The 110,182-nt window shown below is 40.4% G+C and overlaps 1 protein-coding gene across 3 annotated transcripts; it reads right to left on the bottom strand.

Moving 5' to 3' along the window:
- Nucleotides 1-4,113: 4,113 nt before the first annotated feature.
- MOB1B (MOB kinase activator 1B) lies at nucleotides 4,114-88,138 on the bottom strand. 3 transcript variants are annotated; one of them, XM_054554035.1, is made up of 7 exons: nucleotides 87,786-88,036; nucleotides 84,956-85,086; nucleotides 33,272-33,438; nucleotides 22,312-22,405; nucleotides 17,041-17,174; nucleotides 13,029-13,192; nucleotides 4,114-10,314 (listed from the first exon to the last, which is right to left on the bottom strand). In XM_054554035.1, exons 2-7 carry the CDS (start codon nucleotides 85,063-85,065, stop codon nucleotides 10,237-10,239), a joined length of 747 nt encoding a protein of 248 aa, XP_054410010.1. In that variant the 5' UTR covers nucleotides 85,066-85,086; nucleotides 87,786-88,036; the 3' UTR covers nucleotides 4,114-10,236. The 3 variants fall into 3 exon arrangements, with proteins under 3 accessions (XP_054410010.1, XP_054410012.1, XP_009238333.1); XM_054554037.1 differs by lacking the exon at nucleotides 84,956-85,086 and adding an exon at nucleotides 41,433-41,544 and having other exon boundaries at nucleotides 87,786-88,034; XM_009240058.4 differs by lacking the exon at nucleotides 84,956-85,086 and having other exon boundaries at nucleotides 87,786-88,138.
- Nucleotides 88,139-110,182: the final 22,044 nt, after the last annotated feature.

Genomic DNA, 110,182 nt, shown 5'->3' with positions numbered 1-110,182 from the left:
ACTCAGTCAAGACTTCCCATCCAGTAACACTAATAAACCGGATATTACCCAGTCTGGACGTTATCTGGTCCAAATTGTCTACAGAAACCAAAGGCCTTGCTATTCTTTTTTACATTGCAACTATCATCAGACCTGAAATGCATCTAAATGTGTAGCCAGAAGGGGAAAATGGTGACTCCATCCTCAGAAATAAAGAGCAGAAATTAAAATGTGAATCCTTGGGGATCACAGTTTCCAGGATTAAACAGCAAGAATCATTCTATGTAAGTGCCCTATATTATTCTGTTATGCAATTATTTTGTATATATTACTTTTACTTATCCCCATAGTGATTAATAGCAAGATCCTAGGAATGGAAGAGGCCTGAATAGCTGTCATCAGGTATAGCAAGGAAGTTGGGAGAAAGGTGCTGGGGAAGCTACTAGGTATCACATTCCACAGCCAAGCTTGGGGGAAAACTCATGAAATGGTAAGAGTACTGGCAGCTACCAAGAGGAGGAAGGCAAGTCTCTTGAGACCTTCAACAGGAAAGCAGAGCTGGTCCTGGATGGATATCATAAAGAGGCTTGGGGTTAAGGAGTAGAAATCTCCAAGTGTGGTTTCCGCAAAAAAGACCCACACAAGAAGTCTCTTACAATGATGAAGAGTTTAAGCACTGAAAAATGAAAAATTTCAAACACCAGTTCTACCAGTTTCTGGCTGTGAAAACTTGAATTTATCTGAGCTTAAGAGTATACTTTGAAAAATACAAATGTGGGAGGCCGAGGCAGGTGAATCGCTTGAGCCCAGGAGTTTGAGACTAGCCTGGGCAACATGGCAAAACTGTCTCTACAAAAAATACAAAAATTAGCTGGGCGCCTGTAGTCCCAACTATTTGGGAGGCTGAGGTGGGAGAATTACCGAAGCCAGGGAGTCAAGGCTGCAGTGAGCCAAGATCATGCCACTGTACTCCAGTGAGACCGTGTCTCAAGTAACAACAACAAAGTAAATGCGGGAAGCAAAGAATCTAGCTTTTTTGGCATTAAGTCCAGCATAATTTCCCATTTTCCTACATGACCTGGGGGTAACACAAGGAGAGACCAGAGAAAAGCACTTTTCAAAACACCTTCTGGATTTTTGGTCCACAATCTCTTATCTAAAACCCTGGCAGCCAGATGTTTCAGAATTTAAAACTTTTAGAAAAGATTTTTAGAAAAGAAATTCGAAACTTTGGAACTGGCTGGACGCAGTGGCTCATGCCTATAATCCCAGCACTTTGGGAGGTACTCTGGAATGCTCGAGCTCAGGAATTCGAGACCAACCAGGGAAACATGGCAAAACTAATAGAAAAAATACAAAAATTAGCTGGTTGTGGTGGCACACACCTGTGGTCCCAGCTACTCAGGAGGCTGAGGTGGGAGGATGGTTTGGGCCTGCAAAGTTTTAGCTTTAGTAAGCTATGATCGCACCACTGCATGCCAGCCTGAGTGACACAGCAGCAAGACCCCGTCTCAAAAATAAAATTTGGAATCGAAACTTTAGAAAAGAAATACAGTGCATATACTGTATATTAATTATTAAGCAAGCACCCCCAATCCCCCTGCAGAGGTGTTAAATCAAATGCACTAATATTTTGCAGTGAAACAAAGAGTGTTAACATCAAGTGGGATAAAGACTATTAACGTCTGGTCAGAATAAGTTTGCACTGAATTCAAAAAAAAATACCTTTGGGGCCAAGCACAGTGGCTCACGCCTGTAATCCCAACACCGTGGGAGGCCGAGATAGACAGATTACCTGAGTTCAGGAGTTCGAGACCAGCCTGGCCAACATGGCGAAACTATGTCTCTACTAAAGATACAAAAACTAGCCGGGCGTGGTGGTGTGTGCCTGTGGTCCCAGCTACTCGGGAGGCTGAGGCTGGAGAATCACTTGCACCCGGGAGGCGGAAGTTGCATTAAGCCAAGATCATGCCACTGCACTCCAGCCTGGGTGAGAGTGAGACCCCGTCTCAAAAAAAACAAACAAAAAAACTTTGGTTTTCTGAGCTTTTCAGGTTTTGAAACTGCAGATAACAGACAGGATACACAGCACCCAGCCAGTCATGAGCGTGCTGCCACCTAATTCTTTCTTACCAGAAATTTTACTACTCCTTCAATTTGGGAATTCTTTTTCTCCTGTGGGAATTCTAGTGTAACTAAAGAATGAGACAGCGTTCTGACTGACAACATACAGGTTTATTAGGAAAACTAAATCAACTCAGAAAATAATAAAAAGCAGAAAAAATAAGAGACCCTGAACATTAAGCAGTGGTTACACAGCCCATGAGTTTGTCTACAGAAACTCAACTACTTCTGTAAAATGATGTTTATCAACTTAATAAGCTTGGTTATAAATTTCCCCTTGTAATCTTCATTAGTGCCTAGAAAACAGGGGGTACAGAAGCCATCATAAATGCAAGAGTGGGAGTCAGTGTGCTTCCTGCAAATCTGAAATCTGAAAGCAAAATAACATACTAGAAGAGCATAGGAGCCATTAGATGTATATAGCTTAGCAAAGCTGTTTTGCTACATGCTTGTAAAGTGGACTGAGGTCATCAAGAAAATGTGACACCGTATTCATCATGCTGTAACAGGAGCATGTAGAATTTCTTAGTAAAACTTCTACTAAACATGGTTGTTTAAACCTTAGAGGAATAATTAATTAGAATCTTTGTGTTGCAAAATGCTCATTGCAGATGTTATATGAGGGATTAACAACTTATAATACATTTAGTACAACAGAGGTAAATGAACCTAATTATCAAAATGTAGGTAATTTTACAATATATATTTCTTTACACACAATAAATGATTAACAGGGTGTTTTTATTTTTTAATTTTGTTTTTTGAGATGGAGTCTTGCTCTGTCGCCCAGGCTGGAGTGCAGTGGCACAATCCGCCTCTCAGGTTCAAGCGATTCTCCTGCCTCAGCCTCCCGAGTAACTGGGACAGCAGGCACGCGCCACCGTGCCCAGCTAATTTTTTAATATATTTTTTAGTAGAGACGGGGTTTCCCCACATTGGCCATGCAGGACTCAACTCCTGACCTCGTGACCCGCCCACCTCGGCCTCCCTAAGTGCTGGGATTATAGGCATGAGCCACCGCGCCCGGCCCACAGGGCGTTTTTAAAGCATGCAGACACAGTCCACAACAGCATTGGCTAGCATTTCAACTAGTCTTTCTCCCAAATACCATTAGTGACTTTGAGCAACTGTGGCTACTACCATTAAATATTCCTAACCTGAAGATTCAAACACAAATGCCTCTAACATAAATACTTCTGATACTCTGAGAAGACTTCTAAAATACACGTTTTGGCCAGGCGCGATGGCTCATGCCTATAATCCCAGCACTTTGGGAGGCCGAAGCTCGTGGGTCACCTTAGGTCAGGAGTTTGAGACCAGGCTGGCCAACATGGTGAAACCCTGTCTCTACTAAAAATACAAAAAATTAGCCGGACATGGTGGCATATGCCTGTAATCCCAGCTACTTGGGAGGCTGAGGCAGGAGAATCACTTGAACCCAGGAGGTGGAGGTTGCAGTGAGCTGAGATCGTGCCATTGCACTCCAGCCTGGGTAACAGAGCAAGACTCCGTCTCATAAATAAAATAAAATAAAATACACATTTCCTTTTGGAACTTGGTAAATGATTCTCCAATATTATTAATATTCCTTAATGATCTATAACGACAAAATATTAAACAATAGCTTGATGAAAAGGTCAACAAATGATTATTACTGTGCTAACTGTTCTCACTGTAATAGTATATATTATAGAAAACATACACCTGCATACTGCAGAATAAAGAAAAAAGTGAAAAAAGAAAAACAAAAACACTGGTTTCAAGTTCAGACACAGTAGGGTTTTAAAACCCTAATCCAAATCAGTGACTTGTACAATTTCTGAGCTTTAGTTTTCTAAGATGTTAAGACACTGAGATACTAATTTCCAAGGTTGTTGTGAACATTACAGAAAATAGTGCCTAACAAATTTTAAATGTTCAACATATTCCATATACCATCAATATTTCCCTTGGAATGTGTTTAGTGTGGGAATGCCTATAGCAAAAATAAACAGTAATGCAAAGTCAGGATTCATGGCCAAACATAACTATTTATTCATTTTTTTCTTATAAACATTGAATTTCTTCTTTAAAAAAAAACAAACACCTAGAATTTAAATATTTCCCATCCCATCACATACAAGTCTGTACACATTATTTACATCTTTTGAATAAAACATATTACAGATTTTCTGACATTCAGCATCCCTTTTTAAACAAAAATGAAGCAATTAAACTTTGATCAGTAACAACTACAATTTGCATAATCCGGCACAGTTTGTAATATAGCGCCTATGTTGAATTTCATAACTTAGATGATTTTTCCCCTTCTAGTTACTTGATTATAAGAGAGAAACTGTCTCCATGAGAGTAGTTCCCTGTCTTTATGCACTCTTCTCAATACTTGCACAGTGTAAATGCCGCCCTTATTCTTCCATTACTTGGCACTGACAATATTCCTCTGCTTTTGTCTTCAGAAATGATTTCTATTCGAACTTTAAAAGTGTTCTCATATATACTGTATTCTCTTTCAACCTAGATTTCATGACACTGTTCCTAGTGGTAATTCTATGCAGTAAAAGTTAAACCTATAGGAAAAGTTCAAATAAAACATCAAGTAAGTGTTTCCTACAAGATTAGTGCCCTCACCACCCTGGTTATGCATGTACAATAATAAATACAAGTTAGTGGCTCCAAAAAAACTATTTTCCCTAAAAACAGTCATTTCTGTCGAACAATTTAAGGAGCAAAGCATCCTTAAAATGAAAATGCACTAATCTTTTTTACAACCTGCACAATTAAGTATTTCAGAAAAACAAAAACTTGTGCAAAATGGTAAGAAACGCCCACCTATACAAATTTAATATTAAATCAGATGAGAACATGAATTTACAAATAAAAAACAATTTAATATTAATAATATATGGAGAAATTAAATATTGAAATTTTAACTTTGTATCACTAATAATCTCAGCTTCAGTGAAATAATTTAAAGAAAGCTGTCAAACACTAATTTCCTAAATAAACTGAAACCTATGAATTGACAGTAAATACTTCAGAATCTCTAACAATGAAGACCTGCAAAATCAGCCTAATTATTTTCCAGTGTGTGTGTACACTCACAGTGGAAAAACATGCTGCTGGAAAAAGCCAGTGATTTTACTATCTACCTTTGAGAACTATAGCCCAAATTTTTCAATTATTTAGTTCTATATGCAGAAAAAGTTATTACATTATTGCAAAACTCATTTTTGTATTTTCTCTCTTTTGTCAAAATGTGAATCAGTTCAGCTACAAGTGACAGACATACAGTGCAGTTTTATACCTTCAAAATGGATTATTCTCTGTGATCAGCCTATTAGGAAAGCCTTAAAAAATCAAAATCATCTGTGGTCAGAATTTTTGTTACATCTTCAAATTAAACTTTTCCATTAAATCTTAAGATAGCTTTACTGCTAAACATTTATCATATCATACACAATTAAGGTGATAGCTGAACAACAGTGATTTCCATGGTAAATTTTAATATTACAACAAAACTCTGATATTTAAGTTATTTAAGAGTAGTCCTTAAAGTGTTTCTAAGAATTAGTATATATTCTTTAATTTCAAAATAAGCTTAAAGTATAAATCTGTGTTTTTAAGAATTGGTAGATTCTTTAATATCCCAGATAAATTTCAAAATAAGGTAAGTTTTCTTATTGGTATGCAGTCACATTTCCAAATTATAAATATATTTTTGGTCCTACATCTTTTAAAAAGACATTAAAAGTTATAAATATATGAAAAGGTTATACAATTCTAAATATTTTGTGATATGTAGGCTTAAAACTCAGCATAATTAGTACATGAAACTTATTCCTATTTCTTTGTACAAAAATCTCCAGTTGTTTATTAAAGTCAAATTGTTCATCTGAGTGAAAACATTTTTTAAAAAATGGCAGTAAAGGCTGTTGTTTCCTTAAACTACTTCTATCTTAAATATTGGATCCACTTTTCCATAGTATCCATTCAATCAATACTATCCTACAGTAGTTAAAATTAAATTGAGAAGTTTTCACGAAAAGGAACAAAAATAGAAAACAAGTTCTAGAGAAAGGACTTGGTTTTTTCCATTAATATATCTAACTAAGGTAATTAAGGTAAGGTAATTAAGCTGAATTTTTTTAAAAAGTAAAACCTCCACATCCAAGTGATATTTTCCACTTCAAAATAGTGACATCAGGAAACTATTCTTTTATTCAATGATGCTACCAATGCTTAAAACATTCTCTTGTGCAAATTCAGAAATCATGGCACTTTCCTTTGAACTTCCCTAATGGTTTAGCTCCAGAGAACAGCCAAATTTAAATTACAGTTGAGCTGATGATTAAGACAGGTCATATTGGCTGGCTGTGGTGGCTCACACCTGTAATCCCAGCACTTTGGGAGGCTGGGGAGAGCGGATCACTTGAGGTCAGGAGTTTGAGACCAGCCTGGCCAATATGTTGAAACCCCATCTCTACTAAAAATACAAAAATTAGCCAGGTGTGGCGCTGCCTGTAATCCCAGCTACTTGGGAGGCTGAGGCAGGGGAAATGCTTGAACCCAGGAGGTGGAGGTTGCAGTGAGCTGAGATCATGCCATTGTACTCCAGCCCGGGCAACAGAGCAAGACTCCATCTTAAAAAAATAAAAATAAAAAAAATAAAAAAATAAAAAAAGGTCATATTAAGCTGCCAAAAGTGTTTGGTGTAACTAAAATGATGAAACTGATTTTCCTGCATAACAAACTGCTTTTCATGGCATGCTCTAGAACAGTTCCAAAAACATTATACTTTTGCAATATAGCTGGAATAAATGGTGCTCCCAAAAGAACCACTTTGAAGATCAACTCTCATTTGGATGTTAAGGCATGACTTGTTCACCTTAAAAAGAAAGTTCTACACCTCAATATTTGTATCTCACATATTCTACCGTTTCAGTGGTTATGAAAACCTCTCTCAGAGAGGGGTAAACAAAAGAATAAATGAAATGTTGTTTTGCTATTTTCCCATAAGCAAGGAAAATGCTAATATATAAAATGGAGTCTGGTGGTTATATATGTAATATATAAATATCCACATCATCTCTATTTCCTGATAAGAGATTGTAGTGTTTTATCCATCCTGATAAGACAGGCAGTAACTCAGTCTGAGATATATTATACACAAAACGTATCTTCTCCTACCTAATACATTTTATGATGACCATTTAGAATTTACAAATGACTAACAGAGGGAGGGAAAGTGGAAAGAGACTGCAATTAAAAATCTTCCGATTTAAGGTAAATTAACCTCCAAAACCTCTACCAGCAACTAACATGCTTGTTATTTTAGTGCAGTCTAATGCCATGGTTTTTAAGGGAAAGGGAATAATCAAGTCAGCAAATGAAAGCCAGTAGCACCATCTACTGCTAATTAAAATATTTTCACTCTTTTTGTTATTAATTTCTCTCTACCACCACTACTCCATCAATTAAAGTAATTCCAAAACATTGCTTCATATCAACATTTAACCAAAAAAAACATTGTGTGTGACAATAATACTATGTTAACTTACTACTTTATATTTTATGGGATGCTTTCATCAAAGGATAAGAAAACCAACTGTTGCTTTATAGCTACGTATTAATATAGAAAGCAAGGGGGAAAATAATTATCTTGGTTACTTACAAATTAATTAAAGAAATCCAAAAAGAATCCAATAGACATTTATCAGCAAACTCTATTGCAGAACAAAGCACTGATCCTTATATTTAAAAGGGCATCTTACTAACTTTCATGGGAACCAACCAAATCAAATCAACCTTTTATTACATCAGTTCTTTCACTTTCTGATTTTTTCCTTACTTGTAGCCATGTAACACCATATGCAATGCCAGGCCTCTCCCCTATAGAACTGCTATGCTTTGTTACCATATATACACATACATACATCTCCTTACTTCCCAGTGACTGTGATTAAAGAAATACTCTAAGCAGGCACCTGAGATTCTGGCACAGTGAAAACAAACTATCTACATATAATGGGAAAGTAGGTCTTACTACTAAAAACAAGTACAGTGTACTACTGTATAAGGCTTGAAAGGGCAAGATTAATTTTTCACTATTCTCTCTATACTTGGCTATTGCAACTCCTTTTTTACTAGAATGATATGAAGTCAAATACAATTATGGAAGACTGAGTAATTCTGTGCTTCATTTTCCTATATAGACAAGATTCAAAATCACCTCACAAATTTTATTTCTGAATCAACCCATAATGATTCATATTATCTATCTGAATACAAAAAGATTTAAGGAAATTAACTAGCTCTGACTGCAGTTTATAAATAAGCTTTACCAATAAATGTCCAAGATATTTAACTCTGCCAGGCTTTCCTGTTACTTCTACTGTTGGTACTTGGTAAATAATTGCTAGAAATGAAGTGGAGAAAAAGGCAATTTCTAGTCAACATAATTGTAATGGCATTAAATTGTATCACTGCTCTATTTTAATGGCAAAACAAATTGATTTAATTTTAGATTCTTTTCTACTGAGTGTTTTTAATCTATACTATTTCAGAGCAAGCATTTCTTCCTAGATGTGAAAGAGGTGTATGTTTCAACTGAAGGAAGGATATATATTTCTAACTGAAGAAAGATTTATCAAAAATGACAAAACTAAAACTGGATTTCTAAAAAGGATATTTTCTAGAATAAAACTGAAGTGGAAAAATTAATATTTATTCTAAAAACTAAGTTTCTGAACTTGTTATTTATGGTAATAATTCACTAGAAAGTCATGGCGAATAAAATTTAGAAGTTAATAACTACTGAATTAGCATTTTTCATTATCTAATATTGCTGCAAAGAAAAACATTTCCTTTCATGGTGGAAAAACCAGAAGTCAGAATGCTTCAAACTGGGCCTATAATAACCAAAGAAGGTACGGTATCATCTTAAAATGACAGGCAAACTTCAGCTCCATTCACTGAATGGAAATGCTAAGAAGTGATCAATTTCCCCCAACAGTCCTTAAATTCCACGTTTAATGTCTGTACCTAAAATTAATAATTTATTTTTAACTTCTCATGGAAGTTGATTCCTAAAAGGAAGTCTCTAAGACTTTGTTTATAAGTAATTGATTAAAATCTTCATGCCATTCTATTCAAAGGTTTTCAGACAAAACTTTCTAGAACTTGACTCCCCATCCCTAACTCCCCATACATACTAACATCTCCATGCCCCCAGCCAAATATACGTTCCTATCCCCTCCTCTTCAAAGTAGAAGGGAATTCTGCAGACTTACGGCTCATTTGGCAATTGCTAGGAAACCTCACAGTTCAGCATCACCTCTGAAAATGGCAATCCCATATATAACCTGAATTTTTACATCTACAGTGCAGTTAACATGTAGAAAGAAGCCAAAATGTAATACATTTCAACATCCTCAAGTTTCAGTATCACAGATATCAAGAGGTGGGAAAAGACCTGCTTGTAGAGCTTTAAGCATTGTTGAACATAATATATTACCATCAATATAAAAAATAATTAACAAATATTTTTTATGTTCTACATGCATACCCTTACAAATTCTGTTTCTTCAAAGCAGTAAAGGCTGGAGATCACCATTTTAGGTAAACTATGGCTTTTATCATAGATATTTTACAACATGCACCAGTAAGTGCCCTGGGTAGTAATCCTAATATTGTTTCAAGCCCTGTTCAGTTCTATATCTATGCTTTGCACCTCAGAAGTGAGCCTGCCAAGGCACTTAAAAACATAAGTCTTTTGGGGACTTCAAAAATGGGCCACAATTTATACCACACAGAAACCAATCCATCGGCAGCTCAATCGACAAGCACTTTCTTGCAGCACACAATATTATTAAAAAACTCCTCAAGTAACCAAAACCAAGTTTAAAAACACTAAGATAAATTTACCCTTATCAAGTATATAGAGAATGGTTCTTGGCTTCCCCTAGCAATAGAATACGGTTTCACATAATCAGAACAAAGAAAAAGGAACCCAAACAAGCCCCCGCCCCCAAACCTAGGACAAAAACAATCCAGATAAAAACAAAATATAACAAAATCCCCAATACACTCCACACTGCTTCATTTGAGGAACAATTTGCACAGCTCTGCATCCTTTTATCTGTCTTTTGAGGTGAGTTTTTCAATCAGTTCTTGGAGTGGTGCAAGTTCTCTTCTATCAATAAGGTTGAATTCCTACGCATGATAAAGAAAGGCAGAATAAATAGCAAAAACATTATTTGCATCTTATTCCAAAGTAAATTACCATGAACATTTGTTGGAAATTAGCTTTTGAAGTACATAAAATAGATTTTTTTTTTTCTTGTTCACTAGGTCTGTGTCTTGGGTAAATCACTTAACCACTCCTGATGTTATGCTTTTACATCTGTGACATCAGGATAAGTCCCCCTATCTCATAAAATTATTGTGGGGACTAAATGTGATACTGGATGTTAACTACTTCATGTAATGCCTGACACAAAGTAACAATAAATGGGAGTTGCTGCTTCCTGTTGAAAGGAATGATCTGGACACCATTTACAGTTAACCAAGTAGACACACACACACACACACACACACACACACACACACAAAACACTAGCATCTCAGGCAAATTCAGCATTATATGAAAAGCCAAAACCTGGTTACAAACTAACGTATCTGCAAGCTATCATAAGATATGGTAGGAAAATAACATGAATATGGTTGAATCCACAAATGATAAATTAAAGTCCTGTGAAGAACAAATGAGAAAGCCTGAATTTAATTTGTGCTCCTTTAGAAATTCCACCCGTCATTCTGAAGTTCACTTCTGAATAGATTTCCCCTGAACTATAAACTATAAGGCTAGTAAAGAGAGGCTTGTCTACACTTCTCATCTTCTGCCATGGTAAGGCATTCTTAGCTTCCAATTTAATTCATTTATTAGCATCTACCATATGCCAAGCACTACAGTTAAATATTGGAGAGAAGCATTAGAGGATATTTAATAACAGGACCAAGCCCAAGATTTGTAGAGTCTGGGACAAGAACACAAATGGGTATATACCATATGACTAAATTACTAAATTTTATATTAAGCTAGAATGTTGTTAAGTAAAACATGTTCTATCCTACTACCTTAACAAATATACTTTCACAGCGACCAGGAGAACAGATTCAAACTTAGAATTCTCCAGACTCCTCAGGATTCTGCACTGGAAAGTAGTGACATGAGGAAAGCCAGCCCCAGGTGCCTAGTCCTCAGAAAACCTCCTTGCTTTTCCAACCCCATCCACCCTGCACCTCAAGAGGTCTCACATACAAGTGTGGACACTTTGGGTAATGTCCACATGCCCTCAGAAACAGCTGCCATCAGCAACCCCTCAGGCCTAGAGGTATACATATCAGAGACGGGACCTGCCCTCAAAAGAATGGAGCCCAGAAAAAGATGCATGGAGACCCTGGAAATACATTTTGGACCATGTGGACAGAGAATTCTGGGTTTCAGGTACCCAAGCAAGCAACAAAAGGGATCTAGGTAGGCATATTCTTAGCCCTATGGATTCCTCAGTCTGTGGGGAGGGGTGCAGGCTGCGGAAGGACCAGAGCAGGTATCTCTAAATTGTGGGGCCCAAGGCAGGTGCCCCCCTTACTTAATCAAACAGTGATACTGTATAACTAATAGACCTACCTTTAAGAAGCTCACAGTGTCCTGAGATACAAACAGGATCAGATGTGGTAAATGCTATGTATCAATCCCTTGCTATTTGCTAGGAGTTGGGAAACACAGTGTAAGATCACTGAGTCAAGTAAAATTAACCCTTCTGGAGGGAGAATATATTCTCTTAAACCACCACAACCTGAACTTTAGCAATCATGTTCTGCCTGAACCAAACACAGATGCAAACTTTAGGACAACATTTTCTTTGTTCCTGAGTTCTGGACATGGGATACCACAGTAAAGTAACTGTTGAGAGCAACAGTTTTGGCAAGTTACAATCTCCTAAAGTATGTTTATATAGGAAAAATGTGTGCCTTCAGTGTGAGGAGTGTGTATGGGGGGAAGATGGATACAAATTTCTTAAGAGAACAGGGGAAGTGGCAAAGGCATTTATAAATATATGCCTGTAGATATACAAAAATAACACTAATTCAAGATGTTCAATTGTTTATTCTCCTGATGACCATCTCCCCTTCTCAACCTCCAACAACAACAATAACAACAATAAAAAACTGATTAGCTCTTTTATTTCCACCTCTTTTTCATTTTTGCCTGTTATTTCTCTTATACTTAGAGCACGGTGAGAGTACTGTCACTGCTCTTAGTCTACATTTCTAAGGCCAGTTATTTGAAGACTAAAAAAAAGAGGAAGTCAACTAGGAAGTCAGACCAAAGACTAATGGCCCTCTGGCACAGAAACATTCTTTGTGACATATTTTTCCCTCAGACATGATGGATAGTCCTTAACTTAAAACTTATTTAGAATGTGGTTTTTTTTTAAAAAAAAAAAAAAGGACAAAAAACAGATGTGATATTCAAAACCCATTCCTGCACCAGAGTCCGCTAATAAAGATCCAGGGCAGACTGCAGTAGGAGAAGCACTAAAATGCCCAGGAGAACCAGTTCATCCACAGATCTGCCAAACTAGTCAGATTCATTATCCAGCCCCTCCATATGGCCTATTAACTGAAGCAAATCCAAGGCACGACTTTTCAAATCCATTTTAGACTTGCATACCATCAACTTGGAAACTAATAAAATTTAGAAACAAAAAGTCAGTCCTTATCATCATGGAAAAGTGTAGAAGAGGATGCAGACTACAGAGATATGGCAAATTCCATCCTGACAGTGTGAATGCGGTATTCACCTTAGAACTATGAAGATAAATGCTTACCCTGAGCACCAAAGGCCTCCTAATCCAACTTACCTGGACAAAAAAAATAAAGTGCTTGAAAGATGTATTTAGATGTGCTTCCTCCTGAAGCTGGATCACAGGGTCAAAATGCTGATGATAAATGTGAGCATAAACCCTAAAGAGGCGTTTGAGTATAGTTTTTGCCACAGACATGAAATTCTTTGGGAACGGGACACCTAGAAAAGAGATAAACAACTCCCTCTAGTAACAAGAGATGACAACAAGACAATATGAGTTTGTCGGCAAAGGGCAACATAAATTACCAAGACAAGGCTGAAAAGAAGTAGCATTTATGAATTTATACATATACCCATTATACCTTTTCAGAATTTCTCAACATGTCATGAATGAAAATAAACTTCAAAGTTTTTATGGTATAAGAATTAGTCTTCATTACAGCCTGTTATGTCTCTAACATACTGCCACCACATTTCTAAAATGAAACACACACACACCCAAGATGGTAGTAGAGCTAAAACTCACACTCAGATCATCGGATTTCTTAAGTCTCAATACAAATATGTGCTGAACAGAAATAATGCATTAACCACCTTCAGTTTTGTTTAAAATGCTTGCAGTTTATATTGTACTTTTTTCTATGGGAATTACTTCATTACTACTCCAGGTCTACATTTGTCCTGAAATTAGCTGCATTCTCTATTCCATCGATTTGTAAATTACAGCACTTTTACAGCACTGAAATACAAAAGTAGAAAAATACAAAATCCCTGTGGAGAAGAGGGAACTCTTATATACTGTTGGTGGGAACACAGATTGGTATGGCCGCTATGGAAAACAGCATGGAGGTTCCTAAAGAATTAAAAATAGAATACCGTATGACCCAGCAATCCGTCTTCTAGGTATATACCCAAAGGAAATGAAATAACCCAGTCATAAAGGTATCTGCACTCCTATGTTCACTACAGCATTGTCCACAATAGCCAAGATATGGAAACAACCCAGGTGTCCATCAACAGATGAATGGATTTTTAAAACTGTGCTATATATACACAATGAAATATTATTCAGCTACAAAAAGAGATCTTGCAATTTGCCACAACATAGATGGACCTGGAGGACGTTATGCTAAGTGAAACAAGCCAGACACAGAAAGAAAAATATTGTATAACCTCATTTATATGTGGAATTTTTTTTTTTAAGTCAAATATACAGAGACAGAGGATAAAACAGTGGCTACCAGGGGGAGTGGTGGAGCTAAGTGAAAGGACAGAAAGTAGCAGATACGTAAAATGAACAAGACTAAAGATCTAATGTAGAACATGAGGACCATAGTTACAAATAGTGTACTTAGTGTACTGAGGCTGGGCAGTGACTCACGCCTATAATCCCAACACTTGGGAGGACAAGGTGGGAGTATCACTTGAGCCAGGAGTTCAAGACCAGCCTGGGCAACATAGTGGCCCCTTGCCTCTACAAAAAATAGAAATTAGCTAGGTATGGTGGTGTATACCTGTGGCCCAGTTACTTAAGAGGCTGAAGCAATAGGATTGCTTGAGCCCAGGAGATGCGGCTGCAGTGAGATGTGACTGTGCCACTGAACTCCAGCCTTGGCAACAGAGTGAGACCCTGTCTCAAAAAAAAAAATTTAAAAGAAGAATAGTATATTGTATTCAGGATTTTTGCTAAATGAGATTACAGCTGGTCTCACCACAAGGGGGAAAAAGGGTAGCTATGTAAGATGATGGATGTGTTCATCTGTTCCATTATAATAACCATTTTATTATGTATAATCTCATAACATCACGTTGTACACCTTAAATATACACAATAAAATTTATTTTAAAAATATACACAATAAAATGTATTTTAAAAAATGTATAAAATCCCATATCCTTTTTTAAACTTACTAAATGATGCAGATTGGCAAAACAGCCAATATTGGTACTACTAGGTTCAATGTCATCATATTGCCATCATATTGCTATTGCTCATTTAAAATTATTATAGTTCACAAAGACACATAAGACAAACCAAAGTGAAAAGACAATCTATAAAATAATATGCACTCAACAATAACGATGTCATGAAAAACCAAAAATGACTAAAGTGCACATTTCCCGATCAAAGGAGGCTAAAGAGACAACAAATAAATGAAAACAAATATAAAAGATTTCCTTTGCTTATAAAGTACATTATTAAGAAAACCTGAAAAGCCCAAATAAGATCTATATAGTATAGCATCAGTATGAATTTCCTAAGTTTGATATCTGTACTGTGATTTTTTTAAGGAAATACATATTAAAGTTTGTAAAGGCATCATATACGCAACTTACTCTTAAACAGTTTAGGAAAAGGAATGAATGAATGTATGTGTATGTGTGAGAGAGGCTGGGGAGAGGGAGAGGGAGGGAGGAAGATGTTAACAACTAAGAATCTGGATGAAGGGTTTGTATGATTCTTTTTACATTTCTTTGTATAAGTCTTGTAAACTTTCTAAATGTTTGAAATTGGATCAAAATAAAAATTTTACAACTGTATTATGAGAGAGAAGAGATAAGGTGGGGACACTCATCCAACCCTTATGATATATATATATGTAATTCAGTCTTGAAAAATTGCTCATTTATTAAAAAAGTTCCAAGTGGTTAATGCATTCAATAAGTGTTTAAAATACTCCTTAACAACAACTATTTATATTGTTGTCACATTTTTTTTCAAAAAAAATCATAAAATGTCAAAAAGTTCTAACATTACAGGAGCAGACTCAGCTTTTTGAGACAATCAGTTGTTAGAAGTTTGAGAAGGCAAAAACATGACTATCTAAATGTAAACAATTTCTACTTGATAAGTCTGCCCTTAAAAGTAAATATAAAAAAGCAAAGTCACTCAGCCGATGATACAGCAACCCCTCAAATCTTGTTTTCTTCTCACATAGCTTAATATCTGAATCTGTAAGATTCATATTGTGGGTCATAAATTCAAACTCCCTTTTGATCACAAATATATTACTAAATAACACTGGATAGAAGCCATATGAACTTCCCTAAATAAGTAGATATGACTGTGGCAGATGTTATTAGCTATCTACTCAATATCCATTCTCTTTTTTGGGCCAGATTTTGTTACTATCCTAGATATACTGATCTCATCATTTAAAATTATAGAGAGGGTTCCCAGCACTTTGGGAGGCCAAAGTGGGTAGATCACTCGAGGTCAGGAGTTCTAGACCAGCCTGGCCAACATGGTGAAACCCTGTCTCTACTAAAAATGCAAAAAAATTAGCTGGGCGTGGTGGCACGCGTCTGTAGTCCCAGTTACTTGGGAGGCTGAGGCAAGAGAATCACTTGAACCTGGGAGGTGGAGGTTGCAGTGAGCCGAGATCGCGCCACTGCACTCCAGCCTGGGCAATAGAGAGAGACTTTGTCTCCCAAAAAATGAAAAATTTAGATTAAAATAAATAAAATAAAATAGAGGGTTTACCTTAATGTTCATGATAAATTTGGTATGAAAAAGATAGAACACCTTTAAGTGCATAAGATTAAAAATATATGTTATATATGGTAATTTACCATGGTTCCTAGAATAGGAATAACCCTCCATCTAGAACTTTCTACTGAAAGGGCTTCTTAAGCCTTTCCCTTACTTCAGGGAAGTAAGTTTATTCTCAATGATGATCATAATTGTTTTTTAAAGTATTAAAAAATGCTATCATTGTCTGAAAATAAACTCAGTGATACTTTAATCTAGAATATCATCAAAAATAATTACCTTAAGAGAGGGAGATCATTTATTTATTTTCTAATAAACCCATCCTTTCAGCTAATTATGCATTTAAAAGCACTAAGTTAAAGCGGAAAAGCTCAATTCACACAGGATCACTTGCTTATTTTACCACTGGGTTAACAAACTTTTGTGCCTCTTCTTGGGAACTGCATAACATATACATATATCAACACAGCCGTAAAGAACTCTCCAACTAGATACAGTGGAAAGAGGGAGGAAAATTCTATAAACATATAAAAGATAAATTATGATGGATCCCAATTACAAAAAATAATTATACCAATTTTTGATGGAAATAATGTCTCATCATCCAACTGGTCCTGAACCCAAGTCATCAAGTAATCAATATACTTTGGTGCAGAGCACTTAATAGGTTTCTTTATGTTTGTTCCATCTGCCCAATGATACTCATATCTGCAATGGAGAAATAAAAAGTACACAGAAGATTAGTATATACCTATACACGGTGTATATATTTTATGTATCTATATTACTAATGTACACACAGACATGTTTTCAACACTCTGCTCCTCCAAATAAAGATATATTTTTAAATACCCAGTGGACTACTTTGCATTTATCACAATCCAAACTAAGTAGGTCCCAACAAACTCATGTTTTGTTTCTATGCTCTTCTCACATGTCAATTTTTTTACATAGCCGTCATAAATAGCATTTATATTTTAGAATCAGACGTTATTGTAGTAGAAAAACTAGCTTACTTCCTAGTTCTATGATGACTACTTTTGGACTTTATGGTTGTTTTTCTTCCTTAAAAACCACTTCTCCTTACATAGTACAATTCTTTTTAACTTGGGGCTCTAAATTTTCGGTTAAGGATAGAGAATGACACAGAAGCACCAAAATAAGATTAATGAAGATGAGAATGATTTCATATTTGAGTACATTTAACTGAAGAGCTAAACATGTCTTTAAAGAAGGTCCAAAGAAAATTTGCAACCCAAATAAAGGCTTTTGGTATTAGCAGAACACCACCATCCTTTGATTCAATAAACATCTAATATGCACCTTCCATGTAAAAGACACTAAGAACAAGAAACACTAAAATGAAAGACACTTTCCCTACTCTCAAGGAAAACAGGCTAGTAGAAAATACAGACTCCAGAGTGAAGATGTAAAAACAGTATAAGAACCCTAAAAGAGGCCGGGCACAGTGGCTCACACCTGTAATCCTAGCACTTCAGGAGGCTGAGGCACGCGGATCACTTGAGGTCAGGAGTTCGAGACCAGCCTGGCCAACATGGTGAAACCCAGTCTCTACTAAAAATACAAAAATTAGCCAGAAATCGCTTGAACCAGGGAGGCGGAGGTTGCAGTGCGCCAAGATGGTGCCCATTCCAGCCTGAGCAACAGAGTGAGACTCCGTCTCAAAAAAAAAAAAAAAACCCTAAAAGAGTTACATACACACACATACCCTGAATTTTGAGATAAGGAAGATGCATACAGGTGAAACTCCAAAGTGGAAAAATCTCTAAACTGAACTAGCATTTAGTATTTTAGTTTCCAAAAGGTTACTCCTGCTGCTTAACTTCTCCCTTTGATTCAATTCTACCCTTGTTCCCAGAGTTTGCGCTAAATGACAGGCCAGTGAGCCTGGGAAAGGAGATGACAATATACAATAGAAAAATACTACAGGGTATTTTAAACAATAAAAATTATCTTCAGATAGGATAAATGAGGATGCTTTCTATTTAATCAGAACTACTTATACCTGAACAATAATATTAAACAAGTTATACCTGAATTAAACATTCTGTAGACAACCTTACTGCCAAAAGCGGGGCAATAAGGATGAAGTCCACTTTGAAGGTCTCCAAGGATATACTTTCCAACACCTCTTGATATCCTGTTTTTACTGTTTAGTCACTTTCCAACACCTCTTGATATCCTGTTTTTACTGTTTAATCACTTTCACAGTCAAAATCACTTTCACAATCAAAAGATTCTTTCTAATATAACACTAAAGTTCTTAGTGCAATTTAAGCCTATTGTATCTCCTTGTTTGCTCCTCTTAGGAGCTAGAGACCATGAATGGTAAGATTTTAGCTATCATTATGATTTTTTTTTCTTTTTTGATACAGGGTCTTGCTCTGTAGCTTTGGCTGAAGTACAGTGGCACAAGCATAGCTCACTGCACCCTTGAACTCCTGGGCTCAAGCAATCCTCCCATCTTGGCCTCCCAAAGTGCTGAGATTACAGGTGTGAGCCACCATCCCCAGCCCATCATTATTCTTAAGAGACAGGGGCACAACCATGTTTACTACCTTATGTTAAGAAACCTTAACATTTTTAACCCTCCCTCACAATCAAGTTTTCATCTTGTCAATCATTTTCAGATGTTTCACATTCATATTTAAATGTAAAAATCAGAAACAGACAAGGTAAACCAAAGAATGAATCATTTTCAATATCCTGAAGTGTTTTTAAAAAATATTAACTTTCAATATCCTAAGGCTTTTTGAAAAATAAAATAATTAGGCCGGGAACGGTGGCTCACGCCTGTAATGCCAGCACTTTGGGAGGCCGAGGTGGGCGGATCACGAGGTCAGGAGATCAAGACCATCTTGGCTAACACGGTGAAACCCCGTCTCTACTAAAAATACAAAAAATTAGCCGGGTGTGGTGGCAGGCACCTGTAGTCCCAGCTACTCGGGGGGCTGAGGCAGGAGAATGGCGCAAACCCAGGAGGCGAGCTTGCAGTGAGCCGAGATCGCGCCACTGCACTCCGGCCTGGGTGAAAGAACGAGACTCCGTCTCAAAAAATAAATAAATAAAATAAAATAATTGTATATTGCTTAGACCTTTAGAGTTTACAACTATGACTCCCTAATCTCTTCTTTTTCTTTCGTCGTGTTTATACTTAGGATGACTTCCTTCATTCTGTAGCTCTATTTTGCTGCGATGCCTTTCTCATTCTACCTTTGACAGACTATTCTCTTTGAAATGTATTTCTGTCATCACAGCATGAACTTGTAAACTGCAAACTCCAATTCACAATTTCTTTTTTAATAATAATAAAAATCAGTAACTGAGGGCCAGGTGCAGTGGCTCACCCCTGTAATCCCAGCACTTTGGGAGGCCGAGGAGGGCAGATCACTTGAGGTCAGGAGTTTGAGACCAGCCTGGCCAATATGATGAAACCCCATCTATACTAAAAATACAAAAATAGCCGGGTATGGTGGCATGCACCTGTAATCCCAGCTACTCAAGAGGCTGAGGCAGGAAGATCTCTTGAACCTAGGATGCAGAGGTTGCAGTAAGCCAAGATTGCACCACTGCACTCTAGCCTGGGCAATAGAGCGAGATTCTGTCTCAAAAAAATAAAATAAAAATAAAAAAACAGTATCTGAGAACAAAGTTCTATGAGCCATCATTCAATACCACTTTGCAAGGGGCTTAGCATTTATTAAGTATTGACAAATGCCTCTCCTAGGCACAATCCTGCATCTGCTGGTAAAAATGAAGAACTATGACAACAACTACATCTTCTTAGCACTAATGACTGGGAAATGTCAAGATTCTCCCAAAAAAAAAAAAAAAAAAGGAGAAAGGAAGAGAGGGAGGAAAGAAAAGAAGAGAAGGAAGAAGAAAAGAGACGTAGAAAAAGAAGAAAGAGAAGGAGGGAGAAAGGAAAGAAAAGAAGGAAGAAAGAAGAGAAAGAGAGGAAAGCAGACACGCAGGCAGGAGACCACACAGCTTTAACGTTATGTACGCACACATGTATGCATACAGGAGCAGAGACAAACAGCTCTCAAGCCAGAAGAACTGGCTTTCTTAGAAGACAGTGCTATTTAATTTCTCAAGGCATAACTAACCATAGAATAGAAAAATTAAACACATCTATTTTCACAAGTGAAGCTTAACCAAAGTGAACACCAGTCATACTGGCAAGAATTAATACTAAAGGGGGACTGATTTCATTTCTAAATGCCCCCGTTCCTCTAAGAAATCTTCCCGAAATAACAAGTAACAGAAATTCACACTCTAGCTTTGATGATAAAACTAGGAGACACCTATGTCTTTAAATTACTTTTTTTTTTTTTTTTGAGACAGAGTCTCACTCTATCATTCAGGCTGGAGTACACTGGCACGATCTCAGCTCACTGCAACCTCACCTCCACCTCCCAGGTTTAAGTGATGCTCCTGCCTCAACCTCCTGAGTAGCTGGGATTACAGATGCGCACCACCACGCCCAGCTAATTTTTCTATTTTTAGTAGAGACGAGATTCACCATGTTGCCCAGGCTGCTCTCAACCTCCCGACCTCAGGTGATGATCTGCCAGTCTCAGCCTCCCGAAGTGCTGGGATTATAGGCATGAGCCACTGTGCCCAGCCTAAACCACATTATTTTTTAAAGGGACTATCTTGACTAGACTTTTCAAAAAGGTGAGGTGGGGAGTGTGACAGTTCATACAAGTTCAAACAGGGTGAGGAGAGAACAAAAGATGCACCTGCAACTACAAACCCCATACAAAGTCCACAGAAGACGTTTCTCCAAAGTAAACAGTCCCGTGACGGGTAAAAACCACAAACATACATCTGCAGGAAGAGGTGTAAATGGAGGAAGGGAATTGACAGACGCTAGATTCTGAATAGCTCTGCAGCTATACTCATCTCCATGGGCTAGAAAGAAGTGAAGGTTCAAACACAGCTTTGTGTCTTTCCTAGTGCAGTCTTCCTTTCCCTTTACTGAGAACTGCCAACTTCTTTTACCTCTTCATATGGTATCTCCATATTTTTCCTGAGCTACAATATTATACTTCTGTTATGGGCTCTTTGATCATTTGACTAAATTCTTTGAGTCTATGGCAATGCATAGAGCAATATTCTTATAATGAATGTTGACATATGATGTAAAACACATGTATGTTTTTTACATTTAGGTACCACTAAATAAATGATAACTGTCATTGCTAGTATTAGTAGAAGTAATAATAAAAGCCAGTTTCCAAAATGTACCTATTCAACCCACATTTTTTGGGTGTTAAAACAAGGTGGCAAGCTCTGTCCTTGCACCAAAAGGGAATTAAAAGAACAAATCCAACAGGTTAAATAAAACATATATGAATAGTGTAAGAAATATAACAAACAAATTTCATTACAAAGGTAAAAAAAGTTAAATAGTCTGATGAAATCAGAAGGCTTGACAGAGAAATATTTGATAATAGACTTGAAGATCAGTAAGATTTTTTGAAATATTGACAGAAAATGACAGGAGTGAAATGGGAGAGAAGAAAAATGTCCAAGAGAAGAAAAGAATAAGCAAGCTTCCAGAGAAGTATGTAATGGAGGGAACAGCAAGGTATTTCAGTAATCCAATTAGGATAGACTAGAGAAGACACATAAGCAAACAAAGGAAAGGCAAGATGGACAGTCACAAAGCCCAAGCTAAGGAATCTAGATTAATAGTCACTGGCAAACCTCAGAAAGAGATGATAAGTAGAAAAATTATATGGTCAGAAACCTCGCTCTTCTCTAAGAACCGTAAAATAATGTAAAAATAAGAAACTGATCATTAACTATGTCTTACTTTGGGCCAGCTGACATCACTGGACAACTCTCTTCTGTACAGAAGTCTGTGATAGTTCCATAAAGCATGTTGATCTGATTGAAGAAATCCACAGCTGTAAAGCAAGTATCAGTTGTAAGTAAAACAGAATGGCTAAATTTAAAATGAAATTTTAATTGTACTTGAACAGAATAGGCTTATCGGCGTTCATTCCCCTACAAAGAACAGGTGAAAACCATACACACGTCTCAATACATTGAAATGAGGAGCTTGTGTTCATCAAACGACTCCCTTGAGAGCAAAAAGGCAAGCACAGAGATGAAGAGATTATTTGCAAAACATACAAACAACAGAATTCTTATATCCAGAATACATAAAGAACTCATATAGCTCAATAAGAAAAAGACAACACAGCTGAAAAATGTGAGACAGTTTTAAACTGTCACTTCACAAAAGAAATTTCCAGGTGGTCAAATGTCCTATGAAGAGATGTTGGTAATCATGGAACTACAAATTGAAATGATAGTGGGATGCCAGTCCATAGGCCCTAAAAAGGCTAAGATTTATCTGAAAATGCAACAAGGCAAGAATCCAACACATTCTTAAAGAAGAACCAGGCTGGGCACGATGCATCATACCTGTAATCCCAACACATTCACAGGCCAAGGCTGGAGAATCGCTTGAGCCCAGGAATTCAAGACCAGCCTGGGAAATAAACTGAGACCTCGTCTCTGCCAATAAAAATAAAATTAGCTGGGCATGGTGGTGCATGCCTGTGGTTCCAGCTACACAGGAGGGTGAGGTGGGAGGATTCCTTGAACCCAGAAGTCAGGCTGCCGTGAGCCATGATCACATTACTGCACTTCAGCCTGTATGACGGAATATGTCTCTAAACAAAAACTAAGGTAAGTATTAAGATTTATAAAGCACAACGAATAAAACAGTATGATTTTAGTAGACCAATGGAACAGAAGACAGACCTAGGCAATTACAGAGACCTAGGCAATTACAGATGCAAACACAGATGAAACATTTGATTTATGACATAGCCATCATTGCAGAATAAGCAAAGGACAATCTTTTCATAAATATTTCTGAATCAACTGGTTATTGCTATGGGAAAAAATAAAACCTGGCCAGGCAGTTGGCTCACACCTGTAATCCCAGCATTTTGGGAGGCTGGGGCAAGAGAATGGCTTGAGGCCAGGAGTTTAAGACCAGCCTGGGGAACATAGCAAGACCCCATCTCGGCAAAAAATATTTTAAAAATTAACCAAGTATGGTGGTGCTCTGCTGCAGTCCAAGCCACACCACTCAGAAGGCTGAGACAGGAGGATTGCTTGACCCCAGGAGTTCGAGGCTATAATGAGCTATGATCTCACCACTGCACTCCAGCCTGAGCCAAAGCACAAGACCTTGTCTCAAAAAAGAATAAAGTAAAATGAGGCCAGGCGCGGTGGCTCACGCCTGTAATCCCAGCACTTTGGGAGACTGAGGCAGGTGATCACCTGAGGTCAGGAGTTCGAGACCAGCCATGATCAACATGGAGAAATCTTGTCTCTACTAAAAATACAAAATTAGCCAGGTATGGTGGCACATGCCTGTAATCCCAGCTACTCAGGAGGCTGAGGCAGGAGAATTGCTTGAACCCGGGAGACGGAGGTTGCAATGAGCCTAGATCATGCCATCGCACTCCAGCCTAGGCAACAAGAGCAAAACTCCGTCTCAAAAAAATAAATAAAGTAAAATGAAATCAAATAAAATTTGACTCTTCACTCATGTCATACCCAAAAAGCAATTCAAAGTAGACTGTACCTCTAAATGTGAAAGGCAAGACAATTAAGTTTAAAAGAACATAGAAAAATATATTTGTGACCTTTGACATGTATAAATTTCTTAAAAAGAGCATAGGCTGGGCAAGATGGCTCACGCCTGTAACCCCAGCACTTGCGGAGACCAAGGCCTGGGGAGGATCACTTGAGCCCCAGAGTTTGGGACCACCCTGGGCAACACAGTAAAATCCCATCACTACAAAAAATTAAATAATAAATAAATTAGCTGGGCATGGTGGTCATGCCTGTAATCCCAGCACTCTGGAACACTCTAGGAGGCTGAGGTGGGAGGATCGCTTGAGCCAGGGAAGTTCAAAGCTGCAGTGAACCATATCATGCCACTGCACTCCAAGCTGGATGACAGGGCAAAACCCCCTCAAAAAAATAAAAATTTAATTTTAAAAAAAGAGAACAAAATGCACTAATCATAAAGGAATAGTTTCCAGGTTTCATTAGATTTGTTCCAAGGTTGATATTTTTGATGCTAATATTTTTTTTCCTTTTTTTTGCTGTTCATTTTTCTTTTTTTGGCCTCTATTTCCTGGTGATGAGATATTCATATTTTATATTGACCCAAGAGCTGACAACCTCATTAAATTCATCTATTAGTAATAATAATTATGGTCTTTTAGATATTCAACATATTTCCTTTTCCAAAAAGGGATTTTCAGAACAATCAACATATTTTTTATTGGCTATAATAATGAAAAGAATAATTCTTTCTTCCTTTCCAGTCAGTATATTTGTTATTATTTTTCTTGCCTTACTGAATTGGTTAAGACTCCAGTAACTGGCTGGGCGCGGTGGCTCATGCCTGTAATCCCAGCACTTTTGGGAGGCTGAGGTGGGTGGACCATCTGAGGTCAGGAGTTCGAGACCAGCCTGAACAATATGGTGAAACCCTATCTCTACTGAAATACCAAAAATTAGCCGGACATGGCGGCATGCACCTGTAGTCCCAGCTACTCAGGAGGCTGAGACAGGGGAACTGCTTGAACCCAGGAGGCGGAGGTTGCAGTGAGCTGAGATCACGCCACTGCACTCCAGCCTGGGTGACAGAGTGAGACTCCGTCTCAAAAAAAAAAAAAAAAAAAAAAAGACTCCAGTAACATATTGGTGGTGAATATCCTTTACTCTTTCCTAAATTAAGAAAAAATTTCAACATTTACTATCATAATGTTATAGCTATTCTGCAAATAGGTATGCTTTATCAGAAGAAAGTTCTCATCTATTACTTGACAACCCTTTTATTATAGATTTTGAATTTTAACAAATGGTTTTTCTGCATGTATTGTTGTGATATGATTTTTTTTCTCCTTGATTTTGGCTAATGCAGTGAATTACAATGACCAATTTACATTTTTTTCCTAATTTTTTTTTTGAGGTAGGATCTCACTCTATTGCCCAGGCTTGAGGTGCAGTCAGAGCTCACTGCAGCCTCCAACTCCTGGGTTCAAACAATCCTCCCGCCTCAATCTCCTTGAGTAATTAGGACTACAGGCATGCAACACCACACCTGGTTAACTTTTAAAATTTTTTATAAATAGTGGGACTCAGCCAGGCACAGTGGCTCACACCTGTAATCCCAGCGCTTTGGGAGGCTGACACGGGTGGATCACCTGAGGTGAGGAGTTCGAGACCAGCCTGACTAACATGGAGAAACCCCGTCTCTACTAAAAATACCAAATTAGCCGGGCACAGTGGCGCATGCCTGTAATCCCAGCTATTCGGGAGGCTGAGGCAAGAGAACCGCTTGAACCTGGGAGGCAAAGGTTGCGGTGAGCCGAGATCGTGCCATTGCACTCCAGCCTGGGCAACAAGAGCAAAACTCCGCCTCAAATAAAAAAAAAAATAGTGGGACTCACTATATTGCCTAGGCTGATCTGAACCCCCTGGCCTCAAGCAATCTTTCCACCTTGGCCTCCCAAAGCACTGGGATTACAGGTGTGAGCCACAACCTGAGGCCCCTCAAATGTTAAACTAACCTTTGTATTTCTGGAATAAACTCAACTTAGTCATAATGTATTATATACACTTTTAAAATGTTACTAGATTCCATTCACTAATACTTTTATTAGAATTTTTACATCTATGTTCATTTCAAAAGTTAGATGACCTAGTTCCCTTTCTTCTAATGTTCATGTAGAACTCATAAAACTGATATTTTTTCCATTCTTTGTAAGAGCCAAAGGCTGGCGTTATTTCTTCCTTGTTTCATGGAAATACTACCGTGGCAAGGTTTTTAAATAGATTACAATTTTTTTTAAGTTATAAGATTATTCAGATTTTTTATTCTAGTGTTAACTTTGATAAGTTGAATTTTTATAAGAATTCGGTTATTTCAATTAAACTTTCAAATTTATTGGGATAAATTTATAACTTGTTCACAATATTCTCTTACAACTTTTTTTTTTTTGAGACGGAGTCTCGCTCTGTCGCCCAGGCTGGAATGCAGTGGCGCGATCTTGGCTCGCTGCAAGCTCTGCCTCCCGGGCTCACGCCATTCTCCTGCCTCAGCCTCCCAAGGAGCTGGGACTACAGGCGCCCGCCACCACGCCCAGAGAATTTTTTGTATTTTTAGTGGAAACGGGGTTTCGCTGTGTTAGCCAGGATGGTCTCGATCTCCTGACCTCGTGATCCACCTGCCTCAGCCTCCCAAAGTGCTGGGATTACAGGCGTGAGCCACTGCGCCCAGCCTCTCTTACTACTTTTAATGCTATGTAAGATCTGGTGTGTATTTACTTTTTTATCCCTGATATTGGTTATTTGTGCTAATATTATTAAATAATTAATATTTTACATTAATATTATTTTTAAAATATTAAAATATTTTTTTCTTGATCAATCTTACCAGGAGTTAGAAATTTTTAAACTTTTCAAAGAATCACTTTTTTTTTTTTTTTTTTTGAGATGAAGTCTTGCTCTGTCATCCAGGCTGGAGTGCAGTGCTGTAATCTTGGCTCACTGCAACCTCTGCCTCCCAGGTTCAAGTGATTCTCCTGCTTCAGCCTCCCAAGCAGGTAGGATTACAGGCACCCGCCACCACACCAAGCTAATTTTTGTATTTTTAGTAGAGACGGGGTTTCACCATGTTGGCCAGGCTGGTCTTGAACTTCTGACCTCAAGTTATCCACCTACCTCGGCCTCCCAAAGTGCTGGGATTATAGGTGTGAGCTACCACGCCCAGCCCAATTCCCTTTATTGTATGTTTCTTTTCTATTTTATTAACTTCTGTTCTTTACTGATAACCTCTTTTAACTTTTTTTTTTTTTTTTTTGAGACGGAGTTTCACTCTTGTTGCCTAGGCTGGAGTACAATGGCGCAATCTCAGCTCACTACAAGCTCCGCTTCCTGGGTTCAAGCAATTTTCCTGCCTCAGCCTCCCAAGTAGCTGGGATACAGGCATGCCCCACCACGCCCAGCTAATTTTTTTATTTTTAGTAGAGATGGGGTTTCGCCATGTTGGCCAGGCTGGTCTCGAACTTCTGACCTCAGGTGATCCACCCACCTCGGCCTCCCAAAGTGCTGGGATTACAGGCATGAACCACTGCACCTGGCCTCACCTCTTTTAACTTTCTTTGCATTTAATTTGCTGTTGTTTTTCCAACCTCTGGAGATTGATGCTTAGTTCATTAACTTTTACTATTTTTCCTTTTCTAATATATGTATTTATGTAAGGCTCTAAATTTCCTCTAACACAGCTTTAGCTATAATATATCCCACAAGTTTCCATATATAGTATTTTCATTACCAAATTTCAGTTCAAAATATTTTCTGATTTCCATTGAGATTTACTTTTTCCAAACATATACAGATTTCTGTTTATTACTGCTTTCTAGCCAGATTCCACCATGGTCAGAGAACGTATTGGTTTCCATTTTTGAAAATGTACATATATATACTCTTAGGTGCTTAGGTCATGTGCTCCTAGGTCAAGTCTGTTAATCATGTTGCTCAAATTTTTATAATTCCTTACTGATTTTTTCTTCTGCATTTTCTATCTGTTACTGAAAGAGGAATGTTAAAATCTCCCATTATGACCATGGATTTGTCTACTTCTCCTTTTAGTTCAGTCGACTAATATTAATAAATTTTTGAGACGTTATTAGAAACATATGCATTCAGAATTTTATATATTATTTGGGAACTGAACCATTTATCATTTTAAAATATCCTTTTTTATTGCTTTTTGCCTTAAAAGTCTACTTTATCTGACATAACACGACTATCGGCATTCTTTGGATTAGTGTTTAACTTTAGTTTCAACCATTCTATATATCTGTATATTTAAAGTATGTCTTGCAGCATTCAGATTTGTTTTGCTTTGTAATCATCTTGACACACTGGTGTGTTTGTTTGTTTTGTTTTGTTTTGTTTTTGCGATGGAGTCTCACTCTGTCACCCAGGCTAGAGAGCAGTGGTGTAATCACAACTCACTGCAGCATCCACCTTCTGGGCTCAAGCGATCTTCCCACCTCAGCCTCTCAAGTAGCTGGGACCACAGGTGTCATCATGCCTGGCTAACTTTTTTATTTTTGGTAAAGATGGAGATTTGCCATGTTGTCCACGATGGTCTCAAACTCCTGGGCACAAGTGATCCTCCCACCATGGCCTCCCAAAGTGCAAAGATTACAGGCATGAGCCACCATGCCCAGACAATCAACTTTTCTGTTGGACCATTTTGTCCTTTACATTTAATACAATTACTATTGATAATATTTGGATTTCAACGTACTATTAATATCCTACTATTTGCTATCTATTTATCCTATTCATTGTATGATTATTTTTCTCTCCTTACGTGTTTATTAATTCTATTTTATTTCATTTTTTTAGAGACAGGGTCTCACTCTGTCACTCAAACTGGATTGCAGTGGTAGAATCATGGTACACTGCAGCCTTGAACTCCTGGGCTCAAATATTCCTCCCACCTCAGCCTCCCAAGTAGCTATGGCTACATGTACGTACATCTCCGGCTAGCTTATTCTTTTCTTAGAGAGAGGGTCTTGCTATGTTGCCTAGCATAGCCCTTATTGCTGAATTTAAGAGCTCTATGTATACTTTGGATACAGGTCCTTTATCATGTATGTGGTCTGCAAAGATTTTCTGCTAGCCAGTGGCTTCATTTTTCATTTTCTTTACAATGTCTTTCACAGAGCAGAATTTTAAATTTTCTTTCTCTTTTTTTGTTGGAGAGAGAGTCTCGCTCTGTCACCCAGGCTGGAGTGCAGTGGCATGATCTTGCCTCACTGCAACCTCCACTTCCCAGGCTCCAGCAATTCTCATGCCTCAGCCTGCCAAGTAGCTGGAACTACAGGGATACACCACCATGCCTGGCTAATTTTTTATTTGTATTTTTAGTAGAGATGGGGTTTCATCATGTTGGCCAGGATGGTCTTGAACTCCTGAGCTCAAGTGATCCGCCCACCATGGCCTCCCAAAATGCTGGGATTACAGACGTGAGCCACCGTGCCTGGCCTCTTAAATTTTCATGAGGTCTAATTTATTAATTTTTTCTTTTAAAAGCACACTTTTGGTTTTGTATGTAGAAACTCATCACCAAATCCAAGGTTGCATAGATTTTTCTCCCGTTTTTTTTTCCTAGAAGTTTTATAGTATTGTGTTGTATTTTTAGGTCTATCATTCAATTCATGCTAATTTTTCTGAAAGGTGTAAATCTGTGTCTAGTTTATGTTTCTGCATCTGGGTGTCCCAATGTTTCACTACTATTTGTTGAAAAAATAATCCTTTCTCCACTGAATTGCCTTTTCCTCTTTGTCAAGATCAGCTGACTATTTATATGGACCACCGGTCACTTTCATAACTTCAAATAGATTTTTCTGTGTTCCATTTTGAACATACTCACTTTGAGACCACATTTAGACATCAAAATAGTGTTATCAGGTAGAGTTCTGACTAATTCGTGAAGCCTGGGGAGAGAGCTCAACTACAGTGATGAATGCAAGAGTCCTTGGTGGGTAAATTTTTATTTTATTTGTTTAAGAAGAGGTCTCCCTATGCTGCCCAGGCTAACCTCCAACTCCTGGACTCGAGCCATCCTCCCACCTCAGCCTCTGGAGTAGCTAGGACTACAGGTGTGAACCACCCCTCCCAGCTAATTTATTTTATTTTATATTTTTGTAGATACAGATTTTGCCTAGGCTAGTCTCAAACTCCTGGCCTCAAACAATCCTCCTACCTCGGCCTCCCAAAATGCTGGGATTATAGCGTGAGCCAATGCACCCAGTCTCTCCTTATATTCTTCAGGATTATTTTTTATTATTCTATTTTTCTCCTGTATTAGGTAAGTAATTATACTTTCACCTATTATTTGGATATAGATCTTATCAATAATTCCCTTTACTCCTTTGTAAACCTGAAATGTTTACTGAATCACTGCCAGTGACTGGAAGTATCTGTCCTGACTCCAACCCTATTCACCTACTTCATCAAGTGTCATTTGGGAAGACTGCTATAAATAAGGAAAATTTTAAGTCCAACACTTCAGTTAAATGTTGTATTTTCAAAGCAGAGTATGTCCTAAGCAGATGTTCTAATGCTTCAGTCCAAAGTAATCTTTGTCCAGCTGTAGTAAAATCATAGAATTACTGTGAAATTTTAAGAGTTCTCAAAGTTCTAGGCGTTTCAGTAGTACAGTAGTCCCCCTTTATCTGTAGTTTCACTATCCATGGTTTCAGTTATCTGTGATGAACCATGGGCTGAAAATATTAAATGGAAAATTTCAGAAATAAACAATATGTAAGTTTTAAATTGTGTGCCATTCTGAGTAACATGATGAAATTTTACAGCATCTCACACCATCTCACTCCGTCCGCTTGGGATGTGAATCATCCCTGTGTCTAGCTGTATACCTGCCCATTAATCACTTATAGTAGCCACCTTGGTTATCAGAGTGAAGGATTACAAAAAGGGTTAAGTAAAGCACAATAAGATTATTTTGAAAGAGACAGACTATATTCACATAACTTTTACTACAGTATAACTGTAATTGTTCTATTTTATTAATCGTTGTTAATCTCTTGCTGTGCTTAATTTTAAATTAATCTTTAATAAATTTTAAATTAAGCTTTATGAATTAAGCTTTATCATAGGTATGTAGTGTATAGGAAAAAACACAGTGTATATAAGGTTCAGTACTATCACCGGTTTCAGGAATCCACTGGTCATCTTGGAATGTCCCTAGCAGATAAGAGAGGTACAGACACTCAGTTGTGGCAATTGAGAAAGAGACAGAATACAGACAGAAAATGATTATTTGCTTTTATATTTAAAAGTCAGACTCTACTGTAATATAGAAGCTCTATACAGCCATCCTTACATTTTAAACATGAGTAAATGAACTCTCAAATTTTACAAAAAGGCACAAATTAGTACAAAAACAACGTAACCTATATTGGAGATTCATCTGAATATTGTCTTGGAGATGACACAGAAACATCTTAGAAATACGGCAGGCCTCATCAATAAAGCAAATAAATCACTTTATTTCAAATAACTAGACTCTCTTGGTCCAGGAGGATAATCACATAATAATAACATGGCTCTTGTGTAAATGCTGTCACGGTAATTTTTAAGACATTATAATAAAATCCCCTGGTTCCTAAAAGGTATTAGAGGGGGGCAGCTCAATTTATAAATTCCATGACATAGTTCAAATTATAATAAGAGGCCATCAAATGTAAGAAAAATACTGTTTTGCATTTCCTTAAAGCCTAGACATTTTGTGTATGCTTTCAATGAAATTTCATTTTATTTTTACTAAATTCAAATAAATTTCCTTCAATTATAAAATTCTATTATTACTATTTTTTTCACTAATGTTGAAAAACCGTGAACCTTTTATTCCTCAACTTTCTCTGGCTTAATTCCCAAGAATATAATTACTATTCATACGTTATTCTCTGTAGGAGTTAAGAACATCTCATAAACATATTTTACTAATTTCATAAGATGACTACTTGATGTCTTTTTTTTAAAAATAAGCACAACTGGCCAGACGTGGTAGCTCACACCTGTAATCCCAGCCCTTTGGGAAGCTGAAGCGGGTGGATCACGAGGTCAGGAGTTCGAGACCAGCCTGACCAACATGGTGAAACCCCATCTCTACTAAAAATACAAAAATTAGCTGTACATGGTGGTGCGTGCCTATAATCCCAGCTACTCAGGAGGCTAAGGAAGAAGAATCACTTGAACCCAGGAGGCAGAGGTTGGAGTGAGCCAAGATCATGTCACTGTACTCCAGCCTGGGCAACAGAGCAAGAGTCGATCTCAAAATAAAAATAAAAATAAAAAAAGCACAATTAGACAAATAACTGAGTATGCCACTAAGAAAGGCAATTTAGCATAGTGGTTGACTCTATAGACTCTGAAATTCCATAGCTGTATATTTGATCCCAGGCTCTTCCATTTAATAGCTATATGACCTAGGCAAGTTACTAATTGTCTCAACTTAATCTATTAAACCGAAATAATAATCATACCTACATCATAAGGTTATAAAGATAAAATAAAATCATCCATGTAGAAAGGAGAGTGGTGTGTCTATACAGTCTTTGACACATGAAAAATTATTATTATAATGAAGATAGTAAATCTATGCTTTGTATTAAAATAGGAAACAAGATTTCATAAAATTCCATATTCAGAAATAAAATAACAAGGCACTGGTGACTAGTGCCTGTAATCCTAGCACCGTGAAAGGCTGAGATAGAAGGATCACTTGAGGTGAGGAGTTCAAGACCATCCTGGACAACATAGTGAGAGCCCCATCTCTACTAAAACATGTTTGTAAATGAGCCAGGCATGGTAGTACGTGTCTACAGTCCCAGCTATGCTAGAGGCTGAGGGTGGGAGGATTGCTTGAGCCCAGGAGGTCAAGGCTGCAGTGAGCCATAACTGCGCCACTCTACTCCAGCCTTCCAGCCTGGGTGACTGAGTGAGACCCTGTCTCAAAAAATAATAATAATAAAGTGAATAAAGTAACATGAAGTTTAAAGTTAGATACAGATATCACTCCTTTATGATATCAGCTTGCTAACTAAATCGTAGAATGGACAGCACCAACACTCACCAACAATGAGGCTATTACCTTAATTCATAGTCTACTGAGAAATAAAAAGGCTACTTACTGTTAACTGCAACCCACTCATTTAGATCTTCCCCCTCAGGAAGCATGACAGCCATCCGAAGGTTGCCACTGCCAAGTGTGGCTTCTGCATGTTTTAAGAGCTCATACTGGTGAGAACCCTCTGGAATGTTCTTCTTTGGTTTAAAAGTTTTAGAAGAGCGACTACCACTATGAATAGAAAAGAAAAAAAAAGGGTTTAATATTTAAGGCATGACATTCAATAGAGTCATTCACCAAGCATTAGACCTAAACTGTATTGGCTTAAATCCCAGCAATAGAATTGCTGTAACTACTGTGCTCTCCATCCAAAACTCTTACAAACTTTCTCTGCTGTGTCTAGTTAACTCACAAAAAGAAAAATTTTTAAGCTGTAACTAACACCTCTTCTCAATAAATTAATGACTCAGGATTATAAATTGTAATTTAAAAAACAAAAAAGTACTTCCATGATAAGTTTTAGTTATTTTATTCCTTTCACTCCTAAGTCTCTCATTCTAATAAAATAAATTTGTTTCCTTCTTAAAACAAATATAAAGATACCATTTGATATCAATAAAACATAAAAATCCTGGAACAAGAAAAAAAGCTACATGTTCAGCCAGGCACAGTGGCTCACACCTGTAATCCCAACACTTTGGGAGGCAGAGGTAGGCAGATCACCCAACGTCAGGAGTTGGAGACCAGCCTGGTCAACATGGCGAAACCCCATCTCTACTAAAAATGCAAAAAATTAGCCAGGCATGGTGGCAGGTCCTTGTAATCCCAGCTACTCAGGAGGCTGAGGCAGGAGAATTGCTTGAACTCAGGAGGCAGAGGCTGTGGTGACCCAAGATTGTGCCACTGCACTCTAGCCTGGGCGGCAGAGTGAGATTCCGTCTCAAAAAAAAAAGAAAAGAAAAGCTACATGTTTTTCTACCCAATTATAGGAACTATCAGTAATCAATTTTAGTCCAGAAGTCTGGTTAAGCAGTTAAGTAGCTAGACATTAGTATGGCTGGTTTGCTCAAATTTCTGAATGCTTAAGCACACACAGAGACACAGACACAAACACACACAGCCTATGTGTATGTGTATATATACACATAAATATTTTTTAACGGATCAACTGAAACTAGGCTTCGAGGTGGTTTTAATAGTTTTTAAGAGAGCTGGGCACCTCTAGTTCCAGCTACTCAAGAGGCTGAGGTGGAAGGATCCCTTGAGGTTGTAGTGCACTGTGATCACACTCATGAATAGACACAGCACTCCCACTTGGGCAACATAGCAAGACACCCATCTCTTGAGAAAAAAAAAAAGGAGGCGGGGAGCTGAGTGTGGTGACTCACACTGGTAATCCCAGCTACTTGGGAGGCCAGAGGCAGGAGGGTTGCATCAGGCCAGGAGTTCGAGACCAGCCTGGGCAACGCAGTGAGACCCCCCCCCATCTCTAAAAAAATGTTTAAAAATTAAGCCAGGTGTGATGGTGCAGCTTGTAGTCCCAGCTAGGGACTAAGGAGGCTGAAGCCAAAGGACAGCTTAAGCCCAAAGAGTTCAAGACTGCGGTGAGCAATGATCAAGCCACTCTACTCCAGCCTGGGCAACAGAAAGAGGCCACCTCTTTTAAAAAAAAAAAAAGAGAGAGAGAGAGAGCAATTTTTAAATCTTCTGTTAATACTAGCAAATTTTTACCAAATTAGGGGTCACCCATGTCCATTATTCTCCTTCACTTCTTATGAAAAGGAACAGACTGGAAAAAAAGAGGCTGGAGAAGTGGGAACTTTTTTTTTCTTTTTTTTTTGAGACGGAGTCTCGCTCTGTCACCCAGGCTAGAGTGCAGTGGCGCGATCTCAGCTCGAGAAGTGGGAAAACTTTAATGTTATTAAATTCACATCATCAAAAACATCTAGGCATTTGAACATACGAATACGGAAGTGGAATTCCAACCAAAAAAAAAAAAACACATAAACAATGGTTACACTTTCCAAACTCTCCAAAGCTTTTCACTCTACCTCCTCTCAAGTTTACACCCACAACCCCAATCCCTCCCTCTTTCCCTAAGATAAACCAGTAGTTCCCAACCCCTGGCTGCATTACTATAATCATCTGAGGAGCTGTCAAAAAGTACTGAGGACCTTGAAATAAAATAAGAATCTATCAGTCAACCTGAATATACAATTCAAATAATAGGTATTTTTCATTCTAAAGTACTGGCATTCTCATTTAAATGTAGGTCTCTCCATAGGTGTTTAATTAAACTGATGTTCCTCATAACACACACCCTCTCCTATCTCTACTCAACAGCAAAAGGATCACTTTAAAAACACTCATCACAGTGGCCCACACCTATAATCCCAGCACTTTGGGAGGTCGAGGCGGGCAGATTGGCCTGGGCAGGCCAATCTGGGCAACATGGTGAAACTGCCTCTACAAAAAATACAAAAATTAACCAAGTGTGGTGGTGCAAGCTTGTAACCCCAGCTACTCAGGAGGCTGAGATGGGAAGATCACTTGAGCCCAGGAAGTCAAGGCTACAGTGAACCGAGATCACGCCACTGCTTCCCAGCCTGGGTGATAGAGCAAAACCCTGTCTAGAAAAATAAAAATAAAAAATCGACCCAGCACAGTGGCTCTTCCCTGTAATACCAGCACTTTGGGAGGCCGAGGTGGGAGGATCACCCGAACCTAGGAGTTCAAGACCAATCTGGGCAACACAGTAGGGCTCCCTCTCTAAAAAATATATTTAAATTTTTTTTTCAACCAGAGAATCAGAAGCTAAAAGAAAAAAATTTAAAAATAAAAACACTCATTAGATTATGATATATCTCTGCTTAGAACAACTCAGTGACTTTCCAGTGCAAAGGTGTAAATCCAAAGGTCAAATATTAGATATAGTCAAGCTCTAGACCCACACTAGAGTGCAGAAATTCTTCAGTTTAATGAGACAATGTATTAAACACCAAATTTGCTCCCAGCATCTCTAAAATATAATTATAAAAATATAAATGTTAGGTATGGCAGTACATGCCTGTAGTCCCAACTACTGGGAAAGCTGAGGCAGGAGCATTGCTAGAGGGGAGGAGTTTGAGACTAGCCTAGGCAACACAGTGAGGCTCTGCCTCCAAAAAATAAAAATAAAATGAAATTTAAAAATTTATTTATATAAATATAAATGGTAATAATATAAGTAGACATATGCCTACCAAGCTTGAAACTTACTTCATTTTCCTCTTTCTAACGCTTTATCAAAATTTTGCATAAGACACACACTTCACTGGGCGCAGTGGCTCCCACCTGTAATCCCAGAACTTTGGGAGGCTGAGGCAGGTGGATCACCTGAGGTTGGGAGTTCAAGAACAGTCTGGCCAACATGGCGAAACCCCGTCTCTACTAAAAATACAAAAATTAGCCGGGCATGGTGGTGCGCACCTATAATCCCAGCTACTCTGGAGGCTGAGGCAGGAGAATCGCTTGAACCCAGGAGGCGGACATTGCAGTGAGCCGAGATCACGCCATTGCACTCCAGCCTGGGTGACAAAGCAAGACACCGTCTCCAAAAAAAAAAAAAGACACATACTTCACAAACATATTTTACAAAAAAGGCATTTTACTAATTTATGTGTGATTAATTAGGAAAAGAGGTCTCCTATGACTAATGTGGTGCAAATCTTCAGACAAAGTGTTAAGTATATTTCCTTTAATTAGCACACGGCTGAGATGGCTGCAGCAACTGAAGATGTGACAAGCAACTCTGAAAATGGCTGGCAAGAGTACATGAGAACTACAAGGACCTCAGCTGTGTCTGCACTCAGGTAAGTCCAAGCCTCACCTCCCCCAGAGTCATCTACTAATCAAACCACTCTGCCCCAACGTTTTAGGCTTCCAATGTTTTCTTGATCAACGCTCCTCCCAGAACTTTATACTTTGGTAGAAAAAATAAAATCTAGGCCAGGCATGGTGGCTCACGCCTGTAATCCCAGCACTTTGGGAGGCCGAGGCGGGCGGACCACTTGAGGTCAGGAGTTTGAGACCAGCCTGGCCAACATGATGAAACCCCGTCTCTACTAAAAATACAAAAATTAGCTGGGTGTCATGATGTGCACCTGTAATCCCAGCTACTGAGGAGGCTGAGGCAGGAGAATGGCTTGAACCTGGGAGGCAGAGGTTGCAGCCTCCCAAGTAGCTAGGATTATAGACATGTGCCACCATGCCCAGATCGCACCACTGCACTCCAGCCTGGGTAACAGAGCGAGACTCCGTCTCCAGAAAAAGAAAATCGGCCGGGCACAGTGGCTCATGCCTGTAATCCCAGCACTTTGGGAGGTGAGGTGGGCAGATCATGAGGTCAGGAGATGGAGACCAGCCTGGCCAACATGGTAAAACCCTATCTGTACTAAAAACATAATAATTAGCTGGGCATGGTGGTGCACGCCTGTAATCCCAGCTACTCAGGAGGCTGAGGCAGGAGAATTGCTTGAATCCGGGAGGCAGAGGTTGCAGTTAGCCGAGATTGCGCCACTGCACTCCAGCCTGGGTGACACAGCAAGACTCCGTCTCAAAAGAAAAAAAAAAGAAAAGAAAAGAAAAAATAAAATCTGAGTTCAATTTTGTGAAGGCCAACTTTGACACACATCAGCTATTATCTCAGGCAAATTACCTAGCTTTCCAGAGCCTATTTTTTCTTTAGCAGTGAAAGCCTAATAAAAATAACAAAACATGAACACTACCTGTATCATAGGACAGTGGCAAAATGAGAGGATTTTTGCAACATTTAGTATTTTCATTATCCTTTCTTTTCTTGAACCACAGTGACTCATAGAAAGAAATGGTAGTGCAATGCTAAAACCCCAAATCCTATTCTATCCCTTAAGACTGAATGGGGGAAAAGATAATTAGTTCAGAAAGAAATAACTGTCATACATCAAGTTTAAAAGAAAATTTTTTAAATTTCTGGGTTTCTTTTTTTGGGGGGGGTGCTATGCTGAAAGGTTCAGGCGATCTTGGAATAATCTTAGGGTTAGACTGGAAATCAGGAAAACAAGGTTCTACTCCCCATTTTGCAACTCTCTTCTTTTATTTTCTAAGACAGAGTCTTGCTCTGTCACCCAGGCTGGAGAGCAGTGGCATAATCTTGGCTCATTGAAACCTCCGCCTCCCAAGTTCAAGTAATTCTCCTGCCTCAGCCTCCCAAGTAGCTGGGATTATAGACATGTGCCACCATGCCCAGATAATTTTTGTATCTTCAATAGAGACAGGGTTTCACCATGTTGTTCAGGCTAGTCTCGAACTCCTGAACTCAAGTGATCTGCCCGCCTTAGCCTCCCAAAGTGCTGGGAATGACAGGCATGAGCCGTCATGCCCAGCCTGCAATTTTCTTCTTATGTTACTTAAGAAACCACAAATTATCATCTGGACTTCCACTTTTTATTTTGTTTTTTGAGAGTCTGGAAAATGACTTTTTACGAAAGTGTATCATTTAGAGATTAGATGTTTGTAAATGTTTTTAGTTCCCTGCAGCCTCTTGACTCTCTTCTCAGTTCCTCATTTCCAGATACATTTATGTTTTCAAGTCCTGCATCTAATTTTCCTTCTATCTAACCCGTCTGCTTTATTCCTGCAGAATACTCTAACCACATAATACTTTTTAAAAATACTCTTTTTAAAATCTTTGTTAGGTTTTCTCCTTCAGCTGCTACCTGAATCTTCTCCTACCACAATCCACCCAACCGCGGAATGGCGGTGGTCAATAATGCTCCTCATTCGAAGGTCAAAAGACCAACTGACAGGCCAGGCAAGGTGGCTCATGCCTGTAATCCCAGCACTTTGGGAGGCTGAGGCGGGCAGATCACTTAAGGTCAGGAGTTCAAGACCAGCCTGGCCAACATGGTGAAACCCCGTCTCTGCTAAAAACACAAAAATTAGCTGGCATGGTGGCAGACGCCTGTAATCCCAGTTACTCGGGAGGCTGAGGCAGGAGAATCGCCTGATCCCAGGAGGCGGAGGTTGCAGTGAGCCAAAATTGCACCACTTCACTCCAGGCTGGGCGACAGGGCGAGACTTCAACTCAAAAAAAAAAAAAAAAAAAAAAAGACCAAATGACAGAGTCTTCAAATTCAAAAGCACAAATACCCAAGCATGTACACGGAAGTCCTCATCGGTGAGCACAAGCTCTTGTAGCAACACTGTATGCCCAAATGCATACATCTCACATATTTTAAAACATACGAATGCAAATCTTCACAAAAAGTTTCAAAAACATAAAGTATGCTGCCCTCTTACCCCACCTACCTCAGGAGAAATTACAGTTTCTAGTATCTGGTATAAGCATTAGAAAGTTTTTTTTTTGTTTTCCTTTTTTTCTTTTTTGAGACGGCATCTTGCTCTGTCACCCAGGCTGGAGTGCAGTGGCGCGATCTCAGCTCACTGCAAGCTCCGCCTCCTGGGTTCATGCCATTCTCCTGCCTCAGCCTCCCGAGTAGCTGGGACTACAGGCACACGCCACCATGGCCACCTAATTTTTTGTATTTTTGGTAGAGACAGGGTTTCACCATTTTAGCCAGGATGGTCTTGATCTCCTGACCTCGTGATCCGCCCGCCTCGGCCTCCCAAAGTGCTGGGATTACAGGCATTAGAAAGTTTTGTGCCTGTTTTTATTTGCTTGTACACAGTAGCGTAGTGTACTTAATAATGTTTTTCACTTAACATATCCAGAAGACTGTTATATTTAAGATACAAGTAAATCTACTTTATTCTTTCTAAAGACTGAAATAGTATTTCCTTATATACATTATATCATAATATAGTTTGATCAGTCCTTTATTTAAAACATTCTGATTGTTTCCTCCAGTCATCTGCTACCACAAACAATACTGCAGTAAGCATCCTTGTGTGTACGCATATATGAAGGATAAATTCCTAGAACTGTTGTTCTAAAGAGCGGTTACATTTTTAAATTTTATATAGCGCCTATTTTTTCCCCAAATAAATTGTATCCTTTTACAATCCCATTAACAATGTATGGGAGCAGCTACAACGTATGACAGTCTTAAAGGACAGGTATTAGATTGCTAATTTCTCTTGTACAGCTTCCAACACAGCATCATAACTATGGAGAATGTTGTGCTTTGTTTTTTTTGTTTGTTTGTTTGTCTGAGACAGGGTCTTGCCCTATTGCTCAGGCAGGAATGCAGGGGCATGATCAATGGCTCAAGTGATCCTTCCACCTCAGCCTCCTGAGTAGCTGTGACTACGCCACCACACCCAGCTAATTTTTTGTATTTTTATTAGAGATGAGGTCTCACTTTGTTGTCCAAGCTGGTCTCGAACTGCTAGGCTCAAGCAATCCCCTCATCTTGGCCTCCCAAAGTGCTAGGAATACAGGCGTGAGCCACTATGCTCAGCCACTATGGAATGCTTTCTGAATAGAATGTGAATGATGTATTACATATTAGAGGTATCATATTAATAATTCATAGCATTACTCCACTGCTTTCCAAATAAACATCCACAATATTCACATTTGTTTTCCCATTCTTACTCGTATTTGAAGGCAAATCAATTTTTAGAGCAGGACAGGGTGATTTGTCTAGTAAACAACTCAGTCCTAGGGACAGCTCTGAATACATATCTCTTAGTCTTCCAATTTGATTTATCTTTTGCAAATTTCAATATCATTTATTTTCTCTTTGAGACTCTAAAACAGTGGCTCCCAACCTTTTTGGCACTAGGGACCAGTTTCACGGAAGACAACTTTTCCACAGGGGTTGGCGGGGTAATGCTTGCTTGCTGGCTGCTCACCTCCTGCTGTGAGGCCCAGTTCCTAACAGTTTTTGTTTTTGTTGTATTATCCCTATTTTTTTTCTGTACCAGATACCTATATATTGACACTGAAGAATATGTAAATTTATTCAAAATTAAAAGCAAATTATTTGTGACACAAATGATTGTAAAATAAATGATTTGTGTTACAAATCATGTATTTGTGTCAACAGCTCCATCTCTTCAAGGTTAAGTGAGTTATTAGTCTAACCACAGCTAGCTAAATGGCAGAAACGGTCTGGAAGAAGTTACTGAGTCTCAGCTTCCTCGCCTACAAAATGGAGATAATAATACCTACCTTACTACTGAAACTTATGTTAAGAACTTCACTACTATTAGTTCTCTCTGCTCCGCCTCTAGGTACTAACCTGTCATTCACATCAGTAGCTCCTTCCATAGGTCTAAGTCCAACACTACAGATCAGGTATTCGATAAATACTTGTTAATTGATAGTTCCAGTCAACTTCAGGCTGAGAACTCCTACATCAGGATAATAATGATGATTAATATTAACTAACATTTACTGCAAGCTTTGTACTTGGAACTATTTTACATGCAATATATCTCATTTAATCCTCATAACTCTGATATACATGCTATTATTTTTCTTTATTTTATGGATGACAAATCTAAGGATTTAAAGTACTTACATACTCTGCTCAAGATTATAAAATTGGTAAATTAAGGAGCCAAAATTTAAATCCAGGATTGAAATCTCTAAAGACCATACTTTTTTTTTTTTTTTTTTTTTTTTGGTACAGAGACTTGCTCTGTCACCCAGGCTGGAGGGCTGTGACCCAATCTAGGCTCATCCGCCTCCTGGGTTCAAGCGATTCTCCTGCCTCAGCCTCCTGAGTAGCTGGGACTACAGGCACCCACCACCACGCTCAGCTAATTTTTGTATTTTTAGTAGAGACAGGGTTTCACCATGTTGGCCAGGCTGGTCTCAAACTCCTGACCTCAGGAGATCTGCCCGCCTCAGCCACCCAAAGTGCTGGGATTACAGGCATCAGCCACAGCACTCGGTGTAAACCCCATTCTTTTACCCACTACCCAGCATTACTCAATGCTTTACCTTTAGCTTCTACCCAATTATTTCTACTAATTTTCTCCCTTTTTCACCACATTTTAATCAAGTCATTCATGAACAACACGAGGCTAATTTATACCAACAGAGTTATTAATAGGCACCTTTTTTTTCTTATTTTTAAAACATTCTTTTTTCCTTTCCCTTGTCTCCACCCCTTTGTAATTTTATTTATGTATTTTTTTGAAGACAGGGCTCACTCTGTCACCTAGGCTGGAGTGCAGTGACACAAACACAGCTCACTGCAGCCTCGACTTCCTGAGCTCAAACGATCTTTCTACCTTAGCCTTCCACCTCAGCCTCCCAAGTAGTTGGGACCACAGGTTCATGCCACCATGTCCAGCTAATTATTTTGTTGTTGTATTTTTTTGTAGAGAGGAAGTCTCACTTTGTTGCCCTGGCTAGTCTCAAACTCCTGGGCTCAAGTGATCCCCCCATCTCCACCTCCCAAAGTGCTGGGAATAGATACATCTTAATCTTCAAACCACCTAATTCCCCTCCTCATACCGTCTCTAATTTATATGAATACTTAGCACATACTCTGCCAGTAAGGAAAATTAAAATTCCACCCTACACCAATTTCCCCCAAATGTTGCCATTTGGCTTTCATCCACGCTTTCAGAAAGGCAGATATGCATCTGCAAAAAATGTTAGAAGCTGTCAAAATAGAATGTGTTCTAGAAATAATAAGACTAAAAGCTAAAGGCTAAAAGCTATGAGTAATGAAAAGATAACCTTGTTTCAAGACAGACAGCAGTCTCAACAGACATATCTACTTAAATTTCTGCCTATAATCCCTTTTAAATCACTATTATTAGTGGCAGGTGGTATTGCTACTATTGTTACTGTTAAGAGAGTAAGAAATCCTTAACTCAGCTGGAAAAAAAGAAAGAACACTATCTGCTATCTGCAGTTCAGAAACTGAGGAATTCTTATAAGATTAAAAAGTTAATGAGACATAGTGACTGAGAAGTCTGAGAAAACCTAGCATAGATATGCCCAGTAGAGGTCTCTATGAAGGTAAGAGTGATTCTACTGTGCTCCAAACTCAGAATCTAGACTACGGGAGAGGACCCTGAGGGGATCTCCAGAAGATTATAGGGGAACTTGACCCAGGGTCTTTGCACAAGTGAATCCAATATCCTTCTGAGTGGCCTTTTTCTGAGAAGTAGGCAAGCACAGCCTAAGCTGAAGCTCAGAGCATGGTGGAGGGAGGGATTTTAACCACCATCCCAGCAGGCAGGGGAACTTGGCAGTCAAAAGAGAACTTACTGGCATACCTCTATACATTAGGCAGCAGTTCCTACTCCTTCCTGTCACCAGAGGTATGCTCGCATAATCAGTATATTCACCAAGAAGCAAATCAATATCCTCAAACACTCAAGTTGAGCAGACAATCCCAAAACACTAAATATTCCAGGAAAACCAACACCATGAAAGAACTACTCAACAATATATCTAATGCTAACGAAAACCAAGAAGAACATACTAAATATAATCAATATGTTTAGAAATAACAGAGACACTATTATATTCAAAAAACAGGCAATTATGAAAAGAAACAATTAGGTAAGGATGGAGAAGCTGAAGTTCTCCTTAAGCAAGCAAGTGGTGTCAAGTCGAGAGATATTAACCACAGTGAGGGGAATTGAAAAATTAAAGAATTCTGGTAAGATTAAAAAGTTGACTTTTTAATATAATTGACTGTGGTGATGGTCACTAAAAAACTGTATTAAACAGTGCACTCTAAACGGGAGATTTGTAAGGTATGTAACTACGTCTCAATTAAGCATTTTTTAAGGCACAAAGAAAAATATAATTGTCGTTATAAAAGTGAACAGTTGACCATACAAATAGAGTCAACTGATACTGACAAAAGAAGAAGGCAATTCAATGGGGAAAGGATGATCTCTTTAACAAGTGGTAGTTCTCTACTACTTGGGACACTGGGACATCCAGAGGCAAAAACATAAATCTAGACACAGATCTTACACCTTTCACAAAACTTAACATGAATTAGATGATAGACCTAAAACTACAACACAATACTATAAAACTTCTAGAAGAAAACATAGAAGAAAATCTATGTGACCTTGAATTTGGTGATGAGTTTCTAGATATAAAAAAGCATCTTATGAAAGAAAATACTAATAAATTAGACTTTATTAAAGTTTAATATTCTTCTCTGTGGCTGGGTACAGTGATGCACGGCAGTAATCCCAGCACTTTGGGAGGCCAAGGTAGGCAGATCACTTCATCTCAGAAGTTCAAGACCAGCCTGGGCAATATGTCGAAACCCTATCTCTACAAAAAATTAGCTGGGTGTGGTGGCACGCACCTGCTGCCCCAGCCACTCAGGAGGCTGAGGTGGGAGCCTGGGGGTGTTGAGGCTGCAGTGAGCCAAGATTGTGCCACTGCACTCCAGCATAGGCAACAGAGTGAGACCCTGCCTCAAAATAAATAAATAAATAAAATTCTGCTCTATGAAAGACACTGTAAAGAAGGTCAAATATCAAGCCACCAACTAGCAGCAAATCTTTGCAGATCACATACATAGTTAAGGACTTATATCCAAAATATACAAAGAGTTGTTAAAATTCAACATTTAAGAGCCTGAGCAACATAGTAAGACTCCATCTCTGGGGGGGAAAAAAAACCTAGCCAACTAGCCAGAGATGCGATGTCTGTAGTCCTAGCTACTCAGGAGGCTGAGGTGGGAGATCACCTGAGCCCAGGAGTTCAAGGCTGTAGTAGGCTGTGATCATGCAACTGCACTCCAACCTGAGTGACAGAGTGAGACCCTGATTCTAAAAAGAAAAACAAAAATCAACAATAAGAAGACCCAGTGTCTTGATCCTGCCTTTTCAGAGTCTACGACTCACTTGTCAGGGACTCCTGCAAAACTGGTGATATCATCCCCAATTTTTTAGTTTTAAGCTTAGGGAAATTGTGTAATTTGTCTGATATTTCACGGCCAGTTTCAGATCCTGTCTTTCTAACGTACTGGCTAAGAACTTCCCTAAGTTTAAAATGAAGAAACTGAGAATGACATCACCAATTTTGCAGGACTGTTATGATAGATGAGTAAATACATTTGAAGCACCCTAGTTTTAAGGCAGCAGTCACAGAGCAAACGCTCAATATAATGTGAAAGAAAAATATAATCTTGGAACCCCAAACTCACTAGGCTTAAGAGAAAGTTGGCTGGCTAATCAGAGCCTCACAAGAATGTAACCACTTGCCTCACTGCCTACCCTCCCTCCTTTTTTTTCCTTCCCCTTCTGTTTGCTCTTTCCCCTTTAAATATTGAAGTTCCCAAAACCCTCTTTGGAAAAAGCACAGGTCACAGATCCTACTGTGACTTGTGTTTCTTTTTCCCAGGCACATCCTCAACCTTGGCAAAATAAACCACTAATTGATTGAGATCTGCCTCAGTCAGTTTTTGGTTTACAATAGGAACTAGCATTTTTTAAATGTTCAATAAAAAATGACTATATATATGCACATTTACATGCACTTATATGTGTATAAATAAAATACCCTTTCTGACTTTATCCCCTTGCCATACTAACCTATGAAGGGTCAGCTTAAAATATGACCTCCTCCTGCTGATTTGTTTATATTTCTTTTTCCCTCTCCCTCTCTTTCACTAGATTGTGGGTTACGAGGGATATGAGTCTTGTCTTAGATACCTTTGCATTCCCAATACCTAACACAGAAGCTGAAACATAACGGAATGCGTAATAAATGTTTATTATCTCAAATAATGATGTTGAAGAAGAAGAAAAATCTTATTCTTATTGCAAGGAGCCATTGTTATCAATATTAAAGAAAAGGATCAATCTGTCATCTTTATTTGATTCACTATGACAAATCTAAAGGATTCCAACTGTGCAAGAGAAGTAACTGATTGAGGAATATTTCCTAGTCCTAACACCAAAATTTCATTTTCAATATTAGGCTCCTTTATAGTCCTGCCCTACTTAAACTTTGGCCAAAAAAAAAAAAGAACAAACAAAAACCAGCTTAGCCAAAGCATTTGCCTGCAAAAGGCATTCAATGCAATCAGTGACATAGAAGTTTTGTAGTCTAAATGCTTTGAAATTAAACTCTTATAATACAGAAGCCAGCCCAATAGGAAAAAAAAAAAAAGCACCACAAAAAGTTAAAATCGGGTAGTGCCTACTTCTCCTTATATCATACAATTTTAACTGCACTTTCTTTTTTTTACCAAATAATGTCTAGTCATCCCTAGATAATCAGTGCAGGGGTAATTTTCCTCAGGAAGCTTCCCTGATATCCTAAGACGGGTTAAGGACGCCTTCTCTGTGTTCAGACAGGATACTATCATTGTTTATTTTACACAGCACCATGAGTTTCTCAAAAATAAGAAATGTTTCTAAGTCATCACTGCATCTCCAGAACCTATCACAAGGCCTAGGTCAGAATAGAGCTTCAGTATTTGTTGAGCAAACTGACAAAGAATTCCAGGACAAAAATTTGAAAGTACAGCAAATACTTTAGACATCTGTCAAAATTTATATCTTCAGCTTATACAAATAGGCCTAATCATGATAGGTTCAAGTAGCATAGTACAGAGTATGCATGCAGAATAATATGCATCTTGTATTTTAACTAACATTTCAGTAGCACAACTGAACAAACAGAATCCAAGCACAAAATTACAGTACGAGGCTATAGAATTTACCACGACAGTTTAAAATTCAGGGCCTTGGAAAGGGCCCTAACAAAAATCACGAAAGCAATCCAACTACAATTGGTTAAAGACTTCTGTTCTGACTTCTAACTTCTCTTTCTGACTCCCTCTTCATCATACTTCCTCCTTGGGTAATCTGATATTCTGGGCACTGAAATAAGGGGAAGCTGAGTTGGGTATATATTTAGGTTTCATAGGATATATGTAGTGTGCAATCACATCCATGTATGACTAGATAATTGCTAGTCTGGGTACAGGAATGACATCCAGGAATATTCCTACCACCCAATGCACTGCCTTATCTGGTATCATTAACACTAAGGCAGAGGACCAGGGACATCTAGATATGAGCTCCATATGGTATTGGCACAGAAGTATGTAAAAACACTGCAATTCATATAAAACCAAGGGTGAGACAGTTTGGATATTTGTCCCCACCCAAATCTCATGTTGAATTGTAATCCCCAATGCTGGTAGGTGTTTGGATCATGGGGGTGGGTCCCTCATGGCTTGGTGATGTCTATGTGATAGTGAATGAGTTCTCGAGATCTGGTCATTTAAAAGTCTGTGGCATCTCATCCCCTACTCTCCCCCTTTCTCTCTCTCCTCTCTACTTCCTCTCTCTCATACTGTCTTGCTCCTACTTTTGCCATGTGACGTGCCTGCTCTCCCTTTTGCCTTCTGCCATGATTGTAAGCTTCCTGAGGCCTCCCCAGAAGCTGATGTCACGATACTTCCTGTACAGCCTGCAGAACGTGAGCCAATTAAACCTCTTTTCTTATAAATTACCCAGTCTCAAGTATTTCCTTATAGCAATGCAAGAACAGCCTAACACAAGGAGCTGCCCCAAATTTGACAACAATCTTAAAATATTACAGACACTACCAATAAAACGAGTTGTGAATCTCAAACTTTTCTAAACTATCAATAATAAACACAATTTGATCAGTCATTGTAGAGAAAAAAGTACACTGTTGACATATGAAGAAGTGGTCAAAAAGTATACAGTCAAAAAAATCTAAATAAAAAAGTATTAGAGGCTGGGTGCAGCGGCTCATGCCTATAATCCCAGCACTTTGGGAGGCCAAGGCGCGAGGATCACCTGAGGTCAGGAGTTTGAGACCAGCCTGGCCAGCATGGTGAAACCCAGTCTTCACTAAAAATACAAAAATTAGCCGGGCATGGTGGCATGTGCCTATAATCCTAGCTACTCAGGAGGCTGGGGCAGGAGAAACACTTGAACCTGGAAGATGGAGGTTGAAATGAGCCAAGATTGCGCCTAGGTGACAGAGCAAGACTCCGTCTCAAAAAAAAAAAAAGTATTACAGATATCTAGCAGTTGCCATAAAAATGTTATTTTTCTATAGTTTGTGATGTTAACTAACCTTGTCAGTGTTATTAAAATTGTGATCTGTGTTTTTTTCATTCTAAATATTCATTTTGACATCAAATTTTGTTATTTATATATTTTTTCATTTTCTCAAAAAGGGAAATGTTGTTTTTTATTATGATTGAAAAAGATTTTCTCCAAAAATCTAGATCTCTACCCACTTGAAGGCTTATTAATGCTACTTACAGAAGGAAAATCAGAAGTTATAGCTTGATATAACTGATTCTCTCAATTATCAATATATAAACCCATTTAGGTACATGTATAGTCTTCTATTACTATATTTACCAAACTATGAGAAGTGTACATTAACTCCTGTCTCTTCTATTACCATGTACAATTTAGAAGCAGGTCCCATATGTCTTATTCACTTGGGTATTTTTTCAGAAGCTACTTTCTAATGCAGTAAATGATCAATGATTGTTTATTTTTTTAAAAAAGTTACTATACCTTGAACTATTGTCTTTAGAAAAGTTTATCAAAGCTTTTTCACTATTTTATGTCAGATGATTATTCATCATTGTGGGGTAAGTGGAAAACATGATTAACTATAAGAAATGATGTGAGCTAATCTCGCTAAGGATCCAGGTGTTGAGATACTGGATGTCATCCCAGTTCTTTGCTCACCTCAAAGATCATCACAGTTATAACAGCTGTGCTGTTCAATGGGCAAAACTAGCACCAAGTGCAAAAAGCAGGAACTAGTAAACTACTTGCTCCTCTTCCATAAAAGCTGAACCATCCCATTTAGCTAATGGAATCTCTAGAACTATGTGAAATGAGAGTGCATGCTTATACAATATTATGTCAAAAAAACCATCAGAAATGACCCTATGGTTTTATTTTTAAAAGGTAAAGTACTTTCTAGGGTGATGGAAATGTTTCAGGTTTTAAAAGCAGTGTGGTTTACAAAGAGCATACACTTGTTTAACTATACGCTTAAGATCTGAGCACTTCATGTTTTGTAAATCATATCTCGATAAAATAAAAATAACTTAGCAATGAACTCCCCAAACCCACTGAGACATATTTCTGAGCTACATTAAAGGGAAATACTGCCACAATGCTCTTAAACATTCATATAATAATTTTTTCTTTGCTGACTTCTTTGCCTCCAGTTCTTTATTTTGAGCCTTTAATAATCTGACAATATGAACCTTCTCTCTACAGACAAAAAACACAATATTTTGCATACAGGAATTCAGGAAGGGGCTTAAACCTGTTCATAAACCCAGATACAGAAATCCTGCCCTAGTCTGTATCTTTTCCCTGAGGCTATCATAAAAACATCAGTTTCTCTTTAAATGTCTATGAGCTTCACATTTAATTTCTAATCCTATACACATATCTTTTAGATAAAACACACATACATTCAGGATAGGTACAAGTTTTATTTCAATTAAAAACTACAGTTTAGGTTTATTCTTTTTCTATTAAACAGTGACCAGCAGAAAGCTTTAATCATATTTATAAAATAATTTATGTTAAAGTTCAAAACCATGGCATTTATGAGAAATTCAATGCATTAAATTCATTCTTAAAAAAATAAAGAAATCCATGCTAATGCCTATAAAAACTGATAAAGTATCCTAGGAAATTACTTATTAAATGGCAATTCCACTTTAATTACCTAGAAGATATCGGTAATATGTACACAAAAGTTATAAACTATTTTCTCCTATAAATCTAACTTCAAATGCAGCTGATTTGAGTGTTTGCTTCTTAGGATTTTTAGTTTTTAATAAAATAAGAATCATTCCTGATTTGATTTGGAGGTCAATTTTAACCAATGTGTAATTAACGTCAAAGACATTGAGGATTTAAATGAGAGTTGCCAAAGCATACTTCTGATGCATAACCTGAATAATCTGAAATATGAGCTAAGATTGATAATAATATTAAATTATAAAACTTAATAAAGCCTTTCACAACTATTAAAACATTCTAATCAAGAGGTTTAAGAAATTTAGAAACAAAATTCTTATACAGGGTTAACATCAAATCATCTGTTCTTCTGACAGATATTGAAGTATCTCAGTCCAGTTTTACCATAATGATAAAATTAAAAATACCAAGCTTGTGATCTTAGTAATTAGCTTTACGTTAAAAGATTAAATTAGCATTTGAATGTTCGAATGTTAATTTTCTCTGGAAAGAAAGATACCAAAGTTTCTCTGAAAAGAAAGATACCAAAGAGAAATGTCACAAGGAAGGATGGAACAGAAGAAGGGAAAGAAGGAAGAAATTTCTTGACTGGGCACGGTGGCTCACACCTGTAACCCCAGCACTTTGGGAGGCCGAGACAGGCGGATCACAAGGTCAGGAGATCGAGACCATCCTGGCCAACACAGTGAAACCCCGTCTCTACTAAAAATACAAAAAATTAGGCAGGCGTGGTGACGGGCACCTGTAGTCCCAGCTACTTGGGAGGCTGGGGCAGGAGAATGGCGTGAACGTGGGAGGCGGAGCTTTCAGTGAGCCGAGATCACCACATTGCACTCCAGCCTGGGCAACAGAGCAAGACTCCGTCTCAAAAAAATAAATAAATAAAATAAAACAAATTTCTTAAGTTGCAGCAGATAAAAGTGACAAAGAGGTAAGTAGAAATTAAAGTATAGTACTGAGAACATATTTCATGTCTAAAAAGGCATCTTGAAATTCAAATTAACCTGTTAAGAAACAGCTACTACTACTGTGTGTGTACGGCATAGAAAAGAAAACAAAAAAAAAAGAAATAGCCAAAGTAGTCAAGAGAGATATGATAGCCAGATACAAATAAAGAGAAAATCAGACAATGTACATGTGGCAAGAGATGTCTACTTCTGCAGTTATAGTAAGACAAAATACTATAGTTAAATTTGGTTAATCAAATCCTAAATTCAAAGCTGAGATACATTAAAACACCAATTAATATTTAATGCCCTAATATTATTTTTATTATTAACCTGAAAACAAAAACGAAAGGAAAATTGTTCACCCATTCGGAATCAGATTTTAGAGACATTTAACTGATAACAATGTTGATACATGGACAGAGATTCATCTTTAATCCTTTAGGATACCTAATACTGGCAAGTCACCACCATGTTAAGCACTGTGGGAAGCTAGGAAAACACATAACAGATATTCCTTGCAGTTCAAATTTGGTGGTTTGTGTTGTTTTCCAACATGGGGTCTCGCTCTGTCCTCGCCCAGGCTAGAGTGCAGTGGCACGATCTTAGCTCACTGCAACCTCCACCTCCTAGTGGTATGGAAGGGAGGCAGAAAAGTGCTGGGTAGACAGAGGAAGGTGGGTCTCTGGAGAGGGCTGGGCCTGTGCCCATGGGACCTAGGTGAGGACAGGCACTCCTGCCTTTATGCCCAAATGTTGCATTTCTCAAGACCACCCTGGCCCACCATGGCCCCATCCTGTGCCTATAAAAACCCCCGAGACCCTAACAGGCAGAGACACAAGCGGCTGGACGTGCAGAGGAACACATCAGCGGAAGACACAAGCGGCTGGACGTCAAGAGGACATCAAGTGGAGCACACCAGCAGGAGAGCAAACCAACAGATGCCGGCACTGGGCAGGGCCATAAACCAACGGAAAGATGCAGAGACTGGCCAGGGCAGTCAGAGGAGACACTGGGCCGCAAAGTGGCCAGACTCCAGGGGAAAACCATCTCCCCCTGGCTCCTCCGTCTTCTGAGAGCTACTTCCACTCAATAAAACCTTGCATTCTTTCTCCAAGTCCACCTGTGATCCAATTCTTCTGTATACCAAGACAAGAACTCCGTGATACAAAAAACTGTCTGTCCTTGTAAGGCAAGGGGTCTCAATGAGCTGATGGCTAAAATAAAAGAGTACCAGGTAACACACGCACACTGGGGCTTCAGCACTGCACACTCCCTGTAGAGGTTTGAGCAGCAGGGTACCAAAGAAGCGAGCCACAGCCCCCACCACACACCCTTCAAGGGGGACAAGGGAACCTTTCCCGTTTCACCATGTTCAAGAGATCCTCCCGGCCTCAGCCTCTCGAGTAGCTGGGATTGCAGGTGTGCGCCACCATGCCTGGATAATTTTGTATTTTTAGTAGAGATGGGGTTTTGCCACGTTGGCCAGGCTGGTCTTGAACTCCTGACCTCAAGTGATCCACCCACCTCGACCTCCCAAAGTGCTGGGATAATAGGCATGAGCCACTGAGCCTGGCCCCTTGCAGTTCAAATTTGGATTCATCTGTTTTCTTGCAAAAATGAGAGCTGCTGAACAGTCAAAGTTGGAAAGTTGGAAAAAGGAAATATCAAATTCATTGAAAAAAGGATTTTAAGAATATCTACTAATACACTGCAGTGATTCAACACAATAACACAATTTCCTTTCACTTAGACACAACGTAATTGCGAATGCTTAACAGAACATAACAATAAAATGGATTAGTACTTACAAGAAAACTATTGAAGATGTTGGGCTGAAAACATACACTAGCCTCCACTTCCTACTCAAAGTCACAATAAAGTGAAGTTTTTTAAATCATAATCTCATAGAAATAAAAAGAATGAAAGAGAAGACAACAAAATTTTGGAAATTATAAAGTAGATGAATAACTGATTTAATGTCCCTAAGAAAACCCAATCCTAGTCTGGGCGCGGTGGTTCACACCTGTAATCTCACACCCGTAATCACAGGCCAAGGTGGGCGGATCACCTGAGGTCAGGAGTTCGAGACTACCCTCGCCAACATGGTGAAATTCCATCTCTACTAAAAATACAAAAATTAGCCGGGCATGATGGCAGGTGCCTGTAATCCCAGCTACTTGGGAGGCTAAGGCAGGAGGATCGCTTGCACCCGGGAGGTAGAGGCTGTGGTGAGCCAAGACCATGCCATTGCACTCCAGCCTGGGCAACAAGAGCAAAACTCCATCTCCAAAAAAAAAAAAAAAACCCAATCCTAAAATTAAAACCAATCCAATTTACATCATAGATCCCACAAAAGATTTAGGAATTAGTGACACCTCTAGATGTAGAATACTCTGGAAGTACAAGTAAAAATACAACAGGATTTTTACCACTCTGTTTAAAAAGCAGTTATACCTCCAGACCCCCTAAGCAATCTACACAGTGGGCTTCTGTACCACCCCAACCCTAAGGAAAAAATGAAAGCTAAAGGTTTATTCTATGGAGAGGGCAAAGCAGAAGGTCTCTGGCTTAAGAGACACAGGTATAGTTGCAGGCAAGTTTACCATACTTAACACATGGAGATAAAGTGAATCTGAATAATCATGTCGAGACCCCTAGCCTATTCCCCTAACCAGAAACCTTGCAACCAGGGATAATAACCTCCAAAGACTGAAAAGCTCTTTTTTTTTTTGGGGGGGGGGGGGGGGCAAATCTGACCACACCATGTATAAGGACCTGAAAAGATAATCATACCAGGAGTTCTTCAAGGAAATAACCTATCTATATCATCCTTCAGCAAAGCCCACAGTTGATAAACCCTCCACACTCATGCACACAGAAATCCAATTAGCTTTTTAATTGCCCTACTTATAAATAAAAGCAGAAAGCAAAAGAGTTACCAGACACTGGAAGGAAGCTTCTAACATGAGAGACGACACCAAAATCAAAAAAAAGTAACTTGGAGGACAAACTAAATGTTCAAAAAAGCCCAAAAACTATCAATAAAAATCTTTAGCAATAGGAAAAAAAGAATGCTTCATGAACTGAGAACAGAACACCACATAAAAAAAGAAGAAATTAAATAGGACTCTTGAAATTTTTTAAAAAATGATTGCAGAAATTAAAAATACAAGGAATAGAAAATAAAACTAACGTAATCTCCTAAAACATAAAGCACAAAAACAAAGAGATGGGCCGGGCACGGTGGCTCACGCCTGTAATCTCAGCATTTTGGGAGGCCAAGCCAGGCAGACGGCCTGAGGTCAGGAGTTCAAGACCAGCCTGGCCAACATGGGAAGACTCCTTACTAAAAATTTCCCCTTACTAAAAGTACAAAAAATTAGACGGGTGTGGTGGTTCATGCCTATAGTCCCAGCTACTTGGGAGATTGAGACATGAGAATCACTTGAACTTGGGAGGCAGAGATTGCAGTGAGCCGAGATCACACCACTGCATTCGGGCCTCGGTGACAAAGTGAGACTCCATCTCAAAAAAAAAAAAAAAAAAAAAAACAGATGGGAAAGGAGAAAAAAAAATTAAGGACCAGTCAAGAAGCCCAATATCCAAGACATAGAAAATTCAGAAAGATACAGTGTTTTATCAATAAATCAGGATATTTTCCTAGAACTGAAAATGCTCTTTTAGACTAAAAGAGAACCCACAACAGTGCACGCAAATAGACACACGCCAGAGGATGCCGTTATGAATTTAGGAAAAGTTACAAAGATAAGACCTTAAAATAATTCAGAAAAAAAAAGAAGTCCCATACAAAAGATCAGAAATGAAAAAACCAATAAAAAAGTATTAGAGACCGGGCAAGGTGGCTCACGCCTGTAATCCCAGCACTTTGGGAAGTTGAGGCAGGAGGATCATCTGAAGACAGGAGTTTGAGATCTGCCTAGCCAATATGGCAAAACCCCGTCTCTACTAAAAATACAAAAATTAAAGAGGCGTGGTGGTGGGTGCCTGTAATCCCCAGCTACTCAGGAGGCTGAGGCAGGAGAATAGCTTGAACCTGGGAGGCGGAGGTTGCAGTGAGCTGAGATCTCACCACTGCCCTCCAGCCTGGGCAACAGAGCAAGACTCTGTCTCAAACAAATTAAAAAAAAAAAAAAAGAAACCCATTTAGACTTCTGAACAGCAAATGGAACTTCGATCCCAGACAAATTAAAACAAAATTCTGTAGGAAAATTATTTCTACCCTAGAACTCTATACTCCTCTGACATAATACCAATCAAGTATGAGGGTATGTTCAGCTATATAAGGAATGAAAATATTTACATTCCTCTTACTGCTTCTAGAGTTTTAGAAGATCTGCCTCACCAAAATAAAAAAGTAAACCAAGACATGAGATCAAAGAAACAGGAAATCCAACCCAAGAATTATGTAAGGGGAATCCCATGGATGAAGGCTAAAAGAGATTCCAAATATGACAGCTATGGTGCAGGACTATATAATACCAACAATACAGACTGGAGCAGGTCAAAAAACTCCAACATAGGCTTGTTCAAAAAGATCAAATGAGCCAGGCATGGTGCCTCATGCCTGTGATGCCAGTGCTTTCAGAGACCAAGGAAGGACAGCTTGAGGCCAGGAGTTCAAGACCAGCCTAGTGTTTTGCTGAAAGTTTTACTTTCAGTTTGGGTTTGAGGATTTGCAAGCAAAAGAAACCACAATATTACACTTAAATGCAGTTCAAAGAAAAGTGTAATGATTAACATAGCAAAAGAGTATACTGGTGGCTCATGCCTGTAATTCTAGCAATCCCAGCACTTTGGGAGGCTGAGGTGGGCGGATTGCTTGAGCTCAGGAGTTCGAATACAGCCTGGCCAACATGGCAAAATCCTGTCTCTACTAAAAATATAAAAATTAGCCAGGCATGGTGGTACACACCTGTAGTCCCAGCTACTCCAGAGGCTTGAGGTGGGAGAATCGCCTAAGCTCGGGAGGCAGAAGTTGCAGCGAGCAGTGCAAGGAGGCAGAAGTTGCAGTGAGCCACTGCACTCCAGCCTGGGTGACAGAGTAAGACCCTGTCTCAAAAGAAAAAAAAAAAAAAAAGAGTATAATGGTTAACTTCGCAAAGACTAAAGTGAGAGAAAAGGAAAATACACACACACACATTCACCAAATTGAGGAAAATACCTACATTCAGATTAAGCAACGCCGGGAAGTCCTAGAACAGCCATCTGGAGTTCCAACTGAAATAAGTTCCGGGCAATGTGTGCTTACTCCACAGGCGAGACTTCAGAGAGCAATCAGAGGGTCCCAGCTTATGTTGCCAAGCCGCTAGCTGAAATTATCAGCTACGTGCAAATATGCAGCTCTAAAGGTTTAATTCATAATGCTTAATTTCTTACTTTGTGTGTCTTCGGATGGTCTGAAACCTAGACAATTGGCCAGATTCCCTAGGTTTGAGAAGTTCCACGGTACACTCCCTTTCTTATTTGAAGTTTTTCAGGACTGGTGGGTGTTTAATCTCCATGTAGGCTGTAGCCCACAGAGGGTCATTTGTTGGTCAGAGGCCTAGCATTGCTTCTGAAGGCTGAACAAGACTAATACAATTTTAAACTCCTTATACCTGGGCAACATAGCAAGCCCTCATCTCTACAAAAAAATTTAGAACATTAGTCGGGCATACTGGCATGCACTGCACCTGTAGTCCCAGCTAGGCAGGAGGATCATTTGAGCCCAGAAGTGGGAGGCTACAGTTATGAGCTGCCATATTCTAGCCTCGGCAACAGAGAGAGACCCTGTCTCTAAAAATATACATACAATAATAATAATTAATCTTAAAAATTAAAAATAATTTTTTTAATTATAAGAAAAGAATTTAAATATGTTTGAAGGTGAACTGGGGGAGTATTTGAGGATAAAAGACTAATGAATACATATGAAATTAAACAAAACAATTACAGAAACAGCATAAAGTTATGCAGAAGAGGAAAAATAAAATTATATTCCAGGCTGGGTGGGGTGGCTCACACCTGTAATCCCAACACTTTGGCATGCTGAGACAGGCAAATCACTTGAGGTTAGGAGTTCGAGACCAGCCTGGCCAACATGGTGAAACCCTATCTCTATTAAAAATACAAAAAAATTAGCCAAGCATGGTGGCAGTCGCCTGTAATCCCAGCTACTCGGGAGGCTGAGGCAGAAGAATCACTTGAATATGGAAGGCAGAGGTTGCAGTGAGCCGAGATCGCACCACTGCACTCCAACCTGGGTGACAGAGCAACACTCGGTCTCAAAAGAAAAAAAAATTATATTCCAGTACTTGGCTCAACTGTCCAGTGTTTACATAATATATATTGAAAAGTTGGCAGAATGGGGCCGCGCACAGTGGCTCACGCCTATAATTCCAGCACTTTGGGAGGCCGAGGCAGGTGAATCACTTGAGGCCAGGAGTTCGAGACCAACCTGGCCAACATGGTGAAACCCCATCTCTACTAAAAATACAAAAATTAGCCAGGCACATGTGGTACATGCCTGTAATCCCGGCTACTCGGTAGGCTGAGGCAGGAGAATCACTTGAACCCAGGACGCAGAGGTTGCAGTGAGCCGAGATCGTGCCACTGCACTCCAGCCTGGGCAACGGAGCGAGACTTCACCTCAAAAATAAATACATAAATAAATAAAATAAGTTGGCAGAATGAGAAATCTGTATGTGGTATTTGCAAAATATTTTTTTCTTCTTTGTGGAGACAAGATCTTTGCCATGTTGGCCAGGCTGGTCTTGAACTCCTGGCCTCAAGTGTTCCACCTGCCTCGGCCTCAGAAAGTGTTGGGATTACAGGCGTGAGCCACTGCACCCAGCCCTATGTGGTAAGAGAGGGGTGAAACCTTTTCCTCCACAATAAGGATTCAATAATTGGCCGGGCACGGTGGCTCACGCCTGTAATCCCAGCACTTTGGGAGGCCGAGGTGGACGGATCATGAGGTCACGAGTTTGAGACCAGCCTGGTCAACACTGTGAAACCCCATCTCTACTAAAAATACAAAAATTAGCCAGGCGTGGTAGCGGGCACCTGTAATCCCAGCTACTCTGGAGGCTGAGGCAGGAGAATCGCTTGAACCCGGGAGGCGGAGGTTGCAGTGAACCAAGATCACGCCACTGCACCCCAGCCTGGGTGACAGAGTGAGACTCTGTCTCAAAAAAAAAAACAAAAAAGAGTTATTTTTATTACAAGCCCTATAGAACTATTTGACTCTAAATTAAACTACGTACATGAAGAACACTGACAAAAATAAAAAGGTTTTAAGCTTGAAAGCCTAATTAAAACTAGTTTGAATGCTTAATCAAAACATGGTAATAAAATGGATTATGTATAAAAATGTTAGTAAACTGCTCTGTTTTTAAAACCTAAATATACTATATAATTGGTATGGTTTGGTTTTGTGTCCCTACCCAAATTTCATTTAGTGTTGGAGGAGGCACGTGGTGGGAGGTAACTGGATCATGGGGATGGACTTCCCGCTTGCTGTTGTTGTGACAGTGATTTTGTTCTCCTGAGATCTGGTGGTTTAAAAGTGCTTAACACTTGCCCCTTTGTTCTCTCTCTCTCCTGTCACCATGTGAAGACGTGCTTGCTTCCCCTTCCCCCTTCTGCCATGATTGTAAGTTTCCTGAGGCCTCCCCAGCCACGCCTCCTGCACAGCCTGTGGAATTGGGAGTCAATTAAACCTCTTTTCTTTATAAATTACCCAGTCTCAGGTATTTATTCACAGCAGTATGAGAACAGACTAATACAATAATATAGATATACAACCCAGCGTTCTTACAGTATACTATAGATAAGTCAAAACCATCTATACAAATGGAGACTTCTCATTCTAATGGCATCCTAATTAGCTAGTAGCTGCTACTGCTATCATCCTTAGTGCTATTATCAAAATTGTTTCAAAAACATCCACATTAGAAACACTGCTACATTCAATCAATGTGATATACCAATGGCCCCTAAGGAAAACAAAAGCCAGAAACATGTACCAGGTTGTAATTTATAAAACCAACAAGCAGCATGGGGCAGTGGAAAAACACAGACTGATGACTGGAGTCCTATGGCCCTGGAATCACACTGCAACTCCACAATTTAGTGAGAGAGTTGCAGTGAGAACCTTATTTGCCTCATCTACAAAATGGAGAGACCAGCATGCTGCAAGAGTTTCCTCAAGGATTAGAAATCAGAAAATAAAATACTAGTGCGATGCCTGGCACAAAGATCAATAAAACCCATTTACTGTTATTATTTAACTCAGGCATTAGCTACTTCATGCGGTTAAAAAAAAGAAAGAAAAAGAAAAAAATTCCTTGATTTTTGCTGTTGGATCACCTAGACTGGAAATGCTCATCTGTCTAGTACTAGTTACGTGATTCCAGGTAAGCTATTTAATTGCTTGACTGCAATCATTTTGATTGCAAATCATATAATCTGCATGATGGATGATATGATTTCTCTTATCATCTGAAAATTAAATTATATATATAGAAATATAGAGCACCACTTGGCATACAATCGATATTCAATAATTAGATCTGTACCATCTCTTTATCCTTGGTAGCTAGAGGTCTGCTCCACAGACATAGGCTTGAGTTATATCTACATATTGTACATTTTTAACAAGAAACTGTGAAAAGAGCAGAAAACCAGCCAGGTGCAGTGCCTCATGCCTACAATCCCAGTAGTTTGGAAGGCTGAAGTGGGAGGATCGCTTGAGCCCAGGACTTCGAGACTAACCTGGGCAACACAGTGAGACCACGTCTCAACAACAACAACAAAACTTAGCCAGGCATGGTGCATGTGCCTGTACTCCAAGCTACTTAGGAGACTGAGATGGGAGGACTGCTTGAGCCCATGAGCTCGAGGCTGCAGTGAACTACCGTCGCCCCACCGCACTCCAGCCTGAGAGTGACATCCTATCTCTAAAAGGTGGAAAATTGTCTTAATGTCATAAAATTCAACTAAAATAAGACACTTGGAATTCTTGGTAATCAAAATTAGTCTCACCAGAATGTATTTATACAGTTGACAAAGTGTGGCCTCAGAAAATCATAAAACCCAAAGCAAATATTTCATCTAAAAACAGAGGCTGGACTAGAAATTTTTCCAACCCTAAAAAATCACTAAAGGTAATCTATTTATTCAGAGGTCTGATCTCATTCTGACCAGTTCCACAAGCCAATCATAAATCTTCTCTAACATGTTTAGGAAGAAAGCCTGCATGTTGTCAAATAAAAACTGTTATTTTATGAATAAGAAAAAGAGACACAAAAGTACGATGATTTTGCCCAAATTATAAGTTTTGTAACTACCACTACCTAAAGTCTAAGTCCTACCTCTTTGAGCCTGATTTACAGGGGCCTACACAGTTCTAGACATATTCTTTCAGAATGTAACTGCAAATCATAAGAAGACTTGAATTATTCTATACAACTGAGCCAAAACATTTATTTCATTAAAGCTAATTTCATTCTCCCCTTTCTGTCTGGGAAGCTAACAGATCTTTCAGATCACCAATGCTTTAAGCATGAGCTTATGGTACCCAAGCACAGGACAACCATGATTTCTCTAAACAAAGGCTAACAAAAGCAGCTAGTGGTTATCAGTGTGATGTCAGGAAAGGCCCACTGTGAAAGTAATACACAGATGCAATCAAACCTGGGACACAAGGCAGAGAAACGGCTGTGTTTAAAAAAAAAAAAAAAAAAAAAGGAAAGGTACAATTAAAAATGTTTAAAGAAGTCCCTTTAGTGCTAACACAGTCAACTGCAAAAGTGACATTTCACATTATTTGAGACGTTGCAATGCTCCCCAATACCTAGAATGGGTTTCAACTCTGACCATTTAAACTAAGAGAGGATAACAGAAATAAGTGAAAACCATCAGAGGGAAAAAAAGAAAAAAATGCATAAAACTAAATGCAAAAATCCTCCCTCTTCCTCTTTTTGAAATAAGTGAAATGCAAGCACAGTTGTCAGACCTGACATTTAAAAAAAGAAAAAATTCATTAAGCTACCAGGGTTTCACACATACAATCATGCAAAGTATTTACTGATTTTACTAATAAAAAAAGGTAAAGAGTGTTCTGAGTTGTCGTAACACATAAATTACTCAACTTGTAAATACTCAAAAACAAGCATGCCATAAAAGCATATTCTTCACATGCACTAGCAATTGGACACTACTGTTTACTCATACTTTGGGGAAAGAGTTACTAAAAGAAAAAAACTCTTCGTCCTGAAATAACTCAGAAACTAAAAACCCTAGCATGGCTTTCTAACAGACTTCATGAGAAAAGCAATAAAAGAATTAAGAGAAGTAAGTGAAAAGTAACTTTAAATCTACCCCCCAAATTTAGTTATTTTTACAGCTCCACATATGCCATCTGGCTCCCAAACATGTTTATGTACACTAAATTATCAGTTTATTGTCTGTAGTAAAATATCAAAAAAAACCTAAGAAACAAGATATACACTTTCAGTTAAATATCAGTTTGTGAAATCCACCCTTATAGACTATACTATATGCTAATCTTTGAAAAAAGCATTATTTTTCTAGTAAATTGTTAAAACTTCATTTTAAATTTAAATTTTAAATTTTAAAACTTCATTCTGGCCAGGCACGGTGGCTCATGCCTATAATTCCAACACTTTGGGAGGCTGAGGTGGGTGAACTGCTTAAGCCCAAGACTTCAAGACCACCCTGGGCAACATAGGGAGACGCTGTCTCTACAAAAAATTTTAAAAATTAAGGCAGGGCGCGGTGGCTCACGCCTGTAATCCCAGCACTTTGGGAGGCCAAGGCAGGTGGATCACGAGGTCAGGAGATCGAGACCACGGTGAAACCCCGTCTCTACTAAAAATACAAAAAATTAGCTGGGCACAATGGCGGGTGCCTGTAGTCCCAGCTACTCAGGAGGCTGAGGCAGGAGAATGGCGTAAACCCGGGAAGTGGAGCTTGCAGTGAGCCGAGATTGGGCCACTGCACTCCAGCCTGGGTGACAGAGCGAGACTCCATCTCAAAAAAAAAAAAAAAAAATTAGCTTGGTGTGGTGACGTGTACCTGTGGTCCCAGCTACTCAGGAGGCTGAGGTAAGAGGATCACCTGGGCCCAGGAGGTGGAGGCCACAATGAGCAGTTGTTGGGCCACTGTGCTACAGACACAGCCACAGAGCAAGACCTTATCTCCAAAAATAAAATAATAAAATTAAATTGGCCAGGTGCAGTGGCTCACACCTGTAATCCTTCAGGAGGCCAAGGTGGGCAGATCACTTGAGGTCAGGAGTTCGAGATCAGCCTGGCCAACATGGGAAAATCCCTTGTCTACTAAAAACACAAAAATTAGCCGGGCGTGGTGGCACACACTTGTAATCCCAGTTACTTGGGAGGCTGAGGCAGGAGAAACACTTGAACCTGGGAGGTGGAGCTTGCAGTGGGCCAAGATCACGCCACTGCACTCCAGCCTGGGTGACAGCAAGACTGTTTCTTTTTTTTCTTCAAAAAAAAGAAAAAGAAGAAAAGAAATACAGGCGACAGAAATTATTTGGAAGTACCTTTACTACTATCTTGTTTATTGGGCATTAATTTTAAAAGTCCAAGAAGCTTTCATGACTCTTTTTCTTAATGATGCAATGATAGTGGTAACGCAGGGAAATGAGCACTCTCATTCCCTGGTAGAGGGAACACAATTTACAGGGCACATTGGAAAATAGGAAACTTGTGCCTGGTATATGACAATCCTGTAAAGAAGGTGTCTACAAAACTATGTGATAAAGATACAATAAATAAGGCTGAGTGCAGCGGCTCATGCCTGTAATATCGGCATTTTGGCCAAGGTGGGAGGATCACTTGAACCTAGGAGTTCAAGACAAGCCTAGGTAACATAGCGAGACCCCGTGTCTATTAAAAAAAAATTTTTTTAAATCCAATATTGGATTTTTTAAAAATCCAATAAATAGGTATTCTAAACTCTTCTGTGCACAGTAGCCACCTTTTAACATTTTCCCTAAAATCTTTACAAAGGAAAAACATACAACAGACTGAGGAGAATCACTCATACTCTCACCACCCATGATGAAATTCTTGAAAATGTCAGGCCACGTGTGGTGGCTCATGCCTGTAATTCCAGCACTTTGGGAGGCTGAGGCGGTAGATCACGAGGTCAAGAGTTTGAGACCAGCCTGAACAACATGGTGAAACTCCATCTCTACTAAAAATACAAAAAATTAGCCGGGCATGGTGGCATGCGCCTGTAATCCCAGCTACTCAAGAGGCTGAAGCAGGAGAATCGCTTGAACCCGGGAGGCAGAGGTTGCAGTGGGCCGAGATCACACCATTGCACTACAGCCTAGGTGACACAGCAAGACTCCATCTCAAAAAAAAAAAAAAAATTCTTGAAAATGTAATTGATTAGTCAGGAAAAAAAATTGTTACTAAGAGGCACTATGCTAAGTGGTAGAGATTTAAAATAAACATTTTTTGAAAATGCCCCATCTTCAAAGAGATCATACACATGACAGTGGGTGGAGTACAATGTCTTTTTGGAAAGGACTATGACAAGGACTATAAAGGGCACTGAAATGGTATCTAACAAACTGGGAAGGGGGCACAGGCCAGGGAAAAAGTTGGCTCCTGAGCTAAAGAAATGGGGGTGGGGAGGAGAAGAGCAGTCCAGCCAGAATAACAGGAATGGCATTTACAAAGGCAGAAAGACGTGGGAGCAAAGCAGGTTGAGAGAAATGCAAATAAAATCACTGAACACTGTGGGGGAGGGAAGTTGGAGCAGGAAGGCACAGATGAGGCTGGAGTGGTAAGCAAACATCTCAGGGAGGCCTTCTATGCCTTGGAGTTTTGCAGACCACTTCCAGCCCATTCCAATATCTACCTGAAATGCCCAAGTGAACTACAGGAAGCGAGTGCACCGAAGGATTCCTACCATTTCCCCTCCATATTAAAAACCAACATGCTAAAGTGGAACAGCAGTGGCAGCAATGCCAAGAACAAGCAGGGGAGGCCCCCGCATCCACACAATAAAAACAGCCTCTCACTAAAAACTAGAAGCTCAATTCGGCAAAATTCTTGCTGTTTTGAATAGGTGAATGCACTACACATACTTATAACTGTGGTATTGACAGCAATTTTTTTTTTTTGAGAAAGATTCTCACTCTGTTGCCCAGGCTGGGGTACAGTGGCATGATCTCGGCTCACTGCAACCTCCGCCTCCCAGGTTCAAGTGATTCTCCTGCCTCAGCCTCCCAAGTAGCTGGGATTACAGGCAAGTGCCACCACACCTGGCTAACTGTTGTATTTTTAGCAGACCCGGGGGTTTCATCACGTTGGCCAGGCTGGTCTCGAACTCCCGATCTCAGATGATCTGCCTACCTCAGCCTCCCAAAGTGCTGGGATTACAGGCATGAGCCACTGCACCTGACAGCAATTTTTTTTCTTTATATTCCTAATTTTTGATGAACACAGACTGCAATTATTTCACACATACACCCAAAAAAGTTTGTATACTCAATGCAATATCTTGCAATGCAAGGGTCTTTAACCATCATTAGCCAGTGGACTTGGAACTGAGAGTTAAAAACAACCATTAAGGAGCACATCTATGTAACATGCTGGTCTCCAATGCTAAGATTCTTGAGGACAGAGACCGCATCTTGTTTATTTCTTTCTTTTTTTTTTTCTTTTTTGAGACGGAGTCTCGCTCTGTTGCCCAGGCCGGAGTGCAGTGTCACAATCTCAGCTCACTGTAAACTCCACCTCCTGAGTTCGCGCCATTCTCCTGCCTCAGCCTCCCAAGTAGATGGGACTACAGGCACCCACCACCACGCCCGGCTAATTTTTTTGTATTTTTATTTTTAGTAGAGACGGGGTTTCACTGTGTTAGCCAGGATGGTCTCGATCTCCTGACCTCATGATCCACCTCCCAAAATGCTGGGATTACAGGCGTGAGCCACTGCGCCCGGCACATCTTGTTTATTTCTAAACCCCTTCCTTTCTCCTCCTACCACCAGCAAGCACCTAACACTTTGCTTTTACACACAGGAGGTGTTCAATAAATGTTCACTTTATTACGCAATAATGCCATACATTTGTAAGATAGCTAAAAAAAAAAAAAATTGGAATGCACAAACAGTTTATACACTGGGCTTGGGAATTTCATGAGTGGAGATAATGACAGTGTTTATACAGGACTCTGGTTTATGAAAAGCTTTCATATACATTCTGTCATTCAAGTCTCACATTAACCCAATGGAAGAAGCATTCGTTACCCTCCAGTAGGCAGAGGAAATAGAAACTAAGAAATTAAGTCATCTGCCCAAGGTCACATAGCTAGTGACAGACCAAAGACTCTGAATCTCGGGTTTCCTCACTCACAGGCCACTGTTCTCTCCCATGACAATCTTCAGTTAATTAAAAAAAAAAAATGGCTGCAATCTCAGCACTTGGGAGGCCAAGGTGGACGGACTGCTTGAGCCCAGGAGTTCAAGATCACCTGGACAACATGGCAAAACCCTGTCTCTACAAAAAATACAAAAATTATTCAGGCATGGTGGCACACACCTCAAGTCCCGGCTACTCAGGAAGCTGAGGTGGAAGGATCACGAGCCCGGGAGGTTGAGGTTGCAGTGAGCTGAGATGATACCACTGCATTCCAGCTTGGGTGACAGAGTGAGACTCCGTCACTCACACAAATGAGAAAATTATTGAAAACATATTTGCTAAGCAATGTCCTAATGTGCTGGGAAATAAAATGATGAACAAACCCTCAGCCCAGGAGGAGAAAACTTAGAATCCAGAAGGAGAAAAAAAGACATTAAACAAGAAAATAATTGCAAGTGTGAAAGGACAGTAAGGGGATCTACATTGAGGCTCCCTTATGGGGAATCTCTCAAAGACAGAACTGGTGTTATATTGAATCCAAGGATTTTTCTTATTTACCTTATCTCAAACCATTTAAATTAAATATACAGGCATCCAGTTTGGAAGGTGCTTTCAAATCACCTAGGGATCTTATTAAAATGCATTATAATCCAATGATTAGGACCTGAAATCCTGCATTTCAAACATACTCCTAGGTGGTGCCAAAGATCCACACTTTGAGAGTCTACAGCAGACTTCTCAAGGATTACGGTTATGTAGAGACACTGATCCCCTCAATCCTGAGAGTACTTTCTGCCACCAGAGGACCAAGAGCAGTTTTTCTTCTGCTACATAAAATGACAGTGGTATTTTTATTCCTTAATGTTAAGTGATATCAAAAAAAGGCAAAGACATCACTAACAAGTATAGTTATCCCTAGACAACACCTTACAAATACATTCCCACTTGAAAGAAAGCTAAAATCAATAAAGCTCACCAGGCGTAGTGGCTCATGCCTGTAATCCCAGCACTGTGGGAGCCTGAGGAGGGCAGATCACCAGAGGTCAGGCGTTCAAGACCAGCCTGGCCAATATGGTGAAACCCCGTCTCTACTAAAAATACAAAAATTAGCCGGGCACGCACCTGTAAGTCTCTGCTACTCGGGAGGCTGAGGCAGAAGAATCACTTGAACCCAGGAGGTGGAGGTTCCAGTGAGCCCAGATTGCGCCATTGCACTCCGGCCTGAGTTACAGGGCAAGACTCCATCTCAAAAAAATAAAATAAAATCAATAGAGCTCAACTAAAGCAAATTTTGGTTCCCAAATGTCTAGCTGTTTAAAATTGTAGTTTTTGGTATAGTTTGGTTCTAACTATAATTAGAAATATAATTTTTAAAAAATGTTGGTTCTTCAACCCAAATGTCCATCAATGATAGACTGGATTAAGAAATTATGGCACATATACACCATGGAATACTATGCAGCCATAACAAAGGATGAGTTCATGTCCTTTGCAGGGACATGGATGAAGCTGGAAAACATCATTCTCAGCAAACTATCACAAGGACAGAAAACCAAACACCACCATGTTCTCACTCATACATGGGAAATGAACACAGGGCGGGGAACATCACACACTGTTGCCTGCTGGGGGGTGGGGGACTGGGGGAGGGATAGCATTAGGAGAAATACCTAATGTAAATGATGAATTGATGGGTGCAGCAAACCAACACGGCACATGTATACCTATGTATCAAACCTGCACGTTGTGCTCATGTACCCTAGAACTTAAAGTATAATTTAAAAAAAAATAGTTGGTTCTTGATGGCTTGCTATTTTCCAAATGAAACACTGATGAAGATTAATTAAAGGGCTGAAGAGTCTAAGCCACTTTGGGACTTAAAGGGCTGAAGAATCAAAGCCACTGCAGCAGACCTCAAAATATTGCTGTGAATTGGTCTGCTGTTCACTGACTCAAAAGTACAATTCCTAAGAGTTGAAAATAAGACAACTAAATATTTGGCAGGTATGGAGAAGGGTTAGTGAAAATGGAACCAGGCATATGTGAGCAAAAAGTATAACCACAGGGAGTTTTTAAACAAAGAGCTATTTCAGTAGTTAAATCTAACACTACAGAGCTCCAGCAAACAAATGGATTCTCTAAACAGCAGGAGGGTTATGCTGTTGCTCATCTGTTTGAAACATGATCCCAAACACCAGAAAACGTTGCCTTAAAATACCTTTCCTCCATTGTTTCTACTAAATTACTCTTTATTTACAGAGTTACACATTTCCACTAAGTTATACTATTACCTATTTCTTTTTTTTTAGTCTAATTTTTTTTTTTTTTTTTTTTTTGAGTCTCGCTCTGTTACCCAGGCTGGAGTGCAGTGGCGCGATCTCGGCTCACTGCAAGCTCTGTCTCCCAGGTTCACGCCATTCTCCTGCCTCAGCCTCCTGAGTAGGTGGGACTACAGGCACCCACCACCAGGTCCAGCTAATTTTTTTGTATTTTTAGTAGAGACGGGGTTTCATCGTGTTAGCCAGGATGGTCTCTTTCTCCTGATCTTGTGATCCGCCCGCCTCGGCCTCCGAGAGTGCTAGGATTACAGGCTTGAGCCACTGCACCCGGCCCTACTGTTACCTATTTCTACAAAAGAAGATTTACATAAAAAATATTCCTCCTAATGCCCAATACTATAATACTATAACTACTAAACTATTATCAAATTTCAATTTGAGAACAACAAAAAGACTTAGGCAGACAGATACAAGGGCAGCAATAAAAGAAAATTTGACTAGGCAAGGTAGCCCATGCCTATAATCCCAGCACTTTGGGAGTCTGAGGCAGGCAGTTCGCTTGAGCCCAGGAGTTGGAGACCAGCCTGGGAAACATGGCAAAACTTCGTCTCTACGCATGTGGCACCGGTGCCCACCTAAGGTAAGAGACATCTGACACACTAAGATTGGACCCCATAGGAGGATGCTCTGGGGGATCCTGTGGACCTCAGCCTCCCCAAAGAGGATGCTCTTGCAGAAGTTCAGAGGTCTAGAGGTTCTGAGCCCTCCTCAGAATTTTCTCTCGCAGTTGTAACGCTGCTTGGCCCCAAAATTGTTTGGAATCTGGAGCTTACTGTTTAACGGGAAAGTGGGATGGCATTGCATGTATCCAGGCTTTTGTGCTGCGGTTCTAAGCAGGGGGCCTGATTAATGTGACGTTCTCCTTTGGTACTGTTTGGCCCCAGTGCTCTTCAGAGTCTGGGGAGGTTTGGCCTTTAATAATCAAACTGCCATGGAGACTGCTTTACCCAAAATTTTGGTTCACAGCCTTCATTGGATTATCTATTGGGACAAAGTAAAACTGGCAAGCTTGTATTGCTATCTCATGGCTAAGGTTCCAAGCAACTGGATCTTCGTTTGTGTGTGTATATACATGTCTAGAAGTATTTATTCGTATGTACACTTATTGTTATCTGTTGTGTCTACCGAAATTGGCTTATAAGTAAGAGTGCTCATAAATTAAGTCTAAGCAATTTTCAAGTTCACGTGACTTAAAAGTATAACTCTACTAAACAAATTAGATTCAAAATTATTGATGGAACAAAAATAGAAATGCCTTCAGAATTGTCAGCATACATTTTGTCTGAATTTTATGTTTGTCTTTGCTAGATATTTTTAAATGTCAGTGTTAATTCGGGCCTGCCTCTCATTCTATTGAAAGTCTCACTGAGATAAATGCACATCTGATTGCTTCCTTTGGAAGGACTAATCAGAAACTCAAAAGAATGCAACCGTTTGTCTCCCACCTACCTATGACCTGAAAGCCCTCAAGCCCCCTCCCCACCTCGAATTGTCCTGCCTTTCCGGAACGAACCTATGTTCATTTTACATGTGTTGGTTGATGACTCGTGTCTCCCTTGTTAAAAGTAAAAATTAAGTACAGCAAATGGGATAAATGTTTTAGGTAAACTTTTTGTGTAAATTAAAATCGTAAAGTTATTTTCGATGCTCATTTAATATCTGGGTCATCTTCAACTAAGAAATGGTTGTGATATGGGGAAATATGTTCCTAAAATTGTGGAATTGTTCTTATCTATAAATGCCCATATCTGATAGTTCAGGATTTCTTGCTTTTTAGGGTTTCACTAAAGTTTTAGGTTACTAAGGATAAGAATTTTAGTTAACACGTAATTCTGTATACAAAATGTGCCAGAAATGATTATGTTATTAGTGGAAGAAAGAATAATTTTGTCTAATTCAGAAGTTATCTAAAAGTCGGTTCAAATTACAGATTTAAAAGGTTATTTATGAAACAATGTAGTAAGGAGTCATTAGGTAGGGGAGAAAGATGTGGGAAAAGTTTAAATAATAAAATATTCTTTAAAACCTGATAGAGAATTGAAGACATTAGGCTAATTAACACTTTCATAGTTAAAGCTCTTAGCCTTGATTAAAGTAAAATAAGAAGTATTGTAAAGAAATGCAGGCTAGGCACGGTGGCTCACGCCTGTAATCCCAGCACTTTGGGAGGCCAAGGTGGGTGAATCACGAGGTCAAGAGTTCGAGATCAACCTGGCCAACATGGTGAAACCCCATCTCTACTAAAAATACAAAAATTAGCCGGGCATAGCTGCACGTGCCTGTAATCCCAGCTACTGGGGAGCCTGAGGCAAGAGAATTGCTTGAACTGCAAGCTCACTCAGCTTGCAGTGAGCTGAGATTGCACCACTGCACTCCAGCCTGGGTGACAGAGCAATACTCCATCTCAGGAAAAAAAAAGAAAGAAAGAAATCCATCAGCAGTTTGGCAATTCTTTTTTTAATATAGTTAAGCATGAAGCTGGATTTACTGTGGAGCCAAATTTCACACACATGCCTGCACTGCTTCACATTATGTTTACTGTTTTGCATAGATAGTGCTGGCACTAGAGTACTTACTGGTCATGTGCCTAAAGTGGATTTCTTGACTGCATAGAATGTATAATAGTATTGGTAAACTAAAGGATATTAAATTGTGTATCAGGAATAAAATATTCATTATGTGAGTTTTCTGGGGCCCTAGGTAACACTGAGGCCTCCAGGGTAAATTAAATAGGAAAATTTAGGGTTGGTTTCCTGTTTGTTTGTTTGTTTTTGCTTCTAGTTTTCATTCATTTGCTGTTTATTCTCCTCTGGCTTTGCTTGTGTATGCATATATATAAAAAAACATAATATTTTTTAGTTCCTAGTGGAAGGCTTTTATTTGGTTCCGCGAATGGTTATTTTGTTTCTGATGCATTTCTAGCAAGTCATCATTTGTTCCATTTATCTGGAATTTCTAAACTACCTTTATCAGTAGGAATTAATGGAGCACACCAGCTTTTCATCCTTAAGCTAACTTTTTGGATTTTAGGCTTCCTGATACTTTAACTGTGTTGAGTATATTCTTGTAAACAGAATTTGAATCATACTTCTCTTTCTCTGCCTAATTTCCCCCAAAAATCTGTAAACTATTTGTGAGTATTCTTAATTCATGGCAATGTGTTTGTCTGCATACAGTCAAGCAGGGTCACTAGGACCACTCAGAGAGAGGGGACCCAGAAAACTGGTATGCCAGCAAAAGGGTAAGAATTTCTTACCAGTCTATCTCTGGCTTCTTTCTCTGTGCAAACTAGTTAAATATAAAGTAAAAGTCACTGTTTATCTCCTCTGTAAAGTTTTAAATTAATTGCTATAATAATAAGCTGGGTGCAGTGGCTCATGTCTGTAATCCTAGCACTTTGGGAGGCCGAGGCAGGCAGATCACCTGAGGTCAGGAGTACGAGACCAGCCTGGCCAACTTGGTAAAACCCCATCTCTACTAAAAATACAAAAATTAGCCGGGCATGGCGGGGCACGCCTGTAATCCCAGCTACTTGGGAGGCTGAGGCAGGAGATCGCATGAACCCAGGAGGCAGAGGTGCAGTGAGTGGAGAGTGAGACTGTCGAAGGAGAAGGAGAAGGAGAAGGAGAATGAGAAGGAGGAGGAAAAGGAGAAGGAGAAGAAGAGGAAGAGGAAGAGGAGCTTAAATCAAATATTTTGTCAGAAAAGTGAAAAGCGTAATGTCTTTTATTTAGTTCATGTGACTTGAGTAATTTTGGGGAAATAAGGATAAAGATAATTGGTAAAATATGTCTTCAAAATGTAAATATGTGGTTACATATTATGTTATGCATAATTATGCATAACATAATATGTAATTAAATTATGTTCAAATATTTGCTTTAGGGTCATAAGCTGCTTCTTTGGCTTTTGAAAATTGTTTAACTTGCCTGCTTTCCAGCTAGGTAAGGCCTGGGGACATGTGGAGTTATGACTATACATCAAACCTTATTGAACATAACTCACCAGGTTTTACATTAAAATTAAAATTGCTAAGAGTTGCCATTATAACATGCAATTAAGACTACCAGAAACAGTTTTACAGCTGGGTGCAGTGGCTCACGCCTGTAATCCCAACACTGTGGGAGGCCGAGGCAGGCTGATCACCTGAGGTTAGGAGTTCCAGACCAGCCTGGCCAACATGAGGAAACCCCATCTCTACTAAAACTACAAAAATTAGCCTGGCATGGTGGTGCGCGCCTGTAGTCCTGGCTACTTGGGAGGCTGAGGGAGGAGAATCACTTGAACCCGGGAGGCAGAGGTTGCAGTGAGCCAAGATAGTGCCACTACACTCCAGCCTGGGCAACCGAGCAAGACTCCATCTCAAAACAACAACAAAAAAAGAAATAGTCTTACATACAATGTGTGTAAGAACAGTAGAATGTGGGGTTTTTTTGGTAAAAGGTTATAAAAGGTTTTTACTTCTTTAAAATTTCTGAGTCATCATTTTGGCAAAATAAATAATTTACAGGAATCTGGAATTCCAAAATCAAACTTCAGTTTCAAAATTGTCTTTTCTAATGCCTGGCTTTGTGGATGGATCAGAGGGCCCCTGAAAACATCTAGAAAAAAGGTAAACAGGATTATCTGACATGTTTAGGTAGACAGGATTGCCAAAATTATGTTCAATCTTCTTTAGAATATATTTTTGTGAATAATGTATGTTCCAAAATTGTATGGGATTTCTAAAATCCCAATGTCTAAATTTGGTTATTAAGTTATTGTAAACCACAGAAATAACCAAATTTCCTTGTATAAAGCTACTAACCCAAGTAAAACCAAAAAAAATTAAATATCAAGAAAATACTTTGTCCAATTTTCATTTTAAACCAACTGATACTGAAACTGTTTAAGATAGTTTATCATCAATGCTTGATCCCACATTCCTGGGAAAATAATTGAAGCTTCAGATACATTTGGTCACCTGGTGGGCCATTTAAACATTTTATAAAGGGATCTCATTAAAGTGTTATTTTCAATGCATGTTTTCTGGTTGTATAAAAGCTTTCCCATGTAAGAGGGCTGATGCTAAAACAGTAGATTATTATACTACAGTGTATTTTTAGCAGGTAAAGAAAGTTTTTTATGGTTTGGATCTTCTGAGAACATCAGAGAAAGACTGTCCTTCCCATCCACACTACAACAAAACTTCGGGACCTTGAACTTTGGGTTCATAATCTCACAACTGAGAGGGCTCCCTCCATACTTTTGGAACTGTGCATCCATTTGAACCCTTGAGGTAAAGCTAACCAAGGAAATTTCTCCCAAGAAAAAGATGACATCCTTGATGTGAACAGTTTTTCCCCAAGTTCAGAGATTAAAACTTCTACTATCATGAAACTCTTATCTTTGAATGTTTTTCTTGCTTATAATGGAAAAGGGGTCTGTTATGTGCACTAATGGGGTATACTTTTATTTTTGAAGGAGTTTGCAGCCAGCCTTATACTTCCATAGATAAAAGATGAAGACCCAATGTAGGTAAGAAACCTTAATGGTACATACGTTGCCTCATAATCAGTCAAAAACAAAACACTGGTTCACTACTCTTAACCCATATCATGGGTTAAAAAGAACACTGCCAGAAGGCCTTCACTGTTCTAAAAGGGCATCATTTGTTAGGTCCTTTTTCCAAGGTTTAAAGTAAAAGAAGTAGTGTTAGAAATGTATCCCTCATAATACACTCTATAGCAAATTCTACTGTAAAAGCTACAGTTACACGACAGACTTTAAATTCTCTTGTGAAAGTTATAATGGAATTGGCTGAACAGAGAAGTATGTGAACAGCTGCTGCCACTTGTGGCCTATAGAGAAATACATCCAATGAAGATTATAGAAATTCAGTGGTAGGCCAGGCGCAGTGGCTCATGCCTGTAATCCCAGCAGTTTGAGAGGTCGAGGTGGGTGGATTACCTGAGGTCAGGAGTTCGAGACCAGGCTGGCCAACATGGTGAAACCCCGTCTCTACTAAAAATACAAAAACTTAACTGGGCATGGTGGCACATGCCTGTAATCCCAGCTACTTGGGAGCCTGAGGGAGGAGAATTGCTTGAACCTGGGAGGCAGAGGTTGCAGTGAGCTAAGATCATGCCATTGCACTCTAGCCTGGGCAAGATAGCAAGACTCTGTCTCAAAAAAAAAAAAAGATATTCAGTGGCAGGGGATTAACAAAGAAATTGCTTAGGCAAGTGAGTAAAATCTTTAGCTCATTCTTTGTTCTATTTAATTTTAGGAGGTTTGTTTTACGGGGACCTTGGGTAAGGAACTCTTGGTATTACCCTCCCAAATAGTCATAATAATAGTCTCTAGTGCACTGTATTCTCTCAAAGGTTTTAAATGCTTGCATGCTGCCATCTCCAGAATGTCATACGGTCTCTTTTCAACTGAAATGACGAGTTGAAAGAAATGTGTGACCATGAGGACACTATAACCTATGAATGACGTGCTGAGACCAGAAACCCAAAATAATGGTAACTGAGAGTGATACCAAGGCCCTAAATTTTGGTCACACTCTCACCTAAGTGAGAACCTGACCAAAAAGGGGGAATTTTTTAAACAAAATTCTGGGAGGCCATTGTTTTGGACTAATCTCATGCACTAGGCCCCAACAGACCAAACCAAACTAAAATGGAGTCGTGCGTGCTAAGGCTTTAAGGAAACACATAGGTTCTAGAATAGACCAGGTTTTGTTTTATCTCCTGCAAACTCTGCAACAAACATTCCTGACAGCATAGGTACCCACCCTCTGAAGTCCCCATTAAATATTTTAATCAAATTCATTTCCTCTCACCTAGAGACCATCAAACTTAAGATGATCATGCAACAAAGGTTCCAGCCAGTTCCAGGTGAAGACACCACCCCTGGCCATCAAGGAGCTACCCTGCCTCCACTAGACAGAGCAGGGAGACACTTCCACGATCCCCAATAGGTAGGCACTATGCCTCAAGCCAGCATGAAACAAGCCACAGAAAAAAAAAAAAGACCAACGGTCCCTCCGCCTCCCATAAAGATTTCTCGGGATCACATCTCTCGGGGGCAGATGAGGTAGGAAAATAGGGTCTGAAGGCAGGGAACATAAGGCCGATTCACACTTCAGCTATGACAGGAAATATCCTCTCCATGGGGCATAGGCCAAGTAAATGACTGTAACTTTACTTCGTTCTCTCCATTTACATAGGGCGTACCTGAAGTAACTAATGGAATCCTCTAGAAAGTATTTAACCTCCCTTACATAAGGCATACTCGAAGTAACTAATGGAATCCTCTAGAAGGTATTTAAACTCCTCAAAATTCTGTAACGGGGCTCTTGAGCCCCTATGCTCCAGCCTGCTCCCACACTGTGAAGTGTACTTTCATTTTCAATAAATCCCATCATTCCTTCCTTGTTTTGTCTGTGCGTTTTGTCCAATTATTTGTTCAAGATGTCAAGAACCTGGACACCCTCCACCGGTGACACTATTACCCAAATAATGCTTGTTTACCTTCAAACTCCTGCTTTTAAGTTCTAACCACAGAATATCAAAATAGCACTAACACATACCATAACAAACCGATAGAAATTGGCTACAATTTAAATAATCATAAGTGGTTTATAAAAAATAACAGCTGCTAGTAATCATCATTAAGATAATAACCTAAGTATCACTGTTGCACATAAGTCCAATTGATTGAGCTAAGTCTTCTACATTCAGTATCGCTAATCCTCCCAACATTTCTGAAGTATTGATCCTAAACATAGGATTCATAGGAAAAAAATACATTACTGTCACACATGTACCACACACAACTGAATCTCAGACTGCTTTCATCCTTTATATGCTACAGGAGGGGCCCACACAGCCCCAAGGAGAGGAGGTGGGGCAATAACGGCGACTGTACAACAGCTTGGGCCCAGGCCAGAAAGGGTGGCCAGACAGGGTCAAGAGAACAGCTGTAGTACAGGGACAGAGCAAACAACTACCTGAGAACGCCAAAAGTCAGGTTTCTTACTGACAACAAAGAAAAACAGAGGAAAGGAGAAGGCTAGAATGAACCCTGTGCCACTGACTTGCAACTGAAGGTAGTGATGTGAACTCATTTAATATACACAGATAGATATAGCTAAAAATATATGGATATAAATGAATGTATTTTTTAGTACTGTCCAATGAGAGTGCCTGGGAGCAGCAACACATCTGTAATCAGCATACCTACACCTAGATTTTGGTTTCTAAATACTGTTCTCCACTGAGCAGAACCAACATCCTCAGATAAATGTCTATTTCCTGGACTGGGGCAGAAAAAGTGTAAGATAAAAAAATATTTTGTTGTGCCAGGAAGTAAGGAAGTGCTCAAATGAGGATGGGAACAAGTCAGAGACACAGAAGCCAACTCACTAAAGAACATGGGAATCCTTATATCCACACTGCCTTAGTCACTTTAGGCTGTTATAACAAAGTACCTCAGACTGCATAATTTATAAACAACAGAAATTTATTGCTCACAGTTAAAGAGGCTGTGTAGTTCAAGATCAAGTCACCAGCAGATTTGATGTCTGGTGAAGCCCTCATAAATGGCGCCTCCTATGTGTCCTCACATGGTAGAAGGGCAAAGAGGCTAACATGTTCCCTCAGGTGTCTTTATCAGGGCACTAATACCATTATTGAGGGCTCTACCCTCAAGATCTCACCACCACCCAAAGGCTCTATCTTCTAATACCATCACCTTGGTGATCACTTTCAACATATGAATTTTACAGGGATACAAACATGCAGATCACAGCACACATTGGTATTAAAAAAAAAAAAAAGAGTAAATTCCTCCTTACAGTAAAATTGCCAACTAATAAATTTAGAAGCAATGACAGAATTAGCACTCTGGCAATCATCATAGTAACAATTTAGACAAGAAATATCAATGAACAGTAAAACTAGTGGGTGAAAACAGAATGAGGAATGGGAGAGCTACATACTACCAAAATATCTCCCCATAAAATACTAATAACAAAAAATAATAATAACCTTACAGTGGAGAATCCTGGCAAACACATTAATCAAAGGATCAAAGTTAACACCACCAATAATGGACAAATAGACACTATATGCATCTGATAAGATGCAGTAAGAAAAATGCACATCACCTGGGCACAGTGATCCCAGCACTTTGGGAGGCCAAGGCAGGAAGATTGCTTGAGCCCAGGATTTTGAGACCAGCCCTGGCAACATGGGCTGTCTCTACTAAAAATTTAAAAATTAGCAGGGTGTGGCGACACACGCCTGTGGTCCCTGCTACTTGGGAGGCTGAGGTTGGAGGACTGCTTGAGCCTGGGAGGTAGAGGCTACAGTGAGCCACGGTCACACCACAGCATTCCAGCCTGGGCAACAGAGTGAGACTATCCCAAAAAATACGTAGATACATACATACATATATACATACATACATATATACACATACAAACGTACATAAGAAAACAAAAACATACATGGCTTCTGTGATATTCCTGCCTCAAATGCGTAACTCAAATGCACAAGGAAACATCAGAGAAACCCAAAGCGAGGAATGTTCTACAAAATGGCCTGTAATCCTCAAAAATGTAAAGGTCATAAAAGTCAAGGAAAGACTGACAAACTATTTCAGTTTGAAAAACACAGGCTGGGCCCAGTGCCTCACACCTGTAATCCCAGCACTTTGGGAGGCCAAGGCCGGGCAAATTGCTCGAGCCCAGAAGTTCAAGACCTGCCTGGGCAATACGGTGAAACCCTATCTCCACAAAAAAATGATTAGCTGGGTGTGGTAGAACATGCTTGTAGTTCCAGCTGCTCAGGAGGCTGAGATGGGAAGATCCCTCAAGCCCAGGAAGTCGAGGCTGCAGTGAGTCGAGATTGGGCCACTGCACTCCAGCCTCAGCAACAGAGCAAGACTCTGTGAGAAGAAAAGAAAAAAGAAAAATACTACAGACATATAAGTGGATGCGATATATGACTCGTGACTGGATCCTTTTGCCGAAGATGACATTGTTAAAGCAACAGATGAAACTCAATGGGGTTTCTGGATAAGACATACATGGAAGTTCTTTGCACTGTTCTTTGCAACTTTCCTGGAAGTTGAAAAATGTTTCAAAATTAAATTTAAGGCCGGGCGTGGTGGCTCACACCTGTAATCCCAGCACTTTAGGAGGCTGAAGCCGGTGGATCACCTAAAGACAAAGTTGAGACCAGCCTGGTCAACATGGTGAAACCCCATCTCTACTAAGAATACAAAAATTAGCCAGGTGTGGTGGCGGGCACCTGTAAACCCAGCTACTTGGGAGGTTGAAGCAGGTGAATTACTTGAACCCAGGAGGTAGAGAATGCAGTGAACCGAGATCGCACCACTGCACTCCAGCCTGGGAGACAGAGTGAGACTCCATCTCAAAAAAAAAAAAAAAAAAATTAAATTTAAAAATCACTTCTGTAAATGAATGTATTTCACAGCTACACTTATACTTAATTAAATGTGTTGTAAAAGATGGACCTAAGGCTGGGCACAGTGGCTCACGCCTGTAATCCCAGCACTTTGGGAGGCTAAGGTAGGTAGATCACTTGAGGCCAGGAGTTCAAGACCAGCCTGGCCTACATGGTGAAACCCTGTCTCTACTAAAAATACAAAAATTAGCTCAGCATGGTGGTAGGCGCCTGTAGTCCCAGCTACTCGGGAGGTTGAGGCTGGAGAATCACTTGAACCCAGGAGGCGGAGGTTGCAGTGAGTCAAGACAGTGCCTTTGCACTCCAGCCTGGGAGACAGAATGAGACCCTGTCTCAAATAAAAAAAAAAAAAAAAAGGTGGCCTTAAGTTGGTTAATATAAAACAAAAATGGAAACGTAGGAAGAAAAGGAGAGTTAAAGTTTTCTACAGGACTCAGTTTGACATTCCTAACAGGTAGAACTGTTTCATATTTTTCAAGTAACATGTAACTATTTTGCCTCAATATCTCCTAATCAAATACACAGTTTAAGGAAGTGCTACATGTATTAGACATGTACTTTCATATATCAGAAACTCCGAAAGTACAAAAACTGCAACTACACTTAGAGAAAGAAATCAATAATGGTAAAAGTAACCAAATGGCAATTACTTTGCACTCTAGTATATGAAGGAAAAAAAAGCTATCTCCAAACAGATGATAAAAGTAAACTAAAGCCAGTCAGTACTGCAACTCCCAAAACTACAGTTCTTTCTGAAAAGACGACCATATTTACTTCCACTCCCCACATTCCCTCAAAAATACAACATATTAAAAAGGATAACATATATTATATATAAGGATATAATATATGACATATATGTAAGATGTTATCCTTTTTAATATTAAATTCTATATATTTAATAACAGAAAAAAATAAAATAACCTTACAGTGGAGAATATATTATAAGGATATAATATCTGATATCCTTTTTTGTAGTCAGATAAAAAACTGTAAGATAATACTTGGTCATCAGCCATTCAAAATGATGTTGCAGAAATCTATTCTCTGGCAAAAAAAAAATTTACAAGTAAATAACCTGGTCTATGCACAGTGGAAATCCATTTGTATATTTTTAAATACATACAAAAATGCAATAAAAAAGATTCAGAAGTTAGCAGGGCGCGGTGGCTCATGCCTGTAATCCCAGCACTTTGGGAGGCCAAGGCGGGCGGATCACATTCGAGACCAGCCTGGCCAATATGGTGAAACCCCATCCATACTGAAAGTACAAAATTAGCCGGGAGTGGTGGCGGGCGCCTATAGTCTCAGCTATTCTGGAGGCTGAGGCAGGATAATCGCTGAACCCAGGAGGCGGAGGTTGCAGTGAGCTGAGATCACGCCACTGCACTCCAACCTGGGTGACAGAGCGAGGCACTGTCTCAACTGTCTCAAAAAAAAAAAAAACAAAAGATTCAGAACTTTATCCCTAAATACAAACAACAGTTGTCTCTGAAGGTGTGATTATGAGTTATTTTTATTTTCTTCCTTTTCCTAACATTATTTTGTGACTTCTCCAACATGTATATTATTTTTACACTAAAGATAAAGGTTAAAAATATTTAAATATTACATGAATTTAAAAGTTACTATTTTATCTTCTACTAGTGTATTCTCGGTGAATCTTAGAAAAGAGTCCCAGCAGCATGAGACAATAGCACCTGGTAACATACGACTTCCCTTAATAACAAGGCCCACTTGAATAGCACCTTTAAGAAAAAAAAATAGAGATATACACACATATATACATATATGTATGTGTGTATATATGTATATACATCCGTGTGTGTGTGTGTATATATATCTATATATATAGATATAATTTTGTTAATTATAGATGATAGTATAAGGCAGGATCAGCTGGGCGCAATGGCTAGCACCTATAATCCCAGCCCTTTGGGAGGCCAAGGCAGGCAGATTGCTTGAGGCCAGCAGTTCAAGACCAGCCTGGCCAACATGGCAAAACCCAATTTCTACTAAACATACAAAAATTAGCTGGGCGTGGTGGTACACGCCTGTAGTCCCAGCTACTCAGCAGGCTGAGGCAGGAGAGTCACTTGAACCTGGGAGGCAGAGTTTGCAGTGAGCCGAGATAGCGCCGCTACACTGCAGTCTGGGTGACAGAGTGAGACTTTGTCTCCAAAAAAAAAAAAAGGCCGGGTGTGGTGGCTCATATACCTGTAATCCCAGCACTTTGGGAGGCCAAGGTGGGCGGAACACCTGAGGTCAGGCGTTTGAGACCAGCCTGGCCAACATGGTGAAAATCCCGTCTCTACTAAATATATAAACATTAGCCAGGCATGGTGAAGGGCACCTGTAATGGTGAAGGGCGCCTGTAATCCCAGCTACTCAGGAGGCCGAGGCAGGGAGAATTGCTTGAACCCACGAGGTGGAGGTTGCAGTGAGCCAAGATTGAGCCACTGCACTCCAGCCTGGGTGACAGAGCAAGACTCCGTCTCAAAAAAAAAAAAAAGAAGTATAAGACAGGATCTCTGGACCTAGACTTCCAGGACTCAAATTCCAGCTACACTATTTACTGGCTACATGATTTTGATAAAATTATGTAACCTCTCTGTGCTAGTTTCCTTATGTGTAAAACAGGACTCCTGCTAATTACTGAACTATTTAAAACACTTTGTCCCTGGCACATAGTAGACACTCGTTGAACTATTATTGTTATTTTTTTTTATGTTTTCTTTTTAGAGGCAGGGTCTTGCTCAGTTGCCCAGGCTAGAGTGTATTGGCGCAAGCATAGCTCACTGTAATTCAAATTGGCTCAAGCCATCCTTCTGCCTCAGCCTCCCAACGTGCTGGGATTACAGGCATGAGCTACCACGCCTGGCCTATTTGATTATTCTTTTAAATTATTAACTTTTTTTAAAGGTGAGGCTGCTGAAGCATTAAAATCAGTTAAATCATTTGCCTGAAAACAAGATGCTGGCTTTGGGGGTTTGGGGGGAAGTGAGGGACAGAGAGAGAGAGGGAGACAGAGATAGATACATATAAACATAGCACTATCATGAGTCTAGAGAGAAACAGAGATAGACACATATAAACATAGCACCATCATGAGTCTAGAGAGAAACAGAGACAGACACATAAAAACATAGCACTATCATGAGTCTCTTTTCCTAAATTGCTAATTTTTTTTTTTTTTTTTTTGAGATGGAGTCTCGTTCTGTCGCCCAGACTAGAATGCAATGGCACAATCTCGGTTCACTGCAACCTCCGCCTCCCAGGTTCAAACGATTCTCCTGCCTCAGCCTCCCAAGTAGCTGGGATTACAGGCGACCGCCACTACGCCCAGCTATTTTTCCTATTTTTAGTAGAGATGCGGTTTCACCACGTTGGCCAGGCTGGTCTTGAACTCCTGACCTCATGATCCACCCGCCTCAGCCTCCCAAAGTGCTGCTAAATTGCTAATCTTTTTTTTTTTTTAAGACGAAGTCTCACTGTGTTGCCCAAGCTGGAGTGCAGTGGCATGATCTCGGCTCACTGCAACGTCCACCTCACAGGTTCATGCAATTCCACTGCCTCAGCCTCCAGAGTAGCTGGGACTACAGTCACGCACCACCATGTGTGGCTAATTTTTTTGTATTTTTAGTAAAGACAGGGTTTCACCATGTTGGCCAGGCTGGTCTCAAACTCCTGACCTCGTGATCCACCCGCCTCAGCCTCCCAAACTGCTGCAATTACAGGCATGAGCCACCGTGCCCGGCCTAAATTGCTAATCTTAAGAATGACAAATGGAAGGTATGTAGCACAGTGCTCAGTAAGTATTTCCTTCCTTTCTTCCTTCCTTTCCCAATCCATCTGTTTCTTCCTGTACAGAAACAGACCTAGTTCAGCTTTCATTGTTGACATTAAAAAAAAAAAAAAAAAAAAAAAGAGGGCCGGGCGCGGTGGCTCATGCCTGTAATCCCAGCACTTTGGGAGGCCAAGGCGGGCGGATCACAAGGTCAGGAGATCGAAACCATCCTGGCTAACACAGTGAAACCCCGTCTCTACTAAAAATACAAAAAAAAAAAGTAGCCAGGCATGGTGGTGGGTGCCTGTAGTCTCAGCTACTCAGGAGGCTGAGGCAGGAGAATGGCGTGAACCCGGCAGGTGGAGGTTGCAGTGAGCCGAGATCGTGCCACCGGACTCCAGCCTGGACGAAAGAGCGAGACTCCCTCTCAAAAAAAAAAAAAAAGAAAGAACGAAGAAATAGACATGGTTTAGTCATTCATTCCCAAATCACCTTTCCTACAGACTTTCATTTATAAGTTAACTGTAGCCAGGCATGGTAGCATGCACCTATAATCCCAGCTACTCTGGAGGTTGAGGTGGGAGGACTGCTTGAGCCTAGGAGTTTGAGGCCAGCCGGGGCAACACAGTAACACCCAGTCTCTTTTTAAATTATTTTTTAAGACAGAGTCTCACTCTGTCACCCAGGCTGGAGTGCAGTGGTGCCATCTTGGCTCACTGCAATTTCTGCCTCCTGGGTTCAAGCAATCCACCCACTTCAGCCTCCTAAACAGCTGAGCGCCACCACACCTGGCTAATGTTTTTGGTAGAGATGGGGGTTCTGCCATGTTACCCAGGCTGTTCTCAAACTCCTGGGCTCAAGGTTCCACCCCGTCAGTCTCCACCGTCCTCGGTGACCCTGTCTCTTAACAAGAAAAAGTTAAATTAAATGTACTTGTTTTAACTCCGTTCCAAATAAGTAGCCTTACATTAGGAAATTACACTTTGGTCTTTTCCAAGTCAAATTTTTTTTTTTCAGAATTCCATTAGTCAAGAGAGACCCATAACTTAAAAATGCTAGAAACTTAGAGAACATGAAATATACTTTTTGAATGATTACTTAGAACTCACTTTTATCCTCAATTTCCCTGCCTTTTATATGCATAAAATGTCAGGAAAGAAAAACCCCTACATCAGGAGACCTGAGTTCCAATTGTCCCCAGGCCAATAATTAGGCCACCAACCTGCAGTGGGTGATTTTGCCTCTTTAGCAAAAAGAAGTAAGTAGGCCATGTTACTAATAGACCCCTGCTAGCTCCAAAATTCTATGGCCTCTTGCACAAATGTGGAAGTGAACAATTCACAGGTAATTTCTTGACTCAAATATGCTTCCTCTAACTGTAATCTCCCATTTCCCCTTGTCTTCTTAGAGAGCTCTTGTTCACCTTCCATTAATTATCATCCACTTCTTTCATGAAACTTTCCTAAAGCCTAAGTAGAACAAACTGCTACACATACTTTGGGCCCCTATGATTGTATTGCATCTATCATAGATGACGATATACCATCCACCATCTCTGGAATCTCTTATCTTCCTCTACGCCTGGCACACAGCAGGTGCTAAGGATGTGTTTAAAAGATTTGAGTCCACAATATTAAATGAGGTCCCTGTGAAGTTTCCGTATCTACCATGAGAGTTTAGCTTAATCTGAAGATACACAGAGGCCAACTTGTGGCACAACCAAAGCTCTGTCCCAGCCAAACCCACATATGCAGTGCAAATTTATCCTGAGCATTTATACAAAAGCTACACAAAGGTATCATTCCTGCAGATGATCTGGGAACCCACTCTGCGGATTATCCTCATCTGTCTCAACTCCCTATCCAAAAATCTCTATACCCTGCTCTCCTTTGTTCCATAGCACTTACAACCTTCTGCCATACTACATGATTTATTGATGTTCAGTATTTACGGACACTTACCAGAACATAAGCCCCACCAATGCAGGGATTTTTTTTCTCTTTTGTCACAAATGGTGCCCAACATCTACATCAGTGCCAGGCACAGTGATTTTTTTTCTTTTTTTGAGATGGTCTCACTCTGTCGTCCAGGCTGGAGTGCAGTGGCACAATCTTGGCCCACTGCAACCTCTGTCTCCCAGATTCAAGTGATTCTCCTACTCAGTCTCCCATGTAACTGGGATTATAGGCATCCGCCACCATGCCCAGCTAATTTTTTTATTTTTAGTAGACATGGGGTTTCATTTCTTGATCAGGCTGGTCTCAAACTCCTGACCTCAAGTGATCCACCCACCTCGGCCTCCCAAAGTGCTGGGATTACAGGCCTGAGACACCACGCCCCACGACCGGCCTTTTTTTTTTTAAGACAGAGTCTCACTCTCTATCAGCCAGGCTGGAGTGCAGTGGCGTGATTACGTCTCACTACAGCCTTGACGTCTTCAATTTCCTCAGGCTCAGATGACCCTTCCACCTCAGCCCCCAGAGCAGCTGGGACTACAGGCTCACACCACCACACTCGGCTAATTTTTGTATTTTGGGGGGTAGAAAGAGAGTTTCGCCATGTTGTCCAGGTTGGTGTGGAACTCTGAGCTCAAGTGATCCGCTCACCTCAGCCTCCCAAAGTGTTGGAATTACAAGCAGGAGCCACTGTGCCCGGCCCACAATGCATCTTTTAAAAATCAGTAGTAATTCTTTCCTTCTATCTTAGAGCCCTCAAGAGTCATGAGTCACCACCTTTGCAGCCCCATCTTGTATTGCCCTTATTTCCTCTGCTCCATCCACTGATCGTAGGGTTCCCAGTAAGCTTCCAAGAACGGGAGGAAAATATTTGTGTTTAACTCCTAAGCTGTAATGCTTTCCTTCTCTGCTCATCTGTTGGTACAGAAATAGTATTCAGATAGCCAGGTGCGATGGCTCACACCTGTAATCTCAGCATCTTGGAAGGCAAAGATGAGTGGATTCTTTGAGCCCAGGAGACCAGCCTGGGCAACATGGCAAAAGCCTGACTCTACCGGAAAAAAAAAAAAAAATTAGCTATGCATAGTGGAGCATACCTGTAGTACCAGCTACTTGTAACGGGGAGGAGGTTTGAGATGAAAGGATCACCTGAGCCTGGGAAGTCAAAGCTACAGTTAGCTGCTGTGGTCATGTCACTGCACTCCATCCTGGTCGACAGAGTGAGATCCTGTCTCCAAAAAAAAAAAAAAAAAAAGAAACAGTATTCAGACAGTTATACCAAATAACAAATGGATGAAATAACCAAAGCTTTGTTCTTTCACTTCCAATAATAATCATTTCCATGTGGTGTTCACTTTGGATTTTTAATTGATGGTAGACAAAGACCAAAATTGAAAATGTTGAATTAACTTTTCTGATTGTCAAGCACATGGGCTAAATATGTTGAGAATATATCAACTGCTAGATAGATATAACCTAACTGAAAAATTGTGCCCCAAATAGTGCAAATGCTCTAAAGTTCTATATACATTAGTTACAGCAAGATTTCTTTTGTAGTTACTAACCTTCAGAAGAAATGAACTAATCCACCACAATTCTGAATCTATTAACTACTGAGCCATGTAAAAATAGGACACTACTGTATTTGTATTCAAAAAATAGCATCAGCAACTTCTCCATCCCCTAGTTTCAGCCAAATATGGCTCTTCACTGCTTTAACCCTTTTTTTTTTTTTTTTTTGAGACAGAGTCTCACTCTGTCGCCCAGGCTGGAGTGCAGTGGTGTGATCTCGTCTCACTTCAATCTCTACCTCCCGGGTTCAAGTGATACTCCTGTCTCAGCCTCCCAAGTAGCTGGGACTACAGGTGCGTGCCACCTCGCCCAGCTAATTTTTGTATTTTTAGTAGAGACGGGGTTTCACCATATTGGCCAGGCTGATCTCGAACTCCTGACCTGGTGATCTGCCCGTCTTGGCCTCCCAAAGTGCTGGGATTACAGGCGTGAGCCACCGCGACCGGCCTTGCTTTAACCAATTTAGTTTACTAGACACAAGCCCATCAGCAGTAGTCATGGACATCATCTACAGTGCTATTTTGAATACAGCTTCTAAATTCCTGAAAAAAATCAAACATTAGCAATGTAAAATTAAGTTCAAGATGAGAAGCTTCAAGCTGAGATGCTTGAATATGGTGATTAGAACTAAACCAAGAAACTGCCCAGGCGCGGTGGCTCCCGTCTGTAATCCCAGCACTTTGGGAGATCAAGGCAGGCAGATCACTTGAAATCAGGAGTTTGAGACCAGCCTGGCCAACATGGTGAAACCCCCATCTCTATTAAAAATACAAAAATTAGCCAGGCGTGGTAGCGCGGGCCTGTAGTCCCAGCTACTCAGGAGGCTGAGGCAGAAGAATCGCTTGAACCTGGGAGGCAGAGGTTGCAGTGAGCCGAGATCACGCCACTACACACTCCAGCCTGGTGACAGAGCGGAGACTCCGTCTCAAAAAAGAAAAAGAAGAAGAACTAAAATAAGAAACAAGGACTTTCTTATAAAATCACCCAGTCCTGTTATCTAGCCCTAAGTCAATCTGACGAACTCAGAATCAACTTCTAGGAGGAGCCTAAGAAATCCCTTTCAGTTTAAAGGTTTCAGGCAAGTTGACACAAGCCAGGTCCCCTATGCATATTGGAAATAGCAAGTCTGCCCCTAGGTCAGCCTTGTTCAGTTTTGCTTAAACACCCTAAAAAAAAAAATTCTAGACGTGGGCATGTGAAAATAAGTGTGAATTAAATTCTCAGTATTCAGACGTCAATGACTAAAAATTATTAGGCAAGGAAAGAAGAGAAATCTTAAGAAAATAATCTTTAAATGCTAATTTCTCCACAACAGTAAAACAGTATATGGGTGAGTTTCAACCTCTAAGTTTTTTATTGGTTTTCTAAACACAGACTAAACATGGAATGAGTGCATCACAACGAAGCCTTCAAAGGAGTTATTCCTCAGGGTGTAACCCCTGTTTTCAGAGGACCTGAGGCTTATCTACTGCCTCCATATCCACATCTGGCCATCCCATCCTTCTGCCCTTCCCTCTCCACGTTGCCCCCACTCGTCTGCAACAAACGATAAGTAAGTGAAATAATGACCAGCACTAAACATGACGCCAAAGTTGGCATTTACAAATGACTTTCAAAACAACTCCCCAGTGGACCTAATCAACCTAGGCAGGGCACACTATCCAAAACCTATTTGCTGGTTGTCCAAAAAGATAAAACTCGTCTTCTTCAGGGAAGTACTCTGGAAGGAAGGGCGCCTCTAGGAAGCAAGGGGGCGGCTCCAGACCCCTTTCCCGGGGACCCCAGTCTGTGTCCAAGGGATCCCGACCCGCAAGTAGCCTTGTTTCAGCGTTACATCTACCGAACTTGTCATCCCAACTTCCCAGCCCTAAGACGAGAGAGGAAGTTAAAAGGGTCCTGGGATGACAGGGGAAAGTACGACAGTCTTATTTTCTGTGCTTGCGACCCAGAAAAGAGCAATGGGCAGCCGCGACGGAGCCATTCAACCGGGCACCGGTTGGATACGGGTTGTGCAGGAGAGTGGGAGATACCCACAAGAAGCGCGCAAACAAGCCCGGGAATGCGAGCGAAGGCAGAGACGGGGGTGATGAAGGAATCCAGGCGCTGGCCCCGGGGTGTGCCGGGGGGAAAGAACCTCCTCAGGGCTGGAGGAGCCCACGAGTACTCGAAGCCCTATGGGGAGGCGGCGGTTAGGTAGTCCGAGCGCTCCGCGCAGTCCCGGGGCCCCGCTTGGTGGTGACGCCGGGCCCCGGGAGCGCGGGGCCAGGAGGGTCGGGACGAGGGCGGGCGACGGGCGGCGGGCGGGGGCTCAGGTCCACCGAACAAAGCCGGCGTGTGCGGGGCCTGGCTACTCACAACAAGAAGCTCATGTTGGCCGCGGGGCAGGCTTCAGGCTCGGCGGTCGCGAGGCCTCGGAGCGGCGTGGGCCAGGAAAGAAGAAGAAAGGCGAATGGAACAGGAGACAGGGAGGCGGAGGAGGAGGTGCGAAGAGCCGGCTGCTCTGTGGCCGCAACTAGTTCGGCTCAGCTAGTTCCAATGGCAGGCGGAGGGGGCGGAAGTGGGTAGCGCTAGTCTTGAATCACTCCAGGAGAGGGGAAGGAAAGGGAGGCGGGGCAGGGCTGCAGGCTCTCCGCGAGCCCCTCCCCGGCTCCCCACCGCCCCCACCTCACGAGCTCTCGCGATAGCGGTGCAAGCCCACCCCGCCCCTCCGGCTGCGGCCTGGGGTCTCTCACCTTCTGGTCTTCTCCGCGCCGGGGACCACGCCCAGCGTGTGCGCCCGGGCTGCCCGGCCCCACTGTCCACCCGGTTAGGGGTCGTGGCAGAGCTTTCGGAGCCGCTCAGCTGGGCTCCGGAGGTCAGGGAGGAAGTGGGCTTCAGCTCGGGGATGTCAGGGTCCCGCAGTGAGGGATGGAATTACCACCGGAGTTAGGCCCACAGTGAGTGCCCGGCCAAGGGCGGTGAAAGGTGATGGCATCTTTCTCTGCTAGCGCTTAAAAACAGGAGGGAGTTTCATCAGGTTGGAATGGCTTGGAGGAAAAGGACCAAATGGGTTTTCAAGGTCTCTGTCATTTTATGGTAAAATTTTTAAAGCCTGAACTAGGGGAAGGTCAGGGTCCGTCACTACCTGAACAGGCAAGCTAGGCTGTCAGCAGCTGGGAAAAGTGAGTGAGCCGAGGAGGAGAGCTGAGCTCAGTTCACCACGGAACCCAGCATGATAGGGTAGTCATCGGTGTAACCACTTAGGGGGCCAAAGCTTGTAAGCATTCTAATGCACAGAACATCCTAGAAGCTAGAAGCTATTCAGACCCACTTACAAAGGGACTTTTATTCTCACAGGGTTATGGGGCCCAAGGCAAGCCTTTATATTCTGTTTAAGAATCTTTCACATACTTTGAATATGTCACCACAGCATTACCAATTTAGGAGAGAAATATGGGTACCGAAGAGATGTCCGTCTTCTTTACTCACAATACCCATCAAATCTACAAGTTTTCAAAGAGAATCTGAGCAAAACAAATCATGCGCAGGTATTAGCTCACCTTTGGCTTATCCCAAAGGGCAGAATACACTTTGAAGTAGGTACAGATATGAAATGTATTATACTGCATTTATGCACTATTATTTGGCACGTTGGTAAAGTGGTAAAAAAAAAAAAAAAAAAACTTTTTAGGCTGGGCGCAGTGGCTCATGCCTGTAATCCCAGCACTCTGGGAGACCGAGGTGGGTGGATCACCTGAGGTCAGGAGTTCAAGACCAGCCAAAGTTCAAGACCATGGCCAAACCCCGTCTCTACTAAAAATATAAAAATTAGCCGGGTATGGTAGCACACACTTGTAATCCCAGCTACTCGGGAGGCTGAGGCAGGAGAATTGCTCCAACCCAGGAAGCAGAGGTGGCAGTGAGCCAAGATCGTGCCACTGCACTCCAGCCTGGGTGACAGAGTTAGACTCTGTCTCAAAAAAAAAAATTTTTTAATAGAAGAAAATACTAGAATCTTGCACTATCTCAGGAACAGCAGAGGTTACTGGAATGAGAAAACTTACAGGCTCAAAAGATTACCAAATCAGGATAAATAGCTAATGCATGCAGAGCTTAATACCTAGGTGATAGGTTGATAGGTTCAGCAAGCCACCATGGCACACACGTTTACCTATGTAACAAACCTGCACGTCCTGCACATGTATCCTGGAACTTTAAATTAAATTAAAAATATTTTAAAAGATTCCCCAAAAAGAAGAAAGAGGAGGATTTATCTTAATGAATATAATAGATTTATGATATAAAACCCTGTGCTCCAAATATTGATATGGTACTGACTTACTGTATAATTCTTTTTTTTTTTTTTTTTTTTGAGACGGAGTCTCACTCTGTCACCCAGGCTGGAGTCCAGTGGCACAATCTCAGCTCACTGCAACCTCTGCCTCCTGGGTTCAAGCAATTCTCCTGCCTCGGCCTCCTGAGTAGCTGGGATTACAGGTGTGTGCCACCACACCTGGCTAATTTTTGGATTTTTAGTAGAGACGGCATTTTACTATGTTGGCCAGGATGGTCTCAAACTCCTGACCTCGTGATCTGCCTGCCTTGGCCTCCCAATGTGCTGGAATTACAGGCGTGAGCCACCATGCCCAGCCCTGTATAATTCTTGTAAGGGTCTTCTGAAAGTAAGACTTGCATTACCAGGTTACTGATTATCTTTGGAAAGAGTGAGTTGACCTGTCATAGCCTCAGTTTTAGCCCATTTAAAATGAGAGCCTTGTATCATTACATGATCTCTAAAATATCTTCCAGTTCTAAAGTTCTCTCCTGCCAGAGGCATCCTTCAAATGACTGGCACACATTTCCAAACTGCTCCTTGATTTGGCTTAGGTAGCCTTAGTTTTGGTCTGACATAATTTAGATGTACCCTGTGACACTGAATAGGGGAAAACTGGCAGAGGAAAGAATCTGCAAAAATACCTTCTGAGTATTTGTTTAACATACCACTAGGAGAGTTGCCTGGAATTAACATCCAATAAAACGTAAATATACTGGTCCTAAATGTGAGGGAGGTGTCAGGTTAATAATATACAGTATGATTCCAGGTTAGACTTTAAATCAAATGATGTCTGTCATATAAAATTATTCAGCCTATCAAAAACATTGGGAATTTCAGAATCAAAGGGAGGTTATATTCAAATAGATATTTATAATTATCATCTCTTCTGACCAAAATCTAATAACCTTTTGTTTATGAAGCAAGATTATTAAAATTTCTGTTCTATCCAACTTTTCAAAAGAATTGAAATTATACTATAACATGTACAGAATAGAACAGAACATGAGTGGGCATATGCTCTTTAAATATTCATTTGAATAAAGACACATGCACATGTATGTTTATTGCAGCACTATTTACAATAGCGAAGACTTGGAACCAACCCAAATGCCCATCAACGAGAGACTGGATAAAGAAAATGTGGCACATATACACCATGGAATACTATGCAACCATAAAAAAGAATTAGTTCATGTCCTTTGCAGGGACATGGATGAAGCTGGAAAGCATAATTCTCAGCAAACTAACACAGGAACAGAAAGCAAACACCGCATGTTCTCACTCACAAGTGGGAGTTGAACAATGAGAACACATGGACGCAGGGAGGGGAACATCACACACCAGGGTCTGTTGGGGGGTGGGAGGCAAGGGGAAGGAAAGCATTAGGACAAACATCTAAGGCATGTGGGGCTTAAAACCTGGATGACAGGTTGATAGGTGCAGCAAACCACCATGGGGGTTGATAGGTACAGCAAACCACCATGGCACATGTATACCTGTGTAACAAACCTGCACTTTCTGCACATGTATCCCAGAACTTAAAGTAAAATTTTTTTAAAAAAGAGGGAAATATATATGTTCATTTGAGGCCTGATGCCATGGCTCACACCTGTAATCCCAGCACTTTGGGAGGCTGAGATCGGAGGATTACTTGAAACCAGGAGTTTCAGAACAGCCTAGTCAACATAGTAAAACCCCCCATCTCTATGAAAAAATTTTTAAAAAGAATAAATATATTCTAAGTGTATTTTGGCATGCTACACAATCGCACTTAACAAAGCTAGCAATTCAACCTGACCCTTATCAGTGCTCCTTAGATTTTAATTCTATTTCTTGCTTCATTAAAGACTAGCCAATGTACAATTTTAAGTGCTTCTCAAGGACAGATTAATTTGACATAATAGAAAAGAATGGGCCAGGCGTGGTGGCACACACTTGTAATCCCAGCACTTTAGGAGGCAGAGGCCAGCGGATCTCTTGAGGTGAGGAGTTGGAGACCAGCCTGGCCAACATGGTAAAACCCCATCTCTACTAAAGTACAAAAGTAGCCAGGCATGGTGGCACGCCCTGTAATCCCAACTATTCAGGAGGTTGAGGCACAAGAATCGCTTGAACCCGGGAGGCAGAGGTTGCAGTGAGCCGAGGTCACGCCAATGCACTCCAGCCTGGGTGACACAGTGAGACCCTGTCTCAAAAAAAAAAAAGAAAGAAAGAAAAGAAAAACAAAAAGAATGGAGGGCCCGGGCACAGTGGCTCATGCCTATAATCCCAGCACTTTGGGAGGCTGAGGCAGGCAGATCACCTGAGGTCAGGAGTTTGAGACCAGCCTAGCCAACATGGCAAAACCCCATATCTACTGAAAATACAAAAATTAGCCCTGCGTGGTGGCAGGTGCCTGTAATCCCAGCTACTCGGGAGGCTGATTCGGGAGAATCACTTGATCCTGAGAGACGGAGGAAGAAGTGAGCCAAGATTGCGCCACTGCACTCCAGCCTGGGCAACAGAGCGAGACTCAGTCTCAAAAAAAAAAAAAAAAAAGAAAAAAGAAAAAAGAAAGGAATGGAGACATGAAAGACTGATGAAGCTTGATGTCTTTCAGTGCATTTATTTATTGCTAAAACCCACAAAGCATCAAAACACAGAGCCTGCCGAGCGCAGTGGCTCATGCCTGTAATCCCAGCACTTTGGGATGCCGAGGCGGGCGGATCACCTAAGGTTGGGAGTTCGAGACTAGCCTGACCAACATGGAGAAACGCCGTCTCTACTAAAAATACAAAAAAATCAGCCAGGTGTGGTGGTGCATGACTGTAATCCCAGCTACTCAGGAGGGTGAGGCAGGAGAATCGCTTGAACCCAGGAGGCGGAGGTTGTGGTGAACCGAGATCATGTCATTGCACTCCAGCCTGGGCAATAAGAGTGAAACTCCATCTCAAACAAACAAACAAAAACAACAACAAAAAACAAACACAGAGCTTATTATTTAATGTTTAAAATGGAAGAAGGAATGTTCTATTGACCACAAACCTAACCCAGTCCTCTTCCCTTCAAGCTCGTTACTCTTTTGAATATGAGGTTTATGCAATAGGATGGCTAGATTTTGGGTTATAACCATTTATCTACTCAACAAGAATTCATTGAGTGTCTACTATGGGCCTCTGAGAGTTTAAAAAAAAAAAAAAAAAAAAAGGCCCTAGTCTTTACCATCTGAATCCTATAGGTCATTGGGAAATACAAGTAATCAAATAAAAGCAAAATTAGAAAATGTGTAAGTGTCATGAAAGAAAGGGCCATGTTGTATATGAAGTCTTTTCTATTTTTTCAAGCAGAGTCTCACTCACTCTCACCCAGGCTGGAGTGCAGTGGCACGATCTCGGCTCACTGCAACCTCCACCTCCGGGTTCAAGTGATTCTCCTGCCTCAGCCTCCCGAGTAGCTGGGATTACAGGCATGCACCACCACACCTGGTTAATTTTTGTATTTTTTAGTAGAGACGGAGTTTCACCATGTTACCCAAGCTGGTCTTGAACTCCTGACCTCAAGTGATCTGCCTGCCTCAGCCTCCCAAAGTGTTGGGATTACAGGTGTGAGCCACTGCGCCTGGCCTGTATATGAGTATATATTAAAGGGATCTTACCTATTTTGGTGGTCAGAGAATTGGATCTTGTCTATTCAGAAGTGAATAGCATGTATATACTCCTTGTATTGTATTTAAATTCTGGTTACATTTATAAACAGCATAATTTGATAAAACAACTTTCCTGATCATCATGCCAACTCCCTTTTGGTGTTCTGAAGCACCACAACATAAAAATTGATTTTTGTTTTCAAAAAGCCAGTCTTTCAAAACTTTTTAGAAAGTACTACTTTGTGTATAATTTTGAGGATCTTAGTCCATAGGACAAAAATTATGAAAGATTCATTGGCCAGGTACAGTGGCTCACGCATCCCAGCATTTTAGGAGGCCAAGGCAGGAGGATCTTATGAGCAGCCTGGGCAATATAGGGCAACCCTATCTCCACATGAAAAAAAAATGCTGGGCATGCACCTGTATTCCCAACTACTTGAGAAGCCAAGGCAGAAGGAGTGCCTGAGTTCAGAAGTTCCAGGTGGCAGTGAGCCGCGATCCAGTCACTGCACTACAGCCTGGATGACAGGGTGAGAACCTGTCTCAAAATAAAATAAAAAATTTCTTGCATGGGCCTTGTACTTGCTCAATAAATGTTGAATTGAATTTCTTGGTACATCAAGTTTACCATTGCCCGCAATTAATTGTTTTTCCCAATAAACTCAAACCATATAGCAGTAAGCTGCCATGGGGAGAAGGAGGAAAGGTCCTTTTCAAGCCTGTTCAAAACAGCTTTTCCCAAATTGATAGGACACTACCAAGGTTGGAAAGTCTAAAATTAACTCCGCCAGCTGTGTTTTGGTTTGCTTCAGATAGCACATGGGCTCAGGGGGCTCAATTTGCTAGGCTTGTTTGTTGCTCCAATCTGCTGTGCTCTGAAAAAGTTTGTTTGCCTGGAGTGCACGCTGTGCACAAGACATGGTAACTAGGCAGCTTGAAAGTATATTGGAACTAAACAAATAAGTCTCTCCTTGAATCTCAGAAAAGCCTAGCAACAATGTAGGGGGATGGAGGAGTTACTGCTGAGTAGGTCATATGAATGGTTTAACATTTAACCTTGCTGAAGTTTCCCAGAGAGCAGGCTGCTGATGTGCTGACAGAGATGAAAAGATGACGATGTAGTTTCAAAGAGTCTGTGTTTTTAGCCCACCCATCTCCACGAGGTCCTTTAGCATGAAGGACCATATATAGACATAGAGAGTATCCCAACTGGGTGCAACTTAAAAATATCCTAAGTATCAGCAGCTGTTACTTTCACCCACACAAATTCACAGTTGGCTTAATTAAATGGTGCCTGTTCTCAAGAGCTGCAGCCCTTTGGTTAGTACCCTAGGTACTTATGCTGCTTCCCTCTACTTCATTTCCTTCCTCAAAATAACAAAAAGCAGAATGGGTGAATGAAAGGAATCAATTATTAGCAGTTCAGGGTTTGCTTCTATGTAAATAACAGAATGTAGAAGTCAGATCTTCGAATAGGGTTTTGACTCCCTGCCACTGGAATCCAAGGACAACCACTGGCATCCAAGGACCCTATGCAGTCCCTACTCTTGGACATTTGTTCTCTTGTGCCCATGGCCATTACCACGCCCTCTTCTTGGCATCTCTCCCGTGTTTTCCAGAGTTGTCATAGTCACAACCATAGCAACCTGAGCAGACCACAATCCTCTTATAGCTGGAGACATGAGATACTACGTTATACAACATAATTCCCCTGTCCTACACCAACAGGAGTTTGGTTCCCAATAGTCAAACCATTTGTTTTTCCTCAGGATAAGTATTCCAGCCCTTCCCAAATGTTACTATTTTTGAGGTTTCTATGGCATCAAAGTAACCAGAAAGCATCCACAGAGTGGAAAACCAAGGTAATCAAACCCACCTTGAAATTTGACCAAGTATTTCTAAATCCCTTATTTATGGGCTGTACTCTGTGTGTCCACACGAATAATTCCATTTGAATACAGAATAAAGAGATTTAGCAAAAGAAAATCTTAGTAGGCAAGAAGATTTCCTATCCAAAATAGTGCTTTTAAAGAAAATGATCTTGTAATGCACTCCTTAACAGGGAGCTGCCTGAGACCTTTCTGGAACCCTGCAGGGTGAAGGACCACTTGCAAGATTCCATCAGTTGTCAGTGATGTTTATTAAACATCTGCTATAAACCAGTCACCACACTAAGAGTAAGGATACAAAAGAAATACACAATATCGCAACCTCAAAGAACTCATTTCTTGTTTGTTTTTGTTTTTTTTTTTGAGACAGAGTTTCACCATGTTGCCCAGGCTGGAGTGCAATGGCACAATCTCAGCTCACTGCAACCTCCACCTCCTGGGTTCAAGCAGTTCTCCTGCCTCAGTCTCCCAAGTAGTTGGGATTACAGGCATGCACCACCACGCCCGGCTAATTTTTTGTATTTTTAGTAGAGACGGGGTTTCACCATCTTGGCGAGGCTGGTTTTGAACTCCTGGTCTCGTAATGCACCTGCCTCTGCCACCGCGCCCGGCCAACAAAGAACTCATTTCTAATGGCAGAGGCTGACATGTAAACAAATCATTACAGGACAAAATGATTCCTTTTATAACAGGATTATACACAGAAGGCTACAGGAGGCCGGGCACAGTGGCTCACGCCTGTAATCCCAACACTTTGGGAGACTGAGGCAGGTAGATTACCTGAGGTCAGGAGTTCAAGACCGGCCTGGCCAACATGGTGAAACCCCGTCTCTACTAAAAATACAAAAATTAGCTAGGTGTGGTAGTGGGCGCCTGTAATTCCAGCTACTTGGGAGGCTGAGGCAGTAGATTCACTTGAACCCGGGAGGCGGAGGTTGCAGTAAACCGAGAGCACACCATTGCACTCCAGCCTGGGCAACAAGAGCAAAACTCCATCTCAAAAAAAAAAAAAAAAAAAGGCTACAGGAGCCCAGCTGATTTTTTTTTTTAAAGGATTGATTTGAGGAGGAAGATAAGGATCAAGGAGCGTTTTACCAAAACAAGGGGAATTTTAAAGGATTATTATACCTTCTCCAGGTTTAGAAGAGGCGATGGAGGAGTAAAAGACAGAGAAAAGGCGTTGCAAAAAGAGGATGCAGCACGTATAAAGCCTAAAATGTGTAAAGGCATAAAAAAAGTGTAGAACGAAATGCTGACTACTGCAATAATTGGCACATTAATATAGGCTTTCATTTGCTCATTCATTCAACAAATATTTATTAAGCACGAACTATACACCACTTGTGTAAGTATACACTGGGGACATAGTAGGGTACAAAATAAAGTTTCTCCCCTAAGAAGTTTACATTCTAGTGAGGAAGGGATATTCTAAATATGTCAGTGTATAAACTCCCTAGTTGTATTTGCATTTTAATTATCCCTAATTATGACATGAAAATCTCAAGCCTTCTTTTTTTTTTTTTTTTTTTTTGAGACGAGTCTCGCTCTGTGCCCAAGCTGGAGTGCAGTGGCGCAGTCTCGGCTCACTGCAAGCTCCGCCTCCCGGGTTCACGCCATTCTCCTGCCTCAGCCTCCGGAGTAGCTGGGACTACAGGCGCCTGCCACCACGCCCGCCTAATTTTTTGTATTTTTTTTTTTTAGTAGAGACGGTGTTTCACCTTGTTAGCCAGGATGGTCTCAATCTCCTGACCTCGTGATCCACCCGCCTCGGCCTCCCAAAGTGCTGGGATTACAGACGTGACCCACCGTGCACGGCCCAAGCCTTCTTAAGGAGTATTTTTTTAAAAAATCAAGGTATCAGGAATCAAGTAGGGGACAAATTCTGGAATCACAGCATAAAGACAAAAGCTCTCTGATTACTAAGCGGACAATAGTTCAAATGCTCATTTGCTTTAGTTGATAATACAGAATCACAGATTCAGTCCTGTAGGAGGTACTATGTATAATTAAAGTACAGCCTTTAGCTGTAAACTCAATGACCGCATAGCCAAATGACGCATCTAAAATTAGAGCAGGTGTGTATGTGTAAAGAAATCAAGATTGACCCACAATGACATTTCTTTTTTCTTTTTTCTTTTTTTATTATTGTTATTATTATTATTATTATTATTATTATTGAGACGGAGTATTACTCTGTTGCCCAGGCTGGACTCAGTGGCGCTACTTCTGCTCACTGCAACCTCCTCCTCCCGGGTTCAAGCGATTCTCCTGCCTCAGCCTCCCAAGTAGCTGGGACTACAGGCACACACCACCATGACTGGCTAATTTTTTTTTTTTTTTTTTTTTTTTTTTTTGAGACGCAGTCTTGCTCTGTCACCCAGGCTGGAGTGCAGTGGCGTGATCTCGGCTCACTACAAGCTCCGCCTCCCGGGTTCGAGCGATTCTCCTGCCTCAGCCTCCCAAGTAGCTGGGACTACAGGCGCCCGCCACCACGCCCAGCTAATTTTTTGTATTTTTAGTAGAGACGGGGTTTCACCATATTGGCCAGGCTGGTCTCGATCTCCTGACCTCGTGATCCGCCCGCCTTGGCCTCCCAAAGTGCTGGGATTACAAGCATGAGCCACTGCGCCCGGCCCACAACGCTGTTTCTAAGAACAAATCCTCCCACTTCTCCCCTGCGTCCTTCCTCCTTCTGGCAACCTCCAGGGACTTGCATCATCTATCAGAGTCACTGTCACAGGACCATCATGCTAGTAATTTCCATAAATCATCTCTGGATAATCAACAACCCTTACCGGGCCACACAACATGGCTGAGCCAGTTCCTCACAGGAGACCCATGTGGTTACTCTGGATAGGACTGAAAGCAGCACTTTGTTCTCTGTGATACCCTAGGGCCAGCCTTGGCTGCCTTTCCTGCCAGTGCTCATAAAGAGCTTGCATAATCATGGACGCATATGAGCATCTAAGCCAATGCCTGAAGGAGACCACAGAATCTTCAGGAAATGAGGGGAACTAATATTTATTTTCTGTCCTGTATGTAATTTTCTGCCAGTTTTCTTGCAAGACTGTATATCTCATTCATTTCTCACCACGCTATGGGGCAGATGTTATTGGCCTAGTCCTATGGATGAGGAAATTAAATCACATCTTGCACAAGACCAGTAGTAAGTAGTGAATCTAGAATTTGAACCCAGTTCTATCTAATTCATGTAGGATCAAATCATCCAGCTGGACACACTTGCTCAAGCCTATAATTCCAGCACTTTGGTGGAGGCTGAGACAGGAGGATCACTTGAGACCAGGAGTTCAAAACCAGCCTCGGCAAGATAGCAAGACCCCATCTGTATAAATATAAATGTAAAATATTTAAAAAGAAAAATGCAAGAATAATAGATTATTCAGTAAATGATGCTGGGACAACTGGAGAGCTCTCTGAAAAGTCTTGGTTTCCTACTTGAATTTCTTACACCAAATTAAATTCCAAATGGTTCAAAGACAGACCGAGTGTGGTGGCTCACACCTGTAATTCCATCACTTTGGGAGATCACCTGAGGTCAGGAGTTCAAAACCAACCTGGCCAATATGGTGAAACCCCATATCTACTAAAAATACAAAAATTAGCCAGGTGTGGTGGCACATGCCTGTAATCCTAGCTACTCTGGAGGCTGAGGCAGGAGAATCGCTTGAACCTGGGAAACAGAGGTTTCAGTAAGCTGAGATCACCCCACTGCACTCCAGCCTGGGGGATAGAGTGAGACTCTGTCTCAAACAAAACAAAACAAAACAACAACAACAACAAAAAACCCCAGTCATTCAAAGATTTATGAATAACCATTTGGAATTTAATTTGGTGTAGAGAAATTCAGGTAGGGAACCAAGACTTTTGCATTTATGAATTTTATTCATAAATCTTTGGACCATTTGGATTTTAATCTGGCATAAGAAATTCAGGTAGGGAACCAAATCAATTCTTATGAATAAAAATCGAACTCATGGCCGGGCGCGGTGGCTCATGCCTGTAATCCTAGCATTTTGGGAGGCTAAGGCGGGTGGATCACCTGAGTTCAGGAGTTCGAAACCAGCCTGGCCAACATGGTGAAAGGCCGTCTCTACTAAAAAATACCAAAAAAATTAGCCAGGCATGGTGGCGTGCACCTGTAATCCCAGCTACTCAGGAGGCTGAGGTGGGAGAACACAAGAGGTGGAGATTGCAGTCAGCCGAGATTGCGCCATTGCACTCCAGCATGGGCAACAGAGTAATACTCCATCTCAAAAAAAAATCAAACTCATGAAAATACTAGGAAAAAGGAGAAGAATTTTTTAATAATCTCAGGAAGAAAGCCTTTCTAGGCTAGACATAACTCCAGAATCCACACAGATGTACACATAAGATATTGATAAATTTAATAAATGAAAAAAGTCAATAATAAAAAATAGTAATAACAGAATGTTAAGATCTACAGATTGGTGGAAATATTTGCAACAACTACTGATATAGTGCTTATTTCTTTGCTGTACAAACAATTCATAATTCAACAAGAAAAAACCACAATACAATTTTTTTGTTCTTTGCTATCATTCAAAGCACATGATACTGGCCGGGTGTGGTGGCTCATGCCTGTAATCCCAGCACTTTGGGAGGCCGAGGTGGGCAGATCACCTGAGGTCAAGAGTTTGAGACCAGCCTGGCCAACATGGCGAAACCACATCTCTACCAAAAATACAAAAAATAGCCCGGTGTGGTGGTGCGTCCTTGTAATCCCAGCTACTCGGGAGGCTGAGGCAGGAGGATTGCTTGAACCTGGGAGGCAGAGGTTGCAGTGAGCTGAGATCGCACCACTGCACTCCAGCCTGGGCAAAGAGTGAGACTCCATCTCAAAAAAAAGAAAAAAAAACGACAAAACAAGGAACACAATACAATTTTTAAAGGGAGGAAAAATACATAAACAGAATATTCTGCAGCTGCAAATAAATGAGGCAAATCTGTATGAATTGATTTTATATTATCTTTTTATATTTTATTTTTCTGTTTTTGAGATGAAGTCTCACTCTGTCACCCAGGATGGAGTGCAGTGGCATGATCTCGGCTCACTGCAACCTCTGCCTCCCGAGTTCAAGCTATTCTCCCACCTCACCCTCCCAAGTAGCTGGGACTACAGGCACGCACCACCACGCCCAGCTAATTTTTGCATTTTTAGTAGAGATGGGGTTTCACCATGTTGGCCAGGCTGGTCTCAAACTCCTGACCTCAGGTGATCTGCCTGCCTTGGCCTCCCAAAGTGCTGGGATTACAGGCGTGAGCCACCGCACCCAGTCATCTGTTTCATATATTAGGAAAGAAAGGCTAGGCATGATGGTTCACGCCAGTAATCCTAGCACTTTGGGAGGCTAAGTCCAGAGGATCACTTGACCTTAGGAATTTGAGACCAGCCTGGACAACATAGTGAAGCCCTGCTCTATTAAAAACAAAGAAGGAAGGAAGGGAGGGAGGGAGGGAAGGAGGGAGGGAAGGAAGGAAGGAAAGAAGGAAGGAAGGAAGAAAGGAAGGAAGGAAATACAGGAATCTATTGCTAATTGAAAAAAATAAGGTAGAGGAGGTATTTGAAAGACCACATATTAGTTTCCTATAACTACCACAAATTCAGTGGATTACGACAATGCAAATTTATTATCCTATAATTCTGGTGGTCAGAAATCTGAAGTGAGTGTCACTGGGCTAGGATCAAGGTGTTGTCAGGGTTGTATTTTGGAGGCTCTAGAGGAGAATCTATTTCCTAGCCTTTTCCAGTTTAGAGAGGCTGCCTAAACTTCTTGGCTGATGGCACCACATCACTGCAATCTTTGCTTCCATCATTGCCTCTTCTCTCGTTCTTCTGCCTCTCTCTTCCATCTCTTAAAAACTTGTGATTACATTGGGCTTACCCAAGCAAAACTGGACAATCTCCCTATCTCAAGATTCACAATTTAATAACATCTGAAAAAATCCCTTTTGCCATATAAAGTAGCAACATAATCACAGGTACCAGAGATAAAGATACGGACACCTATAGGTGACGATTATTCTGCCTACCACACCAAGCAGACTGATAAACTGAAGAGAATCAACTGAACAACTATTATAAGCAACAATATAATTCACGAGAGTTGCTGGAGATAAAATTAATATAAAATAGTCAATATCCCATTTATCTAGCAACCAAAATGGTAAAATACATAGAAATATATATGCTCTCAATTATGCAAGAAAACTTAGGGATTGGCCAGGTGCAGTGGCTCACGCCTGTAATCCCAGCACCTTGGGAGGCCGAAGCAGGTGGAACACCTGAAGTCAGGAGTTCAAGACCAGTCTGACCAACATGGCGAAACCTCATCTCTACTAAAAATACAAAAAATTAGCCAGGCGTGGTGGCACATGCCTGTAATTCCAGCTACTTGGAAGGCTGAGGCAGGAGAATTCCTTGAACCCGGGAGGCGGAGGTTGCAGTGAGTTGAAATTGTGCCATTGCATCCCAGCCTGGGCAACAAAAGTGAAACTCTGTCTCAAAAAAAAAAAAGAAAACTCAGGGATTAAACATAGGAATATTTTTCAGCCCAGCGTGGTGGCTCATGCTTGTAATCCCAGCACTTTGTTGTTCTTTCTTTCTTTTTTTTTTTTTTTTTTTTTGAGATGGAGTCTTTCTCTGTCACCCAGGCTGGAGTGCAGTGGCATGATCTCTGCTCACTGTAACCTCTGCCTCCCAGGTTGGAGCAATTCTCCTGCCTCAGCCTCCTGAGAAGCTGGAATTACAGGCAGGTGCCACCATGCTCAGCTAATTTTTGTATTTTTAGTAGAGAAGGGGTTTCACCATGTGGGCCAGGCTGGTCTCCAACTCCTAGCCTCAGGTGATCTGCCAGCCTTGGCCTTCCAAAGTTCTGGGATTACAGGCGTGAGCCATTGCGCCCAGCCTAGTCCCAGCACTTTGGGAGACCGAAGCGGGCAGATCACTTGAGGTCAGGAGTTCAATACCAGTCTGGCCAACATGGTGAAACCCCATCTCTACCAAAAATACAAAAATTATCTGGGTGTGGTGGCATGTAACTCAAACCCAGCTATTTGGGCGGCTGAGGCAGGAGAATTGCTGAAACGTGCGAGGCAGAGGTTGCATTGAGCCAAGATCGCACCACTGCACTCCAGCCTGGGTGACAGAGTGAAACCGTCTCAAAGAAAAAAAAAAAAGGAATATTTTTCAGTGTATGCTCTTTCATATCATTTAAGCTATTTCATAGCCATCTTCTGTTGAACATATGTATTAGTTCATTCTCATGCTGCTAATAAAGACATACTCGAGTGGGGAGAACATCAGGAAAAATACCTAATGCATGCTGGACTTAATACCTAGGTGATGTGTTGGTAGGTGCAGCAGACCACCATGGCATATGTTTACCTATGTAACAAACCTGCACATCCTGCACACGTACCCCAGAACTTAAAATAAAATAAAATAAATGTTAAAAGAGAAGGCTTGAAATATTCCCAACACAAAGAAGTGATAAATACTGGAGGTGATGGATACCCTAAATATTCTGTCTTGGTCATTACACATCCTATGCATGTAACAAAATATTACATGATGTGCCCAAAAAATATGTACAAATATTATGTATCAAATACAAAATTTTAAAATTCCAAAAAAGAAAAATATACCGGCAACTGGGTAATTTATGAAGGAAAGAGCTTTAATTGACTCCCAGTTCAGCATGGCTGGGGATGGCGGGGGGGACGGGGGGTAGGCAGTGGGGGAAGCCCCTTGTAAAACCATTAGATCTCGTGAGAACTCACTCACTATTACAAGAACAGCATGGAGGTAACCACCCCCATGATTCCATAACCTCCCACCGGATCCCTCCAACAACACGTGAGGATTGTGGGAACTACACAGTTCAAGATGAGATTTAAGTGGGGACACAGCTAAACGATATTAGTTTGTAAATCTGATCTTGTCACTGCCTGTTTAAAATTCTGTATTTGTTGTTTTGTTTTGTTTTTGTGGCTATTAACCAACTCCCCTTTCCTATTTTGGGGAAATCTGCCATTGTGTATGGTTTTGGTAGGATTCAGTGACCCATCTTTTACTATGAAACCTGAAGAGGGAAGAAATTGGATCCTCCTGCCCTGGGCACTGACTCTGGAGGCAGCTCCACTGAAGCCAAGGGACACTTAGATCTGTTCATGGGAACCTGCAGAAGCATGCCACAGTGGCCAGTCTGTTCTGACTGAAAAGTGGCTGGTGTATTTTGTGTTTTTTGACCTGACGGAGTTCCTTGGCGTCTTTCTGCTTTCCAAGTCTTAGCCTCAGCCTCCTGCTGATTTTGTGAGTCCCACAAAACCATCCAATAATGTGGATCTTTTTTCCTATTTCCTGCAATAAAAAAACATGACTCCAGATATCAGTCAGACCCCTTCGCAAGTCCTACAAGGCCCCACCTTATTTTTCTGGGTCTCCCTCTTATCCAACTCTTCCCCAGTACATACCTGGAATTTTCATAATTTCTGGAACATGCTATGCCTCTTTTACCCCTTCATATGCATCCAGAATGTTTTCTTCCCCATACGGAAAAGCAAGTCCCTTCTGAACTTTTAATACTCATGTAATTCAACTGTAATTTCTGCAAATCATTCCTTCACGTTACTTTCTTTCCTACTTCTATGATCTATTACAATATTTATTATGTTATGTTTGAAGTATTTGAAGTTTTCTGTATCAAACCAAGCGGTCCTTGAGGGGATCAGACCAACAGGGGCAGGTCTAGCACACAGTATATTGAGCCTCCTTAGTAAATATTCATTGACTGAAGGAAGTTAGTTAAATGCCTTTTTGATGATTCAAGATTATCATGACCACTCCTCCTTTCTTGGTCCATTTCACTGTAGCTCTTTGGGGCTGGAGAAGAGTATCGGATGATTTGTTCCTTTAAAAATGTATCTAAGGCCGGGGTGGTGGCTCATGCCTGTAATCCCAGCACTTTGGGAGGCCGAAGCAGCTGGATCACCTGAGGTCAGGAGTTCAAGACCAGCCTGGTCAACATGGTGAAACCCCATCTCTATAAAAATACAAAAAATTAGCTGGGCATGGTGACTGGCACCTGTAGTTTCAGCTACTCAGGAGGCTGAGGCAGGAGAATCGCTTGAGCCGGGAGACAAAGGTTGCAGTGAGCCGAGATCGCGCCATTGCACTCCAACCTGGGCAACAAGAGCAAAACTTCGTCTCAATAAATAGATAAATATGTATCTAATATTTGGCAGCTTAAATATAGTTTCATATGCATTTCCTTGTTGATTTTTGTTGCAATCATATGGGGCAAGCTAGGGTAATGAGTTTCAGAGTGATTGAGTAACTTTCCTAAGGTTACGTGACTTTAAGTCATAATAATAATGATAATAAAATAATAAAAATAAAATTAACAAAAGAAAAACTAACATTTGTTTAATAATTACTATGCCTAAGCACTGTATTCTGGTTTTTGTTTTTTTGTTTACCTTGCTGTATCTAATTTGATCCTTTTCACTATGTGGTAAGTACTATTATTATCTGCATTTTGTAGATGGGGAAATTGAGATCTCTGTTGGGGTGGAATCAGTGTCCCAAGTCATTATGCTGAGGTGGTATTTACTGTGACCTCCTGATGATTCTTAGTGGTTATATTCTATGGCAATTTTTTTTTTTTTTTGAGACAGGATATTGCTCTATTGCCCAGGCTGGTCTTGAACTTCTGAGCTCAAGCAATCCACCCACCTCAGCCTCCCAGAGTGCTGGGATTATAGGCATGAGCCACTGCTCCTGGCCTCTATGACTATAGCTTCTCTTTGTGCCATTTTCTTGTTAGTATGCAGTGCCATCTTGCTGCCACTTATTTGCTGCTTCTTATCTATGCTGGAAACCAGGTGAGTAAACTTAATGGTATTGTGTCTAAAATTAGGAGGAAATAAATGAATATCCATGGATTCTGTAACATCTTTTTTTTTTTTTTTTTTTTTTTGAGACAGTCTTGCTCAGTCACCCAGGCTGGAGTGCAGTGGCACGATCTTGGCTCACTGCCACCTCGGCCTCCCAGGTTCAAGTGATTCTCCTGTTTCAGTCTCCCAAGTAGCTGGGACTACTAATGTCCAGCTAATTTTTTGTGTTATTAGTAGAGATAGGGTTTCACCCTGTTGGCCAGGCTGGTCTCTAACTCCTAACCTCAAGTGATCCACCCGCCTCAGCCTCCCAAAGTGTTTGGATTACAGGCGTGAGTCACCGTGCCTGGCCCAAGTCAAAGACCAGCCAGGTAAGGAGTTCAAGACCAGCCTAGCCAACATGGTGAAACCCTGCCTCTACTAAAAATACAAAAAATTAGCTGGGCGTGGTGGTGCATGCCTGTAGTCCCAGCTACTTGGGAGGCTGAAGCAGTAGAATTGCTTTAACCTGGGAGCCGGAGGTTGCAGTGAGCTGAGATCTTGCCACTGTAGTCCAGCCTAGGTGACAGAGCAAGACCTTGTCTCAAAAAAAAAAAAAAAAAAAAAAAAAAGATTTTGACTTGACGCATTCAGTTCATTCCATGCATATTTACTGACTGTTTACCATGTGCCCAGCACTCTACAGATGTTAGATAAATATTAGTGAGCAAAACTGACATCTGTCTATGGTATGCATCCTCTATATTCAGCTGCTATTCTAAATTTATAGCCCAAGGTCATCAAAAAAACACTGAAATTTTTATAGCAATGTGAAACTTCCCAAATATAAGCTCTTAAAAAGTAAGGGATTGGCTGGGCGCAGTGGCTCATGCCTGTAATCTGAGCACTTTGGGAAGCCAAGGCAGGCGGATCACGAGGTTGGGAGATCCAGATCATCCTGACTAATACGGTGAAATCCTATCTCTACTAAAAATACAAAAAATTAGCCAGGTATGGTGGCACGCGCCTGTAGTCCCAGCTAGGAAGGCTGAGGCAGAAGAATTGCTTGAACCTGGGAGGCAGAAGTTGCAGTGAGCCAAGATCGCACCACTGCACTCCAGCCTAGGTGACAGAGCAAAACTCCAACTCAAAAAAAAAAAAAAGTAAGGTTACCAGGCCAGGCACTGTGGCTCATGCCTGTAATCCCAACATTTTGGGAGGCCAAGGCAGAAGGACTGCTTGAGCACAGGAGTTCAAGACCAGCCTGGGCAACAAAGTGAAACCCTGTCTCTACAAAAAGTTCAAAAATTAGCCAAGCATGGTGGTGTGTGCCTGTGGTCCCAGCGACATGGGAGGCCAAGTCAGGAGAATCGCTTAAGCCCAGGAGGTCGAGGCTGCGGTGAGCTGTGTTCACACTGCTGCACTCCAGCCTGAGCCACAGAGTAAGACACTGTGTCAAAAAAAAAAAAAAAAAAAGAAAAGAAAAAAAATGTAAGGGGCCAAAGATAACTATTGGATGCTAGTGATGAAATAAATTTTAAAATAGGCATAATACAATGCTGCTCTGCTGTGCCTTAAATTTCATTTTGTTATTTATTATTATTATTTGAGATGGAGTTTTGATCTTGTTGCCCAGACTGGAGTACAATGGTGCAATCTTGGCTCACTGCAACCTCTGCCTCCCAGGTTCAAGCAATTCTCCTGCTTCAGCCTCCTGAGTAGCTGGGATTACAGGCACGTGCCACCACGCCTGGCTAATTTTTTGTATTTTTAGTAGAGACGGGGTTTCAACATGTTGACCAGGCTGGTCTTGAACTCCTGACCTCAGGTGATCCACCCACCTTGGTGTCCCAAAGTGCTGAGATTACAGGCGTTGAGCCACTGTGCCTGGTTGCTGTGCCTTAAATTTCATACAGTGTTGTATTAGTTTCCAATTGCTCCTGTAACAAATTACTATAAACTTGGTGACTTAAGTTTATTATCTTACAATTCTGGAGGTCAGAAATCCAAAATGAGCTTAACTGGGCTAAAATCAAGGTGTCATCAAGCTATGTTTCTTCTGGTGCCTCTACAAGATGACCTGAAAGTTTTCTTGCATTTTCTAACTTCTGGAGGCTACTTGGCATTCCTTGGCTCATGGCTCCGTTCCTCCTTCTTCAAGGTAAAACACCACTTTGTTAACAGTGATGATATTATGGAATGATTTTCATTTTCTTCTTTTAGCATTTTCTGATGGTGCATGTACTCCTTTTACAGCATGAAAAAAGAAAATAACGAGAAGCTTCTCTTCAGAAAATAGTTTAGAGTTCTGTGCCAGTGGACATAGTGCACATAGTACAGATCAGCAGGAATCAAGGCTACTGAGATCTGCTTGGAACTAGATCATGACCAATTTTGTAGCCTGGGTAATAATCTTAGCTTGATCTGATGAGCAGTGAAGGACAATGGAGTTTGTTAAAGCATTAGGTTACCCGGTTTGTAATTTAAAAAGAAGCTGTAATGATAGACTGTATTAAAATAAGCTTTACTTCTACTTCATAATCACCCCATTTAGATTTGCAAAGTATAATTTAGTTGTCTCTATTGTTAGTTTAGCCCATTTCTTTATACCATCAGCACCGATATTCAACTTTTAATTCATTTTTCTTGGCAACATTTTTATTTATTTATTTTTCGAGATGAGGTCTCACTGTGTTGCCCTGGCTGGTCTCAAACTGCGGGGCTCAAGCAATCCTCCCGTCTCAGCCTCTTGAGTAGCTAAGACTACAGGCATGCCCAGCTAATTCTCTTTTCTATGCTATGAAGATAAAACATTTATTTTAGACTCTGATGGATAAATGGCTGCATTGTTCATTTTTCGCTTAAGACATAAACACAGATGACAAAAGATATCTGGTTGGTAATATAACACTGCTATTTCCAGTGAACCAGGTTTTTTTCAGTGGAAAATTGAGGTGGGAAAAATTTCAGCAAACTTTCATTATTTGTTAGTCCTCAATACACCATCATATGATATAGTAACTTCTAGACATTTGGCCGGGTAAAACAGTAGTACTTCAGTAAGTTTGATTCTGATGGACAGAATCTAGGGAACAGATTTTCAGAAACACTGTCCTAGGGTCAACCGAAGTTGCTGGTGAAGGAACTCATAGTGTGGGAATTCTGCCACAATACCTACTTTGACACATGGACTACCAAGGGAAAACTCCTTATCTATCTATTTTATAGTAAGTATTTATTAGGTTTTGTGTGAGATTAATTTGAAGGAAAAGACTTCGAGTTTAAAATTTTGGAACATACTATACTAGTCCTTTTTATTTTTTTATTTTTTTGTAGAGACAAGGGTCTTGCCATGTTGACTAGGTTGGTCTCAAATTCCTGAGCTCAGGCAAACCACCCACCTCAGCCTCCCAAAGTGCTGGGATTACAAGTGTGATACTGTGCCTAGCCCTTACACTAGTCCATTTTTTTTATAGTGGCATTAGAAGCTAAAGCTCCCTACTCAGTTTATTATGAAATAATGGGTAGACTAGTTGTCTAGCTTAGCTCTTCGTTTATCCCCTTTGTTTTGTAATGGATCCAGTTGGCTGGGCAGATAAGAATTTAAAAGTTGATTAAAGACTTAAACGTTAGACCTAAAACCATAAAAACCCTAGAAGAAAACCTAGGCATTACCATTCAGGACATAGGCATGGGCAAGGACTTCATGTCTAAAACACCAAAAGCAATGGCAACAAAAGCCAAAATTGACAAATGGGATCTAATTAAATTAAAGAGCTTCTGCACAGCAAAAGAAACTACCATCAGAGTGAACAGGCAACCTACAAAATGGGAGAAAATTTTTGCAACCTACTCATCTGACAAAGGGCTAATATCCAGAATCTACAATGAACTCAAACAAATTTACAAGAAAAAAACAAACAACCCCATCAAAAAGTGGGCGAAGGACATGAACAGACACTTCTCAAAAGAAGACATTTATGCAGCCAAAAAACACATGAAAAAATGCTCACCATCACTGGCCATCAGAGAAATGCAAATCAAAACCACAATGAGATACCATCTCACACCAGTTAGAATGGCAATCATTAAAACGTCAGGAAACAACAGGTGCTGGCGACGATGTGGAGAAATAGGAACACTTTTACACTGTTGGTGGGACTGTAAACTAGTTCAACCATTGTGGAAGTCAGTGTGGCCATTCCTCAGGGATCTAGAACTAGAAATACCATTTGACCCAGCCATCCCATTACTGGGTATATACCCAAAAGACTATAAATCATGCTGCTATAAAGACACATGCACACGTATGTTTATTGCAGCACTATTCACAATAGCAAAGACTTGGAACCAACCCAAATGTCCAACAATGATAGACTGGATTAAGAAAATGTGGCACATATACACCATGGAATACTATGCAGCCATAAAAAATGATGAGTTCATGTCCTTTGTAGGGACATGGATGAAATTGGAAATCATCATTCTCAGTAAACTATCACAAGAACAAAAAACCAAACACCACATATTCTCACTCATAGGTGGGAACTGAACAATGAGAACACATGGACACAGGAAGGGGAACATCACACTCTGGGGACTGTTGTGGGGTGGGGGGAGTGGGGAGGGATAGCTTTAGGAGATATACATAATGCTAAATGACAAGTTAATGGGTGCAGCACACCAATATGGCACATGTATACATATGTAACTAACCTGCACATTGTGCACATGTACCCTAAAACTTAAAGTATAATAATAATAAAATTAAAAAAAAAAGAATTTAAAAGTTGGTTTCAAGAGCACATTAGGTATTTCAAATATTTAGGGACTAAAGGAAATTAATCAGTGTTCCTTAATAATTATCACCCTGTCTGAAAAAAATATTGTATTTCAGAAATGGCTTGCTTTGGTCAGGCTTAGTGACTCATGACTATAATCCCAACACTTTGGGAAGCCAAGGCGGACAGATCATTCGAGGTCAAGAGTTCAAGACCAGCCTGGCCAA

The sequence above is a fragment of the Pongo abelii genome, chromosome 3 (assembly GCF_028885655.2).
Source record: "Pongo abelii isolate AG06213 chromosome 3, NHGRI_mPonAbe1-v2.0_pri, whole genome shotgun sequence".
NCBI classification, from domain to species: domain Eukaryota; kingdom Metazoa; phylum Chordata; class Mammalia; order Primates; family Hominidae; genus Pongo; species Pongo abelii.
Note: the sequence above shows the minus strand (reverse complement) of the source record. Positions and strands in the feature narration are given on the sequence as shown.

Excerpts from the sequence above, each read along its gene's own strand:
- MOB1B (XM_054554035.1), bottom strand. The coding sequence starts at position 85,065 with ATGGAGTGCAGTGACATGACCACAGCAGCTAACTGTAGCTTTGACTTC. Across the intron at positions 22,406-33,271 it reads TGAGTGGGTTGCAGTTAACA|CTGTGGATTTCTTCAATCAG; the intron begins GTAAGTAGCCTT and ends CTTGCTTTACAG. Across the intron at positions 10,315-13,028 it reads ACTTTATTTTTTTTGTCCAG|GAATTCAACCTTATTGATAG; the intron begins GTAAGTTGGATT and ends TATCATGCGTAG.